Here is a 144,179-nt window from a genome sequence, read left to right on the forward strand (position 1 = left end):
TTATAATGTAAATTAAATTAATAGTAAGAACTACTGTATATCTTTTAATATTTATTTTGAATATATTATTCTAAACTGTAAATAAAGTAAAAAATAAAAAATCAATATTTTTGATTAGTATTAATATAAATTTGAAACAATATATAAATATGTGTAAATTGTCTGTAAATTCTTGACATAAATTAATATAACAAACACATTAAACAGAGGGATAGGGAGCTTAAACTTAATAACATATGGAGCTCAGGGATTTCGATTTACCTTAAAGTATATGAACAGAGATTGATGCCAAAGAACTGATGTCTAAACCCCGACAACACGCATGTGGACAGACTTTACACATGCAATGACTGAATGGATGGTTACTATAGTATCGTAAGTATCGATCGGTTAAGTCATCAATACTACTGGTGGGTGTATTCAAGTACTGAAGTATATAAAACACATGGACTTGCATTTGAATGTTAGTTCACTATATGTCTTGAAAGGTCATAAGTATATTACTTAAGAAGTGGTTTCTATTATACATACAGAATATTCTTGTATTTTCTTTCAAGTTATTACTAAAACTGTGTATAACTGTATTGACGGTATTGAAAACAAGTTGTTTTAATTGAAACTATAAATTTCCGGCAGTGAATATTAAACAACAAAGTTTTTAAATATTAACTTAAAATTTGATTTTATATGTTTTAACATTAATTTAATAATTTTAATTTTATTATTACAAAAAGTTTTATTCACATTACAGCTCACATTAACGGTAAGCCGCGTTTGATATCCTTTATAATTTTGATATAGTTTTGTTTTTACTTTGGTAAAAGTATTACAGTATATAAAAAATATGTTTATTATTTAATAAAATTTAATCCAAACATAAAACTTTACATATAAAAAATAAATTTATTTTTTTTCTTATTTTTTATAAATAAAATTAGATTTGAATTTAAAGTCAAATATTTATTTTTAAAAATTGCTAAAAATAATAATTGCAAGCAAAATGATGACACAAATAGTTTTATTGATGTTATTGTTGACAACAATCATAACAAATAAATTGATTTGTGAGGGATTAGCCATTAAACCCAATTCAGCCGATTCTTCGCAAAATCGCATTCTTTATCCTAAATCTGAAATCAAAGATACGGTTCGTCAGTCAGAAACCAAACCTTCACTTAGTTTACAACCGCCGAGTATTTTATCCGATTATTACAATCAATTAATTCAACAAAAAGTGGCTCAAAATAGGCCACAATTACCTCTAGTAAATAATTGGCCGCAACCAGACTTAATGCCGCCATCCAATAACAATGACTACGAGGGTTTTATTGATGACTATTATAGCGACGATACGGGCACCGGGATGTTAAACTCAGCACAGAGTGATACGATTTATGGTAGCGATTCCTATCAGCCCGAAGGCTGGTTCAATGGTCCGGCAATTTATGACACACCAGATATTGGCTTTCAAAATGACGAGTCAAATGATGCACAAATGAATGCATTGATGATGGCGTACCTCTTGGACCAGTTCGACAAAATCAACAAAATTAAAGATCAAAACAATAAAAGATCAACAATTAGTGGCAGCGATAGTAATAATATAGGAGTGGTTACTACAACCACACAACCATTAACTACCGAATCTTCAGTCGCCGCTAAAATCACAACACACGCCATCCCTAAGAAATTGACTGCAAAACAGTTTCGTCTTTTTCAAAGAGGACAGAAAGAGTTCCCATTATTAAGACCGGCTGCTGATGAAGACAAGACTGAATTACAACAAAATCAATGGCCAACAGAATTGGATGAAACAAATTTATCACAGGTTTGAAACCAATTTTTATTTGTCTTTAAATATAATCATTTTTTAATATTTAATTATATAATTAGATTTATTATTTTAAAATCCGAATTATGTAAAGGATTTTAATATAAATTAATAGTGATATTAGTAAAAGATTTATGTATTATTAGATTTATGTATTATGTATTATTATTTTATTTAAAAAGTCAAAAAATATTATTTGTTTTATTTATGTTACCAATTATAAAAGTAAAGAAAAAGCAAAAATAATTATTATCTTATATTATATGTAAAATTAATTCAAAAAACATATATGATTGTAAAGTAATGTATTATAATTGGAGTTAATATGTTTTTATAATTAAATTTGTGTGTCTGTTATTCTAATTTTTATTAACAATTTATTGATAATTATATTTTAGTTTAATTTAATTAACTGTAATTTTTGTACAGTTTTATGGACTATAAAACAATATATTGTATAACATTATACAACTACTGTATATCTCTATTAAGTTATAAAGTATTTTATTAAATTAGATGACAGATGAGATTTGTTAATAAAGATAATTATTGTATATTAATGTATTGTACTGTAGTTAAGGGATCAGACGATACTATTATTTAATCTATAAATAAATTAATTTTTAATACATTTTATTAATTCTTATGACATCAACAGTTATGCTTTGAATTATTATTTATTTTTATTAAAGACATATTTAATATTTATTTATAATTTAATATTTTAAATGCAAATAAATGCTAGAAAATCAATATATTAAAAAATTATATCAAAATATTATTATAAAATATATTTCTTTGTAAAAAGAGTACATATAAATTTTTCGTATAAAATATTTGATTATTAAAGTTTTATGTTTTCTGATTATGATAGTTGACTCTTATATCGAATTTATGTTAAAATGATTAAATACTTATAAATATAAATGATTTGTTGAAATAGTTGTCTATATTAATAATAAAAATTAAATAAAATTTATTTTGTTGTGAGTAAACAGTAATTTTATTATTGAAACACATATATATAATATATTTGTATTTTGATTAATAGAAAGAAACCTCATAAATGATATAATATATAATAAGTTATTTATTGTCAACTATTTTTGACAAAAGCAATCTAACAATTCTCCATTTGTTTGGTTTATTAACCAAAATATCTTTTATTTATTTTTATATTATGCTGTATTGTATATCAACTGTAATATATTTTGTTGTTTTGTTTTATACAATAGTATCTTTTATTTTATATTTGTTTAATAATAATTGTATATATATAAATATATAAACTTTAATTATATACAGTATACACAGTATACATAATTATATATAAAATTAAAATGTAACAGTTGTATATACATGAATTGAATAGACATTATAAATAACAATATTTTTAATTTAGTAATTTATTGAAATTTTATCATTGGAAAACAGTAATCTTTAATTATTAGTTTATTAATAATTAATATTAATAGATAAAGTTTGTTTAAAGTATAATATTGTTATTTGTTATGTTATTTGTTAATTAAAATAATACAAAAATAATCGATAAATATAAAGTAAATATTTAAATATTATAAGTATATTATTTTAACAAATATAATATTTGTATGAATAGAGCTTTTATATAATAATAGTACTATTTATCCGTATATCGACCCATTATTAAATGTATGTATATTTATATATATATATAACTGTTATGTGTCGACAACAAAATTCATTGATGTGTTGGTGCCATTAGATTAACTTTTCGGTTAAATGACGGTTGGGTTAGAGTATTGACGCAAAGACACACGTCATACAAGCCTTTCACTCATTCATATAACATAAAAGTTACGTTAAATACAAATCCTAATGTCTCCAAATGCTCTCTCCATCTCTCCTATAGACCCTCTCACAAACTCACTCATTATTCTCCTCTCCCACTCTCTCTCTCTCTCTCTCTCTCTCTCTCTCTCTATATATATATATATATATATATATATACACTTATTTATATATAACTTACTGATAACTCCCGCAATGTTATAAATGACTGTCGTTTACGTATAAAAATCAATGTTTTTGTTGAGAAATGCTATAAATAGCAACTATTTATTGGAAAACTAATCAATCAATTGTTTAGTACTCTATAAATATAGTCAAATAATATATGTACACATTTGTAGTAAACATAAGAATACAATTAGTCACAATTGTTAGTCAAATTAGTTTTAAGAAAACTAAATATAACTTTCAATTAATATATAATATACTGGTATTTATAATACTTATATTGATTTTATAGGAGGACTCGTTGTTAAGTTTGAAACAACAAAACGGTAAACTGAGACCAGTTAGAGACGTATTGACGGCACAGTTGGACAGTCTTAAAAAGGAAGGACCTAAAATTCATTAAAATGAGTGATACCCCGACATAAAAACACCTATAATCTCCATCTAATCATAAAACCATCTCATTTCCCAATAATGTTTAAACCAATTTATTAAACTTCTGGACACAAAACAACAACATTCCTAAGCGATACTACTTTACAAAAGTATTCAAAACAATTGTAAGAAATCAATCAATTAATTCACAATCAGTAAATGTTTGTATTATATATATTTAATATATTGTATAATGTAATCATTTGTGAATAATATCTATGTTTTATCTAATAAGAAATATCAATTAACAACTTTGTAAACATTTTAACTATAATTGTGTCGTATTATTAAAAAAAGAGTTAATTACAAATTTTTAAAAAATAATAGTAAAGGATTTTGAAATTTTAGTTTCCAGGGATAAGATATCCTTATTGTTACATCAAATTGTGATGATTTGTCTAAATTATTGATACATATGTGTAAAATGAAGTCAAATGTATAAATTATAAATATTATATTGATAATTTATGGAGGTTGATATATAAAAGCGATTGGATAAGTAAATTTTATATTATATATGAAAAATAAAAGTGTAATTTCGTACTAAAAAATGTTTAATGATTTTTATACATTAAAATTTATTGTTATGAAATAAATGAATAATTTATATAATAAAAATTAAAAATACAGTTTATAAACAAAATTATTCTAAAAATTGATATTTTAATTTAAAAATTTTTACTTGAAATTTAATTATGTAATATACCGTATTAAAAATAACATGAAATTTATGTTAATATTAATGTGACAAAAAATGCACTCAAATCTCATTTTGTGATAAATCAAATATTTATTATTATTTATTACTATTTAAATATAGTTTATATCAATATCTATATAAACATAAACTGTTAAATATCTCACTACTACTGAATAGTGCTGTCTTTCCAAATAAAAAATAAAATCTATGTTAACATATGTTAAGCTATAAAATGCTTTCACATATCAATTGCTAACAAAATAAAAGCAAATTTGTAACATATTTGTCTCAAGTATAATATAGTAATTTAATTTTAACATTATTTAGTTTAAATTAAATATATTACTGACTTTTATTATGTCTACAATTGTTTAAAGCACTATTTAAAATAATTATAAATTATAATTAAGAATTCATAAAATTATTTTAAAAATGTGTAGTTTTGTAAAAATCACTTTTATGTCATTTTCATATTATTGATCAATAAACTGTGTATGTTTTTAAATTAATATTTTTAAAATTTTAATTGCTATATAACACGTTAAATTAATATAAATTAAAATTTAATTGTAAAGCTGTATTAAATTTGCTTTTTAATTTTTAAACATTATATCACTAAATGTATATGTAATGTACAAAATTAATTCAAATATTTTGCTGAGACTAAATCACACCATTATGTGTTCAGTTTATAAGTTGCTATTAATTTTAAATTACATGTTTATATTAAAGTATGTTTGTGTCAATTTAAATTAAAAGCACAGAATGTGTGAAATTTTGTAAAACAAATATTAAATCAATTGTTTAAAGATAAATAAGTTGGTCAGAGGAATCAATCAATTAAATTGTATTATAAATAAAAATTTTCATAAATATATTTATGTTTTCTCTATTATACACATTATTATTATTTGTTTTTTAGTTAAAAGACAAATTAAAAATATTTATTTCAGGTAATATTATAATACTTTTATTAAATAACATAATATTAATTTCAATACATGCTATACATGTTACTCTTGCTGTATATCTAAAAAAATTGTTGGATGATAACTTTAACAATAAAAATTGACTATTTATAAATATACATAATTTATTATAAATTAAAATCATTTGTTATTAGATAAAACAATAACAACATTGAAAATGTAATTTATTTTTGTTTCTGTGAGATCCTATTATTAAGATTATGTTTGCTGTACTGTTGAACCTATTGAAAAAAATTGATTAAAAAGCATTATTTTGTGTAAATTTATTCCCAAGCGATCCATTGTTTTCTTTTCTTATTTGTTAATATTTATATATTTACTATAATGTTATACATTTAATATTATAGTTTTTTACATCTTTTATAAAAGTAAGTGTAATGTTATTATAGATTTACTGTATATACTGTTTATAAAATATATCGGATTAAAGTATATTCAACTGAAATAACAATTTTGTTTTTAATAATATTAATAATTTAATTTATCAATTTGCAATAAATACATAACAGTGTAATATTTTACTCGGTTACTGTAAATATATATATATATATAAATTTGTAACAAATCTAAATACCCCTATAATGTTACAGTTATTGGCAATACCTGCTGAATAAGTTTCAATTGAATTGCGAGAACCGGTATATTATTGACGTAATGTCTACACAAACTCTATTATAAAAAGAAATAAGTTAGGAATCGATTTTCTCTAACACTTTCGCCCTTTCGACCCAATTCTGGGATGTATTGCAACAAAATAGTTATATTTTTATGCATTTTTGTGTGCAATACTTTAAATTATATTTTTTATTTAAAAATATAAATTCTATATCAATACATATATATATATATATATATATATATATATATATAATTTATACAGACATAATGTTTTCTATTTATAAATATACAGCTTTATTTTTATACAAAATAAAGTGTCTAATAGTTTTCTTTAGAATCTTTCTCTCTCTCTCTCTCTCTCTCTYTCTTTCTCTCTCTCTCATAAAAACTCCATAAAATATATTTTAGATCATTTTATTATTCTATACAGAAATATAAATTTACAAATATTTATACCTAATTCTAGATAATATGTATTAACCAGTTGAGAATGCTAGAAAGCATTGCCCAGAATTTTTTTAATGGAGTAAATTACTTCTTATATTCTGTTATAGTTTTAAATTATTTTTTAAATATAACTAAAATATTCATTGCTGATAACTATTAGTCTGTGTGAATAATATTATACCCAAAATAATTATTGAAAAATAAGCTAGTTATTTTGAGTTAAATTTTATATTAAATTTATCTTATACAATATATAATTATTTCTAATTTTACTTTTTTCAAAATTTTTAAAGATAACTTTGTCGGTCATATTGATTATGTTAACGACAATATACGATAACACTTTTTAAGGAATCCTATTCTACATTTGAAAGCTTTATATAAATTCATAGTCAGAATTTTAAGTTTGGACTTTTAAAAAAAATATTTTTTGACAATTTTGCTGATAAAGTATGTCATTTTTGATGGTCACCCCCTATACCTTATTATTAATGTTTAAACCGAATTTGAAGTCAAAATTTCAAAATTCTCAAAATAGTATGCGATAGTCATACATATTGCAATTGCGATAGTGCACTTTCCAGAAAACAAAATTTTTTCAAAAATTGTTTGAAAATATTGACAAAACACAATGTAGATTAATAAATAGAATTAACAGAAAAAAATATTGATATTTTTTAAATTGTAATATATAATATAACTAATAATTACTGTATAAACGCATTATATTTTCATTTATATAAATTAGTTTCTAAGTCAAATAAATTAGTTATATTACTTAATGAATATATTAACAAATATATTAATTATCGTACAATTTTATATATAGGCTCATAAACTATTATATATTTGTTTACTAAACGTTGAGTTATAGAATACAGTATATTATATAATAAATATCATTCATAAACAAATAGTAAAAATATATTGTATATTATATTTATTAATTTAATTGTCAAATATAAATAGAATTATTTTTATATTCAATAAAAAGTATATAGTATTTGTGATTATAATATTAATTAAGTTGTAATAAAAAAAATACAAAAATAATATACCGGTAAGTAATTATATATTATAAGAATTAAATTATATTGTATTAAATAAGTATTAGAAAAATATAAATTGCTAAGCTTTAAATAAAATTTACTGATTTAATTAATTATATAATATATATTATTGCAGTATATTTATTATAGCATATTATTAATAATCATCATAATAATATTTTTAATAGATATTTGAAATTAAAAATAATGAAAATATTATATTTTTAATGTTTTCAAATATAAAAAACATTAAATAATTCAATAAATACTAATTAAAAGTGAAAAAAGTGATTTTTATTATAACAAAAATACGGTAATTTACAGAATATTTTAGTTGACTTTTATAGTTAATGGTTAACATATCATTTAGATAGTTATTTAACTCAAATTTCATAATTTAATGTTAACCACATTAATGTTAATATCAATGTTTCTAAAAATAACTTTAATGTTATCGCAAAAATCATAATATAACTGTTTTCCTGCTCTCTATTCTATGAATAAAACATTATATTAAACATTGTATTTTGACTTTTCTTACAAATTAAAATTGATATCATTGTTATGACATCTTTTAGCTCATTAAACGCTTTATATTAAAAACTTTTTATTAAAAAAATCTTAATTCTTAATAAACATTGATATATAACTAAATAAGTTTTATAAGAGACAATCTAACTCTCCGTTACAGTTTAAACTAACTAAACTAAAAAAACTAAAAAAAATTATGATTTTAATTTTATATGACTTAAAAATTGAATATTTTTTAATATTAAAGTTATGCTTAGTTTAGAAATTATTATTATAATTATTTTTGGAAAAATATTAAAAATATTTTTTTAAAAGTTTGTTATAACTGTTTATTGTTTGTAAATTCAATTCTTATTTTAAAAATTACAATATTATTATAATAAACAATCATATATTGTCTATTGTATGTCTCCCTCAAACTTACTTATATCTAAAAAGTAGACAAAATATTATACAGTATTATATAACAATTAGTTATATAGTGTTGAATAAATATAAGACACTTGTGAAGTGTCGAAACAGATATCTGTCCGCTTATTACTTGTGTTACGAGTAAACATTGATATCAATTGAAGGGGTAATCAACAAAAAATTTTAGAAAAATTCTAAAATTAATAAAATAGTTAATCAATATTTTAGTTTATTTGTTTTTTTATGTTAAGATTATAAGTCAATTTCTATGTCAATTTATAAATGATTTGTATTTAATAAAAACACTTGAATTAAATTTTCAATGTTGACATTATAACAAAATAGTAAATTTTATTTAATACTATGTTATATGGTATGTCAATAATATTTCATTATTATTTTTTTCCAATAAAAACATATTTTTATAAAAGTTTTAATAAACATATTCTTATATTTTATATCAAAATCTCACAAATATTGATTGAATTTTTATAAAAGCAATGAGAAATCAAAACAAATAACATTATTATAAACTATTGCCACAAATTCAATGTCATTATAATTAAGGTCTCGTTTATATTACATGTGAATATCAATGTTAGGAGATTTTCCATCACATTTTCAGTACATATAAATAAAAAAAAGTAATTTTATATAAAGGCATTTATAAATAGTTTAATAAACGTCATTAATATTATGATAAAAACAAACTAAACTAAATAAAGATTTGTTTTTATTTTTTCAATTATATGGCCTTAAGATTTTCAGATTAACACTTCTTAATAATTGAAAATATTGATCAATATTTTATAAATATAAATAGCATTTAGAGACAACAAAATATTTATTAATACTATAAGTATATTTAATTTATAATATAACATTTTCAAATGTAGATACTATATAATGTTTATAATATATTTTTTTTTAATACTAAATATTTGTTATTTGATATTCACTTAATGTGTGAATTGGATAATTTGATGTATAATTACATAAAAAGTTTAAGAAATGTTTACAAATTCAAATTAATACTTAATAATGTAATATTAATATTAGTTAAACAATAATAACACAAATAAGTCTAAAATTTTGTAGTTGTTATTGTACTGTACTTTACAACACTTATATATATAGTACAGTACTTATAAACAAAAATAATAATTTTTATTATATAAGGGACGATTCACATATTACGTTCGCACTTAGGGGAGGGGTTGATGTCATACTCAAAGCCATTATATGGGGTCTTCATGTTTATAATACATGATTTAAACAATTGGTATAATTTTAATTAAATTATTTATAAATATAGTGATATATTATTTTTTAGGGGTGGGGTAGGTACATGCAAACGTATTTTTTTTAATTATTACATATATGCGAACAATTTCAAACATAGGGTCAAGATTTTTTAAAAAGTGAGAAAGTAATATGTGAATCGCCCCTAAATGATATTTTAAAGATATTAAGCTAAACTTCAAAATTAAACTAATCTAAAAGTAAACATAGATTGATATTTAAGTAATAATTATTAGTCAATTAATTGCTATATTTTCAGGCGATTGATAAACTAATGATAACATTTTAATAACTTATACGTAAAAATTTAATCAACATTTGAATCGCTTTAATAAAATGTTTTTTGACAATACATTTCTCAATTTATACACTGTATGTCTTTATCAGTGTTGGCAGAGACAACATGTTTGTATAATACAATGTAAAATACATGAATTTAACTTACAAAAAATTAGGGTCACTTAGTTCTAAAAGCATTGATATAAGCAGATTAACCCGTTTTATAATAAATATAGATTTTTATTGAATTTATTTTTTTATTTTAAATTATTTCATTATTATTACTTAAAAACAACGATTATTATAATAATAATGTATTTTCTATTATATAAATTTTTATTAAATATTTTAAATTATTTTTTTAGTTTAAAAATTTGTATAATACATTGTACATTGTATTTTACTGTATTATACAAAGTAAAAGTTCAAAACTTTGTATTTTTCCAACCCTGGTCTTTATACTTATTCAAACTCAGAAAGATTAACTCAAGATTTTTTATTATTAAAAACATTTAAAAATATTAAAAGTAGAAAGATATATTTAACCCGGATGCATTTTTATAAGATTATTTAAGAGTATTTTTAGAAAATTTTATGTAAATCAAACAAACAAAACATAAATTTTTATTATTTTTTAATATATAAACATTGATTTTATTTTCATAACCCGCCTCCTCATTATTTTCAATATATATTTTTGAGTTTGATTAAAATATTTAATATACTTTTTATTTAATTAAAATTATTATTATATTTAGCCATTTATTTAGATTTTTATATATTTAGAATATTTTCATTTTTATATCAATATTATAATATAGAACTTATATATAAATATAAAATAAATCAAAGCATTAAGTTATATATTAAAATGATATACTAATTAAATACTTTAAATATGAATTTTTTGAGTCATAATTGATAGCAAATACCATATTTTACAGTTGTATTCAATAATACTTATATGGATTTGAACTCACATACCATACATTATTTACTGTTCTGTAGACTATAGTATTGCAAAATTAGGTCAATAGAAAGTCCATTCACTTAGAGATGGGAAGGGTATGTCACTCGGGTGTCATATATTACTGTAGTATATTGAGCTTAGGTATCATTTTATATCAATACACAATATTATATAAATTATATAATATGAAATTGATTACCAGAGCATTTGTAACCCTATTTTTCATATGATGTGATAATTATTATTATATGAATAAAATTAGGTTATTTATTAAATCTTAAATTAAGATGATATTCATTATATTAAATCTGATGACTTTAATTAAATAAATTTTAATTGTAAAGATTGTATGTAATCTAATTAAAAATATTTTTTAATATGAACATTTGTTAATTTAACTATTAATATTTAATAATATGTGTTAATTTCATATTAAATAATAATAATTATTAATTTCCATTTTATTGTTATTTTTACTATAAATATTATAATTAAAATACTTATAACATTATACATAGTGTTTATTATACAAAACACAAAACAAAAATAATTTAATAATTACAAAAATTAGAAAAATTACTTAAAATATAATTATTTAATGAACAATATAATAAATTAACATAAATACTATATTTAGTAAATAAAAATATCTAAAATAAAATAATATTAGTATTATTTTTTAATGAATTTATAATTAAATATCCATATTTATGATTTTAATTATAAATAAATAACCTTTTTTAGTTTTTATACAACTAATAAATTCTTTGAAATTAAAATTATTCTCAATTTGCAAAAAGCACTTATAATAAACACTTCTATAAGTATTTCTATTTAAATATTAAATTGTATATTCAATTTGAAAAATACCATTTATGTTATTCACACATTTGTCAAATATTTTTATTTAAACCTAAGCTTTTAAAATTTTTATATCTACAGTATATTGTTGTATAATTATCTCATAATTATCTCATAATTTAATATTGTACTAAATTACATTTTATAAATAATTATCCACTTAATATAAAGTACAATTATTATTACTAATATGAATTTTTATCAAATATATATATAAATAACTTATATTAAATACAAACTTTTAAAATAAAATTCATTTTTTTATAAAATATTTTACTAATAATTCAATTAATATAATATGATGACAACGAAAATCATTTGCAATTATAAAAGTTTACAATTTTTATCCTATAATTTATTAAAATGTAAAATAATATTATAATTAATATGAATATAAAATAGAAATAATGTTGAATTAAATTAATAATAAATTTAAAAATAGTTTTCAATTAAAAAGAGCCTATCTATCGGTTCTTATATTACATAAATAATAAAATAACATAACATTGAATTTTATTAAATATAATGTTTTGCGTGGGTTTTGTATAATATTAAGGTCTATATCAATAGCTATGGCAATGTTATTATGTTTGTGTTATCTGAGAGCTCAACAAATTTCAAGCAAACTGTTAGAACATTGAAAACTATGGACTGTTGGTAACAGTTATATATGTTGTAAGCGCACAGTCTATGTGTTTATGTATGTGTGCCGTGAATGGCAAAAGCGTGGGTGGATTTGCCCTTCAATTTGTTCGTTCATTTTAATATTGTTTGTGTTCTACTTCTCCTATCTTCAGCACCGATAGCATAGCAGCCATACATCTCAAGAGAGACACAAACGCTGATCGAAAAAAAATTATATTTTAGATGAAGGCGTTTATCTGATTATTATATATAAAGACTATATTTGTTTAATAATACAGTATATCGTTAATATATATATTTTTTAAATATTATTTGTTTGCAATTATATTTTATTTTTACTGTTTAAGACAAAACAAGATTTTGTTAGACACTTAAAAAATAACAAAAATAAATTTATTAAAATTAGTACATTTCAATGAAAACCATCGTTATATCCATTTTTATATTAAAAACAATACATTTTATTTTTAAAATAAATACAGTATTGCACAATAGAGTAAAATAATACAGTATATTAACAAAACTTAAAGCATTATTTGTAACAAAATATAAAATTGTGACCTTTTGTAAATGTGTTATTTTATTACTTAATACATTGTGTCATAAATTTAAATATCAGGGCTTTTATAAGTAAATTGATAAATTTTACAGTACATTATGTAATGTACACATAAGATTATAATACTACTGTACATAACATGTCTAAATGATAAGTTTAATTAATTATTTAAATTATTATTAATATTCAATAGTATATCTTTAAATAATGCTAACCTACAATATATCGATCACTTTATTAATAAATTATTTTTTAAAACAATATCATATTTGCCATTTAATATAATAATTTATAAGATTATATTTAATTTAAGTAAGTATAATATTAATAGATAATTAATATTTTAGTTTTTATCAAAAGTAGAGATTGGTTTTGTGTATTAGCATTGCAATGATAAAAGCTTAGGTAGATTTAGATAACAACTAATGTGGGTTAACATTGAAAAACTTAGGCAATAGTGAAGTCTGTTCACAGACACCTACGCTGACAATGAAAAACAGTGTCTTTAAATAATAAATGTTATATAAAATATAATAATGTTTTATCAAATAAATGCCAAACAAAATGTAAACCAAGTTATCAATAAGACAACTATGTACTGTACTATACTATACACTAATGTATAGTATAATATATATGATTGTCTAGGTTTATGTCGTACCAAATCATATATACAGTATATAATACATACCGATCCTTAGTTGTCACATGACATTTGAAAGTTTTTGAACACTTTTTTTGTTATATAATATTTACTTTTTGTGTTTTAATATGTCATTTTAATGTAAAATCTGTATAAAAATATTGTTGACATTTACATTGTTATAAAATATTTTCTTATTTATATCTATAATACAATATTTTTGATGAAAAGCTTATAACATATGTTTAATATTTTTTGTTGAATTAACTATTTAAGTCGAATAAAACTTATAATTAGAATATAATTAAAACTATGTTAAATTGCTTTATTGAATGTAAGATAATAAATTTCGTTGAATAATAATTATAATTTACAATTATTTTAATAACTAAATTAACTAATAATACATATGTATATAGAATAATAGATATTTTAAACTTCTGTTATTAAAATATTTATTATTGTGCATAAAACGACAAATAGATATCTCTTAATATTTTAATATAAATTACATTACTAAGAAAATATAATCTAATAAAAATTAATTAACAAAAATAAATTACATGATACTCTTTACAAATATTTAAATATATTTTTTAAAATTATTGCAAACAATAAAAGTGTTTTATCCTAATCTTATAATAAAGTTTGACTTTAATTCAAATAATAAAACTAAATATACAATTACTAGATTCTTTTAATCATTAATTATATTTATATTTATCACATAAAATGTTTTGAAAAAATTAGTTTCTTATTACAAGTAAATCAAAACAACTTTAATACAGATCATTATTTTGTTAATATAAATAAGTACAGTATAACTAACTTTTATCTATACATATCATTTATCATAACAGATAATAGCATCTAATAACTAATATATTTTATATAAAATAATCCTATAATATTTTACATATATAATTTATTTAATAAACTTAGATATTACAATAAAAATAATTCATTATTAGTTTAAATACACTATATTTAATACAAGATAATAATCATTAACATTTACATGCAATGAAAATTTTGGTGTTTTTAAAAATTATGATGTTCTGTACTTATATCAATAACTATAATAATTATAATACTAATACTACTAATAATTAGCCACTACATCGTAAAAAAGTAATCGCAAGACAAGTACAATATAATTATAGTATTGTTAAGTCCAGCAGTGAAACGACAGCCATCTGAGCACATGTTTGTGTAATCATAAAATCAATATTACTTTAGACATCACTTTAGGCAACGTTTGCGTCACTTTAGTCAATGAAAGCGCATACACACTGTCACATACATACATACATATAGTATAGACTCTTTAAATCTCATTGATTACATTATACGCCATTTTTATTAAATACATTTATTCATTATGTTTTAATTAATACATATTGTTGTTATCTATTTTGGGGGTATGTATCCATTTGGTTATTTTCTAATTATTATTTAAAATAAAAACAATTATAATAACACTATAATTACAATTTATCCCCTCAAATGACTCTTTCTAGCAATACATTATGTTTGCTTGTAGTACTGTATAGATAACTATTAATCGTTTTATTTAATTAGCATGTTAATTTATTGAAATATTATAATAACTATTATAATTTAATAATACAGTATTATATTTCATTTATATAATTGTTATGAAATAATTTAATTATCAAATTTATGCAATTTATCTTGATGATATGTTTTTGTAAAGTAACATATTGCCGGTTTGATTTATATTGATTTTGCATTTATAGCTTTACAACTATTGGGGTTTTAATTGAAATTAAACAATTATGTGGTCATCACTGTTGATATCAATCAGTGCTTTAATTAGCTTATCATTGGGTCAGTCATCAAACAGACTCGACGTCTTATCTAATGAATTGTTGCAACAATTTATGACACGATTAGACAACAATCAAAACTTTGATGACATTACCTACGAGTCAAGGGTTTGTTATATATTATGGTTTAATAAGATTTTTAAAATGAATTAATTTTTCTGATTTATTTCAAATCAGAATCTAAATCCAATTCGAGTAACAAAAGGATCGCCAGATTATGACATTCATCCGTTTAAGTTTCAGACACGAGATTCAGACATACTGTTGCCACGGGAACCGGTACCACGTAAAGAATATTTAGAGCACTCGACTCTTTGGGGTCACCAGTATATGCAGGGCGGCGCCGGTGAGGGCAGTCAACGACTCAAACCAGATGGTAGTATACATAACGTACAGGTGATCAAAACAGATGCAGTATTGCCTGCCTATTGTAATCCACCGAATCCGTGCCCTATTGGATATACAGGTATATTAAATAAATTATCTCTAATTAATAATTTTTATTGAATAAAATTTAAATAATTAGCTGATATGGGATGTATTGAGGACTTTGAAAATACAGCCGCTTTTAGTCGCGAATATCAGGGATCACAGGAGTGTATGTGCGATACGGAACATATGTTTGACTGTCCGGGAAATACAGATGAAAATGAATTGGAGACATTAGCCCGATCCATACAAAATGAAGGTATTATGGACTCAACTATCGACAAACTAGTCGGTGGACTACATGATGACGGATCGGAACACAAAGTGGTGGCCAAAAAGTTTTTTACTAAACAGGTCAGTCATTTAGTTAAAAAAAAGCAAATTATAAGATTTAATAAAAAATTATTTGACTTTTTTGACACTTTTTTGTACAACATTTAAGTTATATTCAAATGCAGTGATTAAATATATTGTTTGTCTATAGACTCAAAACAACTATTTAAAACATGTCATCAAAAAGGCACACAATGTCGGCTCCAAAGCTGACAAACTCGTGAGTCATTTGCTATTATTTTTAGAATATTATTACATAATAATGCAATACTCAATGCAATATATTAATATAATTATAATAACAGACAAAAAATCCATACCTTGTCGGCGATCAACTACCAGTTGTGGCAAAAAAGAGTCCACATTTGGCTAAAGGCATATAAAAACTATTTATAAATTTTTTGTTTAATAATTTTATAAAACAACTACAAATTTATCTTAATTTTTAAATTATTTGACCATTTGTTATATCATATTATTAAAAATTTTAGAATATTGCATATAATATAATTAGTGTGATATCTAAAAATTAAAATTGTTATATACTTTACAGTAAATGATTTAAATTGTTTTGTGTTGTGATTACTTATTATTAATTAATTATATTTCTATTATAATTAATTATTTGATTATTTCTCATAAAAACTAAATAATATATTTTATAATTAACTTATAAACTCTAGCTCTATTGTGTTATAATTTAAAATTGAGTAGGCATATATATAATATATATATATATATATATAAATTTTTAATTAATTGAAATATATATTAATTGAATTATAATTGTAAAAATTATATTAATTGTTGTTAGCTTAAAGAGTGTCTAAATATTTTATAAATATTAATCAAATATAATTTTTAAACAATGTAAATTATAACACTGATAAACAAACAAATTAATTATATTTTTAAATATGAATTTCTATTTCTTATGCTATTCATAAATCGATATTATTAATTGAATATTTGTTTATATATTATACAGGCTGGCTCATCAGGAGTTATTTTCAAAATACACCACTTATTTCAAAAACTACTAATTATATTTTATTTTAACAAAAAATATTATAAAATATGATAAATGGGATTACATATTTTTATAAAAAAAATTTTTAAAATGGCCGCCTTTAATTGCAATTAAATGGCAAAGTCAGGTGTAAAAATAGTCGAAATTGTCCTTATTTATTATATTTTGACTATCACGCGACCGCTACATCCAGAACCTGTCGCCATATGATGTGCTATTAATGACAAAGAAATAATTGGGCCTATATTTTTAAGAGAAATTTGTGATATCAGAGATCTACAGGACTTAAATCATTGTGCAGGACATAAGGTCTGCTGAAGATAAAAAGATTGCTTGATTGTTACTGGTTTAAACAAGATGGTTCACGACCTTACAGAACACAAGATATCTTTGAACAACTTAGAGAGTGTTTTGGTGATCGGATTATAGGTTTGGATGCGCCCAAGAAGACTGGCGGCGGAAATGATTTTACCTCCATATTTACCCGATTTCAACACCTGTGATTATTTTTTTTGGGTTTATTTTAAGATATGGTTTACATATCCAACCCTCAATCTATTGAAGAATTCACAAAAATGATTGAAAGTGAGATACGGGCCATACAGCAATATATGAAAGTACGGGTAACATCCAATTTTGTACACCCAACTTTGCCATTTAATTGCAATTAATGGCGGCCATTTTGAAAATTTATCTAATTAAAATATGTAATCCCATTTATCATATTTTATAATATTTTTTGTTAAAATAAAATATAATTAGTAGTTTTTGAAATAAGTGGTGTATTTTGAAAATAACTCTTGATGAGCCACCGTGTATAACAAATCACTTAAAATTTAAGCAAATTATCTAATGTTTATTAAAATATTTTAACATTTAAGTAAATTTCCAAATGAAAGGCATTTAAAGAAAATTGGTAAATATTTTTTAGTACCAATAATTATTTTGTGTAAAATAAAACAAAAATTATTAACTATAACTATTGATGTGTATAAAATTGTAAATGAAAGTAAAATTTTTTCTCAATTTGTAAAATCAATATTAATTTATAATTTAAGTAAATTTTATTGCAAATTCTGGAAAATTTTTGCTTTTATACAAATATTAAACACTTTTCTGTATTAATATACATATATTTACTCAATTGTCTTGTTTTTTAGTTTTTAAACTACTAATTAATGAAATATATAAATATTTAACTTTATTTAAACTAAGTTCAGAGAATCGGGTTAGGGATAACTGTGCAATGATTGAACGTCTACTATAACTTATAGTCTATAAGATATAAATTATCTTAAACTTGAATATATCTAAAAAAAATATATAAATTATATTAAAACTTACTCTCTTACTGTATATTAATATTGTAATCTTTTTAATAATTGCTGTAATTTTTTAATGTATTGTATGAAACTTAGTGTTATAATTTATTTAAATAAATGGAAAATTTTGTTTTACAAGCATTTTATATTTCAAATCTTTTTGGTAATGAATTAGTAAATTGCTATTTATTAATATTACATTTTGTATATATATATATATATATATAATATGATTAATATTTTATGATATATTTTAATAATCATTTTTCAAACATTTAGTAAAAGCGTATAAAATACTTACATTTAGTTTGTGTAAGATTCGTAATATTGAAAACAGCAATTTTATATTAATAATTAATTAGTAATTAATTTTAATTTTTTCTTTAATTATATTAATATTTATGTATGTTTATTTGTGTATTAATATACATAATTAAGTTAAATTGGCTTAATTTAGTCGATAATTTATTATTTGTCGATTAAAACAATGTTCGTATCATTAGTATTTGTTTTATGTTTTACATCAGCTTTTAGTAAAAATTTATTAAGTAATGATGTTTTAATCGAAAAATTACAATTGGCTTCACTTCAAGTCATTGAACAACATTCAAGTGATTCATTAAATGATGATAATTATCAATATTTAACTCAAGAAGATATATTAGAAGACAATGTTGTTCGCAGTCGACGATCAGTTCCTCGAATTTTCAAAATACCAGTTTTGGAAAACACGACTGACTTTATGCATAGTTATGTGGCCGACACGGGTGTTGGCAATCGCGAAGACATTATCGTTGAGAACATTCAAGAGGAACAACTAAAAGTATTGGTGCCATCATCGATGTTGGGTTGGAAATACCTGCGCTTCAATAGCACTGATTATGTGATGGCTTTTCAAGATTTTAATATAAATGTATGGCAAATGACATTAACCGGCGATATCAGAGGTCGTGGTCTAATGTTTGACTCGCGGAACGCCTATTGTTCGGTAAATTTTTACAATGAGGGTCAGGTCATTGATGCCATGTTTTATACAAAAGTAATCAAATACTCGGAAGTTCTTATGATTGCCCTAACGATAGGCTTAAGAAACGGATATCAATTGCGTATCTATGAAGTGGTGTATGGAGAGTGTGTATCAGTATTACAACAAAATCTTCAACACAACCGTCCCCTCCGAATGTCTTTAATTAGGTCTCAATATGAAAGCGCTTTGGTTTTGCTATACAATAACACCCGAAGCATAACTGATATCAAGTATTCTCAGAAAACTCACGACGAGTCCACTAAACTGATAGAAGTTTTTACAGATAATGCCATTGATTTGGAAACTATGTCTATCAATGGTTTTACTTTTCTGATTATTGCTAATGGAAAGGGATGTCAAGTCTACAAAATGAACGAATTTTTGACAAAACATTATATATCTGAAAATATTGCAATTCCTGAGATAATTGATATCAAACCATTCCGTCTCGGATTTAATCACTTTCTTGGTTTAGCCACAAAAAGTATACATCAGTATCTATACATTTGGGACAGTAATTCATTTTATTTAAAACAAATATTTAAAGCAAATAATGTGTTAAAGTTGAATACAATATATATGGCCACCTGTAGAGATGATGTCCTCATATATTTTACTCGTCAAGGCTTTCAAGAACTGATATATAGATGGGATGGACAACGAAGACATTTTCAATTGGTTAACAATGAGATGATAACAGGTCTCTCTCGAGGTTATCAGGTTTTGACTATTTCTGCGGCAGATTTTTCATATAATCATACGGCGTATATCTTTATTGTGGACTCAAACCGTAGGCCACATTTAGTGTCAATTAGTACCAAACTAGATGTGGTTCCCGATCCAGAGCTTATGAGAGGTCATAAAATCTATGAATTAATGAACAATCTTAAGGAAAGGTTTATATTTGAACAAACATATCTTCAAAAAATGTCAGATGAACTCAAGTATGCCATAAGATCGACATCCAATGAACATATAGTTTCGCAATCATTTATTCACAATCTAAATGTACTGAAAGGCATTAATGCTAATAATATCAATACTTTAAGCAAAATTGTTTGGCAAAACTCAAAATTATCTATTAATGACTTAAAATTTAAAATTAAAGACATGAAAATTGTTTTTAATATAATTGAACAAAATATACAGAAACTTCTTTATATGACAAATGATGTGGTACTCCGAAACCGACCGACACTTATAACCGGACATAAATTATTTATAGGACTCAATGAGATTAAGTATATGAACACTACATCGGCTTCAATTGGTTTGGTTGGACAACAAAATCTCAAACATTTGTTTAACAATTTGTTCAGAAAAAGTAAACTACAAGTTATTAGAGGAATCAAACGTATGATTAAACCAATAGTTGTCAACAAATTTCTCAATTCTGGTTCAATCAATGGTATTGATCTGAGACGACAAATGGTGACAACAAATACACATCAATTAATCAATAGTTCAATTGTCTATAACTCTCAACTAACTATTGCTAATAATTTACACATAAAAGATAAACTCAATGGTTTAGATGTGAACAGAGATCTTATTTATCTTAATCGACCCGAAGTTATATTTACACCAAAAGTGTTTACATCACATCTAACTATTGCTAACATAGTTAACACATTAACCATTGATGGCATAAATGTTAAACAATTAGCACAAAATACTTTACTTTCAAATGGTTTGCCGCAAATCATGTCATCTAATCTTAAATTTGTAAAACCATTGACCACCAAAAGTATATCAGTTGTAGGTTTGGTTAATAATGTAGACATATCAACGATGGTCAAGTACTTGGTATACAAGAATCATCCGATTCAAGTAAAGGGCAAAAAGATCTTCAATTTAGATGATTTGAAAATGAAAAACAATTTGTTTGTTATCAAAACATTTGATGGATTATCGATTCCTAATGATATTCTGCTAAAAAATAAAAATCAGGTTTTATTAGTTTTAATTTAAATCAATTTTTTATTAAAAATTAATACTTTAAATTTAGATAATATCCGGTGAAAAATATTTTATAGGTTTGACAAGATTTGTATCTAAAGTATCAGCAATTGGTTTAGTGGATGGCCTGCGTCTGCCTCAAGATATAGTGACACTTACAAGAAATGACACAATCAAAGGACCGATAGATTTTGCCAATAGTATTGTTGTCAATCAACACATCATTGCTCGACGTTTGGTCGATGGGGTCGACATATCAGAGCTATATTTGTTAGCTTTAAAATCAAGTGACTCTTTGATCCAAAACAACGTCCGATTCTTTAATTCAGTGACTGTCGATGCTATCGAATTGACTGGTTATGTGAATGGCATAAATTTGAATTACTTGTTCAATGAGGCCATATTTAAAGGCAATCCAAAAGTGCAAATAAGTGGTACCAAAATATTTGAAGCGACTGTTATTATAAAGCAATTACTTGTTGATCGGATCAATGGTGTCGTGTTATCAAATATAATGACAACCAACAAGAATGAGACCATTTTGATGCCAAAAATATTTGTTTCTGAGACCACATTTAACTCAATTGATACAAACGGTTTTGTCGCAGGTGTACATATGCGACAGCTTTATGATAACCGCATTTCACTTACTAAATCCGAAACTATACCTCAATTGAAGCATTTTGTTAATCAAATTATCATTACTGGTAATCTAACAGTCGGTTCCATCAATGGTTTGGTTCCACAAAAAGATTTTGTCTTAAAGTCTCGACCGCAACATATTAACGGACCCAAAGTGTTTGCCAAAACATTAAATGCAAATAAAGTTTTTGTTGGAAAATCAACTTTTGTAACGAGAAAAGTAGATAACATTATTATACAAAATCTTAATTCACGTGCTATACGACTAAACGTTGATCAAACACTTCCTCAAAGTCTTATATTAATCAACTGTAACGCAAGTTTTGTTGAAATATTTAAAGATGTCAATGGACTCAATATAAATGATTTTGCCAATAATGTAATGTCGTTGACGAGGCCACAGGTGGTAGTGGCGCCCAAACATTTCAAAGCTATCCAAACATTTCAAAGAATTGAAAGCTCAAGAGGAATATCTGGTGTATCACTGGCTTATCTTAAAGCAAATGCTGTTGTATTAAACGGTGTTTCCCGCATAAGAGCACCCTTTACATTTGCTCATACCGTTATCATTAATAATCCTATATTTATCAATGGTGTCATCAATGGTGTTAATATAGGTTATTTGGCAAACGACGCTGTGTATAAAAATATTAAAAATATGATTACAGGTCGTAATGTCTTTAGATCTGGTTTTGAAGTTAGTGGTGATATTCATACAACAAAATTCAATGGTATAGATCTTTCTAATGAATTGTTCACAAAAACAAGAGATCATGTAATTAAAGGAAAAGTAAAATTTGTTAAATCGGTTAATGTTAACGAAGACATAGCAGTTGGTGGTCGAGTCAATGGTATTAAGTTATCTGAATTTAATGCACGGGTTATTAAGTCAAACACTCAGACAGTAATTAAAGGCAATCTGGAACTAATCGGAACCATTAATGTAATGTCAAGTCTGAATAGTGCCGGACATATAAATGGCATAAATTTAAAGCAAGTTTTCAATGACGCGGTTTATCTAAATACAAATCAAGACATTGTTGGTACAAAAAGGATAACTGAACCGATTTACATGTTTGGGCACTTAAATAGTAGTCATCTCAATAGTGTACCTGTGATACAGTTCCTAACAGATGTCGTATTAATAAACAATATTAAAGAAGAGCATATCATTGCTCCTAAAATTTTTGTCAACGATGTCGAGGCTAGAGGTTTGGTTCAAAGTAAAGGTATCGCACAAATGGGTCCAATAAATGGTGTAAATATCGTACAACTAAAAGCTGAGTCTGTAATGACAAACAGAGCAACTGTTTTACCACTAAATCGTCGTTTTATAGATAATGTGATTATAGCTAATATGATACGAATTGATGGCAAAATTAATGGCATAGATTTGTGGAGAGATGTCATACTATTGAATGTCATTAACAATAGAGAGCCACAAGTAATCACCGGTAATAAAGCATTTGAACAGTTAGTCCTTAACGACAATGCAGTTATCAAAGGTTTGGTTAATGGCTATCCATTGAAATCACTTGAAATAAATACTGTCTACACATCTAATAATCAGAGAATAACTGGACATAAAATTTTCAAAGGATTAGTCCATCTCTTTTCGCCTAATAATAGAGTAGAAGTTCTTAATGGTCTGAGGATTCCTGAAGACTGGATTACTTTAAATGGCAAACAACAGCTAAACTCAAATTTAGTGTTTAATAGTCCTCTGAATATTAAAAATAATTTGTTTGTAACGGGAAACATAAGTGGTCACAACCTAACGCGTTTGGCCACCCGATCACTTCGTAAAGATAGACCGCAAGAGATTATTTATCCGATAAGATTTGACACATTGGTCTTCAGACAAGATGTGATGGTCGACCAACACGTGGATAACATTGATTTGAGTGCACTGTCCAACACTGTTAAACAGTTTACAAGAGTAGTGAACGTTTCCAAGGATGTACTCATAGATAATGCCAATCGACACCATTATATATCTGATTATATCTACAAATCTTTAGAAAAGTCAGTCTTTGAAATCGATTCATTTGTTTTGTATCAATTTCTTGATGAAGTTCACGGAAACTCTATAGAAATTGTATCAAATAATGCGTTTACAATAAGTGATTCAATGGGAAACCCATCAGCCGTTCATTTAGTTAAATATAATATCGATAACGAGTTGTTTGAGGCGACTCTAATCAATCAAAATAAAGGATTAATAACCAAAACGTTTGCTTTAAGAGGACACGAGTTTATCGTGCATTTGAATCCATATGTTTACAATTATACATCACATTTGACAGCATCCGGTAAACTATTGGCACCAATTGGACAATACATTACATCTATGGAAGTGTTAACTGTCAGCAAAACTATGGCTATATTAATATCCTATCAGTCAAACACTGGGAAACTGATTGTGGACTCACTTGAAGTCCAAAGTAATAAATATATTTTTAATCGCATCACTGAATCTATAGTAGGAAGAGGTATATACTGTATATTTTTTCTATATTTAGTAGTTATTAGTTACTACTCTATGAATTAGACTAATGTTAATATAATTTATAGATACATCAAAAGTGATAGCATTTTTGCGCCAAAGTGTTGTACACATTGTAGTAGGAAAACATCGCGGTATGAATTGCATACTAGACAGCACCGGGACATTAATTTTTGTGCTAAAATATCATCGCACACTTGAACTGATCCAATCGCTTTCAGTGATAAATGTTGTCGATATTATCTACTTTGAAAATAACAGAAAATATTATTTAGCGTTAAGTGAGGGTACATCTGGCGATGGATCTATTGGGTCACACATTATTCACATCTACCGAAACGATTATATAAGCGATTATAGACAACACAAGTGTAGTTTCTCATTGTTTCAAAGATTATACTTTAATAATGCCATACAATTGTCGACTTTTACATTTGGCACTGTTTACTCTCACCACCAATACTTGACTGCTTTTAACTCGTCTAATGTTATTGTTTGGAAACTAAAAGGTTTGTATAAGTTTTTTATACATTAAATATATTTGTTAATTCATAAACATATAAACATCACAATACTATTATAGGAGAGTCCGGTTTCACAGACAATTGGATATTAGAGGCTAAAAGTGCCAAAGTTTTAGTTCCCGCAGTTTTTGCCGATAAACTCTATCTCATTGTTGGACAAAGTTATAAATGTCACGAATCGTTGATCTTTAAAGCAGAAACTAGAGGAATATCTTTAGCACCAATTGTTTTCTCAACAAAATAAATAAATTAAAATTTTTAAATTAAATTCAAATTAATTAGTTTTTTAATGTATATGTTTTAATATAATTATAATATGAAATATATTTATTTATCGAATTAAATTGTTTTACATGCTTTCAATTAATATTTTAGATAATTATTTTGTTAATATCATAAAACTTATTTGTAAAATTCATAACATGATTATAATAACATTACAACAAATATAGTTTTAAAAGATAATAGTTTATTGAATGTAATTATTTGTATAAAATATTACAAAAATTGAGTCAAAGTTGTGTTTCATTGTTAAAATTTAATTGAATATCAATATAACTATTCCATTGCCGACGTAAATGATGGGACAGTCGTCGGAAAAAGTCGCGGTCAGTGATTGAACGCCTCAACGGTTTCAATGATAACATACCGTTCAGCGGTAGTTGCGATGTGTGTCTCTCAAGTAACACCTCCTCATAAGTGGGCGGATTGTCGGTTATAATGTCATTGTTAGTTACATCGGTGTCACCATTGATTAATGACAGTCTTCTGATGACATTATTCTCGTTGTTCTGAGTGATTGAAGACACAAAGTACAAGATCTGACCGTTTCTTAATGATGTCCGACTTAATGATTGTCTTAATCTATTACTGGTTCTTGTAATTATCGACTCCATAGACTTATCCGTACGAAATTGATCGGACAACTGATGTTCAATGTTAACACCAGTGTCTGGTCTGACTGGGAATCGATCGGTTACGAGGACAGCCTCCGAATAGCTCGGAGCCAATGTATAGTTATTACTAAACTCTACACTATCTATAGTAGTATCCCTCGAGAGTGCACTTAAATCATTACAAGAGGTGACAAAATTTTCTCCAAACAATTTAATAACCTTTAAATAATTATTAATAAAATATATAATTGATTTAAAAATTTTAATAAACTAATGTTAAGTCTAATGTTATTATACCTGAAAGTGAACGTATGCCGTCTGATATTCAATAAGTACCCGAAAAGGCCACGAAAGTAGAAGAAGTGAAAAGAGCCAAAAGGCAACATGAGATACATACCAGGGCTGTCGGGCACTGTTACCATAAGATATTATATACTCTTGAAAGTTGGCGCCCACTAAGTCCAAGCCCTCACGCATTTCTAAATAGTCATCGTATCGTTCATTGTCCTCAAAAAATGTTGATCTCTGTCCTTCAAATTCATTGGCCGACTCTATGTTAGCAAATGCAAAGCCTATCAATGAAAACAAAAGTTTTTCAGATCATTAATAACACATAAAGTGATGCCAATTGAAAGCTTAAGACATTTTGATTGTCTCTAAACAATCAGTGAATTTGTCAAAAATGTTATTTTGTGTAATGATTACAAAGTTTTTTTTATTTTATTTTTATAAATCCCCTATAAATTGCAAGTATATTGTCGATAAAAATATTATTTTTTAAGTATAAACCAAATTTTATCTCTATTATTAAGTTAAAGTTTAAAAATAACAATGTTTTGTAATAATGATTATGATTTTTCTACTAAATGACCGTAAAAGTTAAGAAGTTTTTTATATAGAATTTTTTTTATAAATATATAAATTGAAATCTTGCGACTATTTTATGCAGTTATGCTAGTATTGGATCAATCAATTGGAGTCTATATTAAAAATTTGTTTTATATTATAATTTATTTCAATTGAAATCATATTTAAGAATCAGTGAAAAATATATGAATTTTATTAAATGTAAAATTCTTATAATAAAAATCTTTTCAATGGTATATATAGTATATACCGTAATAATATAAAAGAAAACAAATTTAAATTCATTCAGATTTATTTCATAAAAATGTTAAAAATTTTAACATTATGAAAAATATTTCATACATTATATTTTATGCATACGTATTTGTATTTTAAACAAAATAATGGACATACAGTACATAAACTTATATTAGTCTAATTATGCACTGAATAATATGCAGGTATATTAAGAGTCAATATAAATATATAAAGTATAATAATAAATATTAATGTATTAGAAGAAACCTTTAGTAAATCTAATTTTAGTGATGGGATGTAATTCAAGATCCATGAGTTTCTTTGATATATCTTTGACCCCACAGTTTCCGTATGAAAAACAAGAGCCCGTGACGTGAGTATTGATTCTTTCGTAATATATCTGTGCTGTTGTATAGGCGTCTCCATTGCGATAACGAGTCACCTTAAATAGTAGATATAAAATGTGAACATTTAATGTCTTATAATGGCAGTCATTATATGGCAATAAAAATGCTCTTATAATGCATTAGTAATTAGTTGTAAGAGTGAGATGACAGAGCATATAATGAGAATTTATTTACTAAGTTTTACAATAATTATATCTTCAATGAACTAAAACTTTTGTTTTAGTCATCAAAAATAACATAAAAGTTTAGGTAAGAGATGATGACTTACTTGTCGGGAGCGCCGGATGTAATGATAACTCACTGTTATGTATATATCATAGTATGTTATGCATGAGAAAACATCAATGATTAATGATAGGTTTATCATTCATAAAATATTGTACAATCATATTATATATACAAATATTGCTATCAAACAAAAAATATTGCGAAATATTTTACGATGAAATAATTTTTAAGATTTATGATTATATATTTATAAATGCAATAATATAAAAGTTATGAAAATGTAAGTTTAGAGTATCTGAAATAATTTAGTTAATTGTTTTTTAAAAAAGTATTGTATTATTATATTATATTAATATTATAATAACATTTTATATAGAATGCAATATTTCATTCTATAGTAAAATAAAGTATAAAATAACAATTGCATAGTTTGTTTGCACTGTTAGCCCATACCTGCCTTCCACCATATGATAGGCTGTGCTTCTCTCATCTGTTCAATATGTGTGTACACGGCGTCGGCATTCAACCCATATATCTTAATATGATATATAATTAAATCATAATTATTTACCATAAAATAGATTTATATAAATACTGTACATAAAAAAGTAAAAAAGTTAAAGAAATAACTGTTGAAAATATATTTAACAGGAATTGTATGGTATATGAGTTAACATGAGTTTACAATGTTAAATGAAAGTACATTTTGATAATTAAGCTAACAGTTGATGCGTTAAATTCAAATAAATTGCTATAAATTTTATTATAAATGAAAATATAGACAAGTTTGATGTCAAAAATTAATAATTAATTAACTGAAAAATAATTATAGAGTCTATAAATTTATTTTATTCTTAAATTTTAAATTAAATATTCAATAGTTGTTTTGTAGTCCATTCTTTTGTCTTTTAGTTTTTACTTTATTATCTTATTGTTTTTTTGTGTAAAACCAATACAATTTTAAAATATAAATTGTCATAAATACAATACATAATTATTAGTTATAATATATATAAAAATGCCGACAAAAATTAGTAATTAACATATTATTACTATAAGTACAATACATACCAATTCAAAGCGTGTGCTACAGTGCCAGCACTCGACTAAATAGACTATATATAGCATCGACATGAATACGATGGGTATATAGACATATCCCTCATCACATGGACTAACTTTATGTATTGTAGTCATTGGGTAACTCTGTTTGATAAATATATAATTGTTATATAAATTTGTTAATATGATAATCAATGGATTATTATTATTACTTGAAAGTGGACAACCATGCGGTCAATTTGTGTTGCACTACACCATGTGATGACACACAGACAACCACTGATGAGAACAGTCAATAAAAGGCACTTTAAATGAGAGTCTCGTTTCAGACTTTGGTAAAGCGTTTGCTTCTGTGGTCGCTATTTGTATAATAAGAAGAAAAGCCGACAAATAAGATATTAGACATCAAATAATAGTATAATTGTGTAAACAATTTGTCTCTTTTGAAAACAAATTTAATGTAGTTCTTCGGCATATATATGAAATGCAATTAATTTGGATTACACGCAGTATATGGAAATTAAGATATATTGTATAAAAAATAATGAAAGTCAATGTAATTAAAGTAAACATTAGAACAAAACACGCGATTTTATATTATATAATATTTGATTAATATTTAATTTAATATAATCTCTTAAAAATAAATTAAATGAACAAAAACTTGTATTAAATAAGATAAATAAGATTACAAATTATAGTACAAATAAAAAATTTCAAATTATTACCAAATATTATCTCTAAATATAAACTAAGTGTTGAACTATAATAAGTAATAAGACAGAGAAAAGCAATTATTCAAATGAGAATTGCTTTCAATGACTTTTGTCACTAATTTACATACAAATGAATTCTTATGACATTTCTTTCATTTCATTACTTTTATGTCACTAAATATGATATTTACTGCATTATAATATAAAGTTTATGATAATATATAGTAATTTATGTTTTTCTACTATATATTTAATAATAACATTTATGATTTATAAAATATATTTCAATATTTATAATTTTGTTGTATACTATAAGTTATCTTAATTTCTATATTTTTTGTTTTTTTAATAATAATTTATAGTCAATTAGATATTTTATTAATTATAATAGTAAACTTTAATATATACAGTAATATAAAGATTTCAGATAATTGTAAAATCCTATGATATAAATAGGAAAAGTGGTTTTAATAGCAAATATTGATAAAATAAGAGTCAGAGAGCGGTTATGAGGCAAACACATGAAAATATCAAAGTATTACTCAATTTGTTGTTTCCGTTTGTATTTTTATATACCTTAAGAAAAACTCAAGAATGGTTTATATATTGATTTTCGTTATATTTAATACATAAGTGTTTAGTCAATAGTTTTCTTTCTATTTCTAAAGTAATACGGCTTTCAAAAGCAAAGCTAAGTGTTGTGCATCTAATGATAGGCTACTTAAATGACAAAAAATAGATTAATTTTGTGTGATTGATAAAAAAATATTCAACCATTTATTAGTTGATTGAACATTGCATTACTCCAAATGTATAAAATTTATATTTATTGCAAATTCAATTTTATTAAAATTGCTGCTAAAAGGGATATAAATTTTTTAATAAATCACTAACTGTAAGTTTCAGTGAGTTTACTATATTTATCATCAATTAAATTATAAAATGCATAAAAATTTTAAAATATATAATTTTAATTTTATCCATATTAAAATTTACCAAAATAAAACTTATCTTTAAAAAATTATTACATTAATCTCGTTCACATAATAAAACTATTTTTTATCCCCGTCTCAAACTTACAGTACATTTTTTATATTATGTATAAATTAATACATTATATATATGTCTAGTTTTTACTGACATAATTTAAAGACAACTTTTTTTGAATTGACTTTTTATAACAATTATAATACTTATTCTTCATAAATCATAATTTTTATAATAATAAACATTATATTATTATTTTTATAATTTCATTATTTATAATTATATAGATAATTATATATATATATATATTTACACAATTATACAATAAAATTAAAATATTTAATAATATTTAGATAAACATAATTATTATATTCTGAATATATATATATATTTTTGTTTTAATATTAAATATTTTGGCATTTAATAAAACAAAATTTATGAATTAACATTATGTGAAACATATATGAGTCCAACTAACAGTCAATTGTATATATTGTAAACAATAATGTCTAACAAATTGTGTGACAGAATATTCTATAATAATATTTTGTTGTTCAACACAAACGAATCGACACACATATGTTGTGTTACAGAAATGACAAAAATATAAAAGCATTTTCAATGGCTTTATTCCTCAGCGAATTGCTTGATAACTGTGCAAAAACCTCCTAACACTCCGTTAGTTTTGCTTTCATATATATATATATATATATATATATATTATATAATATATCAAGAATTATAATGTGATGGCAAATAGGAAAATGTGAGTAAACTAGAAATGACAACAAAATTCACGACATATTATCGATCAAATAAATTTTATTTTTCACTATATTTTTCACTATATATTTTTAAACCGTCATTTGAGTACACAATTGAAAAATATAAAAGCATACAATCGGTAGAAATATAAAACCTGGGTTTTGCATCAAATGGGTTTAACTGTAATTGAGATCATATATATGATATATATATATACTAGTAATATATATAATATTTATATTTATAGACTAAACGATAGAGTGAATAAAAATCAATAATAAGATACTGAAATAAAAATTGAAACTGTTTTTATTTTTTTCTCAATCTATTTTTACATTAAATTATAAGATAAAAACTATTTGCTATATAGTAATAGTGATAGCAAAAGACAATTACAAATGTAATTGTTTTAATTATACGGGTAATACTGTACTAACAAATACATTATCTTTAATAACAAATTTTATTATAAAAAATCATTTTCTTTCACAATGTTTTATAATTGAATACAATATAACATACTATTGCGTGATGTTTGCACTGTTTTCTAAGTTTCATCTCATCTTATGATCAAACTCTGTATATAATCTAATTTTTTGTGATATAGTAATAATAATAAAAAGTTTTTTACAAAAATTAATTTTAAATTCTATTATTTGAATCACACTTTCTTTGAGAAATTCTGTTCAAAACAATAGAATTCTTGTTTTTATAAAATAAAAATTGATTTTTTGTAAATAAATTTCACATTTTTCACTAATACTAAGATTGAACACTCACTCACAGGATATAAAACATAAAAATGAGGGTTTTATGCCTGACTTAATACCTTTAGTTAAGTCATAAGAGATTAACAATAAAAGGAGGAAACAAATTGAAACTATATATGAAATGTTTACGCATGAAATGATAAAATAAAGTGAACCTTCACTAACTTATGAAGGCTTAGTCGTCAATCTGGGATTCAATGTATCGCACATTAATCCAAATGTTTGCCTCAATAAAAATATTAGAAGACATTAGATAACAGTAGAATAAAAATTTAGTGTTTATATTATATTTGGAAAAATTGCTGTTTGTTAGTGAAAACAATATTGTTATAAATGTATAATTTATATATAGAAAAAACAAATTACATCAAAATATAATCAAAAACTATTTGTTTTGCTTTTACTAAGCAATGCAAATTCAAATAAGAAATTTTAATGTAAATATTGTAGTTTAAAACTTTAACAATAATAAAATGTAATATAATTCTACATTTAACCCATTTTTTGATAGAGTATTTAATTCCAGGGTAGGTGGGACATTTTTATAAACTGTTTAAAATGTCAAAATTAACCAATTAATCATAATTAAAATTATTTTAAACAAAATATTTCATAATAAATATATCATCCATCGTTTTTAATAGCTTTTCAAACAAATCGGCAAACTATTTGACAAAATTAGAAATTTACAGAATTCAGAGTAAATTCATTTTTCCCGAAATCTTGCAATAAAGTTGTCGCAGGATTTTATTCTCAGGCGGTTTAAAGCGGAATATTAAATAATGATATAATTTGATTAAATAATATTCAAATTGAAAAAATCGGGAATTGCATTACAATTGCACTACAATTGATTGCTAAACTCCTGTTATGTATTAATATTTACAACAGGTTTTTTTGTAATGGCCACCACTGACGCCATTCCCACTTGAGTTATGACCCGTTTTAATATGATTATGTTCTCTAGATTATATAATATCTTAAAATTATAATTTTCATTAAAATATCAATTGTTGTTTATTCATAATTTTTAAAAATTTAGAAAATTTAACTCTAAAAGACTACATTTTAGATATGTTCCCCTATACTGTATATATCAATATATATATATATATATATATACAGAAAGTTAATCTCAAGAATATTAGGATGTATTAGGAATATATACAAACCGTAATATAAAGTCGATATCAGATAAGTGTTTTGCAATTGAATTGATTATAGTATTTCACGTATACTTAAATTTTAGCCGATATTCACTTGCTTTCGGCATTCAATTTTGGTTTAGTATTATTAATATTATTATCATTTTTATTTTTTACTCCATGCTATCAATTTAAGCTATAGTTATTTTGATGCTTATTAAACAATCCTTAAATATGGTAATAACATAAAAAATTTTGATTATTATTTTATACATATTAGTACACTTAAGTTTTTTAAATAAATAAAACATAAGTTAAAATTTGAATTTTAAACTTATGAATCTTTAGTGATAAAAACATTTTTTACATAACAAATTGTAAATAATGTATATTACATAAAAAATTTAAATATATTATTTGAATACTAATAATTGCCATCATATTTTTAGAAAGATTATATTTAATATAAAAATAACAATTTTTATTGATTAAAATGCATTAAATATTGCATTTTTATTATAACTATACTGAATTAAATATTTTAAACTCCAAAAGTAATAAACAAATAAATTAAAAGAGAGACTTAAACATCTATATTATATTAAATGCTAAATAAGATTAATGGTACTAAAAATAATTAAATTATAAAATAAACTGAGAATTTGCTTGTAGTCTACAGAAAGTACATACATTCACAGTATATACAGTACTGTATTGTATTTATAAGTTATATTTCAATATACTATGCATAAACTGCATCAAATAAATGGGTTTTATAGTTATAAAATGTGTTTTTTATTTTAAGATTAATCAATAGTGAGATTATTAAAGGCGTCCATCTAACAGTTGCAAACAAATGTTAGGATTTAAATCATAATTTTTTAAAAATAAGCAATACTTATAGATAAAATAATTGGATAGACATAAGAAAATAAAATGTTTAACTAATGAGACATTATACTGTACAAACATACAGTACTGTATATGTTTAGAGATAATTATTTAAATATATAATGAAATACACTAAAAATTATCAAATTATTATAATTACTATTTGTTATTTTCAATAAACTCTTTGATCTTGCGATACTTAAGTAAAATATAATTATATAAAAAAATATTAAAGCAAAATAATTTAAATCACCTTAAATACATTTTATTAAAAATGATTTTTAAATGTTTTATGACATTTGTTGAAATTTATAACAAAAATTTCATTGTATTAAATTTATTATGTCTATATTAAAACTAATATACACCAAAATAATACAACATAGTAACCAGAATTAATAATAATAATAAACACTTTTTTATATTTTGTCATTTAGTTTTATATATGATGTGTATAAAAAACGTTAAGATGTTATTTACAGTATATACAAACTGTATGGTTATATAGCAAACATAACTGATAAAACTTAAACTGACAAATACATTGTAGAAGCTATTACTTAAAATCAAATTAACATCAATTGTGTCAGCGATTGACATGAAATCTCGATTGAAAGTCAAACTTTAACACATAACACAACATCAAAAAAAAGTTTGTAATCATCTATCAATTTGTTGGTGTCTTTTCATTCATTTCAATGCGATTTCATTACTTGAAAGTCATTTTATAACTATTTTTCTCAACATTTTATATAACTTATACAATATAACCATCGAATCCTTCTATTGACATAACAGTGCTATTCATTTGTACGGTATATACAGTATATTGTATATAATAGTCTATGTTTTAGTCAATATACTAGTTGTGTCGTCAAACTAAGCTATAAAATAGCTTCGGGTTAGACAACAACACACATATATTGATTGTATGTTTTATAACTTACGTAATATAAATCTACAAATATATAGGATAAGCTGTATATGTGTGTTGGTATGACTTATTTAGTGCATTGCCTTATTTAAAAAGTTTATTGATTTGATTCAATCAAAGCTGACATTCAGTGATAATTGAGAGTAAAGAAATGATAATATCATTAAAAAAAAATAATTTTGTTAATTGTAGTCTATTTAGAAAATTGAATAAGATTTTATTTTGTTATATATAGTGAATATTAACAATAAATGTTAAACATTAGATAAGAAATGTCTTAAAATAATATTACTACTGTATATATGCTGCAAAAGTAATGTAATTTTTATTGATTATATTATATAACAGAAATAAGTCATAACTTATTAGCGTTGAGGAAAAAATCTAATTAAATTTATATCATATCATACATAGTATGTATTACATACTATCAAAATTCTGTGATCAATATTATCATAATATTGTGTAATAATTTATACTATACAGTATATTGACTATAATATAATTTTAATATAGATATAATATAAATATAATTTCAAATATAATTTAAACACTTTCAAGTTTATTGTTTATATTTTTTTGTTTCTTTAGTAAGTTTTATCTGATTTATATAATAACATTAATTTACTTATCAATAATTTTTGTATAATTTTTGATAAAATCATAAAAATATTTCACCTAAAAATAACATTCACAACAATTCTTATGATGTTTAAGTGCAACAAAAATATTGTATTTGTATTTATAAATTATAAATAAGTATAAGAATTTCATATATTTTGTTATTGACTTTCACTGATAAAATCATATTTCTATTTCTATAATACAGTTTCTAACTATAACTTTATGTATCTTTCATATAAATGGCAATAAATAAAATTGATACTTATATGATATAATACAATAATACAATGAGATACTCGTAAAAGTTATGTTTGAAAATGTAATATTAGAGTAGTTGAGTGCAAAGAATTAATGTATTATTGAATTGAATTACATTACATTAATTTGTATTATTGAGTTATTTTTATAACCTTAGGCTAATTTCCATAGTAATTATGTTAGCAAACATTAATAACAATTTAATTAACAATTTTTTAAAAATAATGATTACGCGTTTTCAATAATAAAATTTCATAGTATACGGGTGTTTATGATGAGTGTATCAATAAGTCTTATTATAGGTTATTATATAAGATTTTTATAGATTTACTTAATTTTAAGTTATCTTTTATAAATCAAATCATTGTCTTTTAGTACAGTGTTATAACATTGATTTCGACAACTGATTCAATAATTTCGACGAAGAATATCATGAATTGGACGGTAAGATAAATAATTGGAAATACATTATTCAAATCAACACATAATACTGTACTTTATCGTATTTTCAAAGTTTTGCGTTTTAAACACTAGTTTATTATGTAATGATTTATTTACTATTTTGTTGTTTAATTAATTTAAATATTAATAATAAATATTTTACAATAAATAGTAGTACAAAAAAGTTACAATTTTATGGAAAATTAATATTAAAAAGATGTAATTTACACTAATTATATTTGGAAAATATTTATTTTTAATACTAATTAATTAAACAACAAAATAGTAAATAAATCATTACATAATAAACTAGTGTTTAAAACTCAAAACTTTGAAATGTTATGTTATGTAGAGTTTTGCGATATTCTATATAAAGTATAGTATTATGTGTTGATTTGAATAATGTATTTCCAATTATTTATCTTACCGTCCAATTCATGATATTCTTCGTCGAAATTATTGAATCAGTTGTCGAAATCAATGCTATTATGCAATTTCACATATTTGTATATAAAGTATTCATATTTTTATTGGTTATATTTAATACGATAGTTATAAAAATATTAATTAATATATAAGTAAATCAAATAATGAATAAGTTTGATTCATAATTAATAATTATAATATCTTATATAGAAAACGAAATCAAGTGTTAACTGATTTTGAATTTTAAATATGTTTACTCACTATCTCTACAATAATACTATTAATATAATATAGCTATCGATAACTCAAATACTGTACTATAAGTATTATACGTTATATTCTGTAGATTATTATTTAACATAAAGAGTAAAAATTGATGCAAACATTTTTGCATAAAATTGAAAAACCTTTATATATTCTATTGATATACGACTAACTTGTAAGTAGTTATTAAAATTCAGTTTATTTTTCTGATATATTGGTTTGTTGTCTAAAATTAGTAAATAATCATTGGGTTCATTGCATAAATTGTAAATCATATTTCATAAATTCAATCATCAATCATATTTTATAATTAATATTTTATTATATAATAACATTAAATAAAATATCTTATTAAATTCTAATTATAAAATATAACTTTGCTAAAAATTATATTATTAGATATAAAAATTATTATCAATTTTTGAGAATATAAAATAATTATTTACTTTTTTAAAATTTTATTTTTTTATTATTATATTATTAATATATTAATTAACAAATTTAATCAATTGTTAATTGTATAATATTAGACACTGAAAGAGTTAGATTAATATTTAAATAGCAAATAGTTATATAATATGAATTATACTTAAAATATTATCTATGAATTTTCAATTCAATGGCAAACATCACATCATATAAATTATATATTATTTGACACTTTTTTAAATGAGAAAATCCATTTCAATAAAGGCGTCTTATCTCTAGTTTTAACTCAATTTACTTATTTATTCAATACTTTTATATATTTATATATAAAACATTTTGAAAACAAAATAAAGAGATTATACTAAATATTATAATTCTGTTTAAAATGCATTAGAAATTTTCAATATTTCGAGAAAGCGATCATATAATCAATGAGAAAATAGTTGTTTTTTGTTATCTATATTATATATTACAGTATGTATGTGTGTAATAGAAAATGACAACAATTAAATTAAACTTAATGTTAAAGTTGAAATAAATATTTTTATATTTTATAAAAAATACTCATATTTTATATTTTGTTTGCTCTTAAAAAATAAAGTTTTGTACAACTTATACAGTATAATAGATAGTATTAAATAAAAAATCTAGTTTTTATAAACTAAAGTCTTTATTGTAAAACAATATTTTTTGAATTGATATTTCTTTTGTAAAATTATTGATGACTTATTTTTTAAAAGATGACTTCAGATAAATCAAAAAAGATTTTTTATATTATCATATATTTTAAAAAGATATATTTAGTTTTTTTAAATCTCGACAAAAACTAACCAAATAATTTTAAATATATTTGCATGAATTTGTCAAAAAATATATATATACAGAAATCTCACCAAAAAATTATTTATTATATACATATTTAAAAAGAGTAAGAAAATTATACATTTTATGAAAAAGTAAGTTATAGTTAACTATTCAACGCTAATACAGTATAAATCACTAATAAATAATATATACGGTTTGCGCTTTTTTAAGAGAAAATAGTTTTTCCTATTGACTGTGATTTTTATAACAAAATATTGCTTTTATTTTTGTGGATCTCTTTTATATAACAACAGATTGAAATCATTATTATAATACCAAATACTGTTTTTTCGCCAAATTGTGTTAATATCCATTGAAACTGATTGTCAGGAAAAGCAATGACTAAATTAACTATAATTCTATACAATTGATTGGTTATCACGGTTTCAATTGGCTCATTGTGTTTGTAATACTTTAAGTAATTTATTTAACTTTTGTTTTATTATTAAAACTACGATAACAATACTAAAACTAACACAATAAAAATTTATACAATACTGTATATTGTATATTACAGTATATATTAGATTTTAATTCATTTGATTGCTAATCAAAGTAATTAAAATATGTTAAATAAAAAATTGAAATCTCTATTTACAAGAAATTCCTAATTACGATAATTACTAATTACACTTTTTTAAATAATTAAATAAATACTGTATATATATGCTAATTATATTCATGTGACATATAATAAATGAAAATATTATTACATAGAAATTTATCATATCTTTAATAAGTTGTTAAATATATACTGTAAAGAATATAAAAGATATTTTAATATATGCAGTACTTTAATAGATATAAATTTAAATAATACTGTTTGTGACATATTTATAATTCATACACAGAATATCATATACTAAACGTTATGAAAAAACATGTATAACTATAATATAATATCGTATATAATTAGTAACTATAACTTGTTGTTAACCATTTATATTATAAGACTATATGACATTTTTCTTTATACTATAACTACAAGTGATTACAAAGTAATTATATGATAATTAATAGTTATGTAAAAAATTAAACACTAAATTAGTTTTGATAATCAATTAAACTTAAACTTACTTCTTCTTCATTGCAGTCATCACTTTCTTGAGTCATACTAACTGTTAATTTATATGAATGTTTGGCACCAAAAATGTTGGCACAGTTGGGTCACACAACTTGCTTAAGCAAACCGACTAACATAAAAGTGGAAAACCCATTCTTCGCACAGTTAGTTAGCTAACAGTTTGTCAGCTATAATCTCAATGGTATGAGTTTTGTCTCAACAATAGGCTCTCCTCAAGCTATACATTGAATCGATCTGATTGTATAATAAATACAGGCATTCAGCTGACACACACATACATCCCAATCGATTCAGGGATTGTGAGCACTGGCATTACATCATAACATCCAGTTTCTCAATGGATATCAATGAGTGTACTGCCTTCTAATGAATTGGTTACAAGTGCTTATTATGTAGTCCATTAAAAAGTTTTAAAAACATTGAAATCATATTTTTATATAATATATATCGTAATTAATAAAAGAATTAAACAATTTTAATATACAGTGAGTTTCAATTCCATCCGATAGTGTTTGTGGATTGATATCTCATCGATGGTAATATAAAATTTTATCAAAGTCTCCTAAACTAAAGTAAAACTCGCCAAAAGTATCCCATATTTTTTCAAAAAATTATTTTTAATAGTTATATAATTATAAAATAATAAGTAAAAATTAGTACAAAAAAATTGTATCCAAATTCAAATGAACTCCATTAGTCTCCCCATTGATTAAACTTAAATATCGTTTGAATCAATAATAATTCAATCAACATCTTCATTATAATCTAACTTTTCATTTATTATTTTATAATTATAAAACTATTAAAAATAAATTTTTGAAAAAATATAGGATACTTATGGGGAGATTTACTTTATTTTAGACTTTGATAAAATTTATATTACCATCGATGAGATATCAATCCACAAACACTATCGGATGGAATTGAAACTCACTGTATATTAAAAACAGTTTTTAAATTTTTTTAAAATATATTTTATTTATTAATTAATAATTTTTAATAAAATTTTTCATGTTTTGCCTAATTTTACAGATAATGAACAGGAATTGCAATCAATTATAAGTGATTCTTGTGGTGATTCAACACTCGATAGTTGACTAAAGTCATCAATCGATATAAGATAAGATCCGCCACAACAACAATCTATTGAATACGTGTCTTCACATTAAATATAGACATCAATTAAATATATTAATAAATATTTATCATATTTTTTATATAAATATATTATTAAACATCAAAATTACCATCAATTAGTATCATATCATTTATAGTAATCTCTTGATTAATAATACGATCATAACTTCGGTCGTCTATTAAAATCAAAATTATAAAAACAAAGTATTTAATTATCGATATAATTGGTCACTAAGTGTTTACCAATTAGTTGACAGTCATATTGGCGACGGCTCTCGTCAGTGGCCAACACTTTGAGCGCATAATCGATGCGATGAAAGTCTTCGCAAGAAGTTTTAGAGTCACTTTTGTCGGGATGTGTCTAATAAACAATAAAATCAAGTAATTATTTTCTATAATATCAACAAATATGTGGTCAAACCAATGGTCGTCGGCTCACCTGAAGAGCTAACTTCTTGAACTGATTGCGGATCTCCTCTTTGGTTGCATTTTCATTGCAATTTAGTGTCTCGTAATGTGTGGACACGTCTTTGCTGGTCATCTCGTGGTCTGTCTTCGGCTCATTTGATCACTCAATTAATTCAACAAAAATAATATGACAATCAAAGACAACGACATGTGTTAACGCATTGCAGACATAAAACAAATGTAAATAAATAACAAAATAAATACTATTTTTTGTTACGAATTACGTAAAGCATTGAATGCATTGATAAACAGTGACTTCAAAACATTTGTTTATTATTTGTTTAAATATTATTTAATTAAATATTTTAATCATTAATTCAATTGGTTTGCAATCATTATTATCAACAAAATATACGATTGTATTACACTTTAATTATTGATTTGAATTAAAATATTGTCAATTTATTTGTGATAATAATAATAATTATTATTATTATTGATTATAGACACGTGTGTCAATAGATTTAGCGGTTAATAATTGATAACAATTGTTGACAATAGCGATGCCGAAGATATTGGACTTAAGTAAGTTTAGTTTAGACCGATTCATTGTCCACAATCCCGCACTGCCTGAGACCTACATCAGGAATGCCTACTATAACGGCATCGGCAGGTATTGACTCTCAAATCAGTCATTTATTTAATTTATTTGTATTACTCGATAACCAATGTCTTTAAATAATGTCGACTAATACCAGATTTGTGTGTCAACTGCAACGGATAACCTTCAAGTTCTGTAAGACAAATATGGACTCACGCGGTGTCCGCCACTTCATTGAGAGCCAATTGGTTGACTGGAGTCGTGCCAATCCCGGTGTAGTCGTCTATTTAAAACCTCGTCGGCATCGAAGTCCTGTCATTGTTACAGAATATATGAACGGAATGAACCATTGGATGTCAGTGAAGAAGTTTTCAGCCGTAGAGCTCGGCTGGTGGGTTGACTTCTTGAAGAACCGCTCCGGCTATGAGTTGGCTCAACATTTGTCGCCTCACACGTCAATCCTGCCCTCAGTTCAGGGACCGTGGAATCCATTTATCAATCGCCCGACTCATCTGAATATCCAACAGTTTCCGAACCAAGAGAGAGGTCAGTTCGTTGAGCCAAAACCGTCGGCAACACAACAGCTCATAGATATGGCTAATGATTTGAATAATAAATGATTGACTATTTGATTGACAAATATTTGTTATAATTTGAATATTTCATAGATTTCATTATCATTAGCTATCATTAGTTACAATAATTATTATATATTTAGTACTGTTTATAATTCAAAATTAATAGCTTTATTATTATAATACTTTTAAATAAAATAAATAAATACAATTTATTGCATATACTGTACTATATATACGGTATATAAATTGATAAAATTTATGTAAATAATAGTTTAAATAAACTCAAGTGTCAGTTAATTTATATTAAAAAAAGAGATCAATGTTTTTGTTTGGTTTATATTAAACAATAAAAATAGTTATAAAATGAGTTTACAAATATCTTAAAATACAATTTGTATAAATATATTATTTAAATACAATCACAATATATAGAAATATATGCTTTTAATATAACGATAATGAGGTGATAATTTGATTATTCATATAATTTAATACAATTACAATCATTAAACTTCATTGATTTCACCACAAACTTGACTCCAATTGTGGTCGTCATCAGAAGGATGTGTTGTAATTATAAGAGTAGTTCCGCCCTCACCTTTAGTGGCCGTCAATTCGGACATAGCTTGAGTCAATAGATCACTAGAGCTACCCTGAAGTAGCTCTTGAAGATCAACAGTGGATGCATTTGTTTGGGACAAATCATTGTTCATTGTGGCGCTTATTATGTTATTGATATTTCCCAAAATGGTGATCAGGTTAGTGGACACACCGGATCCGACTGCCACTGTTGATTGGCTGGTACTTTGAGTGGACATTATGTTTGGAGTTTGGGTTATAGTCTGCCCAGTCATGGATTGAGTCGATATGGGAGCTGCTGTTGGAGTGGTAGTACGTTGTCTGGTGCGGGCATTGCAATTGATAATAGCCATCTGTTCCGGATGTTTCTTGCGCTGGTGTTGTAATAGTTTAGCTTTACTGGCGTATTGTTTGTGACACCAATCACAGTAATGCGGATGTGTTGTTATACTGCCTACCGTTGCACTATAGGTCGGATTGGGAACTCCTGGTACCAAAGGAATGCCTCCCTTATGTCTATTGGAAAGTGGTAATGATTTACCTGGATGATTTTTCATTATATGGGCTTTTCTTTTAGAACTTGATTTATATATTTTGTCACAATATTGACAATAATAATCACGAGTTGTCTGTAAAAAACAAATAACAGTTTTATTATTAAATTATTGTTTAAAAGCACATGTAATACCTTAAGTATAGGTAGATTAAGTTCGGGCACAGAATCGGGTGGTATATCGGGATGTCTTTTGGCCAAATGGTTAACAAGCATTCCTCTCCTTTTAAAACCTAATATTTATATAAATATTTAATTTTATAAAAATATACACAAAATTGATTGATTTATCTAAAAACAAACCGAGAAGACAAGTATGGCATTTATAAATGAATCGGTGGTAATCAGTTGGTGACACTTTTGGTATAAACTTTTTATTTTGTTGACTCATTTGTTGTGCCTGTTTGGCCGCTTGTTTGGCTAATTTAACAGAAATACATATATATATTAGATAACACTTGAGGGCAATTAGATATTTTGATGAGAGTATTACCGGCCAGTTTGGCCTCTCTGTCGGGTGCATGCATTCTCTGCATGTGTTCTTTTAATTTGTCTTTGCGTTTGAATTGTTTGCCACAATTGGCACACAAGAACTCTCGGTGATCACTGTGTCTTAACATATGTAACTTGAGTTTGTCGGGTCGTGGAAATACCTAATGATAATAAATCATGTTTATTATCACAATTGGCAATTGTGTTCATTTATATATACTTTCTCGCATTGAGTGCACGGGTATTGTTTGTCCGAATGAAAGGCTCGGATATGTTTACGAACGGCCGCAAACTCGTCGAAACCCTAAATATGGATCAGATATACTTAATACAGTATTATGTATTTATATAAATATATCCTTACCTTTGAACAGTTAGGACATGTAAACTGTCCCGTTATTGGATTGGCGTGTGTTATAATGTGATCTTTTCTTTGTTGTGTTGAATCAAACCATTGTTTACATATAACACAATCATATCTTCGAGGCTGATCCTTAGGCGTACTGAAAAATCAATTGAAATTACAAATGAAAAACACGTATTTAAATAATTAATTTTAAAGTATGCAAAAACCTATGAACTTTTAGATGACAAGAAAGGGCAGAATTGTTAAGAAATCTCTTTTGACAGATATCACAGGCTAATGGTTTCACGTCCTCATCACTTGAATGGACGATAGCATGTCTTAAGAGACGATCGTCAGTTGTAAAACATTTATAGCATTCATGACATCGGAACGGCTTATTAGAGTTGTTGACCACTTTTGGAGAACTTTTTCGGGCGACGATCGGCACACTTGTCGGTGCTTTCATTAGTTCATCATTTGTGTTATTTGTACTCTTCTTCATAGTTTCTGTCAAATTATCTAATATTTGATCACTTGTTCCTTGGGTTTCAACAATAAGTTTTTTAGTGACCGGAGATTTTGAGTGTTTCTTCACGTGTCTGTTGCGATTATATACGTGACTGAATGACATGAAACAGATGGGACACTTGTACTTCTTTTCACCTGAAATTTAATTTGCCGTTAAAATGATTGATTTATATAACAATAATGTATACCTGAATGCATAATTTGATGTCTCCTTAAGCTATAAAATCTGGGGAATACCTTCTGACAGGTCTCGCATTGATATTTAGGTTGACTAGTATTGTCCTTTGCTGTGGTCACAGAACTATTAGATATGGTTTGACTGACAATAGGTTGTGTTTCTGGTTGTTGTTGTTGTATTTGTTGTTGTTGTTGTTGTTGTTGCTGTTGAAGCTGTTGTTGAGTTTTAGCAATTTTATTTCTTAGTTTGTGTCCACCGGTGGCCACAATATCAATTGGATTAGTATTAGGTTTGGGAACTATATTTTCATTGTTTTGTTCTTCAACTTCTGGTATTGGAGGTCTGGGTTCTAATACTTTAAGATTAAACTTTTCTGCGTATTCTCTTGAATACCACACTTTGAGCTCTTCTCGTGCATAAATAGCTCTTGTGGTGTGAAAGAAGAATTTAATTTCGATCTCATTTCCAGTGATATTCTCTTTAGTGATAAGCGCTAAGTTCTGTTCTTCATAAGTATTGGCCGATCGCACAAATTTCATCCAATTTGATTGATTTTCGTCACTTTGGTCTAAAATTAGAGTCTCTGTTATGAATATCATTAGATTGTGATTAAAGTTGTGAACATTTGAATGATTGTGACCAACAATGACACCCTCGACGGGTCCAAACTGTGTCCTCTTTGGAATTGTCTTTTTAGCAAAAACTCCTATAACACCAATCGAGTTATCGGTTTCTTCTATATATAAGTATTCAGATGGCAGTGAAGCTCGAGCTCTACTAAGAACTGGTAGATCACTGATGACATGTTCTTGAGGTACTTCCAACTCTACGCTAACATTGTTTGTCTGATGTGATTGTTCTTCAATAGGTTGAACACATTGTTCAACTGCTTGTTGTTGAAGTATAGGCATCTGATTGTCTGAATTTGGATGTAAATAATGAGTTTGTAATAAATGGTGTGATGGATCTGATGACTGCATTGAGACCAACGATTGAATTGATAGCTTATCTATGGGTTCTTGATATGTATGTATTGGCTGCACATAACTCAGTTGATGTCCAGCACTGGTCGTAGAGTCAACTGCTTCACTGTTGCACTCAAATATCATATCCTGTCGACACATATTAGGTGTTGAAGTGGAAGAAACTAATCCAGAGTTCATTGAAGTCGACTGTTGTTCATGTTTTATAAGATTGTCCATAACGTTGTCATGAAATATATTGCTTTGGATCAGATGTGTGTCGTCGGTATCCATTTGTCCACTGGTCGACTCCACGTGAATTACATCGTTTTGTACGCTATTTGCGTCCAACAAATTGCTTTCAAAGTGATGGGAACTACAACTGCTGCTAACGAGCGGTGAATAGGCGTAAAACTGTTGCATATTGTGGTGCATCTGCTGATTGTTTTCTGAAGAACTGCCCGTCTGTTCTGATGTCGATTCCGCTGCATATTTCTGGGCCAACATATGCTTAAAAGGCTATTATTGTGGACATAAACTACTTGTTTAATATGCAAAAGTCAATCGATATTATTTTATACCTGTTGGTGACTAATATGATTATGACTGTGATTATTGGCATTGTGTTGTGTCGAAGACACCATATTTTGATCGACAGTATTGGATGTCATGTGATGAAGATATTGACTCGAACTCGAGGCAGTGGTAAGCTATGAGTTGATTATATAATTAATATATCAATTCTTAATGACTTTCATCAAATCTTTTTACTCGTTTACCTCATTATTGACATATAAAGTATTGTCGTGAAGAGCACCCGATGATGAAGGTGTCGGCGATGAAGACATCATTTAATCTAATTATAAAAAATATTTCTAAATTTTTATTATCAATAATTATATAGTTTTTAATTTTCAACTATTAATAATAAAAAATCATTTTCTTATTAAGTAAATGAAACAAATATACAATTTATTTGATTATATATATTATTAATATTAATAATAAATGTTCATGGTCAAATTATGTCATATAGAATCTAGTTAATACATATTTGTTTTTTTTAAAAAATAAGTATACATTTATTATAGTATTTCTAGTTTGTTACATTGTTTAACAATTATTATAAGCATGATCAATTAATTTTTTTGCAAATAATACTTTTATTGTTTAGTTTTAATTGTTTGTATAGTACTTAAAATGATATGCAATAGTTTTGCAATGATTATATTATACTGTAAAATGCATTTAAATTAGACATAAAGTACTATAGATCATAAAATTGTAATATTATTATTCTTTATATTATGATTGAAATATTTAACACAATTACTGTATTTTTAAGTTAAAATTTTCAATCATTTATAGCCCCTGGTATTATATATATTGTATAAATTGGGGCAAATATATTGTATAAATTGAATATATATTACAAATTAATATTAATTTATAAATTTTAATTGTGCCACTATTTTTATTTTTGACAATTCAATTTTTATGTTATCGTAAATACTAGTTTATAATAATAATAATAAACTATATGCATTTTTTAGTTATATTAGTCGATTTGACAAAAGTAATGGCATTTATTAACTGTTAAAATTAAATTTAGTATACCTATCATAATATAATGTCGGTATAAATTAATAAAAATTGACATCAAATAATACTATAATTAAAATTGTTTGTATAATATATTGAAAAATATAAGGAAAATGAAATATGATTTTGCATTTGTAAATATCATATATGATATAATAAATCAATTTTTATTACTATTATTAATTGCAATCATAACTTTACAATAGTTGGTATGGTTTGCCTAATAATAATAATAATAATAAAGTTTATCGAAGTGTTTAACTTAAACAGTATTCAAGTAAAGTCAGCAGTTTTGTTGGTTAGACCTGTAGTTTACAGCACAGGGAGAATCTATTCGACATTAATGTGTTGGGGAGTATATGGAGAGCGTATAGTGAATACTATATAAAAGAGGTGTCTGTTTAGGACCACAACCAAATTGGTGGGCACAGGGATGCACTCGATTGGAACCTGACTGACCAAAACTAACCATGGTCATATAATATAGTATATATTATTTTAATAATCATTCACTTACCATAAATTGTCATTCAATTATTTAATTAATTTGAATAAATACATAAAAATCACTAATAAATATAGTGTTTAGTTGACTACAAATGCTGATCCATAGGCGAGTCTCCCCTCTCTTTCGATAATATGGTGGACTCACAGCATTCATATGAATGTACTTTCATTTGCAATCACTGAGCACAAGCAGTAGTGCAACACTAGACACATACACACACCAGCATTGGTGAGCCAGTCCTCTAAAGCCAACATCCACTCCAATGTTAGCTCTCAGCTCTCAATTCTAGACTTTCAAAGTAATGGCAAACTCTGTCAAACATTACTTACTCTGTCTGTCTGTTTCTCACACAATGTTGTCGTAGACTTTGAACTAACAGTTTCTGTCTGTTTCCTTGTTGTCTATCTTTTAATGTGAGGCAATGCTTAACATACTGTATGTCCATAGCATTGGATTATCAAATAATATGCTTAAGATGTCATTAAATAATATATAACTATTGGTAATACATAACAAATGTTATTAATAATCATAATTAATTTTATTATCATTTTTTATAAACTTATTTTCAAAAAAATTCATTTACATTATAACTTTCAGTTATACTAATTGTTAATATTTGAAAATTTAAGTTTTATATTCACAAAATATTTGATAAAATAATATTTAATAAACACTATCAACAAATTATTAGATAACCTGAATTAATAATTTGACACAAAATATAACTAGAATTAAAAATAAGTCTCAAATGATATGCTTTTTTAAAAATTAATAATTTCAATATTCATAAAACAAAAATATTATTAATTATTATAAATACATATAATTTTTGCGAGTATTGACTTGAAAAAAACTTACCGAAATTACAATTTATTATTAGCTATTTATTGGTAGTTTTAAGGTTATATTACTGTACATAAAAAGTGAGTTTGATTTGAAATTTAAACTCTTATAGTTTGCAAAATTATTGATAAACTATTTTGACTTTTCATATATATATTTATAAGTAGAGGCAATTAAATAGTATTAGAAAATCTATTATTATTATTATAAATTGTATGGTATGTGTACTATAATACATAATGTGATCAATAATACTGTCTGCAAATTAGACTCAAGACATAATGGCATTAATGACTATACATTTAAACATTTAATGTAAAAGCAATCCTTTGCCCATAAAAGCTCTCTATTTAGAAGATTCACTTTGAGAGAGACCTTGTATTGAGTTGGCTATAGATTGCGGCCAAAAGCGTTGCATAGAGTTAGATGTCTTCAGCTTCTTGGGTGTCGAACTCTTAGTCACACTTTTGGATGTGCTTTGATTGGGAACAGACTGATTGTCACCCAATGTATTTGCCGTATCCAACATTGGCTGAAGTATTCTTCGACGAGCATTAATAAACCAATTGTTCACTTGAAGTAATGTGAGATTCGTTTGCGAAGCAATGGTTCGTTTTTCATCCTCAGTTGGGTACGGATGCTGTCAAATATAGAGATAACTTATGTTTAGTCATTTAAAAAATTAGCGGTAAAAGCCAAATAAACTTAAATTAATACCACAATGTGTTGAAACAACCATGATCTCATTATAGATGTGGCCTGTTTTGGGAGTACACCTCTCTTTTGTTGCTTCTTTTTGCTGCCAGTGCTGTGATTACTATCTAAATCATCACTCATTTCATCGTCATTATCGCTATCTCTACTGACATGATGTGACTTATGGATTAAATTCTTATTATTATTAGTATTATTATGGCTAATATTTGTGCCAATTTGGGTGATAGGCGTGGATCCACTTATTTGCTGAGTTGAGTTCAAATGGATAGGTTGTGCGACTAATCCCTGTGCCGTTTGAACCATTTGGTAAACGGTTTGAGGAGTTGAGTTTGAGGGAAATGTTGTTTGTGATGAACTGATGGGAAAGTCATCAGATTCTGCATCTGAAGAACACGACGAGCCATCAAATAAAGAGTTGGCACTATTGGAGTTATTATCAGAGTTGGCGCCGACACTTGAAGTGCCACGAAGTAAGTTCTCTGAACTCATTTTTGTGCGTAAACAGGCTTAACAAACAAACAAACAATTAATTTCACATTAATTATTGATATTTAATTAGTAAAGACTTACTGATATATCGTTGACAAAAATCTTTACATAAATCTGAAACTTTTTCTAACTCTAATAAATGAATTCTAAGGACTTGAATAGCTTTAATCATAAGTGAGTCCACTTCAGGATTATCACTAAGAAATGGTTTGCCATCTCTTTGTTGGTGCTCAACAAATGCCATTATCTCAGCATTAAAAGAGGGACCACTTATGGATGAGGTATTCAATGTTGAGGTCGCACTCTCGCACTTCTCCAATAGTAATGCTAGCAATGGAAACAGTGGGTGCTATTCATAATTATTAAAAATAGTCAAAAGAAATGTAATTTTTTATTTAATAAATACATGATATGGATATGACATACCTTATAGACAGCTTTCTTGTCCTCTTCAAACTGTTGTTTGGAAAGAGGAGGAGATGACTGGTCCTCCATAATGGGATCATCTGTCCCTTCGGTATACATTTTGGGTGACATCTTTAGCATCGACTCAACAGTTGTTGTCTCGTTTTTTTGACGACTATTGTCATCTTCTTCCTCATCGGTCACTGAAGTCGATGAATCCGAGTGGTTGTCCATAATATCAATCAAAAGCTATTTTTATGAATTTTAATCTTTCGTGGTTCAAAAAATGTGATAAAATTTTAAATTTCCTAAATATAAAGTCAAAATAAAAATTATATATAAAATTTATAATTCAAGTTAATGTTATATTTACAATAATTATTTGATATTTTAATAGACAGTCATTATATTAAAAGAAATATAAAGACGCCTTAAATTATCTTAAGACATGAACTTTATCGTCAAATCAAACATTAATTTTTATTAATATTTATTTATACAACTTTTTATATTAATAAATTATATATATAAATTATCAAGGCGCACTAAACAACTATATTATATATATTTTGAATATTATTTTTCATGAATAATGATAATTATATTACACATTTTTAATGTTAAAAATAACCTAAAAATAAATAGTAATTTGCATTCAATATTTATGTCAATCTTTCAATTAAGACGATAAACAACATCTAATATAAAAATTTTATTATTAATATTACAATTATAAATACTACTTATTAAAAAAAACATTATTAAAAAATCATTAACTTTGTATAGTCTACAACAATAAATGAAATTATACTGTATATCATAATATTTATCAAAAATTGAGTTAATAAAAAATATTAAATATAAAACAATAATAATAAACATTATATTTTAATAATATATCATAATATAACATATTATTATTCAGTACCGTAAATGTCAATATTAGTCATCCAAATAATATAACATAAAACTACAGTCGCCAACAAAAGTAAATGATTTATGACTTAATTGTTTGTAATTAAATGTTTGCAACTTAATAAATAAATGCATTTTTATAATTATACAAATTTTTACTGAATTTCAATTTTATTGTATAAAGATTTTATAGAAATTTTAATTACAATAATAAAATAATGAATTTTAGCACTTTTTAATCATTCATTGTTTTAATATATTATATTACTTAGACCTAAGTTTCATAACAATTTGTTTGATAATAAATTTCATTGTAATACATGAATATAGTGTTCAGTATTTCATTAGAATATAATTATAACATATTATTATAATATCAATTGCAAAATGGGTGAACTAGTTTTTTAATTATATTTTTTTAATAATATTTTTTTAATAAAAGAGAATAAGATATTTTATGTAATAGCAATGATATTTTGAAACGTATACACTTGTTATCAAATTTCAACTTGATATTTCTAATATTAAAATTCTTTTAACGTCAAATTATACTAGTTATAAAAAAATTATTGAACTAATATGAATTTTTAATATAATTTTCAATATAAAAATTGAAATATAAATTATATATGATAGCCTCTTCTAGTATAAAATAGTCAAATTATTGTTTATAAGTGGAATAAAGTATTAATTTATTACAATCTGCTCTTAAAATTTGAGATATTCATAAAAATACTTCATTTTACATTAATTAATAATAAAAATAAGGAATATTTTTGTAAATATGTAAATTCTACAGTTAGCAACTTTAAATAAATTTATATAGCTTTGATACTTGTTTTACAATTGTTAAAATTTATAAACTATAGTCTTTAAGATATGCACATTTATATTATACTGATGCCATTATAAATTTAAATTTGATATATAAATGTATTTATTCAAACAAACCATATTTCCAATAAAAGCTATTGTAAAAAAACTGGTTCATTCTATTTTGCAATAATCTAATAATTATCTATAAAAATCAAAACAATGCTATTTTAATGACTATTAAATAAATATTAATACAAAATTACTAACTCAATCAAATCTATCGAAATCTACTCAAACCTAACCTCACACCTCCAAACTTACTGTACCTAAACTATTATAAACCACATGAAACACATACCTCTATCATATCAGTCATTTATAATTGTTTTGTGTATTATAACTACAATAATCTATTGTATTAACTGATGGCTAATAAGATTGAGAAATTCATTTATAATTTGCTTATACAGTATTAATATAGTTGTTAATCTCATTTCAAACTAAACACTATAATTAAGTCCAAAAAAAATAATTAAAATTTTTAAAATTATCTCTATTTTTAATTTAATATAATTTCCTACTTTTACTATTATTAGAAACTATATTAATATTATCATTTTATATAATTCATATATTTCATTATCTTAAATATAATATATAACTTAAATTATATAAAAATAAATAAAACAATATATGATAATATGAATAATATATTAATAAACAATTATAACATATTATAATATAATGATGGTTTTAAATTGCAATTAAATAGTCAGTTATATTTGTATAATTTATTAATTTATAAAAACAAACAATAATTACAATAATTTAAAAATATATGTATTAAATGTGATTAAATCATTGATTGATTAATATTTATAAATTATCATTTAATATGAAAACATATATTAATAATAAATGTTTTGTCAAATTAAAAGTAAATATAAAAGCATTAAATATATATATATATATATAAATAGTAAGCAAATAGTGTGTCAATCAATACCTGTATGTATGGTATGTATGGTATAGTATGTGTGGCACAGGTTGTCATCAAATGTCAATCTGTTTGACTGAAATCAAAGACATCCAATTGAAATGGCCGTCACTGATGACGACCACACCCGGAGCCGTCACTCACCAGCACTTAACATATGCCCGCACACACCGACACTGGCCGGAGGTCACACTGTTTGGCCAAATAATAGTTGGTAAGTATATATCTGTGGTTTTGGTGTCCGTGTCTTCTTTGGTCACAACAATAGCAGTGATTGTAATAAGACTTTCATTCAATTGCAGTCAAGCCTTCACTTTATAACAAACAGTTAGTGTCCGCCCACTCAACACATACCACACCTCCCACTACAACATCACTCATATATGTTGTATACTATTGTTGCCAAACAAAGTCAATATTGCAATACATTTATAGCTTTAAAAACTCCATATAATTGTAACACTATTTATGATCTATTAATCATTTATAGCGGCAAACAATAGTGTCTTGAATTAAATGCAATCAATAGATGGCATCAAATGGTTGTTATGTTTACACTGTTTTAGTATTAATACTGTATTTGATTTGAGTCTAACTTTTCATTTGATTTGATATGACTTTTACTGCTCAGTCATTGCACACAAACTGTTATTATTTGTGATCACTGGCCAACACATCCCGTGACCATTCATATGGCGTCAACTGATAGAGAATCGCTTCGACAAGAGTTACTTGATTTGAATCAAAAGAGATCTAAAATGGAGAGTGAAATGAAAGAGTGGCAAAACATCTTAAAAACTGTAAGACATAACCAAACATATGATCAAACCATCAAACATAACCATTGTATCAATTGTACTCATTTTTGACACTTTTATCCTCAATATTATAAATAACAGCAAAAGGTTGGTTTGAATGACTCTTTGGTGGACAGCGATGGCTTTCCCCGAAATGATATCGACATCTATCAGATCCGGATGGCGAGGAATAAAATCATTTGTAATGCAATTATTTTTTAATGTTATTCATGTCTCGATTGACTAATAATACTATTTTTTATTATTTGTTTGATCTTTAGATCTCAACAATGACATCAAAAATCTTATGAAACAAATTGAAGAGAAATTATTTGCTTTTCACGCATTGACCAGAAATGATGAAACAACTAATTAATTATTATATTACTAATAAGTTTTTTATTAATCGATTAAAATATTATTAATATATATATAAATTAGTAATACATTATTAATATATATATATATATATATATATAAACAAATTACATAAATATCACAAACTAATTAAAGGTACAAATGTTATTGAATAAAATAATGATTATTTATAATAAAAATTTTAAAAAACTAATAAAAATTATTTTAAAAAACTAATAAAAATTGTTGCAATTGAAATATGCTAATAATAAATTGAATATTTGATTAAAACATATATATTTACTAAGTTATTGGTATTAAGTATTATTATAAATATGAATTCAATTATACTTTAAGACTTATTTCTGTGATATCCTCTCTTATCGATGATATCATTGATGATGATATGTATGCCATCAGTGAATGGCATTTAAATTTTAAATGTTGAGACAACTTATGGTTGCTATAGTAACACATTAGAGTCAAATGCAGTATTGAGTGAATCAAACATATTGTCAAAAATTGTTACAATTATTATGTGGTTGTGATTGAAGTGATAGCTTAAGACATATGCAAAAACATATGTATGACTACTATAAGTGATGTCTAACTTTCCAATTATACCGACAACTCCGCCGCCACTCGATGTTAATGACAGCACCACTGATGACGATCTGGACGTGCATTCACTTCACGACAGCAGCTCTTCACCCGAACCCGAAAATGTGACCACATTTGATGATAATCGTGTGATCGATAATAATAAAACAAATGTGATGACACCATCAACTGATCCACAAAGCAGTTGCAATAATAATGATAATAATATTCAGGTGAAGGACACTGTTTTTAATAATAATATTACTGACGATAGTATTAATACAATTATTTCCGATATTAATAATCTTAATGTTGAAGACATTGATAGTAATGATAATAGTTTGAATATACAGGATCTTGAATTAGATCCTATTGATGATAATAACTTGAAAGATATAAATGATGACAATATCACCGATATTAGTCTATTAAATGAACCACAAAATATCGAGAAATTAAATGATAATTTGGAAATTAAAGAAAAAAAAGAAGAAGTGGTCAATGAATTTAAAAGTAATGAATACGAAGACAATGAAGAGTCAGAGTTTGCAGATTTTGCTTCATTTAATGACAACAATTGGCAACAAAAAACAGATAACCAAATTGCAAATGAAGATCAATCGTTCAGCTTTTATAAAAGTGATATATCTTTTGATGAAAGAGCTGACACTTCAAATATCGACTCAAATAATTTAAATTTAAAGAGTAGTGAACTACAAATAAGTGGTAACAACGTTACCATTCATAATGACAGTGACGACGAGGAGTTTGCAGATTTCGAGTCTTCCCAACCAGTCTTTCAAACTGATATACAATCGACTTTCGAGCAAAAGAATGACTTCAGTGAACAACAAACCCTTGAGTTTGCAGATAATGACGAAGAATTTGCTGATTTTACATCTTTTCAATCAATTGGTTCAAAACAAGAATCTTCAATATATTGTGCACCAAATGATATACCAATTATTGATGAAAATCAAGACATTTCTAAGTTATCCAAATTATTTGCTCAAATGTTTTCTATTGAAGAATCTAATGTCAGTTCAGATGACAACTCTATTGTTATATCAAAAGATTTTTTTAATAATACTGAAGAAAATAGGTTAGTATTAAGTATTAAATTATAGTTTAATTTAAGTTTAATTTGTTTTGAATTTAATATAATCAGTAAAACTTTATGGAAACGACTACAAGATTTAGAGAGCGCGCCATCACTTAAGCACAGGTGGCCTAACTCTCATTCATTTCATCTTCTTTTAGCTGCACTTAATATTGATCCCCGAAATATCGTAAGTTATTATTTAGTTAATAAAATTACAACATATACTATCTATAAATATACCGTAATATAAAATATTTGCTATACAATTGTCGGATATATTTTATATAAACAAAACAAAACTTAATTTTCAAATAAAAGACATTTTTTGGGTTTTCAAACCATTTCTAGGAATGTGTTCTTTTGGATGACTTCTAGTTTTTTGTAAGAGCTTTTCAATGCATTTTTACAATTAATAATTTATTGCTTTATTTATCTTTTTTTCAAAACAATCAATTTAGTTGTTGATATTTTATTAGTTTATTTTTGTTGTAAGTGTTTAATTTACTTTAAGTAATTCCAGTAAAGATTGCAACTAAATGTATATATTGTTTATATATATATTTCAATAGTTACGTAACTCATCAGTGCCTATGTTTGCATCGGGTTTGGGATATGTCTTGGAGCCGACCAAACATTTAGCGTATAATGAATCAAACGATGGCATCGAAAATGATGTAATTAATACAGACTTATCCACGACATCTATACCTCCCGTGCAATTTGATTGGAGTTCAAGTGGTTTAAAAAATCCATTGGATGTCAATGAACAGGCAAAAGGTGTTTTTGATTTGGATTTTTTTATTACTAGTGATGATATCAATAAACCTAATAACAGCAACATATTTTCAGGTAAACTATCTAATCATTTAATATAATAAACATTATTGTATTACATTATAATACATTATAATAATTTGTTTCTTCTGATAGATTTTGATAATTTCTTAAATGATACGAATGGTAACACTTGTGATATGGACTCGACTTCTTCTAATGACTTACCGGTAATTAAAACAAATCTTATGCAACAAATCCTAACATCTGTGGGCAACACAACGTCAACAGTTAAATCAGATACAAATCAGGTGTTGAGTGCCGAAGCTCTACAAGTATTGGATGAGTTGCCGAATCTGTCATTTATGAGAGCAAAAGTATTAATGTTTCCCATAATTAATAACAAAACTTAATCTACAATTAAATGATACATTTGTTAAGCATTCCCTAAAAATCTAGTCAATGACAATATTTTTCTATTGAAAACTATGGTATTTATATATACAGTACCGGTATATAAACTATAATAAATTTATATCTTTTCATAGTAACGTATTTTAACATACTGGTACCGGTAAACAATTTGCATTTATTAAAATTAATTTATCAGATAATATGATAACATTAACTTTTTCAAAGTAATATCATATCTGAATTTTTTATGAATATTTAAAAGCAATTGGTTTTTATGTTACCGTACGGTAAGCTACTTTGAAAAGACAAATATTATGGTTTAATTAATTTGGTTTATCGGGCAATATATACTTTGTTATAATATTTATTTAACACATGTAAATATATACACACAGTTTAAATTACAGTATAAACTTTAATTAAGCATGTTTTATACTATTATCAATTATAAAAATATAAATAGTTTATATTAAATATGTTTTAATTTTAAAATAAAAATTATGTCAACAAACTAATTTGAATTAATTATTTTTAATGATAATAATTACAAATTAAAAATAATATTTATTTAACTACTGACATTTGAAAGTTATGTTAATGAATGAAATATTAAACTATAAAAAACTAAAATTATAAATAAACTAAATGTTATTGCAATCTAAATTATTTATGATATTACAGTATATCATCATTATTATTAATAAATTATTATTATTAAATTACTAAAAGTACCGGTTATATATTTTTGATAAGATTATAATTTCTAGTATAAGATTGATAATATTACAGTTGTAATAATAATAAGAAATATTTAGTCATATAAAAAATAAATTTCGTATAATTATTACAATAAATCATTTGAATTTGAATATAACTTGAATTATAAAGAATATACTGCAGTATATACATGTATATACTATATATAATTTTTATATTAAAGTATTATATGATTTATATTAATAGCTAAACAACAAATTTAATGTATAATTTTGAATGTAATAAATGTTAAGAAAGATGACAAAATCATTGCAACACAAACTATAGTAAATATATAGATTATTACAGTGAGGACATTGCGGCGATACTCCCTGTCCTCGTCAAACTCAACTATGTCTATCTGTCCGATTTGCTTCTCTGTTTCAATCGGTATGTATGACTTAGTTGTTGTTATAGCCGCCATCGTTGTAGTTGAAGTTGTCATTGAATTTGTTGTTGAAGTTGTATTCGTTTCTTGAGAAGTGCTATTCATCTGAATAGTTGTTGAGGTTGTGGTATTTGTAGTCAGAGTTGATTCTTCCACTTTTAATGTATCGCAATTAAAAAATTGCCAGGCTGTTTTATTCTAGTATTTCAAATAAATAATAATTACCGGTAATATTATTTAATAATTAATTAAAATCAAATCAAAATTGATTGACAAACTTTTGGGTAAAGCATTGATTTCTTTTGAAAATCGTGTTTCAACTCTAAAGAGTAGAGTGTGTTATCGGATATAAAAGTGAGGTCTTTAGCAAATGGCGACATTCCTCCCATCGGTTGTCCAGTTAATCCGGGATTCAAAATAAACTCCTTTTGAGTCAACGATTCGCTACCGATATTGTATTCTTTGAATTTTTGTAATCCTTGTGTTTTATATAAAAGTCCCAATTTTCTGATCGGACTATTCATGTCTTTGGGCATCATATAGACTGCACCATCAATACGTTTGACATCATTTTCAATAGCAAACAATCTTTTAATACTTAGACTCTCCGATTCCTTGAGTTTCCACGGAATAGTCGTGTTTTGTCGGTCACCCCATTCATAACGAGTGAATAATCCTTCATTGATGCGCCGATAGATATAAAAGTTTTCGCCAAAAAATATTAGCGTTATGTTCGACGGATCAAACTCTGGTGATGAATACGGACAGTCAATGACCGAGTCGTTACAGCGGACAATGTCTGTCATCACTATAGCGCCGTCAAAGCTTTTGTGAGGAAAATCTGTCGGTTTATTCATTGGATTAATCTTAAAATAATGAGTAAAACTAATGAATTGACTAAACCTTTGAACAAATCTTGTAATTTAAAGGCATCACCGATTTGGTACCAATTGTGTGCCCTATTCTTCTCAATTAACCAAACATTTGGTTTACGAAAGGCATAGATTATTCCCTTAGCGCTGAACACTGTGTCCACTAAACTATTTCGGGTGTCATTAGTGCAGAACAAAGTCAATGAGACTATCGATGAAATTAACTTAAAGATAATTATCACTGAAAAATACATTACTATTTGTGAATAAATTGCTTTAAATTGAATTGAAAAAATTGAATAAATTGATTAAACAAATTCAGTTTCAAATTCAAACGAAAAATAAATATATATTTTATAGATTTATATAAAATGTATTGAAATAATTTGCAATAATTATTTCGAAACATGAGATGCGAGACATGTTTTATTTGTTTAATTTTAATCAATTAAATCGTGCAAAAAAACTTTTATTACATTTTTGTTTGATATATTAATTATCATTTCAATAACAGTTACTATCAATTAATTTTTTATTGTATTTATACTAAAACTATACAAAAAAATACTTATTATATAAATATATCATAAAACTAGAAATAACTAATTGATGTCCGACTCTTGGCTACCCTTAAGTTCTTTGAGTTCAGCCTTAAATGCAGCCAACTGTAGGTCCGGTATAAATCGGTTCTCTTCGTGTAATATATGGTGGTGTGGATGGACATTGAGTTGGACGCCGACCGGTGCGGATGAGTACAGTATTTCAAGAAGAAGTGGTGCCATTTTAGCCGACAAGTGCTCGATCTGGACATTCCTTTCGTACAGATTTAGTGTGAACTGACTTTCGCTAACTTCTGACTGTGGCTTAAGTGACTCATATTTGATGGACTGATGCGGTGAACACCAATACTTGACAACATTTACACCCAATTTGTTTAATAAAATGTGTATATATCTGCCATAACTCTCGAGGACAGCAAAGTCGTAGCCGCGGATCTAATCAGTTAAAAAACCATTATTTGTTAAATTGTCTTATATTGATGTCTGTCTTTGACAATCACCTGAACGTTAATCAATGAATAGTAAGGTATTTGTGGCTTAAGATAATCCAAATACTTTGGTTCGTCCACTCCTTTGATGGTATGAGACCTCACGTGTCGGACAAACACATCGTTTGTTTGACAATTAAATCGAGATTTTAATAAATTTGCAAATATTTTATTCATTTCTTTATTAGTTATAATAATAATAATTACATTTAAATGTTAAGACAAATAAATTGATAAAATCATTGAATTTGTAATTAACTTTTCAAATATCAAATGTTGTGATTAATAGATAAACTACTGTATAATAAACATATGTTTGACAATCAATATAAACATTACAATAATAATGTCAATATTACCGGTAAATTATAGCAATAAAAATAATTTTTAAATTAATTTTACGTTAACTGAATAATAATTTTTTATAAAAAATATAACAAATATTTAAAATGAATAATTAATGAACGATTAGTTAATAAAACAAAAATTATTTCCAGACATGAATTTCAATACAAAAAATTCAATAATAATTTATTTAACTGTTATCTCCATCAGCGGTGTGATCGTTGTCATCGGCAACAGATTTGCGAACAATAGTGGAAAAGCCGTTTGTTTTGAACACTTCATAGTAGTACTGACCGGTATCTGAATCAAGACATCGCAAGAACTCTTCGTCGTGTGTAATGATAATCAACTGGAAGTTTGCATTCTTCCATTTGCTCCGGTATTTGACAATTTCAGTGATAGCGGTAGCAAACGATGATATGTTATGACTGTCTAAGTTAGTGGTCGGTTCATCCAATGCCAGTACACAACAATTAGCGCTAAATATTTCGGCCAAAGCTAGTCGTATGATAAGACAGGCCAACACTTTTTGTCCGGCACTACACCGCCCTCTCATATCCATCTCAGTGTTATTTCTAACCATAACTACTCTGTAATCAAATACTCGGCGCTTATCAGCACTTCTTTCAATTTCATCGCTCATTATCTTAATGTAATCGATATCAACGCCTTTGTAAACCTGTTTCCAAAAACCTTTAATAAGTTTATTAATTTCTTCAATCTTTTTGCTGTGAAAATCAGAAATTGCAAAATCCAGTGCTTTATAGTATTTATTGAGATCTTCGCCGGCTATCTCACTAATGGCTAAATCAATAAATTTTTGTTTGTATTTGACTTCTGCACTACAGAACGGTTCCAGTTTAACATCTTTTTCTAATCTCGTAATCATTTCAATAATAGGTGTTTGTTTTGCCTCAGACTGTGATCGAAGTGATTCCAATTTTCTCACTTCTCTTTCCATTTCGCTTTTCTTTGTCTTTAATTCACGAATATTACTAAAACCTAATTTTTCTTCTTCAGTCTTAAGATTAACGGTTTCGCTGTCTATTTCAGTTTGAATCTCAAGACATTGAAGACTATCAGTTAATTCACGCTTTTTTACTTCAAAACCAGATATCTCTTTAGATATATTGATGATCTCATCCGTTATTGTTTTTCTTTCAGACTCGACTCGTGACAAATCAGTTTTCAATTCAGTTAATAAAGTGTTCAATTCATTCATTTTATCAGAACTTTGAGTATTGATATGATTATCAATCTCTTTATTCATTCTCTCCAAGTCTTTCTGTTTTTCTTTAAGTAAAACTATTTTCGTATTAATATTGTCTTCAAATTCTTTTAACTCATTGTTTACATCTTTCAATTGAGTCTCAGTTTCACTAATTTTTGGTTTTAAATCCATAGCTTTCATTTGTGAATCAATTATAGAGTCGTCCAAAGTTTTGATCTCATCTTTGAGTTCTGCAATTTTCTTCTTAAAACTGGACATTTCGTGTTCATTCTTCTCGATATCTAATTTCTTGCGCTCACATCTTTGTAATTCAGTTTGTTTTTTGTTGTAATTATTAGAATATTCTGCAATCAACTTATGATTTGCAGACATTTGTGTCTCAATTTCATCGTATAATTTACGCCTTTCTTGCAATTCATTTGACAATTCTTCAATTGATTGAGTTTCCAAATCAGTGTCCAAATCAATTGAATCTATCTTTTTGTTCAACTCCTGTATTTCAGTCCAACACTTATCATAATCACTGGCCTCTTGAGAAACAGCTCTTAATGTATTCAATTCATTCTTTTGTTTATTGATAATCATTTTCTCCTTATCAATGGTTACTTTATTTGAATCATTTTCCTCTTTTAAGGAATTAACTTTAGCTTCAAGTCTAGGTATCTCTTCAGTCAAAGACTTAATTGATGCCACAATTGGACGCAAAGCAATCAACTCATTATACTCTTTCTCTTTAGTCTTAATTTTAGTCTTCAGTACTGTTATCTCTTCAGGTGTTTGAGTAACCATTTTCTCTAATTTAACAATTAATTCATTTTTGTTAAGTTTGTTTCCTTTACTAGAATTCCAATCAGTGATAACATCCCGTTCACAAACTGGACACGAATTTGTGCTCTCAATCGACTGAATCTGAGTCTTAAGAAATGGTTCATAATTTTCTAATTCAGAAAAATGAAGTCTCAATTCTTTAAGCTCATTGTCTGCTGAAATAACTGTGGTTTCAAAATCATCTAATTTACACAATTTCTTAACATTTGATTCCAATTCTTTCAATTTTTTCTTTTTCTCTTTAAGAGAATTATTATCACTCTCTGTCTTAGCCACGGATGCACTCAATTGATTTTCCTTCTTCGAGACCTCATTTGACTTTTTCTCTATTTGAGTGGTGACAGTCTGTAAATGATTTTGAAGAGAAGAATAGAACTGTCCCTCAATGGCGCCAACCTTTTCCATCACTTCATTATATATTTCACTGATTTGTTTGACTTTAGTTTGCTTTTCATTTCTATCTTTAGTTAAAATATCTAATTTAATTCGTTCGTCATTTTGTTGGCGCAAAACATTTAATTTTTCCTCTAAAACATTGATCTCATTCTTCAAATTTTTTCGTTGGTCTTCTTTTAACTCATTATCCTTTTTTTTACTGTCCATGTCTTGACTCTCCATTTGCTTGATTTCTTGTGTAAGCCTTTGTATATCTTTGATAAGTAATTCTAATTCTGCTTCAGATTTAGAAAACTTTTTAAGTTTCGCTTCAAATCCTTCTGAAGCTTTAATTTTAGCACTTTGTTCATCAGTTCTTAGTTGAACTTCGTGTTCATATTTGCTTTGAGTTGACCGCAAAAGACTTAATTTTTCACATAAATCGCCGTTTGATTTCTGGACCTCATTTCTTCTGTCGCCAATTTGTTGATTCAATTGAGTTAATTCATTGTCTAAAGCGCTCAAAACATTCGAGACATCATTATTCTCAAGACTTTCATTTAACTTTAATTTATTAATAATGTTGTCATCAATAGTAATACTTGTGGTTTCTGGCAATTTGACAACTAATAGATTTCTTTCGCTATAAAGCTGTTCCAATCGTTTCTCTGCAAATTGCAGTTCATTTAACTCTTTGTTAAAACCTTTTTGTTTTTCATTGAGTTCTTTATAACTTTGAGATAAATCTGTAACTTTAGACTCCAATGATTTCTTTTGTTCTTCAGATTTGAGACAATTATCAGCAAAGTTGTCGATTTCGGTCCTAATTTCACTCTCTGTTGAAGTTAAAGGAGTTTTTATATTAGCTTTCAATTTGTTTAAATTCTTCTGTTTTTCAGTTAGCGATCCTTTGATTAAATTGATTTTATTGATAATTGATTGAACTGTTTCTTCTTTACGTACAATTGTATCCAATTCTTCTTTCTTATCATTTAATTGTGTCTCACTTTCGGCATACATTGTCTTCAGAGTATCCAATTGTGTCTTATATTTATTAAGTTCTTTGCGTTTTGAATCCAATTGTTGTTTAATAAACTCCAAATGTTTAACATCTTTATCTAGAAGTTTATATTTATCCAACTCTTGTTTTCTTAACTTTCTAATCCTTTCCAATGCTTTCACATAACCATCGGAACCAAAGATGTCGTCAAACTTCTCCTTAAGAGCCTTACCATCACTGAGAGGCCAATTACAGTCTTCCTGATGACAAAAGATAACATTATTCAAGACAGCCTTAGATACGCCCATCAATTCAAGCATTTCGTTGTTAATGTCGGCACATCTTTGATCAATTGGTTTGTTGTCTCTATTGATAACTGAATTCAATGTCTTCAGACTCAATGATGTCTTTCCTTTTGTTTTGCGTGCATTCAATTCAAGACTTCTGGTGATTGTCGTTGATTTGCGCTCCACATCATTGAACTTAAGCCTGACCTGTGCCCTAACAGTAGGTTTATTGGCCACAATAGGATCCAACACAAATGTCTTGCCCTGTGAACTGTTTGGTGGCCACAGACCAGTGGTCGCGTACTTAAGCGCCTCAATGATGGACGTCTTGCCGGCGCCATTGGGACCCAAGATAACAGTCAACGGATAAAACTTAATAGACTGCGCTTCGTCGGGATTGAAGCTACGGATGCCCTGAATCATCAATTTGTCCAAATGTGCCATTTTATCGGCGATTTGTGGCCACTATCGGCAATAAACAACACAATCTGTCTATTAGTTTACAAACGTTTTGTTAAATGAATTTTGTATTCAATTTGTCAATCAATTCAACTGAATATTCAATACAATGAATAACGAGTCGAGTATTGAATGGCATATAAAACAAACCCATTATATAATTACAAAGTTTGCAAACCCTGTGCTAAATGTATGCGTTATTTGTTTGTTATGCTTATAGTTTGGCGCTTAATATATGAATCAATTTTAAAGTGATGTAACAGTAAAGTGATAACAAGTTTTCTCAATCAAAACTAATTGTTTTTTTTGTTACTTTCAAACTAAAAATATGAATGAAAATAAAACTTTTATTTTTTAATAAATAATTTTATTAAATATACATTAATTACAATGATAATTTGTGCATGGTTAAATATTAAATATTCATACTCTTTATTAATTAAATTTATAATATCTCGATATAACAAATTTGCAAACTTTTGTTTCATAAACGAGATAATACAGTATTAAATATACAGAACTAGAGTCAGCACACAATTTACTACATATAGTATTAATATACGAGATATGATATATAAATTTATAAATAAAACAATATTTAACATAATTATCTTATTATGGTTACAATTAATTACAAATAGTTATAATCAGTGACAAAAAAAAACAATAACTTTGTTATCTTTACTCCCCATTTGATGGCATTTTGAAATTTTTATCAAATTGTTTGCGATTATCTAATACATAGATTAAACTGTTTTATATTACTTATATATCTTATGCCAAATTCATAATACCAAACATTTTCAGTCCTGAAATAAACAGAAAAAATTATCGCATTTTCATTGATCCTTACAATGATAGCAATTGTTTGGTGGCATTGATATCATTTTGAATCTCCAGATTCTTATACATCAAATCAGCCGTTTGTAGTGTGAGATGAAGCAAATCCGTGGTCCTCAAGAACTCAATGGTTTTCATAAACTGAATATTTTGCTTATTTATCGATGAGTTCAACGAATTCATTATAATTGAATTATATGTATGAATACAATTGGATGGTATAGATGTCATTGATGTCATACCATCACTGGTTGATTCCGTGTCCATCATTGCACTGCATTTCGACACATCTGTTGAGTTATAATAGTTGTCTTGAATTGTCATTCTTTGATTTTGATCATTCATTTCATTGTTTGCATAATTTTGATATTCAATTGTACTCTCAGTATAAGTCGTTTGACAGGTATTATAATCATTAGACAAATGCGAAACATTTTGATAACCCATTGATTGCAAGACTGGGGGATAATAATAACTTTTTTGTTGAACTGTTTCATCTGTAATGTATTCATAATAATTATATGGATTATTATTAATTAATTCGTAACCATTTTGTGGCCAATTAATAGTCGATTGATAAGTATTTTCGGTATCAATCATTGGAATCGATATCAACTCATTCTTCACGTTTTGCATTTCATTTAGTTGTAGTTCAGAGAAATGGTTTACTGAACGGGTGTTAGTAGTAATGGGTGTCACGGAATCGGTGACACAAGTATTCATTATTTTGTATAGAATTTAAATTAATTTTAATAAATAATTATTAATTTGTTTAAATATTTTTGAAAAAAATTTAGCAAACCATTTGTTTTGAAACATAATTTAAATTAACAAATTTGAGTGATAAACATATAAAAAGTTATTTTTATATCAAATTCCAGTAAACCTATTGAATGTTAGCGCACAGTCAGATACATGAAAAGGTAAACGTGATGTTTTGTATGGTCAGAGCTCAGGTATATTAGTATAATAGTCATAAACGCAGTACAGGTAGAAAAGTCACGTTTTTTCACACGAATGCTATTTTTTCAATAAAATCTTATTATTGTTATTCACTATTTCATTAAAATAGGATATTATGTTTCAAATCAACAAACAAATACAAACAAGAAAACAATTAACAATATTATTATTTTTTTTTTATCATTTACTAATATTTTTCACATTTGAAATATTAAATGTTAGACCTGAAAATAATTCATATATAAAACAATATTTTTGTTTTGTTAAACTTATGTAGTATTAGTAATACTCTATTACTAAGTTCTTGAGATAAATGTGTCTTTAAATTGTATAAAATAAATATAAGTTTATTTCTAAGGTTACTTAAAATATTGTAAATATTTATAGTTTTTGCATTTTGTTAGTTTTTAAATAACATATTTTTAATTAATTGAGTAATAACTAATTAATTAATAGAAATATAATAACCCAATTAATTAATTGCAATGTTTAACTTAACATAAAATTATAAATAACCTATTATTATGTAAATATTTTTTTTTATTCATAAATGGGTTGTCGGTATCTAAAATTTTATATTTTATTCAATAAAAAATATATTTTAATTTTTATTTAAGTTCTATATAAAAAATTAAAATAAATATTTCTGTTTTAGATATAATATTTAATTATAATATTAAAATAAGTTTAAAAATTATTTTATTACCCCTAGAGTTTATAAGTAATAATATAATATTTATAATAATAAGTATTTAAATAAAATATTTGTAAACTATATTAATTTGTATTTATTCAAAATATTATTTCATTTACTTTTTCATTAACCATTTGAATTTGAAGTCAAACAGTGAACACAACAGTGACACACAAATTGAATTCAGTTAATAAGTATTCCATTTTTGAGAGTCCGTTAAAACTGATTTACTAATTAAAAATTTAATAAACTATAATATATTATTTTTTATTTTTTAAAATGTCAATACATTTTTTGAAATAGCATTAATTTATATTAATATTAAAAAAGGATGTCTTATTAAAGTGTTTATCAAACAAATGTGTAAATATAATAAATTCAAGAAAAAGATAAACTAAAATATAAAATATATTATATTATTATTATTATGGAATATAACAGAAATTGTTAATTAATAATATTTGCAAATTTTAAAACACTATATTTTTAAACTATAATATAAATTTATAACTAATAATTGATTTTTTTACATAAAAACTATATTATTATACATAATAAAAGATATATTGTTAAATTGATATATAAATTATTTAAATGAATAATTCAATAATAACCTAATTATAGTAAAATAATACAATTAATGTACCAACAATCTCTTTATCTATATTTGAATATTAGTTTTTTCATATACAGAAATTTTCTATCAATATTTTGAAATTAATTATATCAAAGATAAAATTATTTGCACGAAAGGTCAATGCTATAAATAAATGTTAAAAATATAATATTACAATTTTAATTAAATTGATTACCGGTAATATTGAATATTATCTAAGTATCATATTAATATGATGTACTGAATAATTGAACTATTATTATAATAGTATTAAATATTAAATTAAATATTAAATTAAATATTAAATTAAATATTAAATTAAATATTAAATTAAATATTAAATTAAATATTAAATTAAATATTAAATTAAATATTAAATTAAATATTAAATTAAATATTAAATTAAATATTAAATTAAATATTAAATTAAATATTAAATTAAATATTAATATTAATAAATATAACTTATTATCGTCACTATTGCGCATTATATATATATAGTTGTAACAAATGAAATGTCTTATAATAATTAATTTAATTAAAAATAATATATTTTTAATCATTTAACAAATAAATAATATGTGTTTTTATATGGTCAGCATTTATTATATCATATATACTGTACTTTATACTACATTATTGTTATCTAATCACATAATTATCTGATATTTAATTTTAGAGCTGAAATTCTATGATATATTTGGTTTAACATTGTTTTCTATAACTAATTTTCAAATACTATAATTAAACTTCAGAGTCAAAAAAATTATATAATATATAAAATAATTATTTAAATAGTATTTATATAAATAAATAATTATATAATTAAGTCATCATTAAATCATATTTGAGTCCATATGGTTTAAAAATAATTTATTGATAATCAAATTATTACAATACTAGTTAGATCTCCACGTAATAAAATGTGTATCAATAGTTAACACGTGCAACAATATTATCTCTCTCTCTCTCTCTCAATCTTAATCTATCTCTTTACTAAACAATGCTTTCACGCGCTATATAAATATACAGTGTATTATAAAAAGTATATTTTATTTAATTATTTTTTATTTAATAAATTAAAATTATTAATAATCGCGCGACACATCAAAAGTAATTGTTTGCGTGACACAAATTTGGCACAAACATTGAACAAATTATATAGTAGCATAGATTATAGATATTTACCTTAAAATTATAAAATATTAATTTCTTAAGCATAATAATAAAACCTTATATTGCATAATTGCAATAAGAAAAATTGATAATATATTCAATAATAATTTCTTGTGTATTATTGATAATATTAAATAATAAATTAATAGTTTAATAAAGTTTTCAATTGTTTGTTATTAGATAATATTTTCTGTTGACTATAAGTCTGTAGATCATAACTATTGTATCACTTTTATTAAATATCCTATTTTTATATTTTAAACTATTTATGTTTATTAATTAATAATTTTTAAAAATTTTTTATAATAAATTTACCAACGTTTAATATCATCATTATTTTTTATATAAAAACTATTTTTATAGATAAGTTTATTGAAACTAATTTAAATCTAATTTATAATAAATAGACTCCTCATTTGCATTACCGATAACTGTAATTTTTTTGCAAAACAATTATAAATTATTTAATAATATACTTAACGATTACCAAATATACAAAAATGCAATTATTGAGCAAATCATCATTTATAATGACAATCAAATAAAATTAAATTTATTTTCGTCAATGATTTTAATGTAATGCTTTATAATACATAAATAATACATAAATACAGAAAAAGGTTGATCTTCTATAGTATAAACTTCTGTAATAGTAATTGCTTTATAAATTGCTATCAATTTAATGATTATGTATTACATGAGTAGAGACGTTGGTTTCTTCCCCGGCCACGACTCCTTCGCGTATTTCTTTTTCTTCGGTTCGCTCATATTGTGCTCATACTCTTCAAGTGGTCCGATAACTGGTTCTTCAATATATGTTTCTTCAAGTGGTTTATTAAGATCAACATCGGGAGCAGGATTTGGCAAATGAATGCCCAGTTTTGCTGATAATGAACTCGAAAATAATGGATTAGAGTTTGATTTATGTGACGACAATTCTGATGCCGAGTGAGACGATTGAGAAATTGATGTCTTGTCGTAGTGTATCATTGAATGCGATGCTTCTGTGCGTACCTTCTTGTGTGGAATCACTGATGTCTGAACTAAATTCCTGAAGCGACCAACTGTTGGATCAATATCTTCAGGGTTTATAACTTCTTCCTCTTCATTGAAGAAAACATTTCCTTTTCGTTTTCGGGGGACTTTAATCTCTTTATCGGGTATTCCTAATGTACTGATTCGCTTATTCTGAGCCGTATTGTATTCGGTTAAGTTCTGGTCAGTAAAATAAATTAAATTAAAGAAAATATTTGACAAATAAATTCATTGCAATTAATTTCTAACATCGAGTTCTGTTTCAGTCTCTGGAAGTCCAAGTAATCCACTTTCCACTTCTTCACCATTTGCATCAACTGCAGCGCCCTTTTGATTGGGTTTTTCTCTTAATATATAGATCCGAGTGGACGCACCAAAATGAAATTGACTGTCAATCGGCAGTTGTGTTGGTTTATTGGCTTCAAGTCGGACACTACCGATGAATGATCCGTGAGCTGTATTTGAGACAATAAATGTTTTAAAAAATACTTTTTATATTATTGAAGGTTTACTTACTGCTGCCTAAGTCAACGAGGAAACACCTGTCCAGATGTTTGTGATAGACCAGTGCAGAGTGCACTCGGGAACAGGAGGCGTGATCTATACAAAAGTCGGTCAAAGTTGGGTTTCGACCAAATAAATAGCACCTCTTCTCGTCGATCATTAGTTTCTGTAAACATAGTCATAGATGAAATCAATTGACAAATATAACAGATATTAATATATCATAAAATAGATGTAATCAAGAGATTAAAAAATATATGAATAGGTCTATCGGTTGATGACATGTCTCGCAAAATCAAACGCTGATTCACGCATTCATTCAGTGATAACTCAAAGACAACTAAAACATTGACAATCATTGAGATGTCATAACAAAAGTCAAACTTAGTTTTTGTCGCACTTTTTGTGGACTATTATCTCATTTTTTACATTTCTTTTGATGACAAGTCATATAACAAGTCATCCGTTCAATGCTTTACTCATTTGTCAACACTTTTAATTGATCCCATTTTTTCTCATTCAATACATTCAAAGATTCTGATTATAATTACCTGAAAAAGTTTGCCTTCTTTAAGGACATCCAAATGAAGACCATTTGGAGGTTTTCCAGCCCTATAAATGACATTAAGTGTGACATCAGTTATATGAACAACAAGTCGAGTGACCAGAAAAAGTGGTTCACATTAATGGCAAACAAGTCATGCATTACAAGACATTTAACTCATGATTGACACACAAATGACATACCATTTGGGGATATCGTAGTGACAATCACTTGTCATTGTCTGTCATCAGTGATCTTCAACTGATTATTTAATGAGAAGACATGACTTTTATATTGTCATCAGTTTATTGACAATAGAGTAAACCATCGAAGAAGTGGTGAGAATCGCAATTAAAAGTCAATTCATGTTATTTACTATAAGAAGAAAAACAAATCCATAAAAACAGTGGAAGTGTTTGTGAAAACAGTGAACTCTTTTGGAGAAACTCTTAAACAATGAAGACTTGTTGTCAAGTCATTGAAAACCTTAAAACTGTGTAATTATCTCCTCTGATGTCTCCTAAAGATCTGATTGAAGATAACAGTAAAGAAAACTCTGCAAAACCTCCGACAAGTGTTCCTCAAGACTCAGTTCATCAGTCGATTGACAATATTGTTGACTCAATTACTTCGGGCCAACAGTTGTCTCAAGAAAGCGTTTTCAGCGGTCGTCAAGACATTGAAAGTGTAAAGAGTGGTCGACTACAGACAAATCAATTGAATTTAATGAAAAATCAGATCTTCGGTATTGAAATGCCATTTGATGTAATAAGCGCTGCGTTTGCTTCCACTGTCGCCATCGGCGGTCTCATGGGATACTTGAAGGCCAGTTAGTATCAGTTATGTAGCAATTGAGGGACAGTATGTATACATATATGTCTCAATGTTACCAAACAAGTTATGGTGACATTGGGCACCAGTTAGTGATAATACCACAAAGTTTTTATTAAAAGAAAGGGATTTCCCAGACATTGAGTATCACTTGAATGTCAAGTGTTATTCAAATGTATTGTCTCTCAATTGTTTATTACCTAATATGTGATGATCTTATGTCTTAACCAATTGTTTACTACTTATACATAGAGAGCACATACTCTTTAATCGCAGGTCTTGTATTCGGTGGTGTCCTTGGGTTTGGCGCATACCAGACATCAGTGAATCCGCGTAATTACTATTTGACATTAGGTTTGTATTAATTTGAAGTTCCGGTAATCATTTGGTCACAAATAGTCACTATCCGTATATTTTTGGACGATTTATAGGCACATCAGTAGTGTTGGGCGCACTAATGGGCTATCGGGCCTTGAATTCGGGAAAGTTTATGCCCGCAGGTCTGGTCGCATCTCTCAGCGCTTTAATGGTTATCCGATTTACTGTCCGATACATTACGGACACGAATTATATACGAAAATAAAGATACCGTACAATGATTTACTATCAATTATAAACTAAACATTATATTAATTAACGTAATTATCATTACTTTAATGACATTTAAAAAAATTATTTTGTATTTATCTATCAATTGTGCGATTTAACAAATTATGGATTTATTATATTTTTTACAAATTACGGTAACATTTATTATTTGAAATAAAATTATATTTTATATGAATCTACAAATATAAATAATCTTAATAAATAAGATTTATAATATTAATAATTTTGTAATTATCTTTTTAAAATATAAGTTAATATCTACCGGTATATAAATAATTGATTTGTAAATAATACATTATTTTTATAACAATTAATTTAATTATAAAGAAAATATATATTTTATTATTAGTATTACCGGTAAGGTATTAATTTGTGTATTGAATTGAATTAATTACAATTGAGAGAACCTCTAGTCTTTTGACCGATTTGAGTGCCGGCCTCATTGACACACCAACAATGTCCAGTTGAACCGTGACATTGTTTGTTTTCATAGCCACCGTGTTTGGCACAGGTAGGCACAAAAGCACCCACTACAACAGTACCCGATGCTGTACCTCCTGTAAGAGATTATTAATTAATTTTTATCGATGAAAAGTTAAATAAGATAAACAATTGAATATACCTGAAGCTGAAGAAGATCCTGAAGTTGTACTTCGAAGACCATGTTTTTCCAGCAGACATTCACACCGTCTAATCTGTCGTGAAGGCTGACTCACAACAGTGCCATCACCTTAATTAGTACAACATTTTATTAATAGATATTTTTAAATTTCATAATATTTATTGATAACATACTCTTCCAACACTGACACCAACGACCACCAGACGTGGTTGCACTCGCATGACATTGAAGATTTGAATAGTCACCATTTGGCTCACAATTTGGGATCAAATTCGCCACCGATGTTGATCTCTGGGCTCTCTCACGAGCTCTTTGACAATCTGAGAGACCAACTGAGACACCAATTGAGATCGGCTGTCCCTGACTGACTCCTTGGCCTTGCGATACACTGGTTCCAAGACTTACACCTGCACCTTGACTGAGTGATTGGCCATAAATGTTGGCCACAATACACAACAACAATAAAGCAGAGATTGTTTTAAACATTTTAATGTAAGATTCAATTATGTAATGATATCTTTTGAAGAAAATTTATCCGCTTTTATAGACAACTCTCTCTCTCTCTCTCTCTCTCTCTCTCTCTCTCTCTCTCTCTCTCTCTCTCTTTCACAATAAATAGCTGTCAAACAACTCTCTATTTTATCAATTGGTTTAAGTCTAAAGTAAAACTTTTTTATTTAGTATTAACCTTGAGATGCGATTCCTGGAACTGATTGGAAATCGACAAATATTTTTTGCATATTTTAGACAAAACTACTTTTAAAATATATTTTTTTATAAACTTGTCGTGTTTTGCTTACAAATTGTGTAATTAAAAACTATATAATAATTTAGTGTATTTTTTATTAATATACTGTATATTTATCAATCCTTTAGAGCCATTTGATAAATGCAATCAAACAAATCATTGCCAAAACATGTGATACTATATGATGTCAAATCATTTTGTTTACAAAATTATAAAATTAAGCCAAAATTTTAATTTTCTCAATAATTTTAATGAAATACTATATTAATAAATGAATAAAGGAGTCAATGATATTTTTAAAAAATATAAATTACATCAATTAATCAAAAAACATAGAAATAGTACTGTTTTGAATAATAAACACTTTTATCGATTGTTTTTCTTAAACTAATGATAACATTATAAATTTATAAATAAGTTTTCTAAAAAAAATTTATCTAAATAATAATTGCAGTAATTCAAGTAATATCCGGCAAAATTTTCATACCATAGTTTACATTCAAAAACATAAATAATTTAATTAACATTATAAATATCTTTGTTTAGACTGTGTATAAAATTTCATTATTTACCGTAACTGCAATTTTCAATATCAAATTAAAATAAACATTATTTAATCATTCATTAAACGAATGATTTTTAAAAACTTGAATTTCATCAATATTAGTAAGATTTACAATACATAATAATAATGATAATATTTTTATAAATTTCATAAACAAAACTGTTTTTGTATAACAATTAAACAAAAAAGAGAAAATAATTTGTTTTTAATGTAAATCAGAGATTTTTTCTCAGTATATCTCATCCATTTTTAGATTAATTTTTATGTAATTTTGTTGTTGATGTGATCTTTTATAAACTAAAAGATAATTAAATTAAATCTGACGCTACATATGAAAAATTAGCAAAATTTCCATCGTTTTCCACATTCATTACAATAGCAAAATGTTGTCATCGGTTCGTCGGCACTTCGGGTTTGTACCTATTATTGGACAACAAATTATTTTTATTAAAGCCTTTTTTGGTGCATCGAAATTAATTGTATTGTTATACTATACCTGATTATAAGTACAATTACTCTTTTTACAGGCCGGACACTTAATTAGATCTGTTTTTGTGCCCGAAGTCATAGCCATTTGGTGATCATTAATAGCTTCTTTGGTAAACTTTTGTCGCAAATCTTTCATGTCTTTACTCGCCATTTCCTAAATTTGTAAAATATTTATTAAATAAAAACCTAATTATTTAATACAATTATTAATAAACACTGACCTCTGCAGTCATATTAGCAATTTTCTCGGCTCTGATCGATCCGCGCAATACATTTAGCTTCAAATCGGGATTCTTTTTGTCCGATAGATTGGCCACTCGACTCCTGATGCGATTCTTGTATTTCATGTTTGTGTCCCTAAATTCACGATAAACGTATTCCTCGACTTGTTTGGCCAGCTCTTCGGGAGCAAACAATGTTTCGTCGGCATCGTATGAATCTTCGTGTTTCAGTGCATTGGCTAACATTTCGCGACACTTCAGTCGAACACTATTAGTGGTGTCGGCCGGGAATGATGTTTGTCTAAATGGCGGACCATTTGGAGTAGTCTTTGTGCTGTTTGTGGTATTATTACCAATAAATACAGTCAGTTTAGGTTTTGAGTCGTTTGAAGACTTGTCTCCTTCACTGCCGTTTGTCTTTTGTTGATCCGTTTCACTCTTATTTGTGTCACTTTTATTATTGGGATCACTCAACAACTTCTTCCAAGACTTTATTAAAGACTTGGACAGTGAGACCACGTCGTCATCGCTGATGGATTTACGCAGATTGTTAACAGTCATACCGATGCGTGTCTTCTGCAGTACTTCCAGTGTAATCGGTATGGTTTGTAAAGCTTTTAACAGATCCAATGCTTGTGCACATGACTATCAATGATAACATACCGTACCAGACATACCATCACGTGATAAGAGGACATAACAGACATAAAATGAGACAAAAATACAAATAAATCATTAGATATATGGCATCAGTTTAATAGTGACAACACATGTAATACCGAACTATCTTTTCTTGAGATTATTTTCTCTAATTTTTTGCCGATTCTGAAGACATCTTCTTCTTTAGTACTCATTGTCTGTGTTTTATCTATGAATGTGGACACGGATTGACTGATTGTCACCTAATTTATGTAATTTGTTTGTGTTTTAGTTGTCAATGTGTGGGATGTTATGAATATGTCAATGGATTTAATGGGTTATAAATAATGCTATCAATTGATAATTGCAATCAATTGGTCCTCAAATTGATGGCAATATTGTTAACAAAAATAATAATCAAATCAATAGTCAAAACCACAACTAAATTGAATGCAATTATTGTTTTTGCAGTCAATATGTGGACAACAATAACATTGAAAACCAATGCAAACCAATGCACTCCCTCTACAAACACAACAAACAAACATCAATTACGTATACAAAAACATACCGCACGTGCATTGCATTGAAAACACGTCAACACGTGTTAGACTACTGTATAGTAAATACAATACAATTATTAATATATTGTTTACATTTCATTAACAGAGTCTTAGTGTCTAATCTAACATTAAATAAATATATGTTTAATTTAATTCATATTAATTAATACCACAATTATAACATTTATTCAGTAATTTATATTTTAATATATAATTTAATAAATGTTTACAACTTGTGATCAAATAATAAAAATGTGATTTTTATCAAACACTTGTCATTTAATAACATTATTATGTTATTAATAAATATTATATGTTTTATTAAATGTTTTATTATATTTAGTTATTTGTCAATTGAATGATGATTTTTATTAAATTTATTGGTTAAAAACAATAAATATTTAAAAGCTATTGAAATAATACTTTATAAGTAATGTATTTATAGGAATACCTATTTATCAATGCTATTGTATATTAAATTAATTTTACATTATTTTTTAAATGATGAAAAAATGTGATATTTACACTTTAGAAATATTTATTACATTAAAAAATGTATAATTAATGAGTTGTTAAATTAATTTTATCAATAATAACTCACTATTACAACATTTTAAGTAAATAAGTTATTATTAAAACAACTAATGGTTAGGAATTAAAACTTATGTATAAAAAATATTTTTAAAAATCATTATTGACTAATACTATACATTATATGTAGTAATTAATAAAATTAAGACAATATATGATATTATAAAATTACTTTACAATTATTACAATTTGTAATTTACAAACCAATCACTAACTAAGCTGAAGTTGATATAATTTTTAAAAATTAATTAATTTAATAAATAATATGTAAAACTTTGGTAACTATGTTATATTCAGTATATAGTATATGATATTAAAAATATGGTTTAAAATAAATTTTATATTTAATTTTAGACTAATTACAAAACAAATTAATTAATAAAACGGATTCTATTAAAGGAAATTAATTTATTGTTAGATAAAAGTAATGCTTGAATAAAATTGTTGTTGAATTCAATATAACAAAAGATAGGCTAAACAACTATACAGTATAATACAGTATAGTATAGTATATTATGTATTGTCTTATTAGTGATCAAAGCAAATGTAAAACTATGATAAATGAGTGCATAAAACAATTGTAGATAAATCTGAATTATAAGTGATTTTTAGGATAATTAAACGGGAAATATAATTAATTGAAGTTAAATGTATGCAAAATAAGGGGATAGAGTTAAACATTGGGAATGTTGTTTAAAATTATGCTAACTGTTCATCAAACGAATTAGCATTTTATTATATTTGTTTAACTATTGTAATGTTAAAATTATACACAAAATTATGATAATTATAAATTGAATTTTAATTGATAATAAATCGGACATTAATTGTATATAAATATTAATTATAAAGTATAAAGAAAGTAGTGTTAAAAATTATTATTAATATTTCTTATTTTAAACAAATGCTATACTGTGTATAAATAATAATAATTTTGTCCTATTTATAATATTTAATTATTGAAAATAAATTCATTTAAAACATCCTTAAAATATACAATAAATAAAGTTGTGACGGGCATATATGAGTGCTTAGCCGTCAATAGCCCGTAAAGATAACTTTACGAAGCAATAAGCAATGCGGGGTATGTTGGATAGGGAACTGTGACGTAATTTATGAATAGGCTGCTATTAGAAGACTATTTAAAAATTACGGTATATTTGGATATGTTAACTATTACGTCACAGTATATATGAATGGCCCATTCGGGGCTCTGGTCATTGGTAACTGCGCTTATATATCGTTTGTAGTATTTGGGAGCCTTCTATCGGAGCTCGGAATGACTGATCCGGAGAACCGGAATAATAGCCAAACTCTGCTTCACCTAAGGTTTACTATTAAAGTAGTCAATGTTTATGAGTCTTGAAGCCCATCCTAGACTAGCTATTGCTAGCCTGAGCTCAACTTTATTGATAAATATAATGTGATAGTCGATGAATTACATGTATTTACTAATTACAGTATATTAGATAATTAATAATTAATTTAAGTTATTTATAACATTAATATTAATTTATAATCTTAATTAAACATTTAAACATAATAATAATAAATAGGATATTAATATAGAATTGATGATAATATTAAATATAGTTAATTATAATCAAATTACTTATTTTGATTTAAACAGTATTTTAAGTTATAATAGAGAATATACATAATAGCATAAATATATACAGTATAAATTAGTTATAATATCTAAAGTTAACTTTATATTTTAATTTGTCTTTGGAAGCGCTTAAGTGATGTTTTAATCATCACATTCTTCTACTGTTGAAAAAGAATTTTCGACATAGGAGAAAATTCTATGTAGCGATGAGACATTGAGTATTGATGTCGAAGCGCGATGTTAATTCTTTATTTTGATGTTTAAAGTTAACTTTAATAATAAAGTCTTTAAATCGAATATGTCGAAAGTGTAGCGATATTATGGTAAAGACAAAATAGTTAATCATTTCAATGTGTTTGAAATATGTGGACATTTGTGTTGTAAAATATTGATCGCTGTATTTGCGATGCATTGATGTATTGTCCAATAATGACATGTGATAATAATTATTAATAGTTTTAACGGCATTGGTWTTATATAAGCGGTTAGTTAGTATTTGTAGTGGCGTCTGTTGTTGTGTTTTAGAGTCAGTGATTGAAATATTATCAATCGTAGAGCTTTCGAGTATTGCACGCGTATTTGTGTCGGAGATTCGATCACAGCGTTTACCGAAGTCTATGTTGAAATATAATTGAGTGGGTGTTGAGTTGCCGATTATGTGTGATTTATAATAATTAAGCATGACTAGGCTTTGATTGCATGTGGAACGTTCAGGGAACTTAAGCATAACGGTGTCTGAGATTTGACGACCGCTTAATCTGATGTCCAGCTTTACAGACAATGGTAGCAGAGGCTTGTTGTTGTTACCGTCGGAGACTTTTGTTCTAGTCTTTGTGAGTGATAGGCGACCGGAGGAGCACGACGTCTGTCCGTGGCTTATCTGTGAAAAGCATCCGGCGCTTAATGTTGCGACGACCGAAGACTTAAGTGCTTTGTGAGAAGTATCACGACTTTGCTCGGTGTCATGTGTGTGAGGGACGGTTTGAGTGATATTTGTTTTGTCGGCTTTATGTATGTTAAATGACTCTGTGTGTGTTTGCCGCAATTGTTATTTATTTGTTGTTTTACCGCGTGCTTGTATTTATTATATTTATGTATTAGTTGTTTGCACCAAGTATATAATGATAACATATTTCTTAGGTTTTCAAGGTGCATTGATGCCGTGTTGTATTGTTGCCGTAAATTGTAGATATGAGTGTTGGCAACAGAGGAAAGTAAACTTTGATTTGTATTGGTATACGATTGGTCTGTATACTTGTCTTTGCATTGTACAGACTTTGATTGTTTTGTTTGATGGACATCGGCTGTACCGAATTGTGATTGAATTTTAGACTTATCGATGTCCCATTGTGTGTATTTGTCCATAGCCTCGTCGGCGTACCATTGTAGAGCTTTAGATTTCAAGTGACATATTAGTTGATTGATGTGCTCGGTACCCGACATTTGTTGTATGGATAGCTCATATAGTTTGAGCCATGTTTTGATTTTAATATTGGTAATGTAACCCGAATATTTTGTTAATGACATATTTAAATAGTTTTTTAAATTGTATTTATAATAAATGTTATTTTAAACTGAAATAATATAAATATTATATATAGTAACCTTAACATTGGTTACGGAATCAAATGTTATAATAAATTGTTATATTAATAAATTGTTTTAAATATAAAGTATTAAATGTTTATAATTTAAATAAGTAACCTTAACAATTGGTTACTAAGTTTTTAAATGTTTTATAATAAATGTATTATAAATAGTTATAATATTAAATTGTTATAAGTATATGTTTATAATTAAATTTTAAGKTAAACTTTATATATATATATATATTGTTGTATTTAAATTGAATATTATGTCACTAATGTTTTATAAATTATTTTGAATTGTATTAAATCTAAAGTGACTTTAGATATAGACTGTAGTATAGTATTTTTAATAAATTATGAATTATAATAATAGAAATAATAATTAGAGTTTAATAACTGATAATAATATATGGTGTGTACAATTAAGTATTAATAAAATAAGTGTAACTTAATTGTTTGATAATAGTTTGTATTAAGTATTTTAATAATTAAATTTAAAATGTGAAATATTAATGTATTGAACAAATAATAATAATAATTGTTTATAACAATTAAATGATTTGTAATAAATGTTTTTAAATGATTTTTTTATTATTATAAAGATAAGTGCAAAATGAATGAGAATAAATAGGGGTTTTTATTTAAGCGATTAATTATAAAACAGGTAAATGTATATAAAACAAATGTAAATAAATAAATAGCCCTTTAAGTGACCTTTAAAACGGTGTGCCACATGWTATTGTTTACATCTGTAAATCAATGGCAAACCGCAAGAAGATGCCACAAAAGAAGACAAAACTGGACGCCCGACGGACACTCCAAAATCTCTGGGACAATGGCCAACATGACCCGAAGTTCTTAACCGAAGTGACCGGCATACCCCAGGCCACCGTTTACCGAGTGGTCAAGAGGTTGCGGGAAGGGAAAGGGGTTCAACAGAAGCCTGGTTCTGGTCGACCTCCAATTTTGTCAGCGAATGATAAACGTCGGGCAACCCAATTGGCCAATAAGCACCCCATGTCCAGTTCGGGCTGGATTGCGGGTGAAATGGCCAAAAGAGGTAGCCCGTCGGTATCTCGCTGGACAGTTTGGAGGTCATTAAGAAAATCAGGACTTCTTAAATGGCTCCCGCAACCCATCCCTTTAATGACCGAAAGACACCGGCAAAAACGGGTCGAATGGTGCCGGGCCAATCTCGGTAGGGACTGGACTCGTGTCCTCTTTACCGACGAAAGCTATTTTCAGCTATTTCGTCACAAGGTAAAGGTTTGGTCCCGTTCCCGACCTCAAAAGCCAGTCCCAAAACATGGACCAGCAATTATGGTTTGGGGTGGYYAGAGGAACAACAACACTGGCACTGGCTAAGGGATCAATAACCGCCGAAAGATATCAATCCATCTTAGACGAAAACATGGCCAGCATTGATGTCCTCTATCCCGAAGGTTTTGTCTTCCAGCAAGACAATGCCAGTGCCCACAAAGCCCGGTCAACAACAAAATGGTTTCGGGACAATGGATATGAGGTTATTGAGTGGCCAGCAATCTCATGTGACCTCAATCCAATTGAAAATCTTTGGAGGCTCATGAAAGATGCCTTAGAAAAGGTCACCGAGCGCTCCATCGACAATTGGATGGACAAAATTGAGGAGATATGGGAGATTGTGGCACATAAACACTCAGAGAGCTTAATCGGGAGCATGAATTCCCGATTAGAAAAGTGTATTGCGGCCAATGGGGGGAAAATTAATTATTAATTTTGATTATTTTATTATTATATATATTTATTCTTTAATATGCAATATTATTTATTTTATTAAATTAATAAATATTAATTTTAAACACAATTAAGTAATTCTCATTCATTTTGCACTTATCTTTAGAGAAAATAAATGTATTGAATAAATTTCAATATTAAATGTTTAGAACAATTAAGTGTTTATATGTGTATCTTAATTGTTTAATAATAATATGTATAGAATATTTTTAATAAGTATTATTTTAAATATGTATGAGTTATAATAATGTTTTTTTTTTTTTAATATAATTGTTTTAATAATTATTTGTTTTAAATAGTAATTATATTTAGTTTTTCTTTATAAATAAGTTTGTAATTAAAATTGGTATCGATAGGTTAGTATGTCTGTTACTATAGAATATTGAATTAAATTGATTTAAATAATTTTTAAAGTAAAATTTATAATTGTATTGTAAACTGTATCATAATATTGTTTATACTGTTATATTATAGATATGTATATTGAATTGTTTTTTTTTAAATAGTAAATGGAAATTATTTTTAATTGAGTGTTGTTATAGAGTAGACTTTATAATTGTGTATTAAACTGTTTAATATAGTTTAGTTTTTTTCTTTGTTATTGTAATAATAAATTGTATTTGAAATTGTTAACAGTATTAAATTTATTTATTGTTTGATAGACTATACGAGTTATTTACGTATGATTAAGTTTAAAGTAAACTAACGTTAACTGTTGTCTATACTTTACAATAAAGTAGGTTTGTATGTTTATGAAAGAGTAACCATATATCGGCTACTAGTACTAGTGTATGTGAATTAAATTGAAATAAATGTTTAGTAATTACAGTATGTACATTAGTATTATAGGCGCTTTGTGTGCTAAATGTTTACGCTGCGTTTAGTGAGGGCTATATGTGTATAGTTTTATTGCGGCTTACGGTATCGCGTGGCTTATTATCAGCGCAACTAAGGTTTACGCGGCTTACGATTGGCACGGCTGTGATTTGCGCAATAGGTGTACTGATCGTCCACCACTTAAGGCTATGTAAATCAGATTTGTTTTTATTTGAGAGGCCCTAATAAGTAGTTTATATACAGCGGATATTGTTTCGGTAATATGTGCGCCGAGTATTGAATAAGTACATTAAGTGTACTGTAGTTATAGTGTAATTATACTGTTTAATAAGTTTTAAATAAGTGTAGGATTATCGGTGATAATTGTGTAGCATTTAAGTTATATTATTTGTATATTAAGTTTATATAGATAGGCTACGGGTAATTACATTAGCGTGTAATTACTATTTATGTTTACAGTAAATATATGGTTTTAAATTACTATTGTTTTGTAATAGGTATGTACGGCACTTATAGGTATAAAGTAAACTTTGAATTAGGCCGTCTATTGTGATAAGTATTGGGTGAATCTGATTTATACAGTAGTATAGTATAATTACTTTTTAATAAATGTTTTTCTAATATTTGTACTGTATATTAAATTATTTTTTTTAAGTGAATGCGCAGTTATAATTATATATGGTTTAGGCAGGACTGGTATTAATTAAATTGTCGGTAATAATAGGTAAGGATTTGCAATCCTACCGACTGCGCCAAATGTGACGGGCATATATGAGTTCTTAGCCGTCAATAGCCCGTAAAGATAACTTTACGAAGCAATAAGCAATGCGGGGTATGTTGGATAGGGAACTGTGACGTAATTTATGAATAGGCTGCTATTAGAAGACTATTTAAAAATTACGGTATATTTGGATATGTTAACTATTACGTCACAGTATATATGAATGGCCCATTCGGGGCTCTGGTCATTGGTAACTGCGCTTATATATCGTTTGTAGTATTTGGGAGCCTTCTATCGGAGCTCGGAATGACTGATCCGGAGAACCGGAATAATAGCCAAACTCTGCTTCACCTAAGGTTTACTATTAAAGTAGTCAATGTTTATGAGTCTTGAAGCCCATCCTAGACTAGCTATTGCTAGCCTGAGCTCAACTTTATTGATAAATATAATGTGATAGTCGATGAATTACATGTATTTACTAATTACAGTATATTAGATAATTAATAATTAATTTAAGTTATTTATAACATTAATATTAATTTATAATCTTAATTAAACATTTAAACATAATAATAATAAATAGGATATTAATATAGAATTGATGATAATATTAAATATAGTTAATTATAATCAAATTACTTATTTTGATTTAAACAGTATTTTAAGTTATAATAGAGAATATACATAATAGCATAAATATATACAGTATAAATTAGTTATAATATCTAAAGTTAACTTTATATTTTAATTTGTCTTTGGAAGCGCTTAAGTGATGTTTTAATCATCACAAAGTAATCAATGATATAATGAAAAAAAACTTTGATAACTCACTAATCATATTAATTTCAATAATTATAATACATTATTGTATGCTTTAATCTTACAGTATATACAATATTCAAATATAAAATGATATATTTTTGTGTGTTTTAAGCGTCTGAGAGAAAGTTAATATATAAATTATATTGATTTTATAAATCCAATAATATTAATATCTATTTAATACTTAACTTTTAATATCATTTTCTTTTTCCTTGAGCTATACCTATATAAAGCAGTACTTTAAAAATATTTATTAAATGATTAAAGCATTACAAATAAAGTTGTATTTAAATGCTTGAGGTATTGAAAAAATGATAACAATTTGATGCAATGTGACTAATAGTGTCTATGTTTAATAACTAAAGTTGTTAAAATGCTAAATGTTTTCTTAATAAAATTAGATATAAAAAACTACATTAATTGAATATTTTACTTAAAAATATATTTTTACATATTTAATACATATAATTCACGCTACTTTCAAACAATGTATAGCTTTCATCTAAATATTAATATACATAATAATGTATTTATTATATCAAATTCTATAAAGTATTTCGTGGCAAACGTTAACTAAAAACTAATATTCAAATTCATTCATTCATTTCACATCATAAATGCATTATTTTGTCGTTTTTCTCGACATTACTAAATAGGGCTAAAAATAATGTATATCTCATGTGTTGCTATTAATAACAAATAGGAGATTCACACCCAAACTACATATAAACATTTATTTCGTCTATATTTCACAAAATACTATATTTTATTTCCAAATAATTTATAATCGTATAGACAAATATAATTTTATTATACAGTATAGATATAATATAAGTTGTATTATGTATATATAAAACAATATTCAGGTCCACCCATTTTTGTCACAACTCGTTTAATTCATTTATATGTATCAATATATTATACATATAATATACATGTAATACATTTATTTTTATATAATAAGTGTATCAAATTATTTGATGATTTTCAAAGATAGTAATCAATGGCAAACAACTATCCGCCCGAAGTGTTGTTTAATATATTAATATATAAAGGTATATATAAAGTATCAAGAAATACAATACCAATAATATTATTATTTCAAAAGAGATTTAAAAAATAAAACTAATGACCAGATTTATAAAAAAATAAAAATATTATACTGATAAGTATATTTAGAAAAATACAGAATATATTTAAAACAATTTTTAGTTATTTTATTTATATAATAAAAATATTTTTTATTGCAGTAAAAATACTAGTATTATATAAATTATATATTTTGCTAATATTACTAAATGTGTCTCAAAAATGACAAATTAATCCCTAAAATAAAGTGATAAAAATATTGAGTATGAATTCATTTTTATGTAAAACAAAGAATCAGTATTTTATATTATATTATAAATCTTATAACATTTATAGCACTAAATATCACTCATTTATGCGTATAACTATATTAATGGTTATAACTCGTAAATGTTGTTAATCATAAAGAGCTAGTGTTTAAATATATACAATAAATAGTATACTGTATTATTCAGTCTATTTACAAACAAATATAAAACATTGTATATCTATATAAATTTTATTTAAATACTATACGGTATAAATAAATGTGTTATATATACAGTAAATACAAGAAAGTACTGTATATTAGAAAGAAAAATGTGAATTACATTAAATTGTTAGACCTTTTAGATTATAAGCTCCACTTATGTCACATATATATATATATATATATATATATAGAGAGAGAGAGTTTTAAAATGTGGTTTTAAAAAAGATATTTACTTTTAAATATACTCTTATTTTTTATACATGACTTAATATAAACTTTTTGTGTGTAAATTTAACTGTTATTTTTATATATTTCTCTTATCTTTACCTCAAAAATTCAATTAAAGTCATTTTTCATTTCTCTTTTTGTTATAAGAATTACTACAAAAATATCTCATTTTTATCACTGTATTTTAAGTTTTCACAATATTAATACAATTTTAACATTAAATTTAATCATTAAATCAATTTTAATTCAATCATTAAATCGTTATATTAATTTTATTTGTGACAATAAATTGAAAATTAGTTCATACTTCACACTTAAATTATAAAATGCATAAAATATATTCATTATTTACATTCATGAATATTCCGGTGCTTTTTTGAAACAAATGAGTGAATTTCATAATCTTAAAGTTCATTAGATTTTTATTATATTATTTATAGATAAAATAAATTATAAATTTTTTAAAAGTACAAATCATTGATTTGTATAGTAATTCATTTAAAATATCTAATTAACCAAAAAATGCACAAACATGTGGCAAAATTTGCATATTTACAAATTAATTGTTTATTAATTATTGCATCATATATTTAATATTAATAAATTAAATATTAATGGAAAGTCATTTTTTAAACATAAATTTGTAAACATTTATTTTGCTTTAATATTTCAAATTTATATTATATGTAATACATATTATGTATATTTTTATGAATAAATCGCACATGAAATTTAAATGGTTAATGATATACAAATCGTTAATGTAATATAAACTTTATATTGTTTGATAAATAATAATATTAATAATATATTAGAGTATTATTATTAATAATTTCAGTTAATTTCAGTTAATTAAAGTATCTATAAGTATAGTACAGTATATAACTTTATACCGAAATATAATTTAAGTTATTCTAAATAACTAAATTAATTTAAAAGATTAAAATTAATTTTGTATTTAATATTATACATAAATTAATGCAATATATAATATAAATAAAAAAGATCGACAAAACAATCACAATTGAGTTACTGTATATTCATTTACTAATTATTAAATAATCGATAAATTGAATAAAAATAATGTCATTGTTAAGCATTTTATTGATAAATATATGTAAATCAAGTGTTTCATTACATTTCCGATGTTTTATTGTTTTCAATGAAGTATAATATCAAGCGTTTCCTTAGATAAAGTCATTATTGAATGCATAATAATGATCTAATAATGTTTATTATAAGTAGTGTTCGGGCAAATTTCAAAGGAGGGAAATTCCCTAATAAAATCACGATTTTAGGCAGGACTGTAGGAAATTAGTTAGATTATATTAGATTAGGTTAATCAAGTTTAACTAAACCCAAAAATATTATTTAACAAAAACAATGAAAATACAGTTTAATACAATGTGTTATTCAAATATTATATTAAAATTTGTTGATTAGTTGATAGCACAAGAAAATATATTCCTTATGAATTCCCGGAGAGCAGAAAAATAGGTAACTTTTGGAATATAAACGATTGACAGTATTTTCCCGAACCATAATTATAAGCACTAATATTTTATTTATAATTTTTATGCGTTATATTTGTAAGCATTAAAACATTGATATTTATTTTTATGTGATTCAGAAGTATTTATTGATTTTGTTAATAATTTTATTTGATATTAATATAGAGTATAACATAATATTTACAATATACGAATTTATAATTAAAAATTTATTAATACTGTATTACTATAGTATTATAACAACAATTATTATTATTGTTATAAAGTAAGATTATTAACTTGTGTTATGCAATGATTTAATATTAAAATGATTTATTATATGTTTTTTTTGTTAATATTTATTTTAATTTAATAATATTTTCTGATATAATAATTAATATAAAAATTATAGTCTTTATAGTCAATATTTTTTTATAGTGAATATGAATTAAATATGTAAAACATTTGCCATGAATTTCAAAAAATCAATTAAAACTTATTGTATTTAAAAATAGGCATTTGATTGAAATATATCTAAATTTAAAATAAATTTAAAGTAAATTTAAGTATAAAGCACTTATATTTTACAAATATAATATGACAAAACAACACTTTATAGTTTCACCTAAATATAGTTATATAAAAAAGATAAAAACAATTTGAAACGAAAAAAAATTATTGACAACACTAACCTATCAAATAAATTATATTATTTTTATATAAAAATTTTATACAAAATTATTTGTGTTATAACTTATAAGTCAAATATGTTATTTCCAAATGTGTTACAAAAAAATCATTGATTTTTTTACTGTTATTTTAATAGATGATTTAATACTTCAAATTTAGATTACGGTTTATATAATAGTTATATCATTATATTGTATAAACTAAATAACAATAAATATCTATTAATATTTTTTATGATTTATACATTAGCTTTTAATACTTTGTACGCACATGTTCTATAAATTGGTTTAATATTTTTAAATTGATCAATTTATTTTTTTATTATGATTTTCATGTCAAACAAAATTTGTTATACTCTAATACAGTAATACAGTAATACTTAAATTTTAAATTTTAAATTAAATATTAATATTTTTCATAATTTAATTAATAAAAAAAATGAATTAATATTTACAATTAATAAATTTATATCTATTTATATTAATGTATGCGTGTAAGCATAATATCAATTTCATTTTTATGAAGTATTGATTTTCAACAATTCATTTTAATGTTTCTCACATTTATTTCTTTTATATGTTTTGCTATTTTCCACTAAAAGTCATTCACTTCTTTATATTAGTTTTACTTCAATACTAAACTTACCTTAAATTTTCTTTTATATTATTATATACAGTATATATATATATATATATATATATATATATATATATATATATTGTATTAAATCTCGTATTTTAATTCGCAAAATGCTTTTTCTTTAATATAAATCTATGTATTTATATAAAAAATGTGATTTTATTAATTCATTTTTTTCGGTTTAATACACATAGATATAAGTGTTTGATTCACGAGTCAAATGTGTATAAATTTTTATGTTACTGTTATGACTTATTTTGAGATTTATAAATACATATTACAGTACATATACTATATGTCAGATAGTATTACATTAAATATATATTACAGTATATTCTATAAATATATAAAATAATTGAATTTTATTGATTATAATTGTATAATTTTCTATTGCATAAATTTTATTAATTAAATAATTTATAGTTTTCAGCAAAAGTTTCTAAAATTGATGTTTAATATTAGCTTAAGTGTAAAAGTTAGTCCAGTTTATATAACAACAAATTATTAAAACTAATACTTATAAAATAAAAAAAATAATAGTAAAGATTTCTTTTATTACGTTTATATCACATTATTTTATTGATTTTATTATATTAAATCAGTTGAGAACGCTATAGCATTATCAGAACAAACTTTTAGAAAAATATCTTAACGTTATCTAAATTGTTTATCTTACTTTTTCACTCACAAGTATATCATATAATAAGTATGTAAACATTAAATAATACATTTTTAGAATTTTAGTAAAATTTTAAAATAATAACTACAAAAAACAAATACACAAACAAATAGAATTTAGTTTATAAATATGATTGTTATGTAAATATAGATTTATTTGGTATTATAAAATAAAATAATAAGAAATATAATAATATCATATTTATAGTTAAATTTGTATAAAATAAATATACATTTAATAAAAATATTCAGTTTATTACTTAGTTGTTTATAAGTTATGCATACATAGAGTAACTTTAATCTAACTTTGCATTAAAGGGAGTGAAAAGCCTTTTAATTACATAAGTTATGTTATTATAAGTCAGTCTTAATTTATTGCCTCTCAATCTCTATGTTTATGTGCTGTTTAGTCGACGATTATTTGTTAGACTCTAAAAGTTTGATTATTTTACTAAATCTCTAATGCCTTTTGTTAAATACAAACCCAGTAAACATCACTAATGTTTGACATTACAACCCAAAGATAAGACAAAAATAAACACATAAGCCTTTGTATATATTAAGACAACAAAATGTATGGACAAAACAAATGGTTTGTTGACTTTATCATAAACATAGCGATAGTGAAGAAAAAATGAAACACAAATCGGACGTTTAGGTGATGAAGATGTCGATTGATGTTTCATGAAGTTTATTGTAATGGTTATCATATAAAGGATAAGTTTTCGCAACTAATTTAAACCTAATTTTATAAAATCAAATATTTTAGAAAATAAATAATTTTAAGTATCACTCATTACTTACAGCACATAAGTTATTATTGGTATCAATCAATATTAGTGCTAAAAATATTTTTAATTAAAACAATTTGTCGCGTCATTTAACGCTAAAACTTTATATCAAATGGGGTGCAAATCTCTCTCTCTCTCTCTCTCTCTCTCTCTCTCTCTCTCTCTCTCTCTYTCTTTCTTTCTTTCTTTTTCTCGTGTTTTGCTTCAATAGCTATACTTTACTTTAAATTGAAGACAAATTTTTCTAGTTTTGTGGAAAAATATTTTCATTTTAGAGCCAAATAAAAATTTATTATACTATTTGAAGTGATTTATGATTTTTGTTTCAAAATACATATCTTTTGATTTTCAATCATTATTTGAGTCATAATTTTCATCAAACAATACTATGACAAATGTATTGGTTTGCCTGTATGTCCTCTATTTGATGAAAAGGCGTATAATGTTTGTGGACATAGACTTTAACGGTTGGTGTGCTCTCAAAGATTTTTTAAAAGAAAAACAGTCTATTATTGTATGTCTTTTGTTCGGTTAGTTTTTGGGCAAAGACTAAGAGCACACCATTATATTGTCGGTGCAAACGGTTAATGGAGTGCATGAATGCGTGACAGCTGTCACTATGGCTATCAACTGGACATACAATACGCTTATAGATAGATAGATAGATAGATAGATAGATAGAGAGAGAGAGAGAGAGAGAGAGAGAGAGAGAGAGAGAGAGAGCCACTGATAATCACCGGATTAATTGCACCGTTCATTAAATGTTGATTCAGAGCTCTACTAAAACTTAAATTTAAGATCAACTCTATGAGGACACCAATTATTTTACAGAGAAAATACAGTATATTATTAAACTTAAGCCATCAATACAATAGACATCTAATAAAATAAAAGAAAAATCTCTAAATAATAATAATAATTATTATTATTAGTGCCATAAGTTTTAATCATTTAAATGATATGGCATTTAAAAGTTGTTGAAAAGATTTTTATTATTTTTCTTTCAGACTTTTTTTTATGTTATTTAACGATATATACAATGACTGTCCATAAGTGTGCCTTTTTATATAATGTGTCAAATCATAGTAAACCTCGCATTCACTGTCTCTGGTAATACCAATCTCTATCATACCATTCAAAGTGTTCATTGAAGCGACCATTCAATTGATTTATTCAGTTTGTCTTCACTCGACTTCTTCTATGTTTAAATCACTGGTCTATCTCTCCCTCTCTGCTCTCAATTCAATTGATATCTGAGTCTATAGTCAGTTATGTAATATTTGCCGGTTTCATCGTATCTACAAATTGATGACATCCACTATTAAGTTAAAGTATAATAATATTTCAATGAATATATCTCAATGCAATTATTTCTTATAAAGCAAACAGGCATAACATAATAGTAAGCACCGGGATATTTGAAACTAACATTACAGTGCATCCCATAAATGTAAAAGATATGTCAGACAAATAAAAAATATTTTTTGTTATAACCCTAATCTCAAGTTACAATAAATATAAATCTATTAATATATAGACTGATGTATAATTGTGTCTATAATTTCCATTTATTAATTTATTAACTGAACTTAATTTTAAATATTATCTCAGTCTCTAAGGGATGTCTTTATTAACATTGATGTTAAAGTTGATTAGTTAAGCGGGTTGTCCACTAAAACCAAGTGCTTCTCAGTTACAAAATTTTATATTTGGTATATTCTTCATTGTATTGTTTGATATATACTGTATTTTATGAATTAATTAAAAACCAATATTAATAGAGTGATGCAAAAGTGTGTAAAAGTTTATATCGGCTTTAGTGGTGATACTTGAGAGACATATCGTAGAGTCACTTGAGATATAAAAGCATACACTGTATGGCAATGTATGGCATATACAGTATATGTTGATTGCATTTCCTAATCGATTCTCCATTTTTATGCCACACTTCTTGTTTGCCATACATTTGTGTCTCAAACTCTAATGTAATTTAGTTCACTGTTTTGACCACAAATGCACTCAAGAGTCAAGAGAAGAAAGAAAGAAAGAAAGAAAGAAAGAAAGAGAGAGAGAGAGAGAGAGAGAGTCATAGAGAGAGTCATAGAGAAAGTAATAGAGAGAGTCATAGAGAGAGTCATAGAGAGAGTCATAGAGAGAGAGAGAGAGAGAGAGAGAGAGAGACAGAGACAGAGAGAGAGAGAGAGAGAGAGAGAGAGAGAGAGACAGAGAGAGAGAGAGAGAGAGAGAGAGAGAGAGAGAGAGAGAAAGTAGTATTCGATTAGTGTTAGTAAGCTATAGCTAACAGTGCAATATCTTCTATTAAATCTGTTACCGTGTGTTTAGACACTGCCTTTTCCACTGTAGATCCGATTGATGGCCTATTTTGTGGACATATCCGATGCCATTTAACATTGCCTTTAAGTCCCATTTCTTGCCAAACATTTATACACTTCTCATAGGAATGTCTTTCCACTGCCTTTTGTCATCACTTTTATCGCTTAATCACTTGTGTCTCAGTTTCATCCATGTCTTATCTATTTCAGTCATACGATGCCATACCCAATGATTTAGCCCATTATGTAAATCTATTTTATAACATATAATTAATTAATTTTAACATTTTATTTATTATTTAATTCAAAATAAATACTCAAACACTAACTATGTTTCAATCTTTTGTCTATTAAAACAATATACAGTATTTGTTAATTTTAATATTTATGAAACTGATAGATAAACTATTTTATAAATAAAAAAATATATATAGCAATAAACAAAATTATTTATTTTTTAAGTTATAATAAAAATTTTAATTAAATGTTAATTAAAATAAACTAGACTTAAAATAATACATTTTTTCAAAATTTAGTTCATTCATTAATAGTAATCTCTACACTAATTTTTCATTATTTGCATTCATATAAGTATAACTCAATAATTTAATTATATTTCAATTGAGGCATATTTCTATGAGTAATTACATTTAAATGTTTTTGTTAAATGACATTAATTATAATAGAGAGATATAACATTAATAATAATTTTGTTATATTATTCATATAAAGTTTAATAGTGTAATTTAATTAACACATTTGATTTTATAATATAATATAAAACTCAAATTTAATAAATAATAATTGTTATATTAATTATTATGTGACTGTATTTTAAAATTTTATCCTATCTTATCCTTAAATTTGAGATAATTAAGATAAATTTAGTTTAAATTGCTAAATATATTATTGCATAATATAATTGATATATTAAATATTTTCACTTTATTTAAAAGTAATTTATAAAAATTATATATTATTATTGATACTTTATATTTAAAATTAAAAAGTTACTTTTTGTGAACTAAATTTTTTATCAAATATCAAGTAAGACATAAAACAGATCGAAATGATAACAATAAAAACAACAACAAATTAAAAATAAAAACAGACAATAATTTTCTTATAACACAATGTATTCAATTATAACATAATACATATTTTTATATAAAAATTAAAAGATGTTCGTTTAACCAAAGATTAACCATGGTCAAGTAGATATTTTAAAAATTGTATTGTAAATTGTACATGAGTACAAGTAAAATAAAATTAAACTATTAACATTTAAAAACATATTTATGTATTGACACCATACAAATAATACAATTGTGGCAAATTGACTCATAGGTGATATGTTAACATTAAATTAGCTAGATAATTTTTTAATAAATATATTTTATATAGTGAACTTATCTACCTTATTTAATATTATCTTATATATCTATGATACCACAATTGTATTAGTTGTATGATTGGCACTTAAATATATCAAACATAATAATTTTTATATTATTTTGATCTTTTCTTTATTATAATTTTATCTTAATTTTTATTTTCTATGAATTTAAGTTATAAATTCATATTTTAAAATTGTTATAAATTTATTTTGAAACTATTATCATAAAATGAGATATTATTTTTAAATAACACAAATTGATTTATTAAAAATTATTGAAAATATTTTATTTAAAGAATTATTAACTTAAAAGAAAAAATTGAATTAAAAAATTCAATAAAACTAATAAATCACACAAAAGGATGAATACAAACAACTAAAACCAAAATCAAGTAAAATATAAAAAAATAAAAAGTATTTTATTTTAAGAATTCCTAAGAGATAATAGTGTTATTTATATGAGAGGAAAAATGCTTTATTTTTATGTTTTTAAAACTAAACTCAAAGTTAACTTAAAATATTATATTATTTTGCTGTGTGTGTGTGTGTGTGTGTGTGTGTGTGTGTGTGTGTGTGTGTGTGTGTGTGTGTGAATCAGAGGGTATAGATAAAAGTTATGCTGAAATAACACTTACTGGCAATACATTTAAAATGTTGTTTTGTTAGCCATTGAATGCATTCAATTCACTATAGATTCTATTGGTTCTCATTTTAGTTACATTTTCAATACACTAGAGATGAGATTACACTATAAAAAGTAACAAAAATTGGGATAAATGTATAACAATTGTTATCATATTTTATTTTGTTATAAGAATTTACTTTTTGACCTCTTTTTCTTTAAATCACTATTCATGTCATTCATATACATGTTTTTGATATTATGACAATATTTTAAAGAAAAATAAACCAAATGTTTAATATTTATAAATTATACATAAGATAAATATTTGAATAATAAAATAAAGTTAAATATAAACATTTTGATTTCAAAAACTTTTGTAATATATAATTAAAATAATTTAATCAATTTTAGTCAATTTGAAAAACAAATTTTAGTTTTTATTTATTTGAAAAACAATATATGCTTAATTACGCTCATTTTATAAATTAATTTGTTAAATAAAATTGAATTTTTTTATTCATGCGTTAATTAATCACGTTTTAAAAATATTTTAATTTTTTCTAATATTTACTTTTCTTAAAATGAGAGTATATTTAAAAATAAATAATTATATAAAGACAAATAATATACATTTTTATTTTTTAAATTTTTAATGATATTGTATAAATATTGTTGTAGTAATTAATAAGTTTAGCTAAACATTTAATTCATATAATGAATAATTGAATAATTCATATACAATAAAAATATATAATAATATATTAAAGATAAGTTATTATTATAAGCATTTATTTAATTATTTTTATAAACAAATATAAAATAATTGTAGATAATAAAATCTAGTATAAAACTGCTATCAAGTAATTAGATATATACTTGTCATAACTGTATATATTAGTCAAAATATATTGAATTATTATTTTATTATTATATATTGTATTTTATTATATGATCATAAAATTAATGCATTGAAAATATACATATGATTCCTATAAATTACAATATATAATGACTAACGTGAATAAAAACAATTTATAAAAAGGAAATATTGTAATATTTATTGTATAATTTTTATTGTAATCTTATTATTATATTATTATCATTATACTGTAATATTTGATGTCACAAAATAATTTAATCAAATCGTTGTTTATACTAATATTTTAGTGTATTTTTTAGGTTATACTCATTAGTCCTCCAGTTTGTCAAAAAAGAATTGAATAATTTTTAGCTTTTTCTTAATGTTATCAAAAATGTATTTTTTATTTATTAATTATAGAACAATAAATATACAAATATAAGATATTAAAAGTTATTAAAATTTAAGATATAAATAGAAATAAATATTGAAATGCAAAAAATATAAAAAATATTAACTAACTTCAAAATACTTTACTTAAAATTATTAATATAAAAAATATAAAGTTATACTAATAATAAAATCTGTTAATTAATTGAATTTTATAGTTAATTTTAAAATGCAGCACATAAAAATTATTTCAGTAAATATATTTAAATTTATGTTTATTAATACATATAAATAGGTCTTATTTATATTTTTAGTAAACTTATAAATACTTAAAATAACATAAATATAGACATACAGTATTTGTGTCATTCATACATAACATTCAATTCATAGTACTGTATGTTTGCTACTGTTATGTACTTAAGTGTTCCGTTGCTTTACAGAAAATAGGTTTTTATGCAATTTATTATTAAACTATACTTATGTTATGTTACATATAATGCCATAAATATACGGCATATAAAAGTTTTTGGTCTGTCTTTTAGCTTCCGGTCAGCCAAATGATGGGAAATCCCTTTTGGGCTCATTTTTATAATCACAATGAATGTGTTCAATAGTGTGACTGCAATCGGTATATACTATCATACAGTATATACTATACAATGTGTGTACAATCTGTAATATTCACTCAAACAATAAATGACTGCTCTTTTTATTTACTGCTAAATTATCTCATCATTATGTGATCAATCCATTGATATTTTCTATATTCCAGATTTAATGGATTTCTTATAACTTGAGAGATCAACTAAATAGGTGTCTGTTTAATACAATAAACTTGAATGCAGTCATAGAAATAAAATTAGACTTTTACTTTTTTGTTTATTGTAATAAATAAAAAAAACACAAAACTTTTAAATATAAAAAGTTAAGCTTAGAAATTTTTTGACACAAATGTAAAAACATTGTGATATAAAAAAAACTATCTGTTGTCTCATTTTATAAGTTTTTGTTTTGTTACTAATTCCAAGTCATTTAAAAATGTATTTCTAGAGATTTATCTTTTGAGAGAGAGAGAGAGAGAGAGAGAGAGAGAGAGAGAGAGAGAGAGAGAGAGAGAGAGAGAGAGAGAGAGAGAGAGAGAGAGAGAGATAGAGTCGTTTTAATAGAAAACTTTTCTTTGCTTCACTTATTTTATTCATTTCTGGTCTCTCTCTCTCTCTCTCTCTCTCTCTCTCTCTCTCTCTCTCTCTCTCTCTCTCTCTCTCTTTCAGTGACTGAATCCCAGTAGTTATTGATTTGAGAAACTCTTCAAATGAAAAGCTTATAAAATATAATACAGTTTGAGTCAAATGGTATTCCCGGATGAGAACTGATTAGACCTGAATCCAGTGTCATATGGCCTCAAGTGCTTAACACTGAACAACAAAGAAAAACTCATTGGCTTTTGTTGCTAATACTCTGAATATATATTTTAAATGATAGATAAAATAACTGTATATATTATATAATAATAAAAACACATAAACTTTTTGTGTGTTGAGTTTGTTTTATTATTTTTACTTTTATTGCTAATGTTTGTACTGTTATTCCGGTCAGTCTTAGCATTCATTTAATGTCTATATATACTGTATATACCTTTAATTAATGATTGACTTCTCTTTATTGACTTTTATATCCCAATGCATTCATTTATAGCTTAACTTTTTTGATACCATTTTTCCTTTCTATGTCATTAAATGTGTTACAATAAGAATGATTTTTTATGTTTTTATAATAAATTTTTATATTATTATATTTACTATAAGTTGTTGTGAAGTATATTATATCTTTAGTTTCTCTAATATTTCATTTGCCATATATTTTATTCTTCATAATGTGTTTGAATAAGGATTTACTACAATGTTTGTATCATTTTTAGTGATGAGGGAGAGAGTCATTTGGCATCCATGAGCTTAAAGTTTAGTAAATCCTTTTGTGAAACAAAACGGAAACTCTTATATATCCTCAACCTTTTAAATCTTCTCTCTTATGGATTAAGTATCACTTTTTGCAAGTTGTATAGTACTGTAAAAGTATAAATAAAGTATATCTTAATCTTTTGACCATCTTTTAGGTATATCTAATACATCCGATACAACCAATACTCATATTGCATGTGTTTTTGTCTCCCATTCCCTTTTTCTATCATTTAGTCACTTACATTCATTGAGTCTAATGATCACCAAAAATGAGTCCTATTTCTTGTGGCTTTTATATACTATTTTATTTAATGTATTCTTGAGCCCAAAAAGTTATCATCATTTTTATTAAAAGCTCATCAAAACTTCATATCAAAATTTATACCACTTTGTGTGTATGTGTGCGCCTAAAGCATATTATTAATATAACAAATAAAAAATATATTTTTTTTACTTTTTATATAATATATTTCACAGTAAAATTACTAACTGTTATCTCATTTTGTTTTAGTCTACAATTGTAATAATTATTAGCTTTTATCAAATTTTCTACTATTTTATATCTTTCTAATTGGTAAATACTAGAAGTCAATGGGAAAGTTAGTTTAATGATGTTTTACAGATAATTTAGAGTAAACCTTAATTAGTAGTCAATTATGTTACTGAAAATGTCAAATATTTCTTTAGCAAAATCCTTTATCTTATACACTGTTCATACAAATTATCTTTTGTGAAAAAGTAATGATTTTAATCGATTGGCATTATATATGATTTCATCTCTGCCTCTGACCTTAAATAGTATGTTTAGCTGTGACTTATGGCTTGTGATTTGCGACAGTAGTCTAACTATCGGTAGGTATGAGTCGAGTTGTGTTTCACTTGTTAGGAAAATTTGTTTCATTAATATGAAGACATACTGTAGTTGTATAGTACAGTACAGTACTATATTTTATACATAAAGTTTATGTGTTGTATACTTATATTCAATAGTTAGATAACATTTGCAGCAAAATTAGGTTTTGTGGTGACTCTGCCTCTCGAATCACTGATTAACTCAAAGATTGAAATGTAATGCTTTGATCTAATTTGCCGCTCAGACACACACACACACACACACACACACACACACACAATAGCATATAAAACTAAATATGTCTATTGTGTAGTGAATTACTAAATACTTAATTTTTCTATATTTATATTTTATACAAATTGTTATAATAATAATAATACTGTATAGTTTAATTTTTAACATTATAAAAAACTACAGTATTTATCTTAATATACCGGTATATATATATATATAAAGATTTAATATACTGTTTCATAGTAAGAAATAATATAATTTAAAAATAAAATCAATGGTTAATTTTTTTGTTACAGCAAATTTAATTTTTCAATTCTAACCAATTTGTTGATTAGAGCAGAAAATAAAACTCAGATCATAAAAAAATAAAATTTTAATTATATTATGTTTAACTTTAGGCATGAAATTTTTATGACCATTGGCAGTATTGGTATGTTAGGTCATCGTATAATCAATGAAATTGTTTAATGTTATTAATGTAAGCTAAACAAGTGCTTACCTGATGTTAAGGTTATATAATATTTACCTGTAAAAAGAGTGATATATATATTACTTTCTTATTTTTATCCAACCATTTAGTATTCACAACAAGTAATGCTATACAAAAAAAGTTGGACTAATGGCAAACAAAACAGCGCTTCACTAACGTTAACGTTATTGACTACATATTAATAAAAGCGGTTGTCTTTGGTTTTATACCGCAAAACATAAGTTAATTTAATGCTTTAGTGTATATATATGATAGCTTTCCTTCATAACCTCCCTGTTCTTCTATTGTCAGTAATGTTATATACTGTACATTATATTAGAGGCAATTTTGTTACGAAGATCTGCCGCACCATTGACTCAAATCAAGTAATGTATTACTGACTGACTGCTGGCGATGTCTGTTCAATGGATGTGCTCTCCGTTGTCCTGATTTTCCGTTTCACATCATATAAACTCTGATATCAATTGCTTGTCTAACAATAATGTATACAATACTGATTGTAATAATAAGTCATAATTTTGTTCATTACATGTTTGTTTGTATCAATCTCACAGAATATGTTAGATTTTTAAATAAAAATTAATATTTAAGATAAATATTATCTCATATGATATATAATTACAATATTCATTATTTAAAAATACACAGTTTTCGTAAATATAATATTTTAAAAATATTTATAAAAATGATAGGCATTCATTTGAGAGTTAATTTTATACTAAAATTAAGTATTTTATGGATTATAAATATTATTACACAGGGATTATAAAACTTTTGATTAGACTCTTTATATAACATTATATCAAAAACATTTTTTTGTGCATAATTTACAATATAATAATATAATTTATATATAAAAGAGAAGTCAATTAACCATATGACGGGATTTCATAAAATATCATTACTATATTGTTCGCTTGAAAATAGGTTTAACGGATATTATTTATGTAAAATTTTGACATTTTACTATACCGTAAACTAATTATAATGCACATGTCTAGTAATTTTTATTGAACTGTTTTAAAAAATATTATAAACTAATAATTTCAAAAGTTGAATGTTTATTTTTACAACAACAAAAATAATTTAATTAAATATTGTTTTACTTAAAAGTTTTAAAATTTAATGTGCTACTTATTGCGATGAATGTTTTTCTATTTATATATATATTTATTAATTTTTATATTTAAATAATAATCAAAAATAAATATCTAATAATAATGTTTTTTCTTTCTTTAAACAATAAGTCTATAAAAATATATAATAAAATACTAGATTTACAGTTCTATCTGTTAGTATAAGTCAATTAGATTTATGTCAAACTATAATAGATTAGAGAAAAATTCATTGAGTTTTGCGCTTCTCTTTTCATCACTTGAAATACATACAGACATACATAGGAAAGCACTGGTAGATTGTCTACAACACTACTATATCTATACTTTCTATTTTCTAACAGCACATTGAAAAACATTCAATTGGTTTGTGTTATCAATTTTCTTAAGAAATTCATATAATAGTCAATAGTTTTGAGAAGACGTTATATTCCGAAGAGAAATCAAACGCTTTTCAAGTGAGATGTACTTTACATCAGCTTTTAGTCAACTCTAGTATTGGCCAACACATCCAACACATCCAACACATCTATGGCTATATACTACCAGCGCTTAAGTCCCATAGGAATGTGTGTTATGTTAAAGTGTATGAACACATTAAGACGTTTGTGTGTAACTTAAGTATTGGCAAATGTGTTTAGTCGGACATACATTTCATATACAATATTATTCTATAGTATTGTTCATCTATTAATATAACGGCAATAACAACAACATTACATAGTTTATGTGTTGATGCACTTGGAATGCATAATATATAACATACTGACCCCTCTTCTCTATCCACAATATCTTTCATCACTTTTTATATTTTATCACTAAATCATTCAATACAATGCTTTCTCTCTTATGTCTCAATTTGATTGAAATGTGAATATAAAAGCAATTGAACCGTTTGTTTTGGAAATGCATTTTTACATTATATTTGTAGACTATTGTGACCATTGGTTACACAATATATCGATTTTTATTTATCTATAGATATATTGATCAATATATAGACTACAATATATAAGTTACAATATTATACTAATATTGACTTTTCAATAGCAAAACAATTGACATTCACATCCATGTGTTTCATATCTCTCTCAATGTTTATACTATTCGTAATTGCAGACAAAAAATTTAATTTATTATTATAACACATTTAACCTCTTTGATCCAAACAACCATTTTTTTGTTTCAATTGTTTTTTCAATTTTGTATTATTTTTGTGTAACATAAAAAATTATTTGAACGAGTAGTAATAATAATAATGATAATAAAATAATAATAATAAAGAAATAGATAAAAACACTGCTTAAATTTCATGTTAACTTTATTCATCTCAAATGTTTTTATAAGATATCATCAAATACTCACATACTAACGCTTTCATCAAAATTTAAGTAATAATAATAAAACAAAAGTAAATACTTTAGGTTTTTCTTTTGAAATTAAAGTAAATAAAATTAATATATTATAGAATACTATACTTTATATTGCAATAATTGTATATATATATATATGGTTTTTGCTTAATATCTCTATAACTAATTGAGCTATATCAATAAAAATTTTATGAGAAACATGGAATCCTGGGACGTATTACTTAGTATATAGTTTTTATAGATTTAAGCTTATGTAGCTAAGCACCGGTAGGTGCCATATCTCTAAAACTATAATAAATATCTAAATTCTGATAATGTGAATTTAAACTAGGTGAAAATTCATTAGACACGTGTTTCAGTAATTTTTATAAAAATTAATAAATTTTAAACAAAAAGCAAAAAAATGTAAAATTTGTGATATTTTGATATTTTCTAGAAAAAAAGTGTCAAGGTATTTTGTTATGAAATTAATCTATTATTATTTGTTATTTTATTAGGAATAATTATTCTATTTACAATTTTTAATTATCATGCTTAGTTTTTGAGATATTAAAGATAATCCTTTTTACCATTATATAAATTTAGTAATAAATATAATTAATAAAATTTTATAAGAAAAAATTATATAATGGTAAAAATGTTTTTCTTTAATATCTCAAAAACTAAGCATGATAATTAAAAATTGTAAATAGAATAATTATTCCTAATAAAATAACAAATAATAATAGATTAATTTCATAACAAAAAACCTTGACACTTTTTTTCTAGAAAATATCAAAATATCACAAATTTTACATTTTTTTGCTTTTTGTTTAAAATTTATTAATTTTTATAAAAATTACTGAAAACGTGTCTAATGAATTTTCACCTAGTTTAAATTCACATTATCAGAATTTAGATATTTATTATAGTTTTAGAGATATGGCACCTACCGGTGCTTAGCTACATAAGCTTAAATCTATAAAAACTAAATATACTAAGTAATACGTCCCAGGATTATCATAAAATAGTTATATATTCTTCTGTCACAGACTTTATATATATACAATATAATTACAGTGTTATGTTAAACAAATAAATTTCTTGTATTATGTTTTAATATGTTGTAATTTAGACATAAAATTCAGGTTTATGTACAAAATGGATACCAATGTCCAAACAAAGATCATAAAGGAAAAGGTATTTAATATAATGTAATGGATAGCACATGGATTTGAAAATAAAAATAGAAATCTTCTTTCCTTAATTTATTTATAATGTCAATATTATATATAAATTATATAATTTAGAAATTTATTTAATTTACACTTCAATTTAATATATTATTGTACAAATTGGACATAAAGTTGCAATATGTATTTATAAATATAAATTATATATATACAATTATTTCATATGTATATAATATTTTTATATAAAATATAATATTTGTTGCTTATAGACTATAAGTTATAGTATTTTAATTAAATTTAAAATATACTTTTAGTTCACATTTAGAAATAAAATATTTAGAGTATCGACAAAAGATATTCATAGTTATAAACATTTGACTTTTTTGTGTCAATAATTTTATGATATTTATTTCACATTTTCATTTATAATACAGTATATGTGTTAAAACAGTTAAACAAAAATGCAAATATTATGTAAATCCCATTTAGACTTTCAAATCATTAGAAATAGCCCTTTGCTATACATTTATTGCTGACAAAAGCATATTCACGGCATATAATATACAGTTTTACATAAACATAGGGCCAAACCCTAAATTTTTTTGTATTTTTTTTATACATATCTACATTTATACACTGTTTTTTTTTGTTTTTATTATAGACATAATTCATTATTGTACTGTATATAATAAACTTTATACAAATATGTAGTTCAGGTAATATTCCCCATACATAACAGTCCCCAAATACAATATATTCACAAAAAAATGTTTATAAAAAAATATTGAATAATAAAATAATAACTTTAATGTCACATACAGTATGTATTTATATTGTTATATATTTATATTTATAAGTTATAATATTTCATTGATTTTGTCTCACATTTTGCGATAATTAGCTCAGAAAAAATTTGATAGCATATAAATTTATATATTAATATAATTTTTATATACAGCATATTTTATGTTTAATATTTATTATTACATTTTGTTTATAGGATTTCCAATAATGTTTTATTCTATTTATCGTTGATTATTAACATAATTTTCAAGTGAAAATAATTTAATATTAAAATAATTATATGGTTAGCCAACAAAAAAAATGAGATTACACTCATTACATGAGAACTGAATTATTATTTTATTGAAATTAAATTATATTTGCGGCAATCGAGTGACAAAACTTTTATTTTTATGACATTTGTGACACATTTACATTAGAAAATTATTATTTATTTATACAAAATTTTTATATTTAAATTTTCATAATTAAATAAATTATAATTATTATACTTTTGTTAATTTATTTTTAAAATTATTAATTTATTTTAACATTTATCTAGCACACTAATTTTTATAATATTTTATTATTAATAAAATTTAGTTTATGTAATGCTAACAATAAGAATAAAAATTAAATATAATTTATATAAAAAACAAAATATAATTTCAATTTTTAAAATTAATTACTACTCTATTATAGTTCTGCTTTATTTTTAGTAATAATTAAGTAATATTATTGATTTTTATGCTATTTGTTCATATAAGTTATATATGTTCATCATTTAGTGATAAAATATAGTTTAAATAATGATAGAAGTTATATAATAATAAGTCATTGTAATTGATTTACTAACTTTTTTGTCTCATTTATTAAACTATCAATAAGTTGGACATCAAAAACAATAATAACAAAATAATAGATATCTTGTAATAAAATTAATTTATCCTATAATGTATTATAAAAGGTTATAAATATAACTTCAAAAAATGTCAAATATTATGATAAAATGAGTTATAATATATTATTATATTAATATTTAAATCATTAAAATACAAAATAATTTTATTAAAATTGGCATATGTTTAATATTTAAAAACTTTAAGAAAACTTACAAAATACAATACTATATGAGAATAAAATAAAAAATTTAATGTTAACAATACCAGTATAATAGTTACAAATGTATCCTAAAAATATTTTTAAGTATTAAAGCATAAAATGTTGATTATAGTGACGATAAGTTTAAATATAACTATAATTTATGTTTTTTACAAAATTACAATAAAAACGGTAAATGCTTTTATATACTGAAAAATACCTAAAGTATGAGTCTATCGATGAGTTTTATTGTGGTTTCATTGCTTTGAGCTTTTATCACATGAATAGTATCATTGATTTAGTGACCAAAAGTTTTTATTGAGTTCTTCGAGAAACTGGTCTTTGCTTTTGAGTGAGTCATGACTTAATCGTTTGACTTTTGCTGTTACGACCCATTAAGCCGTACCAGTGTTTGGTGTGACACATATGTTGGTGCTCTGCTCTATCATWATATCTTAGTATATGTAAGGTTTACAACAAAAAATATTAATGTCCATCAAAATTGTGAATTGTAACCAATCTCTATGTCATTTAACTCCAACACTAACCTTACAAATAATGTATACGAAAAAAATAATCATTTAAACAGTAAAAGTGTATTAGTTTTTTCTCTTAATCCCCGACACATCATATATCAGATTATGGCTCAATTTTAGACAATAATTGTACAATGATTTATATACAAATTTAAATGTAAAGTTATTTATATCAAAAAGTTTTATATATTTATACAATTTTTAAGTTTGTAATATTTTTTATAATTTTTAAAAGTTTATTTTTTTAAGTTTTTACATATTCAATGTAATACAATATACAATAGTTATTACCAACTATTTTGTATATTGGTTTCATATCTGCTATATTATATAAATTTAGGTTTTACACACATTAATTAATCTATTAATTTATAACTGATTTTATTGATTATTATACTTAAATTATAAATAATTGATAATATGTTTAGAATTTAATATTTTCTAAAATTAATTTGAAATCACTTATTTTATGATTGATTATTTATAAAATATTTGATAAATAAAATACAAAAGCAATACTTTTATTATGATTTTTTACAATTTAATTGTATTATACATTTTCATACATAAAAATATAGTAAATATATTGTAATAAATAGATAATAAATAGTCAAAATTCGATGTAAACACAAAACATTTGAGTAAATTTTTGATTAACCGGTAATACATTTTTGTGAACAATGTTTTAGAAGTTCATAAAATCATGATTTCCGACATTTCCTCTTTTTCGTCATTCAAACTTCAAATTATTGATATTTTTATTGAAATCTATGTAATCATTATTTTTGATGAACTTTCATAAACTTTTACTTATCCTTTCAGTTTTGCATTTATAATACGTTTAAAATAAACCAATGGGTAATTAAAATTTTTCAAATATTACAGTATTTTATAATATAAAATAATATATATATATATTAATATTAATAATATTTTTTTCTGAAAATCGATAGTTAAATGTTTTTGAGGTAAAGTATAATATATTATTATTATTATATATATACATATATTATATATTTACTATCATATGATCTCATTTATATAAAGCGCGAAATAGTCTCCCAAAGAGTTAAATCACAAAACGGTTGTAAAGAAATGACAAAAACTCGATATTTGCGAAGCAATTGCATTACAAAAGAAATAGTGATTTATAGAAACAGTATTTTATATGAGAAGCTATTTTGCACTGAAAATCACTTCCTTTAGAGATTGACATTTGTCTCCTCTTTATATATCCCTTTCCCCCATCGCTCCCAGTGCTAGTTCATAGACATATACATCAGACATAACTTTGCTTTTTAAAACTATGTATTCGTTGATTTAAAATGTGATTTCAATATACTGTTTAACTGAAAGAGCCGTCAAAATCAAATCCATGTATAAAGAAAAACACTTTTTATCAGTTGGTGTGAAAATAAATGAACAATTTTTTTCTGGATTCAAACGATATAATATATCAGTATATCTATGTTTTGTGAATAAAAGACAAAATAAAGACATAAAATCGCGATAAACTTGAAATGTGTTGAAGGAATGGTAGGCAAGAGTGTCACAGTTATTATTGATAGAAATATTAAGTCGACAAAAATAAATTGGTTACCAAATTAGGTAAAAATTTAATTTAATACTTTTATTTATTTGAAAATGATGTCAACTGTAGTTTTTGCTACTTATGCTGCTTTTCCCATCAAAATATACAGTTTATACATAATATATATATATATATAACTCTTATATACAAATAAATATTAGCTAAAGTAATGGCAATTCTCGAGTTTGAGTCGAGTATTAGAACCGCCTATTCATTTGTTTTGTTGGTTTCTAATAACACAAAACTTAGCAGTTTTTTGGACCTAAAATTTGTTTTTTCCAGTGCTTTGTGTGGGCACCGACACTATCATACCCAACCCAATTGTCTCCATAAAATTTAGACATTATTATAAATAAAAATAGCTAATTGATAAAAATATAGCATTTATTCTAACGCTAATCAGTATATATATATATAATAACTCTTATTGGTATTAGTGAATAAAAATGTTTAATTTATATGTAATTTTATAAAATAATTTTAAAAATATTTAACATTATAATCAATATTTTTTTTATTTCTGATAATTTATTTATAATTTTTTTTCACTAAAATGCTATTAATATATAATAATTTAAAGTATTTAATAGTTTCTAATCAAAATTGTTTAGATACAGTGCTGAACAGAAAATGTAATAAAAATTAATTTAATGTTGTATTGTAAATTAAAAAGTTTTGTTTAAAATAATAAAATTAATTTATTTTATTGTTACATTAAATAAATTAAAATTGTATAGTATATAATTGTTAAATTATTATATTTAATTTTATTAGAGTATTAAGTATTGACTTAAGTGTAAAAATTTTAATTTGCAATTTTAATTATAGACTTAATTGTAATAAATTAAATAATATTTTTTATGATTTCAGATTTAATTTGTAACTTGAATTGTTAAATATTAATTTTGGTTGATGATATGTTTAATATTTTATACGTATAAATTGATTGCTATTATTGTATAACATTTGAATAACTTTTCATTATAATAAAATAATGCTAAATCTAACTAAAAGTTACACACACACACACACACACACACACACACACACACAAACATAAACATATATATTATATATACAACTGTATCGTATGAATGAAAGTTATGAAAAGTATAATATTATTGAATAATTTTTATATGCTTTTTGTTTTCTTCAATTGTATTATTTGTTTCTATAGAAACATTGGTTTGTAAGATCTCAAGTGAAACAATAACMWAAAATATGTGAATTTATATATTCATACAAACTGTATATATAATAATATATGAGACATCTATAGTATCATACCATTGAAAATATTGAACTAAATATGACATTAGAGTTGTTACATGACTTGAGCCCATGTATTATATTTTTTGAGAGACAATATAATGTAAACACAATGTGTTTGAACGCAATGCCATTATTAATGACAAACATCAATACAATGGCATATATTTTGACTAAAAAGACATCGACTTTATTGCCGATACATAATATAACTATTATATCAAAATCGCTGTTATTATTATAGCTATGTTTCTTCGGGAGTTAAAATGACCAAAATCGGTCGGGAAATCGGGAGTAAAAAATGGCAAAATCGGGATATAAATCGGGAAACTAAATTTTGTTTTATTCTTATAGTATTAATAATAAATAGTTTATACGTCCCAAAATCGGTTACATTTGCTAAAAATAATTTATTTTCAGTTTTTAATTGAGTAATTGATTATAAAATGCATTTATTTTTTATTTATAAACTAAACTTTGTTAGCAAACTACCATAGTAAACAAAAAAAACATTAATTAATTTATGTATTACAGTAAATATTTTTACAATACATACAAAACTACAGTCAAATTATCATTCATTGCTATTGAGTTAATATTGTATTAGATGTACTGATAATATTGTAATCAATATGTATTTAAGTGTTATGTCAATCAATATTTAGCGAATTTCGGCGAAAAACACACTTAAATAGTGTTTTTCGGCGTTTTTCGGGATTTTCTCAAAAAATACAAAAATTCGGGAAAATCGGGAAAAATAATAGGCGTTAATTTCATTCAAAATGTTGCCATATTTCTATAAATATTAAATTCCCGACGATTTAATGAATAATAAAGTTTCGGGAATTCCCGAAGAAACATAGCTCTAGTTATTATATAATCCCAAAAGTCTTAACACATATCATTTTATTAATGTATACATAAAATATATTGCACTCAAATTTTGTTATATTTATATTATTTAAAGCATATTAGTTATTGTTAGTTTACTATTGTTATTATAATATATTAATACAATTACGATTTCTATTACAATAAGCTTAATGTTTGCATAAATTATTTTATTATAAGACAAAATTAATTTTTATGAATTTTATATAATAGTATTACATGATAAATATACCATTTAATAATTGCTGTATTATACAGTATTTAGTAAATAATAGTAAAATTTTAAAATTGTTAAAGCATACAATAGTTATATTAATTTTTGTACATTTAGTTTTTAAAATTTTTTTTGTATGATCAATTTATTAATTATTAAAATTATATTTGTTTGTATATAAAATAAAATTATTTATGTTATATACTGTATATAAATTATATTATTTTTACTAAAATATGTGATATAAAGTTTTTTATACATCACTGAGTATTGTCATATGATAGTCGACTCGCTAGCAATCATAACGACCATAATTTATATATTAATAATAAATTCATAGCAATATTTTGGTCACAAAATATATAAATTCTTGAAAATATAATATTCTAGATAAGAGGGAAAAGTTTTTTTTTATTTAATCAATCAAATTGTATGAAAGCATAGATATTAAAAATTAATACACAATTTGTTGCTTATAAACAACAAATTCAAATTCAAAACCTCCTTTTATTTAATAATATGTCAAAACTATAAGAGACTATTCATTTTTGTGTAAAATACATATTTATTGCATGTGTTAGTCACCAACACTTTGAACTAAAAGTGAGTGTAAAGTGACAACTAATGCAATGTCATCACTGACTGGCAATTAACTCCCCGTTTGATTGCATCTCTCATTTGAAGAGTAGATGTATTATGTATTGTGGAAAACCTACATAATATTGACTACACTTTGCTATGTATTGATGTGAATAAAAGTGCTGCTAATCTATTGTTAACTTTTTTGTTGTTGTGTTTCTCAATGTTCTTCACTTTTTTCTTATGTTTTTATAATAAGTACACAAAAATCCTAAACTCAATGACTTTGTATTTATTTGTTGTTTCAATATATACTTGTATTAAGTGAACCATTAATTAAAATAAGACACAATTTATTGAGAGTTAACAAAATAGTTGTAGCTATTGAAGTAAATGCATTCAAATTGAACGGTATATAGTAGTAGTTGATTGTTAGGTAATATAAAATGGTATCAAAACAGTAGTGTTATAGAGGACTGGTATGTGAGCATCACTACATCACTAATTAGACTAATGAGTTTTTGCTATTAAATTATTTTTCTATTTAGTCTACCGTATAGTGCGTTAAGGGCTTACATTCAATACACAGGACTCGCGATTATTGCTGTCTATTAAAACAATTTCACATAATTTTTGTTGTATTTCTCACTGTATTATACCGTACAGTGAATTATAATAAATATTATATTCTATAACTATTAAGTAGTAAAATGAGTGTCAAATGCAATACTATTATCATATACTGTATATATTTGTATATATATTTCTATTAATAGAGTTAATACATTTTTATAACACAATATATGAAATAGTGATTAGTTTTTGTGTTAAAAGATATTATGCCTGTGTTTAATTAGGCAAGTCTTAGGCACTGGTATTGCAAAGGTTTGGTTGGGTTTGCTGTCTAACATTCAAACAAAAGTGTTATTATTGTTTAACACAAACCACACACTACTATCTAAACACACAATTTGTTACACAATTTCTTTTGGTTGTCTTCACTACTAAATTCTGTTTGTATTTATTTTTATCACTTATTTTTATTAATGCCTTCACTCTCATATAATGTATTTATTTTAATATATTTTATTTATTATTTAATATACTGCCCTTATTTGATGTTATATTAGTTTCTAGGATGCAATCGCACATCTATGTAAAAACATTGACATTAAGAATAAATATTTTAAAGGAATCGTTGGTTTATGTTTGCTTCTGTAGGTTGTAATGGCATTGATAGTGACGGTCTCTGTCATGATTTCAGTTATGTAGAGCTCATTAGCTTTTATATAATGATTTTGCTGTCATTGAGACTTATGATTCGCAAACATGAATTAAAAATAAAAACTATATTATAACAAATTTAATTAACTATTTTTGGCTAATTTGTTAAATTAATATTTATCAAAATGTTTGTTACTTTGCAATACTGCATGTATTTGTTTACCATTAAATATAATGTCTTCACTACATATGTATAGAAATAAGTTACAGTATATGTTGAGTATATGTTGAACACCGCGTATAATATATGATTGATAGCAGTATTAGAGTGAATGTGGAAACACTGATACAAAACAGTGAAAGTATAACTCAATTGAATAAAATTAACGCTACTTTCACTCTCTTACACATCAAATGCTTGATTTTGTGCTAAAAACATATCACAATAACTACTAAACTTGTGTTATAGCTCTTAGATGTACTTTTCGGTCTATTTATTATAAGTTTCAGAGATTCATGAGTTTTTAGGGCATAATTTCTCAGTCATTTCAAATGTATTATTAACGACAATCTAAGCATTTCATCTCAAATCTCCAGTACCAGTACTTTTATCCGCTATATTATTATATCAATAATATCATCTACCATCACATCGATTGATTGTAATTTACATTTTGTAATTTTTTTTAGCAATATGTTTTGTATATTATAAATATCTGGTGAACATTATTTCATATGTATGTTATAGACACTAATATACATAATTTCAAAGTATTTACATTTGCTGTCATTTACAGAAAACTCAAAAAATTTATCAGAATATTCTTATAATTTTTATTAGTTATTGAGCTAATAAAATAAAAAGTTTTTTAAATTTCAAAAATGCAATTTATTACATAATAATCATGCAATTTGGATTTATTTTATGCTTATTTTATTATTCAAATTTATTGTTCAAAATTATTTATTATCAAACAAAAAACCAAAGTATGTAATAAGTCATGAATATTAAAATATTATATATATATCTTTATTACTAACTTACAAAAAATAATATAATTAGACTAATTTTTTATAAATATTTATCAATGACTGGCTGTTATTTTATTTAAAAATATAATTTAATAATCTTTTTAAATTTAAACAATAAATATATTTTGAGAAATTTTCTCAATACTAAACATAAAAATTTTTAGTAATGTTTGCACAAATTATTATGTAATCTCATACAGTATACTAGTATAGCGTATTATGAATTAGAAAATATAAGTCATTTGATTGATAGATATTAACTATATATAAAAATAGGAATTTGTTTATATATTATGTTTATAAAAAATATATTTTATTAACTATAATATCATAATAAAAATTTAATTAAATTTAGTTAGACAGAGATTTTTTATTGTAATTTTAAAATAGAAATATAAAAATAATAAAAATAATAATAATAATACTAAGAGATCTTATAAACAAATACAGTACAGTATATATCTTTTTAATTTAATACTCTGACAAATATAAATTTACTTAATTGTATAATGTTTAACAGTGATTCTGTATTATGCATAATATAAAAAAATAAATATTAATGATCCAAGGTGATTTTATATCTAATTATAAAAATAAGTTAGATAACTACTAAAATACTAATTAGTAATAAATAAATAAATAAATACACAACTTAAATAAAAATATTTAATTTTTTATATCTAATAATCTTATATTAAATAATATTTAAATTTAATTTATTTGGTAATTTCTGTTATTTAAAACAGCAATTTATACAAAATATATAATAATAAAGATAATACTGATTTAAAATAATTAGACTCTTTATTTCTAGTATTAATATTTATTAATTATGTACAAATGATTTTATAAAACAATTCATATAAAATTGTTAATTGTTGACATAAATTAGTGTAGATTTTACCATTTAATATTTTTATCGCAAATTCAATTTAACCAACAAAAACATTTATATAGTGTATTAATATATAAAATATATATTTGTTGCTGTAATGTCACCATATACTATATACTATATACTATATATAAGTTTATACAATAAGTTTATTGGGTCGACAAAAAAGTAATATCGTCTCAAATAATTCATGAACACAACAATCAATCTTTCAATTCACGAGTTGTCAAAACTGCAAACCAATTGGTGGCCAACAAAATAAAACGAGTCTTCATATCATTCAATATATTTATCTATAATATCGTGATATAAATTTTTTTTCTCAATATTTTATTTAACTCCTTTTATAATATGATTTGCCATACGATTGATTATTACATTGTATTATTGAATAATGGTATTTTATAAATTACAGTATTTCACAAATTTTTTCTAATTTATTGAACAACAAAATCATATATTATTTTATATAATAATTTTAGATACACAATTTTTATATACTAATTTTTTACAATTTTTATAACTAAACTAGATTTTTAGCATTTTGTTAAAATTGTTATTAAAAAAATTTAATTAATTGATATGAGTCTTGAGATAGCAATGTGTATAAGATATAGTGTTGGCAAAAAAGAGAAATTTATAAAATAATAGAGAAATTTCTAGAAAGTTTCTAAAAGAAATTTCTATTTATGGGATCCCCATGGTTAATTTTGTTTTGTCGATATTTGTTATCTTTAACATTGTTTTTATAAGTAATATTTAAGTATTAGTATTTTAATTATTAATTAAAGTAAAAAATTTATTTATTTAATTATATTAAACTATGATATAATAAAATGGTGAATAAAATTTTACAAAACTGATTATTATTAAATAATTATAATTATTTATATAGGTATCCCATTTGTATAATATAGTATTATACAGTAATCTACATTATATAGCATAATATTATATGTATAGTACAGTATTATATGTATCATTAATATATTTATAGTTTTACAATATCTATAGATATGGGGATCCCATAGTATAACAAAAAAGTTAAATTTCTATAGAAATTTATTCCTGAGAAACTTTCTAGAAACTTTCTCAGTGAAATTTATTAAAAACTTTCTATTTGCCCATCTCTAATAAGATAGTAAAGTACTAAAATAACACATTTTAAATGTATTTTAAGCCAAATGTCAAAACATTTTCAATCTTATGGCAACATATTTGTCGATAAAAATTAAGTAAAAATTAACTTTCAATGGATTTTTTTTAAATAAGTGTACTTTCAATCTAACTCATTGTATACAAACTGAAATTACATTTATAAAAGCCAAACAAGTTTAATGTGTTCCCAATAATCTCAGACTAATTTAATTACAGTACAATACAAACAAAGACTTAATACAATTTTTAAACAAAATTTTATTATATTTTATTAAATTTGATTTATATTTAGTTTATAAAAAATACTAGAATCAAAATAAATATTGCACTTGAATTAAGCTAATTGAATATTTAAAAAATTATGAATAATAATGTGACATTTTTCAAATGTTTATTATATTTAAATGAGTGGATGTAATAGTTATTAACAGTGTTTCCGAAACAATTGTAAACAAATCGATAGACCGGACAAACACTATTATGCTACTGTTCCTCTTAGTGTTTACTATACAACGATATTGTCAAATATGTTTAAAAGTTTTTGTGATAACTATTTTTTACATGTCTACCAATGTTCTAAACGTTACATACAAATTGATGGATAAATAACTACTATTCTAAAAGCTTTTTTCATATCATAATGTACTGTAGATATGGTTTACCATAAGAACAGATTTTTCAGAGTTGGTAGACTCAACATTAGTTTATAATGTTTATAAGGCATATATATATATATATATATAGAGAGAGAGAGAGAGAGAGAGAGAGAGAGAACCGGCATGTGATCTAAACAATCATCTCTCACACTATGAGAGAGAGAGAGAGAGAGAGAGAGAGAGAGAACCGGCATGTGATCTAAACAATCATCTCTCACACTATGAGAGAGAGAGAGAGAGAGAGAGAGAGAGAGAGAGTCAGCGCACTCGACACTACAGTTGGCTATAGTCTAACATTTGCTGATTCTATCGTTACTAACGAATCCCATTCATCCTAACAAACACACAAAGTTCTGGTCTCAGAGCTAACGGTACTCACTGTGTCTATGTGTTAGTCTACAGTATATACTTTGCTTAGTAATACTCTATTGTTATACGTGTTGTGTGTGTGTGTAATATACAGTAGTTTTTGGTGGAAAAATTCATGATTCAGACGTCTCTGGTATATACTGTATGTGAATGTAAATGTCCAGTCTATCCCTCCATCAAAAACAGTGTCAAACCCGTGTCAATCTACCCAAACACCACCAGTTGTCTGGATTAGTCATAAAAGTGAAGAGTAATGGGACTATAAGTTCAACACTCGTGTTATTTTTGTGAGTTAACTGTGCGCTAAGCGCTGGGATAACTGTTCGCATTTAAAATTATATTAAAACTGTTTTTAAACTTTTTAAATGTGAAAATAAAATTATATACTTTACATAACAATTAAACTATATATTGGTTGTAGTGTAATATTTATCAACAAAAAATGTATTTTACAATACTTTAAATCAAACAATACTAATATAATATATAATAATAAATGTTTTCCTTAATATTTGCAATAAACAAATAAACATATTTATATATATGAAAAATGTGTTGCAAATGTTGTGTCTATTATTATAATATTTATAAAATACTTATAATTATCGTATCGCTTCTCTATATTACCGCCCAATATAATGGTTTGTATTATATTATTAGCCATAAAATATTAATTATATATTTTTAAAATAATAATCATTACATTAAAAATCATTGCAAAATAATTTTTATTTAATTGTATTTTCATATTATTCATGTTATTGTTGATAATTAAATTAATTATTATCTAAATTATTTAAAATAATAGTTTAAGCTCTATTCACACACACATACATACATACACACACTTCAGTGATTTTTTAAAAACAAAAATATAAAATAAAATTTATTAGAAAAAATATAAATTATCATAAATATAAAATTAAATAATTTAATATTTAACTTATTATATTAATAAAAAACATTGACTTAAACTTAACATAAACTAAATCTTTTATGGTTTTTAATCTTCAGTTTTGATTTTTGGTAATAGTTTTATTATAAACTGTTTATTTCATTTGTTTTTATTAAATAACTTTAATACAAAATGAGTTGTCATTTAAACGTTACATTTGGATCATTAATATCTACTAAATAATAGGAATTATATAAAAAATTACAAATTTTCGAAACCAAAAATATATTTTTTTTATAAAATAACAAAAGCTTAGACAATATAACTAAAGATAATATTAATAATTAAATTTGAGTCAATAACTCGATAAATAATATTAAAATAAAGATATCATTTTTAAAGCATCACATAATACCGGTAAACAGTATACATATCATAATTTATATTGTTGTAAAATAAAGTAATTTTTGTTACAAAAGCATAAAAATGAGTAATAAAATTAAATACACATAAAATGTTTTCATTGTTTAACACTAATCAGTTTTGAAAAGTTTAATAAATTAAGTTTAAATAAATATTTAAACTTTTCGTTTTAAAATCAAGCTTTTTTGAACATTATAATTTTAGGTCTTTTTACCACAATTAGTGTAAAATTTGTATATAATTTTTAACTATTATATATATATATTTATACATTTATTGATTATACAAATATATTTATGTTATGGAAGTTATTATCAAAGCATTCACTATATTTATATACAGAATGTGATAAAATATTTGGATAAAAATTCAATTTCTTAACAGAGTATCTTAAAACTCGACTCACTTCGACTGTTACTATATATTAAATATTAATTAAATATAAGTTTATAATCCATACTTTAAATGTAAAATTGACTAATCACTTAATTATAGATAATATTATATTAAACATTATTGTAATTGGTCATTTTTTGATTAATTGTAAAACTAGCTAGATAATAGCATCGACTGATAGAAAAAAAAGATAGCATTTTCAGTAAATGGACAAATAATTTATTTTAATATTTAAAATAATTATTTATTAAATGCATGGGTTTCAGGCTATCTAATGCAGTCTTAATCGTAGTCATATACAGTACATCTTATAAAACAAACAATATTTAATGAAAGTCTATAAAAATATGTATAGTTTGAAATTGTGAAAGTATTATAAACTATAATAAATACATTGGCAAAAAAGTGTATGCTTAAGATTGACATAAAATTATATACCTGTATATAATTAGTGTGAAATAACAAAATTGTTATATTTTGAAAATATACTAATTTCTTGTAAACTAATCAAAGCCACACAATAGAGAGACAATAGTCCCAACATCACTGACATAACAACCAGTTGACCCAAATTTTACTAAAGTATTATATATAGTATTTGTTTATACTTTATACTCACTCTATACCCAAATACTGACTGACTGTACAAAATTGTTATAATTTTTACTATTTTTTGGTATTCAAACATTGTTTTAATCTATTTGTTCAGCTGTTTGTTTTCTTACAAACAAAAGTTGTGATTTTTCAAACATAATATACACACATAATAAATAAATACTGTATATATATATATATATATATCTATAAGCAATTTATTTATTTTTAAAATATGAATCAATAATTTATTTAAATCAACCTTCATGTAAAATGTTATTTTATAATATATATATATATAATAATTTATATTAGCATTTACTGTGCATATACATACTAAAAAAAATTTATGTTAAGCTGTGTTATTAAAGACATTATCATATAATATGATGAAAGGTTATAACAATTTACGTTAAGATATAAGGTTTAGAGTTATGAAACTATAATAATGTTAAGTAATATAATATCGCTGTTCACATTTTGTTGCAATTTTATGTAATATTTTCATATAAGCTAATTATAAGTACTTTAAATAATAGTCACCGACTAAATAAAAGTATATATATATAATAATAATACTGTATATATACCGTTATAATATATATAACATTATAATAGTAAAAAATGGGAGACAGAGATAGTCGACGACAAAAAATATATCTTTTTATGAAAAACATTAAAGTTTGTAAATACAAATCAATATAACTTTACAAAAGATTTTTTACATTCTACAAGACATATACGATATAAATATAAACAGTTTATTTAAAATATAGATTATATAAAAGAGTGAGTGAGAGAGAGTGAGTGAGAGAGAGAGAGAGAGAGAGAGWGAGAGAGAGAGAGWGAGAGAGAGAGAGAGAGAGAGAGAGAGAGAGAGAGAGAGAGAGAGAGAGAGAGAGAGAGAGAGAGAGAGAGAGAGAGAGAAAAAAAAGAGAGAGACTAACGAGTAATGTCTTAAAGTAAAGTATATGTTATGATGTTTTGAATTGGATATTATGTTATATAAAGAAAGACAAGTCACGCAATACACCATTTAGTTTTAGTTTCTCTTTGATGCGGACCTAACCCATCATAAGGTCTCTTTCTCTCTCTCTCTCTCTCTCTCTCTCTCTCTCTCTCTCTCTCTCTCTCTCCTCTAAACTAATTCAATAGCATTCAGTGATACAATTATAAACAAATATAACTGACTCTTATTGCTGTCAATTGCTAAAACACATGGCAAGGCATCACTAATACTGTAGTCAATGACACCATAGAGTGTACTGTAGTGTCAGTCAGTCGTCAATTTATTTCTGCAAACTATTCATTAACATTGAGAGCAAACCTTCGTTTATAATTCATTGTCTCATCTCATCCACGATAACATACCGTTCACTGGATATGTATGTCTGTGTATATACAGTATATTGTCGATGTATTTAGTTTTGAGTAGTCAGTAGTCAGTCCCAAAAGACACAATCCATTGTGTGGTTCACTCATATCATAGCCGGGAACTCATCATTTCGTTAGTTATTTGTTTTGCCATTTTCAGTGGCATTACATTTAATTTATTATAAATAAATAAAATCACACAAACTTTATATTTGGCTTTCAAAAATTACATTTACAACAATTAGTTACTATAAAACGGCTAACTTTCAAATGTAGTATATTTAGATTTAGCCAAAAAAAATTTCTAAAAAGTATCTAAAAGAAACTTCTATCTATATAATAGATATCTATATAATTATTATGTTAATTTTGTTTTTAAAATTATAATTTAATAAAATTATTAATAATAATGAAATATTAACAATATTTAAATTAATTTTTATAATTAACAAAATTAATTCTTTTTATCACATGTTTTATAATTTTTAATTAAATTAATTACTAATTTAAATTTAAATTTATTGATTATTTATATTAATATCAAATGGTATAATAATTTGTAGAAATCAGTAGAAATTTATCATTAAAAAGTTTTCTAGAAATTTTCCAAGTTAAATTTAATAGAAATTTCTATTTGCCTATCCCTTGGTGTATTTTGTGCAATCATATAATAGCTGCAGAAAAATTAATAGCAAACATATCAAACATATTAATAAATATTTAATTTAGTAGTCATAACAATAATATTATTCATTCATTCATTAAATTTTATAACATAAGTACCAAATTACAGTATTATATATCATAATTTTAATATAATTAAATATATTTATTTGTCTAAAATATATGTAAATAATTAGTTTAATTATAATTATAATTATAATAGTGAACTCTAATAGAAATTTGTTTGTAATTTATTTGCAGCAATAGTTGCCTTACGTTTAACTAAGGTTGATGTGCCCGCAGCTGTCATTATGGGTCAACCCGTTTGGCTCAACTGTTCCTATGAGTTGGAGAACGATGAGCTCTATTCAATCAAATGGTATAATTCTAACGGAGAGTTCTACCGGTGGGTCCCTAAAGACCAACCGCCCGGACAAAAGTATGACTCACGAGGAATATATCTCGATGTAAGTGTCAGACAATCTGTTATTTTTTTGTATTAAATTTTCATACATTACTTGTTAAATATTTCAAATAATAATTAATTTTTAAAACATTAATATGAAATGTTATATTTATATATCTAGAAAACTTAATATTTATAATGATAATTTAATGTCCTAAATATATTATATAACTATATTTACAATATTTGTGTTTTATATTATGGTTTCCTTTTTAATCTCAATCACAAATACCAAAACATGGTTTTTATAGACACAATAAATTATATTTTTATTTCATTCAAACACATTTAATGTTTGCATTTGTTGCCATAAATTATTAAAAATTTACTTCAATCATAAATTCATTATAAAATAACATATAAACATTATTACTGCTTTATTTTACATTCAATTTATATTATCAAAAATTATTGCATGATTTTAGCCATTATTTTATAAATATTTTTGTAGTATACATATAAATCATTAGTTTTATTATTAGAAAACTTTTTATAAAATATACAAAACTGCTTGTGAGCAATATTTTCATTATTTTCACATTTATAATGCTCTCAAACTAAATGGGATATATTATATAACTGTTTAAATAAACAAAAATATTTTTTAATGCTTGATAGACCTGTTTTATATATAATAATATAAAATTTAATTTAAAAAACAAAAATTATTAATCAACATTTATTAATTAAAATGTATTTATTTTAACTAAAGTGTAAAAATTATTAACTTTACAATACTCTATAATTTATTTTTAAGTTTATAAAATGAAATCCAGTTAATAAAAACAGTGCTAAAATCATATTATTCAAACATTGCAATTTTATACACACATTAAATATAAATCATAAAGCTTTTTAAAAAAATACTTTAATAATTTTAGAAAGTGTTATAACAATTTTGCAAATATTTATATAATTTGTTTTATTAAAACAAAATTTGCAAATTTTGAGACTTTATACTGTATTCTACATTTTTATACAAAATAGTTTATTAAATAAAAGACCAGATTTATATTTTATTCATGTAATTACAAAGTGTTTGCTCAACTTATTTAGAGTTAATGTTGTTTTAAAATTAATTAAAAAATATTTTTTCAAACATTTATCTTAGAGCTGATACAGTTTGAGATTTGTTTTTTTTTTGTAAATGCATTAATCAAATAACATTTAGTAATTGTTATTTTGTTTTTATGTATATAATTAGTTAAATTAATTTAAAATATTTTTGATTAGTTTAAATATTTACTTAATAGTCAACATATAAGATATTTTTAAGATGATATCAATGTCTCAAATAATTCAATTTCTTTTATTCAATGATTTATCATCTGATGACTCACTTCTTTGATTTTAGGTTTAAGTTAGACAACAATAAAATAATTGATTAGATCTTTAATGAAAAGCATAAAGTTTAGTAAAGATAACTTAAACCATATTACTTAAGTATTACTCGGTTTCAAAACAATGAGAAACAGTTGTTTCAAAGATATATAAAAAAACTATTGGATCGCTTTTATTGCAATTTGCTATATACTGTAAATTAGAATATATATATTGATATGTACTGTATATACAAATTTATACAAATATATAAATTCTAGTTTTAATCCATTTTGAATATCAATGCTATATTTTTATATGTTTTGTAAAAATAAACATTTTTACTACACTATATACATATATTTGTATCTATTATTTATATTAATTATTTAAAATTTCAAAACAATTTATTCACAAAATATATTGCGGAAGCAAAACACATTTGAAATAATTATTTATTTAATAAAAGAGTGCAAAAAATAATTCACAGATGCAATGAATGACAAATTGTGAGTTTGACTTAACGTTATATTTAAATTATTTAGTCATTAATTTTCAAATAAACATAGCTTTAAAAGTATAACATTTGTTATGACATTTGATTTGTTTTTAATATTGTCATATAAAGTGCGTTTATTTTACAATAAAAATAATGCTATATTATAGTTATTTTACTATAAAATATTTAATTTTATAAAAGAAAATTTATGTAAGCTATTTTACAATTTTTAGTTGTATATAAAAATTTATAATTATATTCAGATTTTTAATTAAAATTATTCATAATTGACTTCACAAAATATTATTTAGTAAAATATTAATTTTTTATAAATTTATTATTTTTTATAAATATCAAAACAAAAACTTGAAAATAAAAACAATTCCATATTTTTATACGTTTTTATAAAATGATATATATATTAAAAAATAATATTATTAATACTCAAATAATTAATATATTATATAATAACACATTTAAAGATGTGAATTGAACGAAATAATTTCATGTAAATATTGTATGCATGAAATGATATCATATTAAGTAACATATTCTGAACACATAATTACAATATGAATGTGAAATGACTTTTTATTTTAGTGCAATACATACCTGTGGTATAACATATTAATATATAGAAATTTATATAAAATATAACTTTTAACGTCATTATAATGATATAATAGAAATCATTTTATGCTTGAAAGGCAACTTCAGAAATGATAGTCAATTGACTTAAATATTTTTAATATAATATACAACAACAATATTATAGTATCGTACTTTTTATAAAGTATTATGTATATTATACAGTATAATAGATTGTATAACAAAGTAAAAACAAAAAATTTGATGAGATTACAAGTAATGTCAAAAAATATAAAATGTTGAATATATTTATAATAATTTTACCTGTTTTTTATTCAACAATATTATATAGTTATCAAAATCAAGTTATGGCAACGTTTTCCTATCACAAACCGATTTGCATACCGATGGCACCTATAGATGTGAGGTATGAAATATAAATAATTATTTTGAAATAGTTATTATTTATTTTTTTATTTTTTACTTCAAAAACTTATAGAAATTAGTAAAAATTTAAATCTATTTTTATTTTTTGTTTTTGTATATAAATATAGTCTAATGCTAGTTGAGTAATAAATATACAATATGTTTGAATTTATGAATAAGTAATTGAGTAAAAGTTAGTTATGGATTATGATTTCAAAAAATAAGTTTTTAAAATTGGAAGTGAAATAAAATTTTTAATTAATATTATTTTTTTTATACAAATTATTTGTAAAAATAATTTTTCTTGTTTCACAATTGATAATCATGAATTTGATCTTAAATGTTAATTTATATTTAAATAGTCAGTTATTGAAATAAGTGAACACTTATAAGTTGTTTTTGTGTGTAATTAACATGAATTAACTGAAAAACAAACATAAAATAAGAGCAAATTGATAACACATTCAAGTGTTTTCTTTGATATTAAAGTTTTGTAGTTTAAAAAACTTCATATAATACATATTATCATTATATTGTATAAACATTATTATTACGAATAGTGTATTAACTGATTCACAAATTTATATTATAGTAAATCCAATTAATAAAATCATATTTTTTATATAAATTTTGTTTGAAAAAAAAGATTATAGTGACAACAGTTGCTATGATTATCTTATGTCATATATTGTAAAAACAATGGATTGGCGATTAAATTAGAAAACTATAACATATTTATATTATTATATAATTTTTGTACCGTTAGGTTAGCGCTGAAGCTCCCAGTTTTCAGACGGTTCGCAAAGAAAAGGAGTTAAAAGTTTACAGTAAGTCTTGTAATTTTTATACTATATTTTGTTTTGTTTAAATTGAAATTTAATATTAATGTATATATAAATTAGTATAGACTTTATACACAACACAAAATTACTTTTAGTTGAATTATTTGAAAGGATTATTAAATTATTAAATTAAAAACATTGAAATTTATTTAATAAAACATATATAAAATCATTAGTCTACACTTAATGCTACTGTATAATGCAAAGTATACATATTTTTTTTGTATTTAATATTATTATAATATTATGCACATACTAATATATATATATATATATAATATATAAATTTATATTAAAGTTATTTATTTTAATGAAAACCAAATTCAATAAAAAAATTTATTTAAAAAAAGCATTAAAATATAATATTATTAATGTTATAAAATAATAATATCAGATAAGGATTTGAAGATTTATTATAGAATAGCTAATTAGATTTTAAAATTATTTATTTATTTGTATCTATATGTTATACAATTTTCTATAAAGTCTAAATAAATAGAAATATTAATGATAAATATATTGGAAACAATGTGTCTAAAATTGCATATTTACTGTATATTTACAGTATATAATGTTATATACTTTTTTATTTATGGTCTCAAATGTAACTATTAAATGCACGCCATATAGTCATCAAAAAATTATTGAATCCATTTGTGGACAGTTTGGTTGTCGACAGTTAAATGAATAGACGTTTATTTGTTTCAATTGGATGTCAGTTACTCTCTTAACTTAAGTTAACATCATTTTCATTGATTGATGTAATCGATGGAAACCAACAAATAATTCAATTGTTGTCCTAAAATATTCCCAGAATTTGCTTCTTATGTATGAATAATATGTATTTCACCGCAATTTTATGACTTTATTTTCATAGAACCAGCAAATAGTTTATTCCTAACATTTAGACACAGTTTTGCTCCCTTTTGCTCCCTTTCCACTTGCCTTCCACTTGCTTTTCCTGCCATTTCTTCAATTTTCATTATTATTATTATTATGACAAATATTCTTCTAATATTGAAATAGTGATAAAAGCAAATACATTTGGCACAGGCATAGAGTGGCTCAGGGATACTGTGGGATACTATTGCTACTCGAGTCACTGTAAACATTGACTACTACTGTATATAGAAAATAGTTTTTATACCGTTGTGTTTAAGCTCTCTCTCTCTCTCTCTCTCTCTCTCTCTCTCTCTCTCTCTCTCTCTCTCATTGAGTGTTCTTTTCAATAGTTGGGATAAAATGACGACAAAGTCGTCAAATGCTTCAATAACTCAAACTTTAATACAAATCGATTTATTTTTGATATGCGATACTATTTTATCATGTTTTCAATAAATGCTGGACTTTCACGTTATGTACAGTAAACTACATTTTAGGTCTATCCTCAACTACATAAAAAAAGTAATTTTATGCTTATTATCAATAGCTTGAATGAACATTATTTTCATTACATACCCTGTTTTATACCCCTGTATTATCTAACATATGGTTATTATACCATATATTTTGCTCTCACACTCCTTTCATTTATCATTGGTATACATATACTGTAAAGATGACCACAATTTTCTCAAATAAAGGGATCAAATTATATATATTTATTTTAGAAAATTGATTTTTATAATCTTTATAAAAATATAAAACATTTAGAACAATAAACTTTTATTTATTATTGAAAAGTCATAAATTGAAATAAAAATATTGGAAACTTTTATAAATACTACTAAGTATTATAACGAGTCTTAATGTTTATTTGTTTTTAATCACTAATTAATAATAAGTTTGTTAAATGATAAATTTAACCAAATTGTATAACATTGTATATTCTTATGTATTGAATAATTTACTGTGTATTGTATATACAACTTATTTTACATAATATATTATATAATATATAAAACTTTATTTAGATAACAAATCTTTTATATAACATATCATAAACAATGATTCATAACATAACAAAAGCTAAGTACTATTTGCCATTAAGAGCTCATCCCTAGTTTCAAACACCAAGTCCTTAAGGGAACAATTTGGTGATATCTGAGGGCAAAAGTGAGTTTTAAAATGATCAGCAATGACTACATTACTTATTATTGTTATATATTTCTACATTATACTCACTCTTGTATTATATGATTTTTATTTTTCTCACTTTTAAAAATGTATTTTCCATTTATATAACATTTTTTAAAATTTTAATTTACAAATTTCACTCTAACATCATATAAATTATATCAGAATAAAACAATAATATATATAAAGTTTTCTTTAAAAAATAATATAAAAGTTATTGCAAAACAATAGAGTAAGTTTAGAGCAGTAAAAACAATATAATAGTAAATGAATATAAGATATATTAAATTATTTTTCTGTACTATTTTTTCAGTTATACTTTATTACTTTTGTATATATTATATATCACAGTATATATCCTATAATAAAATACAACTTATAATTTTTTCCCTTTATTTCATAAACTATATATATATATATATATATCCCAGTCCTTAGTATGCGTGTGCCTAACGCTGTCAAATGCATGTCTTTTTCATTCATATACTAAACAATAGAAATTTTCTTTGAGTTTCTTTCAAAAAATAATTCAAAACACAAATCAACTCTTTTTTCCTCTCATTTAATATATAAAAATAATTTTAGTATATATTTACTCTCATTTATATAATCAAAATAACAAAATATACTGTAATGAATAAATTTAAATATTTTTTCTTCTATTGTGTCAATATTAATAATGCAATTTTTGAATCCAATTTTACTCATTTTTGATATTATATTTTTCATTAAAAAAACTAAAATAGTGTATTAAAAATTCATTTAATATAAAGTAATAATATTTAGCTTATAATATTCAATAAATTAATTTATTGGGCGATCAGGAAATTGATTATTGAAATTGATCCATACGTTTATGGCTATTGTTGTATTGCGTGTAACAATATATACAGTATTAATACAATATGTGTGCTTTTGGTCGTATCAGACATTATGTTAATTATAGTCCCCATTGCTATTGCAATACCTTTGCTTTCAATAAAAGACCGGTCAAAATGACATCAATAGCATCTGTTTTGGTTCACAACTTAATTCAATAGTATTTTAAACATTGCATTTCAACACAAAAACCATAATATAACTGTAATGTTGACGACAATAAACTGTATTTGAAAAGTCCGAAACTGTGAGTTAAAATATTGCATTAAAGTTTTTGTTAGATTATTATACAAAAAAAGCTTATAATATATTGAATTGTATAGTTTTGCCATATAATTGTGTGACAATTAATTTTCAAAGCTTGTGTTCACCGTTTAGATTCATTTGTGTTGATGAACGGCACCAATAATTAGTAATAATAGGCAAATATCTTCATTATATAGCCATTTATGTTACACACCATTCATAACTCAATCCTATTATCCATTCGTGTCTCGTATGCCATCAAAAACCAAATCTCTCTCTCTCTCTCTCTCTCTCTCTCTCTCTCTCTCTTTCTCTATCACTTTCCTACTCTCTCACTCTCTCATTTGATGTATATCTCCCTCTCCTCTCTATACTTTTTATATACTTTTTTATGTTACAATTGCCTTAAGGCTGCCTTTCAGTGCCGATAGATTTTTTTTCAAAAAATACAAAATTCAATACACAGTGCAATCATTATTATGATATGCCGGTGCTCTATGAAAAACCAATGTTATGATTAATGATAGTTTGTTATGAGATTTGTTTTGCAAAATTTTGTTGCCTTTACTTTAACAAAATGAAGGCTCAATTCAAATATTTAAACTTATTGCTAACTATAATATATATATATATATATATATATATAGTATAATATGATTTTGCTGGCACTGGTAGTCAGTGAGTCACTATTGGTTTATCAAGTATTTAACTATATATCATATTTATTAATATTTATTGTATATTTCATTGCAAAGAAAATTTTGTGAAACATTTTATTGATAAATAAAAGGAAAATTAGAAGACAGGCATTGATTTGACTGTATATTGGCTTTCATAGCTATATACTGTATATCTTGTCTATCAATAGACTATCAATATTATTATTATTATTATTATAAAATACGATTAATATCTAATATAATATACTGAATATTATAGTTTATATTAATTTTATTTTAATATACGTTGCTAGAATATAAAAATATATTTTAGTTATCTAATGTATAGTGTCAACAAAGCGAATAAATATTTTAATATTTGAGTGAATAATATATTGAAGTAAAATATTAAAATTATTATATGCGTACCTATTTTTTCAGGCAATAAGTTGTATTAATAAATAACTTTTATAATATACAGGTTTATATAATATAAATTTTATATATATATATATATATATATATATATATAGAATTGTCGTGACTTTCAAACATATATACATTATTATAAAAAGGTATCTAATATTTTTATAACAAGCAGTTAGTCATCAAAGACTTTTGAAATATAAATCCTATCATATAATATAATAGTAATGATTTTTTTGGTACTTCTAATGGTTGTCTTTTTTATATGAAATAATTGTTTAACAAAATTATATGTTTTACGTTATATGCTATATGTTATACTGTATACTTAATTTAATAAAAGCACACAAAATTTGTCTCTCATTGCTATAATAATAATTTCAATTCTCTTTTGTGTTGTCCAACAAAATGTATTATAAAAATACATTATGTTTATCCAAATGTTACATAAATATACAAGAATTAAAGAGACTTTTATTATGGCATAAAGTTTTATTTAAAACTTATTTTAATGCCTTTGTTGAGCAATAATTATAATACTATAATAATAATAAAAAGTATTATACATAAATATTTTTAAGTCTTTTATAATATGTTAATTTGTTTCTTTTTGTAAAATATATAATATAATCTCATTAATGTTGATTTACTGTATTTAAAAAATAAATCTTAACTTATTATTCTTAAAAACTTCTGACATTTGATGACTGTTTCAAAACATTTTATAGTATTTAAAAAATTTAAATATTAATAATTATTAGATAATTTTGATTTTATTAATACTATAGTATAGTAATATACTATACATATGCAATAAAGTAAATGGTATTTTAATATATTTTAATTTATTAAATGACAATAATTTTTTTAACTTTTCAAAATATACATATTTTGCAAATGTGAGATTCATTTAGTCAGTAATATTAGTATATAATATATTATAGTTTAATAATTAATGAATTTGTAACCTGATATGCATTTTTTGCTTTTTAGCTATAATTCATATGATTCATAGATATATACTGTAGTATACAACTGAGTCTAAAATATACAATATTTATATATTAATATTTTAAATAAATTTAATCGCAGTAATCACAGATATAATTAGTAGAAATTTAATACTTTTCCCGATTAACTAACTCATGTCATATATGAATAGTAAATATCATTTTCAATAATACAATTGAAAATATCACTACTGGCTGTTTCTAAACAGTTACTCATTAGTTACTTATGAATCATAAGTTATGATAAGTCATTGCTTTATTTTTCAATGTAAACTACAGTAATACTGTACTTTACTGTATATACAGTATATGAATATTTGTATTTTACTTGTATTTTGCAAATATTATCGTAGCTTTCATTTCCTATAACTGGAGAGCAGGTGGTGTTGGGATATATGGTTAGTGATGTCGGGGGCGGCGCAGGTGATGCTCCTGTCATATGTTAACTCAATTTTGAACATCAAATATAGGAATTATATGTAAAGTATTATAACTATTCACCATATGGTCAATGAATAGCACGCGTTTTAATCGTCATTTTGGATAAAAGTTTTAGTTGAAATGATTTTTGAGTTCAATAATGTAAATGACAACTAAATATAAAATGTTTTCATAGTTGTCATTATTATATGAGAAATAGCAATGAATAATAGCAATGCCATAACAGACCTCATCAGCAAATAGTTAATGTAAAAGATTGGATTCAATGATGACTAAGCCATCCCTTATCCCTCAACGAGTGCTGGGTTTTGCCTGAAGTTCATTACCAAATGATTTTAATAGTCTATACGATATATATGTGTCTAACATTTAGACTCTAACTGCACCCCATTAAGTATGCTCTTTCATCACATAACTTCTCTCTATTTGACACTCCATTCACTCTATATTTGACAGTCTATCTGATGAACACATACTCCGACCGCACCGATGCTGACCACTCAACCGGAATGATGATTAGTATTGGAGTGTAAAACAGTTACTAAGGGATAGGATAGGGTCAGTGAGTGAGTGACTGAATAAATGACTGAATCAGTGAAAAGAGAGTATTTTTAATCATATATAAAAGGATAACAATTTATAATATAAGTTATTAAGTATTAAATTTGTTGAGTGATGTATATACTGTATATATATATATATATATATATATATATATATATATATATATATATATATATATATAGAAAGAGAGGGTTGACTTTATCAGTGTGTGTGTTAGAGAAGAGAGAGAGAGAGAGAGAGAGAGAGAGAGCACTGGCAATAATGGTTTACCGAAATGAATGAATGGTGCATAAAAATGTATATAAAAATTGTTTTGAAGTTAAATCATTAGGGAATTGAAGTGGGATTTAGAGGACACAAATGTGATGAAATTTTTACTTAAATGTCCTACTTTTGTAATATTTTTCAATGGGGTTTAAATTTTATTATATAAAAACAACTCAAATAAATAAATGTTTTTCAAAAAGTTATTTAACTTCATTTTTCTTGTACTAAAAGTTACGATTGACTGACAATTGTGTCTATTGTCTCATATATTTAGCTTTTTATTGTGCCGTATGGCTTAACTACTAGTGCTGGCTCTGTCAATGACTTACCATTTATATATTGTTTCTCTTTGCGGTCGACATTAACTTCCGCTCTCTTAAGCATCACTTAAACACTTGTTTTCATTAATAATTGTTATTTAAAGTAAATGTCGTGTAAAATGAAATGCAGACAACAAATGAATATATAAAATAACAGGAAATTAACTTTTAATTCAAACAATTGTTTCAATGATACTATTTTATGCTATATATACGGTATATATACCTAACTATGTATGATTATTATGTCAATTGATTAAATATTATAATAGTTGTTTTATGTGTCATTATATCCTAAAAAATCAAACCACATGTTCACTGTATATATGTATAGGTTTGCCCAAAGAAGGTCCCACAATAACTGGCATTAAAGCACAACAATATGGTATCGGAGATCTTGGTGTGTATTAACTTATAATTTATGCCTTTATATACAGTATATATTTTATTGATTATTAACAATTAATTTATTAATTGTATTTCTTTCTCATCTCTCAATATATAATTAGTGAACGTCACGTGTCGTGCCGGACCATCAAAGGTAATCATTGCATTTCACTATTAACTATATATATACTGTATATAAGTGTATGTATGTATGTATGTATGTGTGTGTGTGTGTGTGTGTGTGTGTGTGTGTGTGTGTGTGTGTGTGTGTGTGTGTGTGTGTGTGCCATAATTGCGTTTATTATTATATAATATATATATATATACAGTATATACACTGTTGTAGGTGTATAGTAGTTATTTTATTGCTAGAAATGTGAGAAAAATTCAAATTAATTATGAGTTAAAAATATTATTTAATAGTATTTTATATACTTTTATGTTATGATATATCGGAGAATAAGAATTAGTGTAACTCACGAAACACTTTCAGTAATTATATTTAAAAAAGTATTTGAATTGCATTTTATGGAGTTTTCATATAATTCATAATTTAATATGCATTTAATTTATGGTAAAAATTTATGGCAAAAATTATAGATATTACTGAAAATAATAGAAAAAACAAATAAGAAAAATAGTAATCAAAATAATAGCAATTTTAATAATTGCTATACTCACACACATAACATATAATGACTAATATCTAAATGTCCATGCTTATTTTTATAATTATTATACATAACTATTTATAGCCGCAACCAACCCTGTCGTGGCTGATAAACAGTGAACCGGCAGATGAGACGTACTTACGTTATATACATATACCGAAGCGCAGAGATGGCCTACAAGAATCGGCACTTCAATTATTGTTTAATGCAGAGAGACATCAATTTATTGGTGGCATAATTAAGCTCCGGTGTACAAGTGTCATATCACAGGCATACTCTATGAGCAGTGAAGAAATTATAGTATCAGATCACGCAAAGGCATCCCATACTCACTCAGGTATTACATCAATGATTGAATGAAATTGAAAGAAAGAGAGTCAGTCAGAGAAAGAAAGAAAGAAAGAGAGTCAGTCAGAGAAAGAAAGAAAGAAAGAGAGAGAGAGAGAGAGAGAGAGAGAGAGAGCTAATGATTACAATCAGCTCTCAGATCACATACAGCACATAAACTTAGTCTATATAATACATATCATATGATATATACTCTGTTATATAAATTAAAATAATGGATTATTTGAGTTTTAAAAGTAATGATTTCCTTAAAGTTCACGAGAGTGATGGTCCTATCATTAGTGGTGGTCGTCCCACCTATAATGTCGATGATGTGATTAATCTAACGTGTACTTCAGTCAAGTCTTATCCGGCACCACAACTACAGTTCTTCATTAATGACAAAGAGGTAATCACCACAATATAGTACACTATCATATACGGTATACACACAGTATTACTAACAATGAATCACATACAGGGCATCACCACATCCATGAGCTAACATTTATCATTTGATACCATTATTATACTTTTTTATGTTATTTATTTTGATTAACTTTCTATAGTGTTGTTATGCTAATCAAACATATTATTAAATAGATATTAGAAATACTAATAAGTGCTATCGTAAACAATAATTGTTTGTTATTATTCACACTTACCCTAATAGGCCAGACCTGAATTTTTGCGAGTCTATCCCAAAGTGCAATTTCAAGATGGAGATGAAGTATCACAATTAGGACTAATTATGAGAGTCAATCCAATACATTTGGGTGGATCAGCCACAACCAAACGTAGGACACACTCGTCAGGCAAAGATAATCAACAAATAAAACTCAAATGTACGGCAACTATGGAGAAAGTGATCGACAGCTCCAGTCGTGAGACCATCATTGGCAGTAGTCAACAGAGATTAGGACTCACTGTCGATAATCACTCCGGTATTTATATCAAATCATATACTGTTTCTACTAATTCATAACTATCTCTAACATGATTTTCATTTGATTACACATTTAAATCAATTTCATATATTTATTGTCTAAATACTGTTATAAATGTCATTAATTCTCGTTATTTAACTCAAAACAAGCAATAATTGCGACAATGAATCCTTCAAATTCTTATCTGATTTATATTTATACTGTTAATGACTACTCGTTTATTAATTAATAATATTTAATTATAATTGAATTATTATAATAATTGTCTGATATATATATATATACAAGAATCTTTCTAATGACATCATTATAATTAATTTTTATTCATTTATATAATATTTATTATTATTTTGTTAACATTAACATTAAATATGATAAATAATATTTTGTTATATTTCTCTTTATTAATTATCAGTGCATCTAAATCAAGGACAGACATCATGTTCAGTACTATCGACACAAATGCTTGTGCTGTTAACGTGTTGTTATACAATCGTTTGGTATTTGCCATTATTATAGACTTGGATTATTATACAGAAATTATATATAAATACATATATATATAAATTAAATATAATATATGACTCAATAATTTTATTAAATAATAATGTTTGAGACGAAGTATACAAATATATTGTACATATATATGAAAGATAAAATTTATATCTCTATTACTATATGTGTATATATACTGTATATGATATAACATATGGGAAATACTATATTGTTTAGATTGGACACCTGGAAAGCAGTGTAAATGACAACAATTTATATAGTATTTATGAGACGATGACATTCAATACAAACTTATGGCACTTTTAGTGGAAGTCATCAAAAATCTGAGTATTAATAAAATCAAGAGTATCTGTGCTGTTATTGTGCTTTTTATTTGAACACTAAGATTGTCAAATCGTGACAATTAAATTAAATTGAATTGAATATCAACACAACTGATTGAACATCAAAAACTTATCAAAAAATCTTAAATAAGACTTTAATATAATTTTTAAATATGAATACTTGTTTTCCTGTGAATGTGTCAGTGAAATGTCGGAGTACTGGTGACTGAGATTTTAATGACTGGAAACTGTGATTTATGTATATAGAAAATGACAGATATATATATATATATATATATATATATATATATATGTCGTATAAATGAACATTATATGAATGCCTGAGATGGGGAGGGGGTCATCAAACAACTGAGACAATATTGAAACACCGACTCGTCTAATATCAGGTCATTAGAGCCTCAGAACCGAAAGATCAGTATTTATTGACCAAATGATAAATACAATACTAGTCTTAAGAAAATGAAATAAATTTACACCAAAAAAACAAAACACAGAAATAGCTTATAAATAAAACTAATGTTTAACTGAATCTGAAGTCAGAGATGGGAAAGGGATGGAAAAAAAGGAAAGAATAACAAACAAAATAAACATAAACTATGAAATACAGACAAACTGAAGAAAGATAACAAAATATTAGACAAATCATAAGTGATGTGTTTGTTTGAAATATGTGTTCAACAAAAATGAAAAAGTGTTTGACTTTGCCATTGGTTTTCAAGTTTATTGGTATTATCTGTGTATTTGTGAAACGCTTCTTCAATGACTGCAATAATAATAATCACAATCAACACAATCATTACCACTAAAGTCATTCCAAGCCATCGTTGTCTTCAAATTCTTCAAATTATTCGTTTTATTTATAATTTATTTTTTCCATTATTTTTGTTAAAATTTTACTTTTAAATTATGTTTTACTATTTTTTTCAAAACATGTGTTTTAAGATAAATAATAAAAACATTGTCTAAATATTTTACAAAATTTAATTTATGTTTATATGTAATAACAGATAAAATATCAATGTTTTGTTTCTAAATTTTTTAAAATATCAAATAAATTGGGAATTTATAATTGAAATAAATTAAATTAAAATCTGTAAATTCAATGGAAAATTTTGAATTTTTTTAAAACAAACAATTATTTGGATTTATAGTTTGTATAATTTTACGATTGAATATTATTTTTAGAATTATTACCTAAAGTGTAACAAATCTAAGTATTTTAAATATACTGTATTTTCTAATAATGTATTATAATTTAATTCAAAATTAATTTTACGATCTCTTGTTATGACTTAAGCTTAAGTCGATATAATTATTATTAATGTAAAAATTTTTGAGACAGCCTTTGAAGCTCTCCCTCTCTAAACTCATATCATTACCATTAACTTCATTAAGAGTTTGAGGAACGCCTCCAATATAGACGGGACTCTTGAGTGGGAGCTTTCGTTTAACTTTTATTGTTTCCACTAAATTATTGTCGTCAACGGCTAAAGACAATGTTTTGTCTATTTTATAGAGACTGATGTAATGCCATTGACCATCATTGAGGACTTCCTTATTCCTACCGATTAACTCTATTTGTTTGCGTCCACTAATCTCTGTAACCAAATACCCACCTCTTAGTTCAACTATAAGTGCAAAACGTTGCTTAACATTGTGTCCTCTAATAAAAAATATGAGACCATTTGCATAATAGGTCTTAAATTCAAATGTTATGTTAAAGTCTTTGGAAAATTCTAATGGATCTCTAAATAAACTAATGTGTGAATCAATTGAATCGTTTATTTTGATTGTTTTCATCTCAGCACAGGTATCATATGAGGACTGAGAGGACGCCATCATTCGCTCCAACCGATCATCAAAATCCAAATCAAAATTATAGCTAAATTCAAAAGATATGTTGTTTTTCATATAATTTTTAAGTAACTTAATATTTTTTATATTGATAAATCAGATAAGTTGCGTAACACTTAATATACGGTACAAGCATTCATAACAAACCATTCAAAAAATATATATAAGAAACATTTCTATAGATATTTGAAGCATAGTTTTGTTGCAATTCATTTATAAGTTTCAATTTTATTGAAAATGAGAAATAGATTGAATAAAACATTCAATAAAAAAATTCAAAGCTTGAAATAAAATACTGTATTAAAGTTTATAGTTTTGTTCAATATTAATGTTTATAAATATAAATATATTATATATAAACAACATTTTCATAATTTGAATGTAACATAAAATGTAAAAATGCACTTTAAAATAGCAAACATATAAAAAAGTATATAAAGTAATATTATAATGACTTTTAAGTGTGGATACAAAAAAAGTGTGAACAAATCAGACCAGATTTACATTCAATTGCAGTCAATATAAAAATATAAATTTTGAAAAAATAACAATAACATTGTAAAGCTTTAGTAAAAATTTTATGCAAAATAATATCATTCATTGTTTTACATGCAATTGTTGGACAGGTATTCAGACATGAAAAAGCATTTGAAGAGTTGAAAATATGTGAAACCGGGCAATCAATTTAATTGTCGACCAACCTATTAAGCGGTTCACTCTCGCGACCGATGCCGACACCTTCAAAGCTAACCGGTTCATTAAGTCTTAAAAGTTTACCGTTAAAAACGGCATCTCTGATGACACCCTTTAACGACTCCTTAGTGCCGGCCATTCCCTTCAATGACATTCCTTGAGCTGTATATGAAAATATTATTGCAATTAATATGGATTTTCTTAAAAGTAATTGCTGTATGAATATAAATAACTTACGCAAACCACCCAAATATAGACCGCCAGTGGTGGGCGCATCTATATCTTTAGTACCTCTGGCCAGTCGTGTTGTTCCGATTTCTTTGTCATCTAACGATAGTATTATTCTGTCAAAAGAAATAATTAATATTAAAATTTAAATATTAAAAATATTGTCAAAAGTTTTATTAAAAATTATGCCATACTTTCGGACTTTTTTGGAGACAGATACAGTATGATAGGCCCCGTCATTGACTGCCATGAGTTCTGCATTTAATATGGTTTCACCGACACCACCATTAAAACGAGCCTCAAGTATACCGTTGACAATTGATAATGAATAATAGTGCTGTCATTGATAATAAAATTGATATATTATTATTATATAATTTATACCAAAAATAAAATATTTTAAATTAAAAAATGTTTGTCACAACTAACCGAATCCCTAGAACGGGGACCTCTGGTTCCCTCAAATGTTGACAATAGTAAGAGTGCCTCGTCTTGAGTTGTTTTAAATGTGAAACTAAAATCTGCATCTTCTTTAAGAGGCTCACTATTAAGTTGGAGATAACCGGAGCCCTTAAAGCTGACAACTTTCTCTGTTTTCTCACGACAGCCCACTTCAACACCAAATGCCTCCTGTTGTAAGAGATTCAATGGTGTCGTATCTATTTGCGGGTCTTTAATACAACCGAGGAATGATTTGAATACGATATTAGGCCAGTGATGGGCTGTAAAGTTAGGCGTTACGCCACCTAAATATAAATCACTGTCCGATAACTCCATATTTGTAGGACTTCCCGACGGTATGCGTCCCTCAAGATATTCCTCATCAACAGACAAAACTCCGTCTAATTTTTCCCGTTCAGCATTCAATCGGACCCACTGTCCAGTATTATACTTGTTTTTAGTGGTCAGCGAAAGTCGCGCCGAATTTGCGACATTGAACTGATAAATAACTTTTCCTTCTTTTAAATAAATAGCTAAATAATCACCGGTTGATGGATTGGCTGTAAAAAAGAGTAGCGCTTCTTCATCAAAAGTCTTAAATTGAAGTGAAACCAAAAACTTCTTCTTATCGTATCTTCTAATTTGGTTTTCTATGACATAAGAGTCTTCTCCTTTAAACAAGAAAGTACTCAAGTCTTTGGGTTCGGTAGCGCCCTCTTTACATCCGTCACAGCCCTTATTGGTGGTAAAGTTCCAAAGACCGACTGGTTTTCCATCTAATGTTAACTCATAGAGACATCCGGCAAACGAGTTGGTTCTGACTTCCCTCGGAGGTCTGAAGTCTGGAGGAAATTCTCCGATGAAGAAGTTTGAGTCACGATTCAAATCCATTCGATTAAAGCCTTCGGGCGAAGTGTCGGAGATCTCAAACGGATCCAATTTGTTAGCGTCGGGTATCCTCTTAACACTAAGTATGGCCTCATTTCGGATACGATTCACTTCTATTTTATACCATTGACTGTCTTTTAACAATTGCTGGTCATTGGTCTCAATATTGAGAGTGTGGGCCAACATTTTAGTGCCGCCGCCGGCGTTCCAAATATAGCGGATCTTTCGGTCAACCATTTCAATGGCCATAAAGTCATCGGTTCTTTTGTTTCCGATAAAAAATAATAGCGCATCGCGTGCTTCATCTTTGATGGCATAGTTAAGAATAATATTATTAGAAACTGATGGTTCAATCTGTGCTTCATAAGATCGGGCGCAGACACCACTCCTGTCCGTACCCAACGACACCCGAATACTGGCCGCTTTCTGTCGGGCCAATAATATTCTATCCTTAAGTTCCTTAAAGTTAAGTTCCATCTGATTATGCAAACGATTAACTCTTTCTGCTATTTCTTCAGCTCTATCAGCGAGTCGTGAACCGTCACGAATGTCATTACGGGCCTCGTCTATGATTTTAGTCAAGTTGTCCAAACCAGATGTAGTTCCAGCTCTCAATCGGTTTAATTTTGGCATTAAATCGGCGGCAATTCGTCGATCAATATCATCAATTCGTCTATGAATATCTTCGAGACCATCTAAAATATTTCTCAACTTGGCTTCAACTCCTCGAAGAATACCCGATAAGTCTTTAGGTAAGGTATCTAATGCTTTGTTAATGAGATCGAGATTGCGTTTGCCATTTGCTAAGTCATCTGCGATCACATCTAATTTGAACTTTTTCTTTGCCAATTCTCTCTCCAATTCCGGCACTTTATTGTCTCTAAATTCTTTTGCCTGTTGTAATAACTCTTCACTTCTTAGTTTAGCATTTTTAGCTTTAAGAGTGAGTGCCTCATCTGTTCCGGGATACGCTTCTTTATAAGCTCTTTCTGCGGCTTCATTAGCCTTTTTCGCCGCATTTTCTGCAGCGGCCAATGCGTCCACTATTTTTTGGTAAACGTTTGCCGCTTTCAATGGATATTCAGCCACATCTCGAGTAGCATTGAAAAGTCCATTCAAAAAGTTCACTTGTCTTATGAGTTCTTCAGCGTGTTTCTGACACGGAATTACATACTTGTCGTTGTATTCTGGATTAAGTCGGGCCAGTATACCACGTCTTTCTTCGATCATTTGTGTATCGTTGTCCACTTTGGCCAGAAGTCGAGGAAGAATATCATAAGTGACGACAGCTTCAATCAACGCATTCTTTGCCGCTTCTAATAGTTTGTGAGCTTCTGTAAGTGTAATATTGGCCTCATCTGCATATCGAGAACTGTTAGCCACAGCCGCCACTATAAATGCAGTCACGGGGTATGACTCGCGAACCAATTTAACTGTTGTTTGTATAGGCGGTTGAACTTTGTTTTGGACTATTGATAATATATCTCTTAAAAGTTCTGCTAATCGATCCAAACGTTGCTTTAGAGGATCTGTATGTTTGCGATCAGTCAATAGCTGTCTAACTCTTTCCAATAAGTTTTTAGCTTTTCTTAATTCTCTGTCTGCTTCCTCAACGCGTGGTCTAAAGTCTCGGGCCTGGAGTTCACGTAATATACGTTCGGCTTCTTGAAGCATACGATCAGATATATGTCCGATTGGATCGTGATGTTTACGCAATTGATTGACAATCCCAATAATCATTGTCCACAATTCATTAAGCAGATCCAGTAGTGCTTGAGCTTCATTTTTAACCCTTTCGGCATCTTTGGCCAATACTGGTCCCCTGTCATACAATTCACGTGATTTTAAGTACAATATATCAGCCCACGTCTCGAGATCGAAGCTAATGCTGTAATTGCCAATGATTTGGTTGCCTCGAGATATCACTCTTTGATAATCATTAAAATTTGTCGATATTTTTGTAAATCTATTCGTTAAATGCAATAATCGAGTCCACGGAAGGTTTGCTACATCTGTTAGATTCGCTTCTTCGACCAAAACTTTAAGAAACTCCATGTCTTCCAAAAGCATAAGAATACACTTATCATCCAAATCGGCACATTCATCAATGACCCTACAGTGTCCTGTTATATGATCACACCATCCCGGTATTGATCTGTTAGTTTCTGGTCCACATTCACAAGGAAGACATAAACCTCCCGGTACTAATGGATTACCATAATATCCTTCAATGCATCGTTCACATTGATCACCGATATAACCAATTGGACAGTTACATATGTATCCGTATCTACTGTTAGGTTCATAGTGACAGGTCGGAGAAAAGTTGTTTGAAGATATAAGTAATGGACAGCCACACGGCTTACAGTCGTCCTCAAAACCTTGTGTGGCGTTACCATAAAATCCAGGCAAACATTCACCACAATTAGGACCAGTAGTGTTATGAAGGCCTAATGTTTTTGTAATACAAAAATATATATATTTTGAATTTAACTTAGTTTTATGGCCATAACTCACATGGAGAGCACTTTCCAGTGAATGGATCGCAAGATTCCGCGTGATTATTGCAGTCACACTTTTCACAGATACCATTAACCAATATATTATTGACTCGTCTATATCCCGGTGCACAGTATTGACATGATAGTCCAGCATAACCTTTTTTAATATTATATAACCATTTTAATAATATTCAATAATATAAATAGTTTTTAGGAAGTGATACCTGGAGGACATTCACACTTTTCTGTTCCCTCAGCTTTTTTGATACTCTTTGAAGTGTTGGATGCCTTTTCCATATCGATCTGATAGAGCCCGCCTTCAATTTGGTCGGTATGAAACTTTGCCCGAATCAGCAGTCGTTTCAAATCATACAAAACAAGAGTAAACTCTTCCCGAGACACGGATGCATCAGTTTTCTTGCCGTCGTCTCCCACTCTAAACCATCCTTTTTCTCTTAATGGCATAATTATAGTGGTATTTACTTCGTCCACTTCAGATGGTTTGTGCCATTTATAACCAATTCTGATATTATCGGGTCCGCCTTCAAGTATCATATCAGCGTCATCTGTAAAATATCCGGACACATCTCCTCGTGAAACAACATAACTGATGTGAAATTTAAGATCATTTCCATATGAATACAAATTTTGGCCCAAATAGTCTTCAGGTGCCTCCCAATAGTACAAATTCTGAGCCGACGACGGCATCTCATCGTTAGCTATAACCAAACGTCCAGTTTCTTTAGTTGGCGGTACTTTCACTTTGCCTGACAGGTCAGAGATCATCCAATCATCCAAATTATTGACAATCTCTAGTCCCCAATCACTTGAAGCACATATATTAGTGGCACCAAAACAGTAACACTCGGCACAACCATCTATATTGTCGTGATCGAGATTATAGTAACCACTCTTACATTTGTTACAACGAGTTCCCACAACGTTGTTCTTACACAAGCACTGACCGTCACAAACCTCAGTGTTTATAATACCGGCGTAAACACACGTACATTGAGTACATTGCGGATAATTTTTATATCCCGGTGCACATCGTTCACAGCGATTACCTTCAAAACCTTCCCTACAAAGACAATCTCCAGGTTTTCGGCCTTCAATTAAATGAAACACATCTTTAATACACAAATGTGAAATTCCTGGTCCACTACATTGACATTTAGAGCATGGATTAGGACTGTCCAGTGGAACACCTTCTGGTCTATAATATCCATCTTCGCATTGTTCACAGTTAATACCCACTGTGTGATGTCGACCTAATTATAAATAAATTAATAAATAGTATATAATTGTGTTAAATATAGGTTAGCAAATAAGTTGTATTAATTCATACATTTACTGCATACGCCTCCGCCTTCATAAACACCAGATTTGGAAAGACTTAACTTCTTGGAGGCGATGGTCTGATCGTAATAACATTCTTCTGAATGTCCAAAACATTGACATTCTGTATCCAAATACAGTATAATATTTATGTTATAAAAATTCAATTTTATAATACAAATATTGATACAAACCATTGCATACAAATCCCCAACTACTTGATGCCGATCTCCACTTCTTTTGGTTAAACAAAGGTTTACATATCTCACAATTGGTTCCTATATTTAAATATCATAATATATAATAATATTTTACAAAATAAATTTCTAATTGTAAATAATACCTGAAGTATTGTGTTCGCACTGACACTTTGGTAGCGCTGAGCCAATACTAGCCCTACATTCCCGTGCGTGACCATTACAAAGACATTGACCACCAATTGTAACGTCTTTGATGGTATAGAAAAACTAATTACAATAAAAAAATTAATTGACTAAAACCTGTAACCGATTTTTATGTCACTTACTCTTCTGGTAATAGCATTATCCATCTTTTCGGGATCTATTAGCTCTGAATGAAGTGTTTTAATTTTTTGTAGTCTAAGCCTAACGAACTGGGCTTTTGTAAACTCCTTTTATAATATATTTATTGAACAAATATATGAATAAACTAAATAATTAAAAATATTTTTAAAAAACTCACTCTCAATGTATCACTGGGTCCTTCAGCACCAGGTCTACCAGTAATCAATGATACGTGTGCCTGATTTCATTAAATATCAAATACTATCAGTAAAGTTAGTATTTAAACATATTTATCATTAATACCTCTCCGTTCTCAAGAATATCACTCTTTGAATAAAACGACGTACAGATGACTTCATCATCAGATCTGTACCTAACTTTGCCAATTGTAGGACGTATTCGGTAAGTATCCCAACACTCTGTATCTGACAGTGCAAAGTATTGCCACGGCCTATATGTTTGGCCATCAACTGAATGTTCAAGAATCCAATTGCCAGGAAGTGGTGATATCGCCGACTTAATGATCACATGTGAGATCTGATACACTTGTTTGAGATTTAAAGTAATAGTAATCCATTCATATTTTTTGCCGTACTGTAATGTCGGACTTTGCCACCATCTGAGTACAGATGCAATCAAATATCATAACATGTTTTCCGACAGTTTTAATATCAAAATAAATTTGTAAAATAATTTTTAAAAATCAACTGACGATTCGCTTCCATCGATGACATTAGCAATCGGGTGACGCTTAGAGATGTCAACATTGGCCGCATCGCATATATTGCACTGACCTGGAGTAGTGTCCGATGGGCTTTGGAAAACATTAAGCAAATGATTAAACTAAAATATTTAATAAAAATACATTTAATATATTTTTTAAATAAAATTATC

The 144,179-nt window shown here is 25.2% G+C and overlaps 20 protein-coding genes across 21 annotated transcripts in view; 8 read left to right on the forward strand and 12 right to left on the reverse strand.

The window, feature by feature from the left end:
* Positions 1 to 465: 465 nt before the first annotated feature.
* On the forward strand, positions 466 to 4,462 carry LOC128952168 (uncharacterized). Its single transcript, XM_054297514.1, has 3 exons — positions 466 to 763; positions 939 to 1,828; positions 4,122 to 4,462. Exons 2-3 carry the CDS (start codon positions 1,001 to 1,003, stop codon positions 4,230 to 4,232), a joined length of 939 nt encoding a protein of 312 aa, XP_054153489.1. The 5' UTR covers positions 466 to 763; positions 939 to 1,000; the 3' UTR covers positions 4,233 to 4,462.
* An 11,130-nt stretch (positions 4,463 to 15,592) lies between these two features.
* On the forward strand, positions 15,593 to 17,367 carry LOC128952091 (uncharacterized). Its single transcript, XM_054297427.1, has 6 exons — positions 15,593 to 15,689; positions 16,029 to 16,226; positions 16,296 to 16,584; positions 16,645 to 16,901; positions 17,032 to 17,100; positions 17,186 to 17,367. The coding sequence occupies exons 2-6, from the start codon at positions 16,068 to 16,070 to the stop codon at positions 17,261 to 17,263; spliced, it is 852 nt and encodes a 283-aa protein (XP_054153402.1). The 5' UTR covers positions 15,593 to 15,689; positions 16,029 to 16,067; the 3' UTR covers positions 17,264 to 17,367.
* A 2,154-nt stretch (positions 17,368 to 19,521) lies between these two features.
* LOC128951843 (uncharacterized) lies at positions 19,522 to 26,207 on the forward strand. Its single transcript, XM_054297126.1, has 4 exons — positions 19,522 to 22,209; positions 22,268 to 25,352; positions 25,435 to 25,875; positions 25,950 to 26,207. Exons 1-4 carry the CDS (start codon positions 19,720 to 19,722, stop codon positions 26,132 to 26,134), a joined length of 6,201 nt encoding a protein of 2,066 aa, XP_054153101.1. The 5' UTR covers positions 19,522 to 19,719; the 3' UTR covers positions 26,135 to 26,207.
* Positions 26,208 to 26,402: 195 nt separating this feature from the next.
* LOC128966305 (transmembrane protein 151B-like) lies at positions 26,403 to 40,391 on the reverse strand. The gene is made up of 8 exons (XM_054313152.1): positions 40,179 to 40,391; positions 29,800 to 29,946; positions 29,597 to 29,731; positions 28,979 to 29,060; positions 28,566 to 28,597; positions 28,158 to 28,332; positions 27,084 to 27,358; positions 26,403 to 27,005 (listed from the first exon to the last, which is right to left on the reverse strand). Exons 1-8 carry the CDS (start codon positions 40,212 to 40,214, stop codon positions 26,403 to 26,405), a joined length of 1,485 nt encoding a protein of 494 aa, XP_054169127.1. The 5' UTR covers positions 40,215 to 40,391.
* Positions 40,392 to 41,157: 766 nt separating this feature from the next.
* LOC128951796 (DPH4 homolog) lies at positions 41,158 to 41,987 on the reverse strand. The gene is made up of 4 exons (XM_054297069.1): positions 41,762 to 41,987; positions 41,566 to 41,683; positions 41,433 to 41,498; positions 41,158 to 41,343 (listed from the first exon to the last, which is right to left on the reverse strand). Exons 1-4 carry the CDS (start codon positions 41,861 to 41,863, stop codon positions 41,195 to 41,197), a joined length of 435 nt encoding a protein of 144 aa, XP_054153044.1. The 5' UTR covers positions 41,864 to 41,987; the 3' UTR covers positions 41,158 to 41,194.
* Positions 41,988 to 42,031: 44 nt separating this feature from the next.
* On the forward strand, positions 42,032 to 42,986 carry LOC128951795 (39S ribosomal protein L43, mitochondrial-like). The gene is made up of 3 exons (XM_054297068.1): positions 42,032 to 42,149; positions 42,237 to 42,403; positions 42,489 to 42,986. The coding sequence occupies exons 2-3, from the start codon at positions 42,294 to 42,296 to the stop codon at positions 42,949 to 42,951; spliced, it is 573 nt and encodes a 190-aa protein (XP_054153043.1). The 5' UTR covers positions 42,032 to 42,149; positions 42,237 to 42,293; the 3' UTR covers positions 42,952 to 42,986.
* Positions 42,987 to 43,375: 389 nt separating this feature from the next.
* Positions 43,376 to 48,943, reverse strand: LOC128953022 (PR domain zinc finger protein 10-like). The gene is made up of 11 exons (XM_054298512.1): positions 48,667 to 48,943; positions 47,327 to 47,403; positions 47,129 to 47,257; positions 45,596 to 47,066; positions 45,107 to 45,542; positions 44,898 to 45,036; positions 44,754 to 44,837; positions 44,535 to 44,694; positions 44,345 to 44,461; positions 44,177 to 44,274; positions 43,376 to 44,117 (listed from the first exon to the last, which is right to left on the reverse strand). Exons 2-11 carry the CDS (start codon positions 47,396 to 47,398, stop codon positions 43,416 to 43,418), a joined length of 3,408 nt encoding a protein of 1,135 aa, XP_054154487.1. The 5' UTR covers positions 47,399 to 47,403; positions 48,667 to 48,943; the 3' UTR covers positions 43,376 to 43,415.
* A 708-nt stretch (positions 48,944 to 49,651) lies between these two features.
* On the reverse strand, positions 49,652 to 54,270 carry LOC128951850 (homeobox protein PKNOX1-like). The gene is made up of 5 exons (XM_054297132.1): positions 53,852 to 54,270; positions 51,136 to 51,422; positions 50,791 to 51,058; positions 50,221 to 50,726; positions 49,652 to 50,143 (listed from the first exon to the last, which is right to left on the reverse strand). Exons 2-5 carry the CDS (start codon positions 51,346 to 51,348, stop codon positions 49,850 to 49,852), a joined length of 1,281 nt encoding a protein of 426 aa, XP_054153107.1. The 5' UTR covers positions 51,349 to 51,422; positions 53,852 to 54,270; the 3' UTR covers positions 49,652 to 49,849.
* Positions 54,271 to 54,375: 105 nt separating this feature from the next.
* Positions 54,376 to 55,036, forward strand: LOC128952440 (26S proteasome non-ATPase regulatory subunit 9-like). The gene is made up of 3 exons (XM_054297840.1): positions 54,376 to 54,642; positions 54,742 to 54,841; positions 54,921 to 55,036. Exons 1-3 carry the CDS (start codon positions 54,535 to 54,537, stop codon positions 55,013 to 55,015), a joined length of 303 nt encoding a protein of 100 aa, XP_054153815.1. The 5' UTR covers positions 54,376 to 54,534; the 3' UTR covers positions 55,016 to 55,036.
* A 444-nt stretch (positions 55,037 to 55,480) lies between these two features.
* On the forward strand, positions 55,481 to 57,981 carry LOC128952095 (aftiphilin-like). Its single transcript, XM_054297430.1, has 4 exons — positions 55,481 to 56,698; positions 56,765 to 56,885; positions 57,268 to 57,547; positions 57,629 to 57,981. The coding sequence occupies exons 1-4, from the start codon at positions 55,599 to 55,601 to the stop codon at positions 57,883 to 57,885; spliced, it is 1,758 nt and encodes a 585-aa protein (XP_054153405.1). The 5' UTR covers positions 55,481 to 55,598; the 3' UTR covers positions 57,886 to 57,981.
* Positions 57,982 to 58,163: 182 nt separating this feature from the next.
* Positions 58,164 to 60,156, reverse strand: LOC128966306 (uncharacterized). The gene is made up of 4 exons (XM_054313153.1): positions 59,934 to 60,156; positions 59,309 to 59,871; positions 58,950 to 59,228; positions 58,164 to 58,178 (listed from the first exon to the last, which is right to left on the reverse strand). The coding sequence occupies exons 1-4, from the start codon at positions 60,154 to 60,156 to the stop codon at positions 58,164 to 58,166; spliced, it is 1,080 nt and encodes a 359-aa protein (XP_054169128.1).
* Positions 60,157 to 60,473: 317 nt separating this feature from the next.
* On the reverse strand, positions 60,474 to 61,206 carry LOC128952482 (probable 28S ribosomal protein S10, mitochondrial). Its single transcript, XM_054297885.1, has 2 exons — positions 60,963 to 61,206; positions 60,474 to 60,897 (listed from the first exon to the last, which is right to left on the reverse strand). The coding sequence occupies exons 1-2, from the start codon at positions 61,125 to 61,127 to the stop codon at positions 60,505 to 60,507; spliced, it is 558 nt and encodes a 185-aa protein (XP_054153860.1). The 5' UTR covers positions 61,128 to 61,206; the 3' UTR covers positions 60,474 to 60,504.
* A 160-nt stretch (positions 61,207 to 61,366) lies between these two features.
* LOC128952477 (DNA repair protein RAD50-like) lies at positions 61,367 to 65,599 on the reverse strand. Its single transcript, XM_054297878.1, has one exon. It carries the CDS (start codon positions 65,458 to 65,460, stop codon positions 61,486 to 61,488), a length of 3,975 nt encoding a protein of 1,324 aa, XP_054153853.1. The 5' UTR covers positions 65,461 to 65,599; the 3' UTR covers positions 61,367 to 61,485.
* Positions 65,600 to 66,163: 564 nt separating this feature from the next.
* On the reverse strand, positions 66,164 to 67,049 carry LOC128952479 (uncharacterized). Its single transcript, XM_054297880.1, has 2 exons — positions 66,864 to 67,049; positions 66,164 to 66,812 (listed from the first exon to the last, which is right to left on the reverse strand). The coding sequence occupies exons 1-2, from the start codon at positions 67,036 to 67,038 to the stop codon at positions 66,325 to 66,327; spliced, it is 663 nt and encodes a 220-aa protein (XP_054153855.1). The 5' UTR covers positions 67,039 to 67,049; the 3' UTR covers positions 66,164 to 66,324.
* Positions 67,050 to 70,365: 3,316 nt separating this feature from the next.
* Positions 70,366 to 72,112, reverse strand: LOC128952478 (nuclear inhibitor of protein phosphatase 1-like). The gene is made up of 5 exons (XM_054297879.1): positions 72,051 to 72,112; positions 71,855 to 71,915; positions 71,316 to 71,469; positions 71,049 to 71,254; positions 70,366 to 70,979 (listed from the first exon to the last, which is right to left on the reverse strand). The coding sequence occupies exons 1-5, from the start codon at positions 72,083 to 72,085 to the stop codon at positions 70,458 to 70,460; spliced, it is 978 nt and encodes a 325-aa protein (XP_054153854.1). The 5' UTR covers positions 72,086 to 72,112; the 3' UTR covers positions 70,366 to 70,457.
* Positions 72,113 to 72,294: 182 nt separating this feature from the next.
* Positions 72,295 to 73,354, forward strand: LOC128952481 (transmembrane protein 14C-like). The gene is made up of 3 exons (XM_054297884.1): positions 72,295 to 72,676; positions 72,931 to 73,032; positions 73,110 to 73,354. The coding sequence occupies exons 1-3, from the start codon at positions 72,361 to 72,363 to the stop codon at positions 73,259 to 73,261; spliced, it is 570 nt and encodes a 189-aa protein (XP_054153859.1). The 5' UTR covers positions 72,295 to 72,360; the 3' UTR covers positions 73,262 to 73,354.
* A 99-nt stretch (positions 73,355 to 73,453) lies between these two features.
* LOC128952480 (U24-ctenitoxin-Pn1a-like) lies at positions 73,454 to 74,479 on the reverse strand. Its single transcript, XM_054297883.1, has 3 exons — positions 74,083 to 74,479; positions 73,910 to 74,017; positions 73,454 to 73,844 (listed from the first exon to the last, which is right to left on the reverse strand). The coding sequence occupies exons 1-3, from the start codon at positions 74,393 to 74,395 to the stop codon at positions 73,675 to 73,677; spliced, it is 591 nt and encodes a 196-aa protein (XP_054153858.1). The 5' UTR covers positions 74,396 to 74,479; the 3' UTR covers positions 73,454 to 73,674.
* A 1,072-nt stretch (positions 74,480 to 75,551) lies between these two features.
* On the reverse strand, positions 75,552 to 77,161 carry LOC128951779 (transcription elongation factor A protein 1-like). The gene is made up of 4 exons (XM_054297051.1): positions 76,712 to 77,161; positions 75,933 to 76,577; positions 75,719 to 75,865; positions 75,552 to 75,642 (listed from the first exon to the last, which is right to left on the reverse strand). Exons 1-4 carry the CDS (start codon positions 76,784 to 76,786, stop codon positions 75,562 to 75,564), a joined length of 948 nt encoding a protein of 315 aa, XP_054153026.1. The 5' UTR covers positions 76,787 to 77,161; the 3' UTR covers positions 75,552 to 75,561.
* A 43,710-nt stretch (positions 77,162 to 120,871) lies between these two features.
* LOC128951708 (uncharacterized) lies at positions 120,872 to 134,704 on the forward strand. Of its 2 annotated transcripts, XM_054296963.1 has the most exons (10): positions 120,872 to 121,064; positions 123,823 to 123,897; positions 124,663 to 124,723; positions 131,961 to 132,026; positions 132,136 to 132,167; positions 132,769 to 133,021; positions 133,287 to 133,420; positions 133,685 to 133,955; positions 134,374 to 134,458; positions 134,691 to 134,704. In XM_054296963.1, coding segments are annotated over exons 1-10 (1,134 nt in total). In that variant the 5' UTR covers positions 120,872 to 120,908; the 3' UTR covers positions 134,692 to 134,704. The 2 variants fall into 2 exon arrangements, with proteins under 2 accessions (XP_054152938.1, XP_054152939.1); XM_054296964.1 differs by lacking the exons at positions 120,872 to 121,064; positions 134,691 to 134,704 and adding an exon at positions 123,732 to 123,746 and having other exon boundaries at positions 134,374 to 134,517.
* A 2,536-nt stretch (positions 134,705 to 137,240) lies between these two features.
* Positions 137,241 to 144,179, reverse strand: part of LOC128951768 (laminin subunit alpha-2-like) — a 7,267-nt gene continuing 328 nt past the window's right edge. The window contains exons 2-14 of the mRNA XM_054297037.1: positions 143,998 to 144,099; positions 143,589 to 143,904; positions 143,464 to 143,523; positions 143,288 to 143,392; positions 143,105 to 143,228; positions 142,956 to 143,039; positions 142,772 to 142,885; positions 141,648 to 142,694; positions 141,440 to 141,580; positions 138,023 to 141,372; positions 137,788 to 137,930; positions 137,603 to 137,709; positions 137,241 to 137,527 (exon numbers count right to left, since the gene is read on the reverse strand). Coding sequence (XP_054153012.1) covers positions 137,358 to 137,527; positions 137,603 to 137,709; positions 137,788 to 137,930; positions 138,023 to 141,372; positions 141,440 to 141,580; positions 141,648 to 142,694; positions 142,772 to 142,885; positions 142,956 to 143,039; positions 143,105 to 143,228; positions 143,288 to 143,392; positions 143,464 to 143,523; positions 143,589 to 143,904; positions 143,998 to 144,099 — 5,863 coding nt within the window. The 3' untranslated portion in view covers positions 137,241 to 137,357. The remainder of the gene's footprint in view (positions 137,528 to 137,602; positions 137,710 to 137,787; positions 137,931 to 138,022; positions 141,373 to 141,439; positions 141,581 to 141,647; positions 142,695 to 142,771; positions 142,886 to 142,955; positions 143,040 to 143,104; positions 143,229 to 143,287; positions 143,393 to 143,463; positions 143,524 to 143,588; positions 143,905 to 143,997; positions 144,100 to 144,179) is intronic.

This window comes from Oppia nitens, unplaced genomic scaffold (genome assembly GCF_028296485.1).
Source record: "Oppia nitens isolate AA-2021 unplaced genomic scaffold, nextdenovo-longstitch-racon4-pilon3 scaffold1_pilon_pilon_pilon, whole genome shotgun sequence".
NCBI classification, from domain to species: domain Eukaryota; kingdom Metazoa; phylum Arthropoda; class Arachnida; order Sarcoptiformes; family Oppiidae; genus Oppia; species Oppia nitens.

Coding starts and splice junctions, on each gene's coding strand:
- LOC128952480 (XM_054297883.1), bottom strand. CDS start 74,395: ATGTTTAAAACAATCTCTGCTTTATTGTTGTTGTGTATTGTGGCCAAC. Junction 74,018..74,082: donor TTGGTGTCAGTGTTGGAAGA/GTATGTTATCAA, acceptor GTACTAATTAAG/GTGATGGCACTGTTGTGAGT. Junction 73,845..73,909: donor AGGATCTTCTTCAGCTTCAG/GTATATTCAATT, acceptor AATCTCTTACAG/GAGGTACAGCATCGGGTACT.
- LOC128953022 (XM_054298512.1), bottom strand. CDS start 47,398: ATGATGTCTTCATCGCCGACACCTTCATCATCGGGTGCTCTTCACGAC. Junction 45,543..45,595: donor ACATCAAATTATGCATTCAG/GTATACATTATT, acceptor ATTAAATTTCAG/GTGAAAAGAAGTACAAGTGT. Junction 44,462..44,534: donor CAGAGAGGCCAAACTGGCCG/GTAATACTCTCA, acceptor CTGTTAAATTAG/CCAAACAAGCGGCCAAACAG.
- LOC128952095 (XM_054297430.1), top strand. CDS start 55,599: ATGTCTAACTTTCCAATTATACCGACAACTCCGCCGCCACTCGATGTT. Junction 56,699..56,764: donor AATAATACTGAAGAAAATAG/GTTAGTATTAAG, acceptor TAATATAATCAG/TAAAACTTTATGGAAACGAC. Junction 57,548..57,628: donor TAACAGCAACATATTTTCAG/GTAAACTATCTA, acceptor TTCTTCTGATAG/ATTTTGATAATTTCTTAAAT.
- LOC128966306 (XM_054313153.1), bottom strand. CDS start 60,156: ATGTATTTTTCAGTGATAATTATCTTTAAGTTAATTTCATCGATAGTC. Junction 59,872..59,933: donor ATTACAAGATTTGTTCAAAG/GTTTAGTCAATT, acceptor ATAAACCGACAG/ATTTTCCTCACAAAAGCTTT. Junction 59,229..59,308: donor AATCAATGCTTTACCCAAAA/GTTTGTCAATCA, acceptor TTGAAATACTAG/AATAAAACAGCCTGGCAATT.
- LOC128951795 (XM_054297068.1), top strand. CDS start 42,294: ATGCCGAAGATATTGGACTTAAGTAAGTTTAGTTTAGACCGATTCATT. Junction 42,404..42,488: donor TACTATAACGGCATCGGCAG/GTATTGACTCTC, acceptor GACTAATACCAG/ATTTGTGTGTCAACTGCAAC.
- LOC128952091 (XM_054297427.1), top strand. CDS start 16,068: ATGTGGTCATCACTGTTGATATCAATCAGTGCTTTAATTAGCTTATCA. Junction 16,227..16,295: donor ACATTACCTACGAGTCAAGG/GTTTGTTATATA, acceptor ATTTCAAATCAG/AATCTAAATCCAATTCGAGT. Junction 17,101..17,185: donor GCTCCAAAGCTGACAAACTC/GTGAGTCATTTG, acceptor TTATAATAACAG/ACAAAAAATCCATACCTTGT.
- LOC128951796 (XM_054297069.1), bottom strand. CDS start 41,863: ATGACCAGCAAAGACGTGTCCACACATTACGAGACACTAAATTGCAAT. Junction 41,684..41,761: donor TCAAGAAGTTAGCTCTTCAG/GTGAGCCGACGA, acceptor ATTGTTTATTAG/ACACATCCCGACAAAAGTGA. Junction 41,499..41,565: donor ATATGACTGTCAACTAATTG/GTAAACACTTAG, acceptor TGATTTTAATAG/ACGACCGAAGTTATGATCGT.
- LOC128966305 (XM_054313152.1), bottom strand. CDS start 40,214: ATGACTCAAGAAAGTGATGACTGCAATGAAGAAGAA. Junction 28,598..28,978: donor TATCATATGGTGGAAGGCAG/GTATGGGCTAAC, acceptor TATACATAACAG/TGAGTTATCATTACATCCGG. Junction 28,333..28,565: donor ACATCCGGCGCTCCCGACAA/GTAAGTCATCAT, acceptor CTACTATTTAAG/GTGACTCGTTATCGCAATGG.
- LOC128951843 (XM_054297126.1), top strand. CDS start 19,720: ATGTTCGTATCATTAGTATTTGTTTTATGTTTTACATCAGCTTTTAGT. Junction 22,210..22,267: donor TGCTAAAAAATAAAAATCAG/GTTTTATTAGTT, acceptor CTTTAAATTTAG/ATAATATCCGGTGAAAAATA. Junction 25,876..25,949: donor TATTGTTTGGAAACTAAAAG/GTTTGTATAAGT, acceptor ATACTATTATAG/GAGAGTCCGGTTTCACAGAC.
- LOC128951779 (XM_054297051.1), bottom strand. CDS start 76,786: ATGAGTACTAAAGAAGAAGATGTCTTCAGAATCGGCAAAAAATTAGAG. Junction 76,578..76,711: donor TCTCAAGAAAAGATAGTTCG/GTATTACATGTG, acceptor TATCATTGATAG/TCATGTGCACAAGCATTGGA. Junction 75,866..75,932: donor TTGCTAATATGACTGCAGAG/GTCAGTGTTTAT, acceptor TTACAAATTTAG/GAAATGGCGAGTAAAGACAT.
- LOC128951850 (XM_054297132.1), bottom strand. CDS start 51,348: ATGGACAACCACTCGGATTCATCGACTTCAGTGACCGATGAGGAAGAA. Junction 51,059..51,135: donor ACAAGAAAGCTGTCTATAAG/GTATGTCATATC, acceptor AATTATGAATAG/CACCCACTGTTTCCATTGCT. Junction 50,144..50,220: donor GGTTGTTTCAACACATTGTG/GTATTAATTTAA, acceptor TATATTTGACAG/CATCCGTACCCAACTGAGGA.
- LOC128952440 (XM_054297840.1), top strand. CDS start 54,535: ATGGCGTCAACTGATAGAGAATCGCTTCGACAAGAGTTACTTGATTTG. Junction 54,643..54,741: donor GGCAAAACATCTTAAAAACT/GTAAGACATAAC, acceptor TATAAATAACAG/CAAAAGGTTGGTTTGAATGA. Junction 54,842..54,920: donor GGCGAGGAATAAAATCATTT/GTAATGCAATTA, acceptor TTTGATCTTTAG/ATCTCAACAATGACATCAAA.
- LOC128952168 (XM_054297514.1), top strand. CDS start 1,001: ATGATGACACAAATAGTTTTATTGATGTTATTGTTGACAACAATCATA. Junction 1,829..4,121: donor ATGAAACAAATTTATCACAG/GTTTGAAACCAA, acceptor TTGATTTTATAG/GAGGACTCGTTGTTAAGTTT.
- LOC128952479 (XM_054297880.1), bottom strand. CDS start 67,038: ATGAATACTTGTGTCACCGATTCCGTGACACCCATTACTACTAACACC. Junction 66,813..66,863: donor TATTAATTGGCCACAAAATG/GTTACGAATTAA, acceptor AATACATTACAG/ATGAAACAGTTCAACAAAAA.
- LOC128952482 (XM_054297885.1), bottom strand. CDS start 61,127: ATGAATAAAATATTTGCAAATTTATTAAAATCTCGATTTAATTGTCAA. Junction 60,898..60,962: donor ATTCATTGATTAACGTTCAG/GTGATTGTCAAA, acceptor TTAACTGATTAG/ATCCGCGGCTACGACTTTGC.
- LOC128952481 (XM_054297884.1), top strand. CDS start 72,361: ATGTCTCCTAAAGATCTGATTGAAGATAACAGTAAAGAAAACTCTGCA. Junction 72,677..72,930: donor CATGGGATACTTGAAGGCCA/GTTAGTATCAGT, acceptor ACTTATACATAG/AGAGCACATACTCTTTAATC. Junction 73,033..73,109: donor TAATTACTATTTGACATTAG/GTTTGTATTAAT, acceptor GACGATTTATAG/GCACATCAGTAGTGTTGGGC.
- LOC128951708 (XM_054296963.1), top strand. CDS start 120,909: ATGGGTCAACCCGTTTGGCTCAACTGTTCCTATGAGTTGGAGAACGAT. Junction 124,724..131,960: donor AAAGGAGTTAAAAGTTTACA/GTAAGTCTTGTA, acceptor ATATATGTATAG/GTTTGCCCAAAGAAGGTCCC. Junction 133,421..133,684: donor TCTTCATTAATGACAAAGAG/GTAATCACCACA, acceptor TTACCCTAATAG/GCCAGACCTGAATTTTTGCG.
- LOC128952477 (XM_054297878.1), bottom strand. CDS start 65,460: ATGGCACATTTGGACAAATTGATGATTCAGGGCATCCGTAGCTTCAAT.
- LOC128952478 (XM_054297879.1), bottom strand. CDS start 72,085: ATGACAAGTGATTGTCACTACGATATCCCCAAATG. Junction 71,916..72,050: donor CACTACGATATCCCCAAATG/GTATGTCATTTG, acceptor TGTCATTTATAG/GGCTGGAAAACCTCCAAATG. Junction 71,470..71,854: donor AAGAAGGCAAACTTTTTCAG/GTAATTATAATC, acceptor CTATGTTTACAG/AAACTAATGATCGACGAGAA.